The sequence below is a fragment of the Anarhichas minor genome, unplaced genomic scaffold (genome assembly GCF_050575085.1).
Source record: "Anarhichas minor isolate MPS153535 unplaced genomic scaffold, ASM5057508v1 ptg000018l, whole genome shotgun sequence".
NCBI lineage: Eukaryota > Metazoa > Chordata > Actinopteri > Perciformes > Anarhichadidae > Anarhichas > Anarhichas minor.
This window is the reverse complement of record NW_027466464.1, coordinates 5225234-5365526: the sequence shown is the minus strand read 5'-3', so window position 1 is coordinate 5365526 and position 140293 is coordinate 5225234. Positions and strand designations below refer to the sequence as shown.

The window sequence follows — 140293 nt, the reverse complement described above, 5'->3', positions numbered from 1 at the left end:
TCCCACTCCTCCCCCTCCCCCTCCTCTTCTTCTTCTTCTCCTTCTTCTCCTCCTCCTCCTCCTCCTCTGGTTTTTCAAGAAATAAATCGGAGCACAGTTGGTTTTCTAATGTAAAGACAACTGTGTAGCCTTCCCACTCCCTCTAATGAATACTTGAAAGTATGACAGACCCAGTTCTCTACGCCTTAGGGTGTTTGTTGCATAAAAAAGATATTTGGAGGCTAGAAAACATCTATTTATTTATTTAGTTTGTCGCAGAATAGAATCAGGCGTCAGTATGAACAGTGTTCTTTTTGCACATTTAAAACAAAAAAACGTTGTGTCCATTAGGCACTTTTACACATCTGGTTGTCTGGTTTGATTAATAGTCTCCTCTTATTAGAGTTTTTACACAGATTAATTTTAGAATATCTTCCATCTAATATATTTAGCCTGTAGATAGCACCAACCCTCATACTCTTTGTCTAATGATAGATTTTCTAAACTATATTAAATCCCTAAAATACATAAACAAGAACAAACTAATATAATTATGCCGCTAATGTTTTAGCCTTTTCTTTTGAAAGAGAGCTGCCCTTTATGACTTTACAGTTGTGTTATATTAGCCTTTTTAATTAAAATTGTTGAGTTTGTAAATACTACGCTAGCCTATTTCTGTTATGTCTCAGTATTTAGCCTTTTATTTGGGAGGTCCAAATCAGTGTACTTCCGGTCTGTAAGCCGCTGACTTGACACGTGCCTCAACGTGCGCCTCACATCGACGATCTGCGGGGAGAACTGAAACGCGCGGCTGTTGCTCTGGCTGTTCCCCGTGCTGCTCGCGACTCCACCTGACTTTTAAACATCTTACATGTGAATGTTTTCCTCTGGATGTGTCATCGGCACGTTGATCTCCCATCATTCCTATCGGTATGTGTCCATAAAGGTAAGAATGATCTCTTTTCATTTTCCCCTCAAACTCTTTTAAACCTTAACTCTTTTATATTTGGCTGATAAAGATCTGCTGTTGTGAGTGCATTCATGTAGCTATGTAGCCTTTATACACACAGTCTGTTTGTTTGTGATCCAGTTGTGAGTATGAGGTGAGTCACACACACCTGCTTATTGGATGAGAGAGGGATTGAGGAGGTGCAAAGAGGAGTGAGTGGACCTCCTAAAGTAGGTCACACATCATAATAATAATCTCCCACTTGTTTTCTTCCTCCTTTGTCCTGCTGATGGAACCAATAACACCTCAGCGACTGAGAGGGCTTTAGTTTCTATCGTCTTCTTGATTTACCCACAAGGAATCCTCATTAGCACCAACAGTCTTCCTGTCAGCACAGGACCTACTCATCCCCGACTTCCTGTCTACCCACAAGTCTCAGAGGCCCACCTACTCTGTCTCTCATCAGAGCTGTGAAGCAGATACAGGTTCATCAAATGGGGAGCTCAACGAGTCGGAATTGTGCAAGGTTTATATTGTGTAAATGGGGAGGGGTAAAAAAAAAAAAAAAAAGGACTGTATTGTAGATTGTTTTTTTGGGAATCTTCCTCTTTCGTTGCTGTTTTTTAAAACACGGTGTCCAGCAGCAGGAGACTTTGCCCTGATTAAATTTGAAGTTTGAAAGACTTTCGTGACAATGATCCTGTTATATTGTCCGACAATTAGTTGCTTTTAAGAGAAAAGGTTTGTTTTTTTGAGTTTTATTTTGTAGGCCCAGATTTACTTACTCAGACAAAACCAGAGGTCATTATTGCAGACACAGTTCAAGTCATGTTCTTAAAGCTGCTCTAATGAATATATATATATATTTTTTATTATTAACAATGGATCAAGTGACTACTTGTTTGTGAAAGAGGGTCCCTTGTAGAGTTGAACCCAAAGATAATTATCAGAGTTTTAGCATCTTTCAGCTCATTGTTTTGGTTTTTACGGGCCGCAACTTTACCGTTTTGGTTTTCGGGCAGCCAGCGAACAACACAGCGGAGCATTTAGCGGCTAAAGTGCGAGCTAGTTTGGGAAGCTTCCCATTGGTAAGCGCAATCCTGAGGGGCTTTACACGACATCTGTGTAATTCCAGCTTTACACCACCAAGTGAAAAGATGAAGTAGACCACTCCTCCAGTAATGAGCAGTTGGTGCTGTCAGTGATTTCTAAACAGGAGCCCCCCCCCGCTGTCAGACAGACTGTCTTTTGATTACAATCCTCTCCGACTACAGCCATGTGTGTGTGTGTGTGTGTGTGTGTGTGTGTGTGTGTGTGTGTGTGAGAGAGAGAGAGAGAAGAAGATAAAGAAGCTGACAGTGTAATATCTCTGATTGCACGTTAACTCACATACAGACTGTACAAACAGATATTTGTCTACGGTAACATTTTCCACCCTCTCATCTCACTCGGTGATGAATTTAAATAAGAACGTTGCAAATTAGCATGTGCCTCCTCTTCGGGTCAGGTGTGGGGCCGTGCATAAGAACGTCACTTTGTCTTGGCCTCACCATAGCAACCCCCCCTCCTCCCAGACACACACACACACACACACACACACACACACACACACACACACACACACACACACACACACACACAGGCTCTTAAGCAGGCTTTTCATTCTATCCTTAGCCTCTCCTCCTCATTTCTCCTCCCTCCCCCCTTTGTGCACCTGATTAGACGGCCATTTTGCCCCGAGAGCCATGGAGACGGGGGCTCTGCTTTACATCTGTGACTCAAGCGTCACGGGTAGCCGACACACACACACACACACACACACTCTCAAACAGTTAGTTTGGACTCGACCGGTCAGACCCGGCACGGACAGATTCCCCTCCAGCTTGTTCTCATCTCTTTGGACCATGTTTCCTGAATATGTGAGTGGTGCACCTAATAGATAAAGTGTTAAGTTTATGAGTTGTTGTCAAATTACTGGTAGGAGTTGTTCTTAAGTTTTTATGTAGTGATTCAAAAGTCTTAAAATGGGGAATAGTGGTAAAAAAAAAGGCTCTTTAGTTGACTTTAAAGTTACAATGGCTTAGTGGTCAAGTAATATATACTGAATATATATGTGGCAAAAATGGGTGATATATGGTAGTAAAAGTGGTTCTTGTTATCTTAAAAAGTTCCCCAACTTGTCTCTATTGTGCTCAAAGCGCGAGTGTCTTGTTAAAATGTCTTATCAATGTGCTGTCAAGGGTGTTTTGTGTCTTTTATTGTCTCGTACACTTTAATAAGTGTCAACAAGAAGTTAACTGGGCTACTAATACTGCAATTCAATGTGATTATCTATTGACTAGCTATTGAGACTTCTATATGTTTTGAGGTAGGCCTCAGCAGGGAAACTAAATTAAAACCTGTGCATAAGTACAGGCCTTTATTTGATCAGCGTCACACCGATGATTTGCAGCCTGACTTGTGGTGTGTTATGTATAAAGTTGTTATTAGACACGGAGCTGAGGAGGGATTAAGAAGCACAGCATCACGTTGCATGTCTTCAGCTAAGAGCAGTGACCTGGCCTGCAGTCCAGCCTCATGGGACTTTAAAGCCTTGCTAAGCCGGCTGATAACGGTTCCCTTTTCTATTTTTCATAGGTGACAGAAAGTCATCACAGTCATGATTAACATCATTATCGTTCTATTGAGTAAAGGAAGCGCGCTGTCACTCTGAGCTGCAGTCTCATGAAACGTACGTACTGGACATTATGCAAGCTGCTGAGAAGCTGGACAGAAAGTTTCTACGTCCGTTCCAAATAGGATTTCTAGACGTGTCCTAGGCCGCTCCACTAAATATAGCAGGCTGAGGGAAGCTCTGTCTTTAACATGTACTGTATATAGATGAGCAGGTTGCTGCATTTAATATTACGTCATGTGACTATACTTTCGAAAATTGATGCCAATCCATCTGTCTTTTGTCCCAAATGCATTAGATGGAATGAGAAGGTGTGGGAATCTTAAAGGAATCTGGCAATTTTTCGGCACTTCGGTTATTAAATGGGGGAAATACTGCAGCAAAACAACGCTTATAGGTTTACCTGGCAGCTTACTCGTTTGATTTGGATGACTTTGTACAAAATGCTTCCTCTGCTGTCGCCAAATGACATATGTAACACCCTTATATACCAGGTAGTCCTGTTAGTGGATCTGCTGCCCTGAATCCTCAGTCAAACACCCTAATTAGTTCCGATCTTGTGAGTGTGATTAGAAAGCGCGGGAACAGCAAAACAAAAGTCACTGCGACACTTCAATTGGAAATTAATTTTGAGAACTTTCGTTAGATGCCTCGACAACTTCGCATTCTGTGTGTGTCCCTCAGGTGTGCGTGAGATCGCAGCATGCATTCGGTCCACGCAGAGATGTGGGACCCCCGGCCCCCGTCTAAACATGCCCCGCCCCTCCCACCGCGGCCCCCCGCCCATGTGACCACAGCCAGCCCGGCCAAGCGGATCACCTTCTACAAAAGCGGCGACAGCCAGTTCGGGGGCGTGAGGATGGCCATTCACAAGCGCAGCTTCAAATGCTTCGACGCCCTGCTGGACGACCTTTCCCAAAAGGTTAGTGGGACAAGAGATTTCTTTTGAAGCTGACTGAGTGGATGCACCTGTACTGCACTTAAAAAGAAAGTGATAGAAAAGAAAGTGATATTTCCATCAGCCCGGCCTTTTTCGGGAGGGGGGCTTAAAGGGACAAGCGCTAAAACGGAGTGTTTCAGACAGATGGAATGAGAAAAACCAAGTGTTTTTTCCTACATTAAAGCATAGATAGATACAGATATATACCGTATATACATGTGTGTATCCACGTACAGGTGCCCCTGCCATTTGGCGTGCGGACCGTGACCACTCCCCGCGGCACCCATGCCATCAAACACCTGGAGCAGCTCCAGGACGGTGGCTGCTACCTCTGCTCTGACCAGCGCCAGGCTAAGCCAGTCAACATGGAGCTGGCCGGCAAGCGTCCGAGCATCTGGTACCATCACAGCCGGAGGCCCCAGCGGCCCGAGACCTCGTCCGCGACGCCGCCCAGCCATTCCTCTCACAGGCAGCGACGGATCCTGCTGGTGAAGAACAGCGAGCCGGGCATGAGGAGGAGCCTGGTGCTCAGCAGGAGGTCCACCAGGAGCCTGAGGGCCTTTCTGGATGAGGTGTCCGAGGTGATGCAGTTTCATGTCCGCAAGCTCTACACTGCTGAGGGACGCAAGGTACAAATTTGTTTTTTAATGTATGGTCATGATTTAGAGTGCTTTGTTTTGCAGATGACACCCATTTTAGTGGAAAAACTGACACTGTGTGAATTTGTTTCCAGATTGACAGTGTGCAAAGCCTCATGACTTGTCCTGGTGTGTTGGTGTGTGTCGGCCGGGAAGCCTTCAGCCCAGTGCTGGTGAACTTTATCAGGAAGAGCTCAGAGGAAAAACTGCCCGGTCTGGGCAGCAGGTCTCCCGGTCTAGGCCCCAGGACTCCTGGTAACGGAGCCCGATCTCCTGCTGCTCAAGGAGCGAGATCGCCACCTCATGGAGCTCAGTCCAGAGCCAGCGATAACAGTGAAGGGCCTGAAAGCAGGAAGAATGGTAAGTTTGTTTGGGTAAATACCCAAAACACAAACTTCAATTTCAACAAGAAATCTAAAGTAGATAAAAGAGTGCATTTATATTCCCTTTTCTCTCTCTCCATTCAGTAAACTTTGGTCTGGAAACCAAAAAAAGCATCATCCACCCTCGTTCGGATTCCTCAAACCGCTCGACCCGTTTTTCCTTGTCTTCAGAGAAGTCGTATGGCAATGGTGTCGGCGCATACTCCCACTCCAGACCGGCTATTATGAACGACGACATTGAAAAGCGGGTCCTGGTCAATAAAGACGGCAGCCTCTCAGTAGAGATGAGGGTGCGTTTTCGCCTACACAATGACGAGACCCTCCGGTGGTCTACACAAGTAAAAAAATCCCCATCTCTGACTAATGAATGCTGCCCCCTGAGCCAGACCCAGTCCCATTACCTGCAGCAGGGCCAATCGGAGAGCTGCTCTGACCCTGATTCTGCATCCTTCGTCCCTGAAGGTGTGGACTATTCCAACCAACCTCCGCAACGTGTGTTGGAGGGGAACAACTGTCCCTGCTGCTATCAGAGGCCGGAACAGCAGTACGACTTGTGGGAAAACCCAGCACACAGCCACAGAAAGCCTCCTGTCCCTCCCCCGCATGCATCCTGCCACACCCGCACTGTGATTCGACACACACACTCTTCTAGCTCTTCCTCATCGTGTAATTCCAGGAGGGTGGTGCGCTGTCGAGCACGGGTCTCCAACCGCGGAGGAGGTTCGGAGCAGAGCCAACTGGTGCAGGAGGAGATGTTTGTGACGGAGCAGGTTGAGCACAGAGTGGAGGCGGAGCAGGATGAAGAATCCCATATCGAGGTGTGCAGGGTGAGCCGATGCTGCAGCCGAAGTGAAGTAGTTTGCAGGAAGTCAGTAGAGGATGAGCTAATGATGGAGGAAGAGGTAGAGCGTGCCCCGTCTGTTACCAGTAGCTCCTCACATGTCCTTCAATCGCTGAAAGAGGACCAGGATGATGACCTGCCACCCAGCGCCTCACAGTGCTGCCATAGCAACGAACCATCTCCCTCCCCAAACTCACAGACTCGCCTGAATGACAAACCAACAAGCAACGTCTCGGCCGGTTCTGTCCACGCTACAGAACACAAGAAGGGCGATGAGGAGACAGGAAGCAGAGCCGTATCTGCGGCCTCTTCCAGTCACTGCGGAGCAGCCGACCCGCATTTAACAGCCAAAGCGGAGGAGATGGATCGAGCTCCCAGCTCTAAGTCCAAAGCGAGCAAAGCCTCTTGCAGGTCCAGCAAGGCCAAGATCGCAAATTCAGAGGAAGAGGGGGCTACAGATGATGAGGATGAAGAAGTAAACAGGGTTGTCAGTGGCTTGTCTGGTCACACTGGACTTTCTCTGCAGTCAAGGGCATCCAGTGTATGTCCTGATTGTGGTGGATGCAAACGCGGGGTCAACTCTAAATCTAACAGTAGAGCATCACAGAAGTCCCATAATTCCAAACAAGCCTCTCCAAAGCTCTCAACACCTCTATCCAGCCAAGAGAATGCAAATAATGGCAGCGATGATGATGGCTCCGAAGGTTCGGCTGTGTCAACGCAATCTAACAAGACCAACCTCAGCAGCAATGGCCGCTGCTCTGCAACATCAAACGTCCTGACGGGCAGCGCAGCTCGTGCCATGTCCAGAATGTCCAATCCGGAGTTGGCAGGAAAAGAGGAAGTTAGGGCTCCTAGTGCCACCTCAGCCACAAGTCACAGGTCCAATAGATCGCACAAGTCTGGCTGTAAAGGCAGTGGTGAAGCAGAAAAAGAGGAGGGGAGAAGCCCCAGTGCTGTGTCGGCTCAGTCCAACATGTCCACCAAGTCCAGCAGGTCTCACAAGTCCAACTGCAGTGCAACAGTTGACATAAAGACAAGAGAGGAGGCAGAGGGAGAGAACACTGTGGAGAGAGCACGGAGCTCCTTGTCAGCCAAATCTGGTGCTTCGGCAAAGACCAGTGCTTCAGTCAAGATAAGAACTAAATTTGCCTCCCCAACTGACAATACAGCTGTGAAGGAGGATGACAGTAACAAAAGAACTCCCAGTGCACTTTCTGTTAAGCCTGGCACGGCGCAAAGACCTAATAGCGTCCTATCTGCTAAATCAGCTAAATCAAATGTGTCAGCAAAGTCCGGCACATCTCACAGGTCCACTTGCAGTCACTGTGCGAGAGCAGTATCTCCAGCTGATGAACCTGAAGCAACTGGACAGGAAGAAGGAATTGAGGCAGAAGAGCGAGCGGCGAGTGCCATGTCAGCCGGATCCAATCTGTCTGCCAAGTCCAATAAATCCCATAACTCCACCAAAGCTCCAGAAAGGTCCCTTTCTCCCAGGTCTGAAACTGGAGAAGACGGAGAAGGAAGGGCAGCGAGTCAAGTTTCTGGCAGATCAGTCAATCCTTCAACGTCATGCAAGTCCAACGATGAAATCGCGGCATCTCCAAGCTCCAGGGAAAATCAGATGGAAGAAGATGAACAGCAGAGTTCTGAAAGTGTAATATCAGCTAAATCAGCCTCCTCTGCAAAGTCTCGCCGCACAAATTCTCCATCCAAAGACGCGGCAAAAACAGAGGACAGAACCCCCAGCGTAATTTCGGGGAAATCGCACACCTCTGCGAAGTCATCCAAGTCACAGAAGTCGAACCGGACCGCAGCATCTCCAAATCCAAATGAAGCTGATATTCCTTCTGCTGAGACGAATGGAGAAGCGGAGCAAAATGAAAATGGCCGGGTGCCCAGTGTCATCTCTGTCAAGTCAAAATCATCAGTGAGGTCCCGTACTTCTCACAAGTCCAGCAAGAATCTAAAACCGGTGTTGCCGAATCCAAATGTCACCATTAAATCACCAGAGGGGGTTGATGAGGAAGGAAATGAGACAACAGAGAGAGCACAGAGCGCTGCATCAGTTAAATCTAACGTATCGACTTCATCTCATGAAACCAATCGCAACGGAACAGCTGCGATTGATGTTGAAACAGCAGATGAAAATGTTGTGGAAGACAATGCACCAAGAAGTAAATCTCAGGGCCAAATGCTCTCACCCAGGAGTACATGTCCATCGCGGACCCGCTCACCCAAAGCTGCATCCCCGGTGGAACAGTTGTTGCCTGGCCCCAGTGTTGGAGAGACAAGAGGGCCCAGTGCCTTGTCGGTTCTCTCCACAACCTCTGCAAATTCCGCCAAATCCAAATGCAGCTGTGGGGCAGCTTCAGCAAAGGATGAAAAGGGTGAGAAGGAAAAGCAAGATAATGAGGAGCTGGAAAATGAGGCGGATTCTGATCGGGCTGCCAGCATCCTGTCGTCCTCGACCAAAAGGTCGAGAAGAGAATCAGGAGGCACCGAGCAACCGCTGACTCGAAACTCTTCAGGGTCAGTATCACTTGGGTTGCCAGAAGACCAAGACACAGCTGACTCAGACAGCGGTAAGTCCAGTGTTTCTTTTCACACAAACGCTGAGAGAAAGAGCAGAGTGAAGACAGCAACTCCTCATGTCCCCAAAAGCACAGAGCAGACTTCTACGAAGGAAGAAAGGGAGGGAACGGGGTCCATCGTGTCTCAAAAGTCCGGCAGTAAAACCACTCACAATCGCCCAGCAGTCGATATCCCGACTATCGAAACACCAGGAGGGAGTCAGCACAAAGGTGAAGAAGGTGGAGGGCAAACAACAGAAAGAGGAGCCAGTGCATTTTCAGCCAAAAGCAGCAGGTCCCACAAGTCGTCTTGTAACTGTGGTGTCAAAGCAGCAGCTCAAACTGAAGCAGGAAATGACCTAGAAACAGGAAGTGTGAAGTCTGTTTCATCGATTAGCAATGGTGACGGAGACAATGACGCTGAAAATCAGGCCATCAGTAGACCAGCTAGTAAGGCCAACGGGAAAGAGGATACTGCAGACAACAAGGCAGCTAGTGTCCACTCCGTTCAATCAGGGTCAACAATAAAAGCCTCAGAGGAGAGCAAAGGAAAGGATTTAGTCAAAGATCACAAGGCCAAATCCAGTGGCAGTGTCAAAATGTCCAGTTCTCAAAAGAAAGAAATCAAATCCTTGAGCCCCTGTCCTATCCACAGTCCCAGACCAGGCAGCAAAGTGGACACACGTAGTGAGAGCACCCTGTCTCACTCTCTGTCCGCCGCTGACATGCTGAAGGAAACCATGACTGCTGTACGGCCACACAGCCGACAATCAAAGGCCAGTAAAACCAGTGCGAAGCCCACGACTAAAAGGTGTGAGAGGAGCAGGAGCCGGACGGATCAGGAGGAGCTGGAGCTTTTACCTGCCTGTCTGCCCAACGCTTCCCCCAATGAGGTTGTCAGCGACTGGCTGCGGAGCATTCCCGCAAACAGCAGCATGCTGGCGCTTGGTGATGAGCCAAACGAGGAGGTGGCGGAAGAGAAACTCGCAGAGGAGGAAGTAAAGGAGGAAGAGGGTCCCGGTAAAGTTGAGGAACAGGAGAAAGTGGAGGCCGAAGAGGGAGGAGAGAGAGAGGAAGGAGCCGGATGCGATGCAACAGAGGAGGAGCAGAGTTCAGATCCAGCTCCAGCTGATCCAGTGAAGGCATCTTCTCGCCCCAAAACCCTGTTGTTGAGCGATGACTCTCTGCCCAGGAGCATGCGTTCCTCAGCCGCAGTGATGAAAGTTCTCCTGAGGTCCTCTCTGGGTCGTTGTCAGAGCATGCCAGAGGTAAGTTAATGAGTATGTCAATGGATTATAATCTAATGTCTGTAGGATGAAACTATGTAGGCTGCATCTAACAGCTATTTATTTACAATATCTTTAATGTATTTTATCAATTAACCTAAATGTGTTTTCTCAAATTATTATTATTATTTTAAATTATAATCATATTTAAGAGAAAAGCACCCAATCTTCTAAATTGAAAAGCTGGATTAAAGACTTTTTGACATTTTTGTCTATTAAGCAATTCAAATTTTTTCAACGATCGACTGATTGAGTTTAATTTTTACACTTTTCTATAACAGAAAACATTCATAACAGAAATATGTCTACATTTAAATAATAATCTTTAATTTAAAGGATACCTAATTTACTAAGATGTTCTGTATGTAACAAATTCTCTGCCGTCTTCTGTAGGTGTCTCCAGTTTATGGGCGTAGACTGAGCACGTCAGCCAGGGGTCTCTTGGACTGTTTGGCCCAGCTCCAGCTCATTGAGCCAACATTGAGCCCTGGCTTTGACCCACAGAAGGACCAGCACTATGAGGATATTATGACCATCCTTCAGTCCCTCTGGCTCACTGAACCCAGGAACCCTGAGACAGAGCAGGCCAAGGACGCTGGCACAGAGCAGGTGTCTCCGCCGAGGTCCTCATCCGGGTTGGGAATGAGCAGTGGCTCGGGCGGATCAGGGAAGGAGAATGGAAACCAACCAAGCAAAACAAAAGAGGCCTCTTTACATGAGGATGGGGGAGCGGAGAAGGTTGTCATAGAGGAGACAGACGTAGTAGAGGAACCAGCACAAAGTGACGAACAAAGTTCAGTCCTTCCAAGTCTGGACAGCCCAAAAGCCACCGAGAATCCCTCGTCGTGGGACAAAAGCTCTGCTAACGGCGGCTCCAAATCCCCCACCGATAACGAACGAGATGACTCCAGCTCGGCCACGCCCCCGACCGTCCTGCGAGCACCCTTGTCAAAAAGACAATCCCAAGACCCCGATCCAGTGTGGGTCCTGCACCTCCTGAAGAAGCTGGAGAAACAGTTCATGAACCACTACATCACCGCCATGGCGGAGTTCAAAGTTCGCTGGGACCTGGACGACAGCCTCATCCTGGACACCATGATCGAGGAGCTGAGGGACGAGGTGAGCCGACGCATCCAGAGCAGCGTCGAGTGCGAGGTGAGGAAGATTCACAGTCGCGCCGGCAGAGGGGGGAGATTGCCCCGGCCGCCGCAAAAAGGGAACCTCTCCAGGGAGTCCACCATAATGGAGAAGAAGCGTCGGATATTGAAGGTAATTCCACCAAATCCTCTTTACAAATATCAAGATACTGCTGGTTGAAAAGGCGGAAAGATAACGTTTGATTTCTCTTTCAGGTCATGAAGAACCAGTCATTGAAAACTGCTGAGTCCTTGAGTGACGGAGAGACGACGGGTGAGTGCAGCGACCAGCGGAGCGACGACGAGTACTGCCCCTGTGATGCTTGTGTTCGCAAGAAAATGGACGCCCGGCCACTCAAAGCGAACCCGCTGGCGGCCGAAGCACCTGTGATGATGGAGTTTGACCTCCTTAAGATACTGCAGCTGAAGAAAAGCCCTGCGCCTGCAGCTGTGCCCGCAGAATCTGCAGCGGTGGGAGGTGATGGCGAGGTCACAGACGAGGAGGTGAGGAGTTTAGAGGTACTGCAAGAGGTAGAGGAGGAGGAGGAAGAGGAGGATGAAACAAAAGAGGATATCAAAGCTCATGTTGTTTTAGAGGAGACGATCCCGGAGGAAGATGAGGAAATGAGCAAAGAAGAGGATGGGGTTGAGGCAGGAGAAGAGGAGGAGGTAGAAGCTGAAAAGGAGGAAAGTAGTGCAGGTGATGAGGAGCAGGAAGAAACAGGTGGTGAGGAAGCAGGGGAGGAGGAGTCATCAGAAAATGGTGAGGAAGAGGAGGAGGCAGAATGCAAGTGCCAGTCTGCTAGAAATGAAGAGGGAGAGGAGGAAACAGCAGAAGGAGAAGATGCTGAGGAAACTAGCGACAACACAGGTGAGGACGAGACAGGGGAGGAAGAGGGGGAGACAGGAACAGGGGAAGAGGAGGAGGAGAGTGACAAGGAGACGGTAAAAGAGGCAGCAGCAGGAAAAGGAGAGACCACTGAAAATGTTGAGGGTGAGGAGGAAGAGGTGTCTGAATTTAAGGAAGAAGAAGAAGAAACGACAGGCAGGGAAAGCGGAGGAGAAGAGGCGTCTGGGGAAACGGAGGATGACAACGCTGCAAAAAAAGAAGAATCCACGCTGGTGGAGGAGTTCGGAGAGGGAAACGTCAGCGCCTCAGCAGACGACGGGGATGAAGGTGCCGAAGAGGGGGAGTCACATGGAGACGAAAAGGGAGGAGAGAGTGAAGAGCAGGGAGGGGAGGCATCAGAGGAGGAAAGAGCCTCATCAAAGGTAGGATGAAACAAATGACCATCTGGCTCAACTTTGACCGTATGTACTTGCCGTAGTTTAGCACAAACAAAGTTTATAAGTAACACAAAAACTTAATAAATCGTTTAACATAATAATGTAGTTTTAAGCAGATATAAGGACATTTTGAGAAAAAATTCTACATCTGTTAAGCTTTTGTATATGACGTATAGATAGATAATGAATGATTGATAATACAACACAGATGTGATCATATTCATATTTTATATTGATATTAAATACAACATTTTATATTTATATTATCCAACCAGAAACCAATGAAAATTCAAATTAGACTATATCTAGAAAGGTACAGACTCAACATAATTGAATGACATTTATTTATCTTCTTTTATGTGGCTGAAATATTTAGGATGCAACAACTATTTTGTGTTAAGTCGGTCGGATGACATCAGTGACTGTTCCCGAACAAGAATTAACGGACGTCCTAGTTTCGAATACCAATTTGAGCACAACCTATATTTAAACACCGCTGAGTGTCTGAACATGACCGATGGGTTAAGGTCTATTGCACCTTTAAAGAGGAATCTGACCTACTGCAGCCGACCGCTAATTCTAAGCCTGTGGGAAAAGATAATCTCGCTATCCGATTAGACGGACCGAACAAATCTGTTTTGTTAGGCAGCAAACACAGCGCTTCTACTGATGGACGTCTGCTGTTATTGTTAGTCGCAATCAGTTTCCTAAAAAACCCTCATTGACTCTGTTACTGCAGCCTATTTTCACTGACTGAGTGACACCAATTTTAATACCAACCATTACTTTTGCTCATGGATGGATTACTGAACAGGCCAACCGGGCACAGGCCCAGGGGCCCCCTGGCCTTGACTTGCAAAATGTCACTCGAAGAGACACCGGCACGAAGAGATGCAAAATGACCACAAAAAAAGATAAAACAACTTCATAGAAACACAAATGACTACAAAGAGATACAAAACATCTACAAAGAGACACAAAGTGACGACAAAACGACCAAAACACACACAAACGACCTCAGAGACAAAACAACCGAAAAAAGAAAAAAAAATTACATCAAAGAGCCACAGAAAGACCACAAAGAGACACAAAAGTACTACAAAGAGACACAAATGACAACAAATAGACACAAAACACCAACAAAAAGAGGCTATGGTCTTTTGCATGTCTGTGCCCAGGGGCCTGTTGTCTCATAATCCGTCCACGCTTAGACTATGTAACCAACATGTAGCTATAATCACTTAGCATCCCAGTTGTACCCAATTTAGTCTATAACAACGGTTCAGATTTACTGTTATCTTGTTGCACCCTCAGGGCCAGGGCGTGACGGCGACCGAGGGAGAGGAGGCCGACGCCGAAGACTCAGACACCGACGGCAAACGTCCGAGCGACACCAGTGCCAATGATTCGGGACCCGAGGGGGCCAGAGCCACGGGAGAGGAAGATGCTGTCGAAGAGTTCCAGACTGAGGAGGAAGGGGACGGAGAGGTGAACAAAAGGGTGGATGGCGCTCTCCTCCATCAGTACACCAGGACCTCTATGGAGTCCCAGTCCGGCTCCCTGGAGGACGTCGACACAGACGCGCACCATCACCCTGTCATCTCCATAGAAGTGCCCAAAATGGCTGGCGGTGGATCGCCTGGCGGCGGCACGGGTCAGAGGAGAAGCCGCTCGCCGGGCAGGGTCAAATGCCGCAAACCCAAAGAGACCGACAGCGAACTGGATGACTTTTGACTCAGACTCCCATAAACCCTTGCTCTGTCAGCGACCACGCGGGTAGAACTATGTAGGTTCACAAACTGCAACCACAAACTCGAAACACTCAAAGCACTTTATCACTCCGGATCCGGCGTAGAATCTTGAAACCACCACCTTATCCTATTTAATTATATATTTTTTAAGTGAATTGTACGTACGAAGGGATATGTCTATTTCTGTATTGTATGTGTATAAATAAGGTATATTTTTGAAACAAAAAAATACCATTTTTGACACCTATGGGTGTATTATGTGAACTCAGTGGACCACAGGTGTATTGATATATTGAATCATAGAGCCATGAATTTACCAAGTACCTCGGAGATATGTTAGATGTTAATTGCCTGTTTCTGTAGTATTTAACAGAACCAGTGTATTGATACTATCAGTTCAATTCTTTGTGTATTTTCTTGTTTCATTCTCTGGGGTTTGTAAGGTCATCTCCTCGCTGTTACTTAACTACCCACTTAAATCTGTTGTCCGTAAAGAAGCCCGCTGTTTTATATCGCCTAAAGCTCTGTGACGTAACCTGATTACCTGGGAGGAATAGTTTGACATTTTTTGGGAAGTGTTTGCTTTTTTGCCAAGAGCAAGGCCGAGAGGATCGATACCACTCTAGGGTCTAGGCGCTAAGTATGAAGCTAAAGCCAGGAGACGGTTAGCTTAGCTTAGCACGAAGACTGGAAAAGGGGGGAAACAGCTAGCCTGGTGCTTGATCTATACTTTAAAGTTACTTTTGGATCACTTTCCACTCCAAAATTGACAGAAAAAAAATATTTATTTCTAAATCGCAAACTGTATTTTAGTAGCTTTATTGTACGATGTAAATTCAGCAATTATACCTCATTAACTTATGACGTCCGATAATTGCCCGGGATTTTTATTCCCGGGTTTGCAGTTACAAAACTTCCAAAACGGAGCATCTCTGAGGCGAGCGTTCGGAATTTCAGGTTAAACTCTCCTCTGCTGTTTAAATGTAAGAGGTGTGCGTTTGCATGACCAGCAGTGCGGAACGACAGCGTGACGCTGATGCCTTACTGTATCCATGGTTACATGGCGGTAGATCGATGGAAACAGAGGGGGAGATCTTGAAGATTGTTTCCCCTCTCTCTCTCTCTCTCTCTCTCCTGCAGAATCACAGAGGTTGTTAAATTGGCTGGAATGGATCAAATCTGCTCATTAAGAATGATGGAAATATATACTTTTAACCCGCTAAATGAGCCGACCTCCAGGCTCCTCCTGTATGTGGTACCAAGGGTGTGAGTGTGTGTGCCTATGCTGCTTATCAGTCTGTGACGTCACCAAGTGAACATCGTGTACCTCTAGCAAATGAATGTAATCATGTTGATGTGAATAAATAAGTGCACAGGAAAGGAAGATTCTCGTGTTCCTAACCCGGCGTGGCGGTGTGCGAAACACCCCCTCCCCCCCCCCCACTGTGCTTGGCTCCGCTCCAAAGGTTTCCAAAGCTGCTCAACTGCTCTCAAGATACACAGGCGTCAGGCTAATCCAGTACCTGTGAGCCACAAAGGGATTGAGGCTAATTTACATCACATGGACCGATATGGTAGAGCCTGTACCTGCAGAATACTGTTACAGCACACGGAGGGGGGGGGGGTTAAAATGTTTTCCTGATTTTATTGCACACACTTCTCATTATAACATCTTATACCTACATATGTGAAGCTACTTTTATAAAAACAGTGTCTACTAGTACATTTTCAGGTTATTATGCTTCTGTTGAGGTGTCAAGTCTGCCCTCCAGTGTTACAACACGGTGTTGTATTTAAGGCCCTCCACAGGTGCCAAAATTCAAACTCTTTCTTACAAACAGTGTAGTTTTTGGCTTATAATAATCAAAGCAATAACCAATAATAGATGACCTTTGACTCGAGTGTTGTAATTACACTAAATGTGGTTGAAATCAGTTAATCTGCTGACCTATGACCTCTCCGTGGAGGGGATATAGAGGGTTGATTACATGACTGTGTGGGTAGATGACAACCCGCCATGTCAATTATGAAAGGCACGCCTCCACGGCCTCCCTCACGATTGGCTGTTGCTCCAAATGAGTCCCCGCCTCCCGGAGAGATCGACCCGTCAGCAAACAGACCAAAGCCAGAGGGACCGCCTACACACAGAGAAGATGTAACAAGAGACAAGCCTCCAATCCATACGTTCCTCTTTATGCACCGCTCTGCCTCCTCACCTTGGTGCCGCTTCTGGCAGCGCGCACATGTGCGCTGACGTCGGAGGACGTGATGTCCGCCGTCAGCTCGTCCACCCGGTAGACGGCCTTCAGGAGAGCCTCCTCACACCGGGACTCCGGACCACCGGACAGCTTCTGGAAGCAGAAGGAGACTTTCAGTGTTTACTGTCAATCTACTGATGATTTTCTTGCAAATGTGTTGGGAAGTTGCACCACTAACGTACAATATGTCCTGCATTGTTACATAATCTTGGAGGGACCCCTGTGTCAAAATCTAGTTCTAAAACCTGAATTATTTCAGTTTATTTAAGAAAGTACACCATGCGAGCACAATATAAAGCTGTTTCCATGGAAACCCATGACTAGACCAAGCAACCAAAGTTGATGGATTGCTGCATTGTCTAGCTATGCACAAACTTACATATATAGAAAAAGATAAGATATGGGGCTCATTCATTAAATGTCTGGAGGGGGAAGTATTACTATGGCTTTGTTTTGAAATTTTCATTTTCATATTTTTGGCTTTGGAACGGTTTTATTATTAGTAAGCATCAGATCGTTTCTTTTTATCCACCATAGTGTAATAACATTATTACCATTATATTCAAAGTGCCTTTATGTGTTTTGTTTAGGTGTGCCTTTATGTTCAATGTATAGTGTATGTTTTTATAATGTTATATTATGCTGAAAAATTCGATAACATATTTGTCCAAAGAAAACGAAGAATTATAAATCTGTGTTTCATCGCATTCATCGATAAACTACCTGAAAAGCTCGGGTCAGGTAGTATCACAGTTTAGGAGAACTGGTTGGTATCTGGGCTGCATTGTTTTTGGTAGAGTAGTCGGTTTAACATCCAGTTTATTTCACGTTAAAGGTGCATTTTTACATACCTGCAGTAAACGTGTGGCTCTGCGGTAGAGTTTGCTGTTGGTGACCTGCAGGTCCACCATGTGGTTCTGGTAGATCTTCCCCTTCAGGACGTGAGCGCCGGTGCTCACGGCGTTCAGCAGCAGCTTCGTGGACAGCTCCCACTGCTGAGAGAGAGAGGAGCCGGGATTGATTTGTCTCTACATTTGCGAAAGCTTGACTCAAAGGCAACAGTGGAAAAAAATAAAATAACTGTCATCTAAAAATAAGATTTTAAGAACACGAGCAATAAGAAAAACTGAAAATCGATAAAGAGCAAATTAGTTTTACAGCTCTGCTGGAGGAGGGTGGGAGACAGAGAAAAAGAGAGTAAATGAGGCAGAACTGTTATTTATCGTGCTCCAATGAGTCACTAATGTGTGTGGGTGTGTGTGTGTGTGTGTGTGTGTGTGTGTGTGTGTGTGTGTGTGTGTGTGTGTGTGTCTTTGCTGCTGTACCATGTGCAGTGAGATCCCTGAAGCAGGTGACGGCCAAGTGAATTTTAGTGAAGATAAACACAGCTTGTTGATGTCATCCTGCAAAATAAAAAAGTAGACTTTACTAGATTCATGGATGGACAGACAGACAGACAGACAGACAGACAGACAGACAGACAGTTACTTGTTGTTCAGCAGCTGCAGTGTCTCCATCAACCCGATGATAAACAGCGTGGAGGTTGGACGTCTTTTCTCTCACTGTGCTCGCCAGCTCCGCCACTTCGCCGACGTTGCCTGCGGAGAGACACCGTCAGGACACGCGGCGTCGATGTGATATGGAGTCCAAACATGGAAAAAATTGAAATGTCTCACCCGAGTGCGTGTAGATGAGAAGAACGGTGTCCCGGTCATCAAGAGAGGGCAGGACCAGACGCAAGAAGTCCTCGTGTGCGATGCAAAAGTCGGGACCCTAGAGGACAGCAAAGACACGATATGATTGGAAACCTCCTAAAGGATACACCGTGTACTTTAGAAACATGTACAGTATTTTTTGCGGTAGTTGTTACTTCCTATGTTTCATCACATCAAACCCAATATTTGATGGCATTTACGACTTTATACAACGTAATTTGCATCGTCAGTGGCGGAGTCCGCCGTCCCAGTGCTGAATTCAAATAGTGGTCACAGGAAATGACACATGCACAAACAAACTGAACCCTGGGACTTGCAGTACTAAGAAGTTCACAGCATTAACACATGTGAAATCCTAAACAATATAACTTTAAATATATTAAATAATACATTTTTTACAAGTTTTTTTGTCCTTTTTTTTCTTGCACATTCCGAGAAACCAAAGTCAGAGTAATTCGTAGTAACTCTCGACTGAATGAAGACCAACCAGCGGTGTAATAAAGACTTAAGCAGATTCATTGAAAGCAGACAAGTCCTACTGGGTTTCACAAAGCAGGTACATACTAATCCTGCTCTGGGTTAATCTAAAAAGTCAGATACGGCGGAGACAGATGTGTCATCACGCGCTGCAAAATGAGAGCTGGATTTCATTTTAATTGGATTACACTGGATTCCAGTCATATTAATACTTTGTACGGCCATGTAAGGATTTCTTTAACACCCACAGATGAGCCGAAGCGGAAAGCTTTGTGTTTGGAGTCGGCTGGTAGCCTACTGACGGCACTACTGTAGGTAGGAGAAATGTTAAATCGGCGCCTTTTTATTCTGTATTTCTGTACAATAATTACATGTTCATAAACTATGTGGTGTTTTCCTCTTCTGTTTAAACAGTTAATCCATTGTTTCCATTCACATACCAGTGGACCCTCATTGTTGTTCAGCTCTCTGTATCCTCCGCTGATGAAGCCCCGAACATCTTCACAGCCTTTCTCACACACGCACACACACACACACACACACACACACACACACACAGAGAGAGAGAGGACACATATCATGCATATGTCAAAGCAAACCTGGTAAAACGCATCGCCTCTGATCATTAATTAATTGTTTCCTTTATGCCCGAGTTTTGCAACAATATTATCACCCAGACAACGTGGTCGTTCTGGTGCAATCGAAGTGCCGACACGTCAGATTCCCCTCACCTGCTCCGAACGTGGGGACACACTCGCTGGCGTCGACGAGGCCCAGCGTGCCCAGGGGGCCCCAGCCCAGGTAACACACGCGCCCGCCACGCCGCAAGCTGAAAACACATAGAGCGGCGAGTGGTTAGGTTCCAAATGGGTCAAAAAGAGTTACACGACTGTTATCATCTTATACATTTTAGACATCTCCAAAAATGTCTAATGAGAGGAAAGGCGCATGTTGCATCTGCATGGGTATGCATGAGTTCTCTCAGATAATCCACCACGCAAAATGGCATCATCGTGGAGAGACACATTTCCACCTTGCAATTCTAAAATTATTTTACGAGCCAGGGTGACGCTCCGAATCTCAAATCACAAGTTGAATAACAATCCAAGGTTACAGTGACGGGTGTTAAAAACAGGATGTCCCCCCCCCCACCTCTGCCCGGCTGCCTCCAACAAAGCGCCTATCCCCTCTCTCTGAGCGTAGGTGATCTCCAGGGTTTTCTTGTATGCTCCCATGTGCTGCAGGAGGCCCCTGTTGAAACACAAAGGAGCTAACTTTAGATCATTCTGCTACACACTTGGGTACAAAGGTGTTTGGACCCCCGAATGCATTGGTTATGCAATCCAATAAAATATTGGATTTTCATTTTCCTGGAATGACCTCTAGAGGTCAGCGAGACACAATGGAAACGAACAATAAATAAATGACTATTGGCTGATGAAGCAATGCACACATGCCTTCTTCTGTATTAACTTTATCATAGAATTTTTATATACTTGGAGACTAGAGGTTCTCGGTGGACTGCGAAATGCTCACTTGGGAGTGACGGGCGTGTCCGCGAAGGTGGCAGCGTGAGCAGCGGACAGCACGACCTCCAGGAGAATCTTGGTGGCGCTGCCTCCCTTCATCCTGGACGAGCCGCTGATGGCTTCTGGCTGAACACACATTCACACGCAGTCTTAAGTATGGACACATGCGCCGCTCTCCTGGGTCGCACAAGAGCACAAGCGGAGGTTCTCACCCCGACCGCTGGGTTGATGAGGAAGGCCTTTTGACGCGTTGCGAGCTCCTGCATCCTTCGCACCACACTGCGAAAAGTGAACGTGCAGCCTGGAATGCGCTCATCCCTGACACGTTGTTAAATTTGGGATGTCAAAAAGAAACTTTATTAAAATCCAAAACGGATATTGCATTATGTAATATTATTGCACACACCTGGCCTGATGTGTAGGATTGAAGCCAACCAGTACGGGAGTGTAGACCTCAGGGTGCTGCAGGCAGAAGTCCAGCTGACCTGCAACAAATGGGGCCTATAGGAGACCAGAAACCAAATGTACACAAACTAGCATAAGTTATCTGCGTGCCTGCAAGGTCCCGACTCATGAATCGACACCCATGCCCAACACAGATTTCAGCTTTCCGACCAATTGGAGTGACTTACAGATAACCCACAGGAAATACCGATGAACAAGACACGCTTCTGTCCCTCACAGACCTGCAGGGCAGCAAAAACATGCAGTGGTCAAATGCGTTAAAAAAGTTAGATAATTACATTCACACACACTCCCTCTCCAGCATGTCCCTGACCTTCTTCAGATTGAGCACGCCCAGTTTGGGGTCATCTTCAGGAGCTTCTTGGGAGGATAGCAGAGCTCTGAGGAAAATGAGAGAAAGACAGAGATTTCTTTTAACCATGTTAAAAGTGAAGTCAATGTAACTCGATAAAGAAATAATACATTCTTCCTCTTATGTATGAAACGTTGAATTCCTTTGCCATAAAACACTGCTGTAGCTTTACTTGGTCTAGTATGACCAGTAGATTATGGTGGCTAATGTTAGCTAGATATTTCTGTGTAACACTGCAATACAGAAGGAGTTTGCTGATTACTGTTCTTTGCTTGTGCTATTGTAACAGTGCATTAGTTTGTCACAGATACAGTTTTAATAAACAAAAGCAAACGGACCAAGTAATGACACTTAAACAGCAATATTGATCTAATGTTAGCTTACACTAGCTAACATTAGCCACCGTAAGCTAAAGCTACAGTAGATTTATTGCTGAGGAGTTCATCTTTTCCTTTGCATCTAACGTTAGCTAAGATTTTCTTGCTCACGTTAGCTAACATTAGCCATTCATAAGCTAAAGCTAAATTAGTTCTATTACTTTGATTTGTGGGTGGAATATTGTTATTTCCTCTCTCAAAAGTTACATAGTCTCACTCCAAGTACATTTGAATCCTTTTTCTTAAAGAGTAACTAATTGTTCACATAGTGAAATACTGTGGGAAAGAAGGTGTTTACCGCTAAAACAAAACCAGTTTAAGAGGTAAATACAGTTTTTGACAATGTGAACAAATACTGGTGGTCATATATTTCAGTGTGTAACAAAACCCCAACATACCTGTCTCCTCCTGCTATAATGTAGGAATAGACCGAACTCCGGTCCAGCTCCCTCAGTGCTCTGTTAAAAGCTGACTAACAACACACACAAGCAAAAAAACAGCACAGGAAGTCATTTTTCCCATAAAACAAGTGAGATTTGAACACATTAAGTGTCATTAACCTAATATTACTGGCGTGGTCTGGCTTGTACAATATCAGTATCCGTTCTTGAACAAAGAGTTTGCTTCCTTATTCCTGGTGGGCAGTGGACTAAATCACATTTCAGGACAGCTCTTACCGCGACGAGGAAAGCCAGTCGACCAGAAGTCCCACAGCCACTCAGTACGATGAGACTGTCCTGTGGATCCTGTTAAAGAAAGACAATACTTCAACAACACACCTGACTGAGCAACAGAAATACAGACGGACAGAGAATAGATACCTTAAGAATGTGCTCCACCTTCTTAGCAACCTCCGTCAATGTTTCCACCACTTGTTCACTCAAAAGCCTCTAAAAAATGACATTTAAAAAATCAATTCCTGAAAAGAACATATTCGAAATAAAGGTACATTACAGGAACATCTGTACCTGGTAGGTGGCTCCAGTCCCGTCCTGAAACATCTGGGCGTCACAGGCCTGCAGCATCCTCACAATGCAATTGGGCGAAGCCCGGTCGATGTCGCGCGTCAGGGGGTTGGACTTCTCTGAAACAGGAAGTGACGGCTCGTAATCTGGGGACTGAGAAATATCAAATATACATTTGAAGAACAATTCAACGCATTTGCTGCATTCAAACACTCTGTACACTAGCCAATCCAAGACTAGAATCATTTCTTAGTAGTAGTTAGTAGATACTGATAATACAGTTTAACATAGAGAAAGTTTGACAGTTTTTGCTCTCTTGCCGAGAGTTAGACAAGAAGATTGATACCACTCTCATGTCTGTACGCTAATTATGAAGAAATCTGCATAGCTTAGCTTAGCATAAAGACTGGAAACTAATTACACAGCTAGCTCCAGTCTTTATGCTAAGCTAAGGCTAACAAGTTATTGACTGTAGCTTCATATTTAGGGGTACAGACATGAGAGTGGTATCGATCTTCTCGTCTAACAACGGGCAAGAAAGCTAATATATTCGCACGTATCACCCGAAACCTACCTCCCAGTCATGCATAGCGGAGAGACTGCAAGTCCAGTCTGATCCAGCCATGGTGCGCGAGTCTGTCCTTTTCTGCCAAAAACAACCAGTTAGTCACAAGAAATGTCCCTCTGTGTCCGTTCTGGGCCCCAGATAGGTCCGTGTACGTTTTAGTCATCTGTTTTACCGTTAATTCGGAAAAACCAAAATACGGAAATACCATGGTATTCCCGTTTTTCGTTTCAAACCAATAACGGGAAAACGGAAATGGGCGGTCGTATTTCCGTTTTTGGTTCTGAATTCAAAAACGGAAAAACCAAGAACCAAAGTCAAATAAGGTCCGTGTACGTTTTAGTCATCTGTTTTACCGTTAATTCGGGAAAACCAAAATACGGAAATACCATGGTATTCTCGTTTTTCGTTTCAAACCAAAAACGGAAAAACCAAAGTCAAATAACGAGCCGTATTTCGTTTTTGCAAATCCCTTTTTAGTTTTTTCCTTTAAAACGAGACGCAGAGCACAACAGGTAACCCGGAAAGAAGAATATTTCAAAATAAAAGTGAAGACGATATAATGACCGTATGCAAGAAATTAATACATTAATTAATTAATTAATCTGGGCCGATGGGAGTGCGTTAGCATCAGTAGTTGACTACATGCTGTTTAATATTCATTTATCTATGTACACAGCAATAATTAAGTTTTCGATTAATCGGTGCATTGATGTTTGATGCAATACAGTTCGTGCACTGCTGTCCACAGGTAAGTAAGCAATTTATAACCATATGTGTGTTGTATTTGTTCTAAAACAGAGTTTTCTTTACACTTTAAAACAGTGTTTGATCGAAAAAATCATTTAGCTGACTATCAATTGTGTGTTTGCTACTTTAGCTAACGTCACAACAGCTAGCCTAGTTGTGTAGTAACATAATGTGAAGGTGACATGTATGTTAACATTAAGCTAACATGATATTGCTCTCAAGTGTAATGCTAGGTGAATTCAATTTGAGTAGCTTTTAGACTGTGTTAGTAGCGTGTGGACTTCACAAACATGCAAATGTTAATGGGCTATTTAATGAGTTGTAGACTGGCCATGCTGAATGTCAACTGTATATTCCTGACTGGTTGCAAGTGTGCTTTCAAATATTTTCAGTATGGTAGAATTAGACAAAGCTAACTGTGAAGTCACGTTAGTAAATGGTGTTGAAGATGCACTTAATAAACAGCAAGGGGTTAATGTTACCGTCCCTCATAATGTAAACTGAACGGCGTGACACCATAACGTTAACGTTGTATTTCAGCAGCAAGCTGCCGCTCAGTCAACACAATGACGCTGAGTCATTACAGAGCAACAGCAGAAGCTCACTTTGTGCAAGTCTAGTCTGAGTTCACCAGAAGCAGGCTTCAGTAAAGTGAAGGTAATCACCAGGTTGTGCTTTATGAGAATAACTATAAGTAAAGGTAGTAGGGTCATGTAAGCAGAACTAAGATAATTCATTATTCCATTAAGAGAATGTATAATGAAGTCAGTGTATATTTTAAGGTCACCATAGGTCCTATATATATTCTAAACATTTTTTGTAATTATTGATGTTTTGAGGGATATTTCAACAACTGTAATCCTTTTATACAGGCGACAAGTGCTTTCAAGGGCGGCCATCCTCTAGGCATCCAACTTGAGGAAGATGATGGGCATCTCATTCTGAAGTATATGGTAAGTCAATGTAACCAGCCACATGTACTGTTTTGTATTACAGAAAATGTTTTAAGATCCTAATATCACTAATAGTTATAACAAGTCATTGCGACAGCACAAAAAACTCAGTTCACACCTGTTGAATAGGTAGAGAACATGTCTGTGATTTTGAGAAAGGAAAACAATGCTGAACTTTTTTGCTTTAACTTGTCATTGTGAAGTAAATGTTGATTGCTCAGTGTAAGGGCTATAGAAAAATGACACCACGTTCCTTTTGTCTTCCCCAGCATCGTCTGCTGTTCAAGTTAAAATGTGTCAGAAATAAAGTGATGGGATTTACTAGGTTACATGTGTCACACATCAGTCATGTGAATTAGTAGAGAGTGGGAACCTCCACACCATAGAGGGATGTACAGACTACTAGCAGTGTTTTAAATAATGAAGCACATTGTATTCATATGTGAATAAGGTCTATTAATTCCTAATAGGTAGGGAGAGATCTTCCAACTGTATATAAATGTGTTCCATTGATTCTCTCGTATACAGCACGCCTTGGCTGGCAGCACAGTGACGGTTTCAAAGAGGGCCTTCCTGCGGCTTAATCGATCATGACCCTTTTTTGCCAGGAGCTGGCTGCTCTGGTGTTCACAAAGGAGGTCCTTGTACTGTCCACCCTGACTGGGAAGTCTGGGAAAGTGGGACCTCCTAAAAGACAACTGGACGTTGCCAAAGTGCAGGCCATAACAGGTAGGTAATTGTCTTGAGTCGTATGTAGACAATTTAAAGCTTCTGTGATTTATAAAGCAGCAGGATCACATGTTCAACACACCACCCGTGATGAAATATATGTTTGACCTGCACTGGTAAGAATATTGGCATATCATATTGATATAGTTCCTCAATATTAATCCTGATTTACTGTTCAAAAAATAATATTGGTTCAACAGGATTTCCTGTGTGGTCAAAATAGAAGAAAATGTTGTATGAATATGCTGTGTGACATCATTTCACGTCTCTTAACAGATGCTGTTATTCAAGAGTTTCCGCAGACGAGTGCCTCGGACGTGCGAGCGGTCATCAGACGGAAGTGTAACAACGAGCAGTTCAACCAAAAGAAAGGAACATAATGTGGAGCATGTTTGTGTTTCTATTTAGTGAGCGAGAGTCCGCAGCGGTGCAATTTGTTTTGATGGTTCAGTGTTGTTTTAATTTGAAACATGGTCATTCTGTTTTGTTTAGTAATACATGTACCATATAAACTTAAATTAGAATTTTTTTGCTCTCTGTTAAGTATATTTTTGTTATATTTCTCGAAAATGCACTATATTACATTTATTTGAAAGTGTGTTTAAAGATTTAATTTGCAAATTGTTAGACGTACAATGTTAGTATATTTTATATATTTGCAAATAGTACAATTATTGGCAATGTATTTGCAATGTACTATTATATATAATATATTAAGAATATATTTGAAATTCAATAAATGTTTTTGAACTTTTTATTATTGTTTAATCTTATTGTTCAAAACAAGATCAATTACATCAGATATTGTTAATATTTGTGGTTACACTTATCACAATGTGTTTTCTGTGCATGCATTACACTAGCAAACTTAGTTTTTCCTTTACTACTTTGACTTGAAAGCGAAATAAGTACCACATAAAATTCCAAACTTTTTATTTAAAGGAGACTCGTCATACTGCCTGTATAGAATCACAAGCACCTGCTACCTGGAAGGGGATCTGATCATTTAAACCACTATGAAGGCCAACACAATGTACTCAGGCAAAATGTGACCTTTGACCTTCGTGATGATAGAGCAAATTAATCCAATTTACAACGAAAGAGGAAACTAATATTGTATCTCACTAGAAACATTCCTTTTTCCTACAAAATTACATTCCAATATCATTAAACTGCAATTTCAATTACATTTCGAGGGACATGTTTTTCTCTCATATCGCGGTCGCAGTTTTCAACAGCCCTTCTCCCACAGCAGTCTTCTGCAGACCAGTGTTATTGAATGGGAACTTAATTTTACGAGACAGTGTCATGCTGGTGTGTCCAACATGCTAAAGAGCTGGTAGTCTGTTGCATTGGTTCCCAACTCAATTCATCCTGACGGTCTGCATCCGCCTACAGCTCCAGAGATCAATCTGAGGGGTCACGAGACCGGTAACATGGCAGCAAAGAAGAAAAGAGAACCAATTAATCTGGTTTTTGCTCTTGTCTTTTGAGATTAGGGGAAACATTCTAGAGTCAAACTTTCTGTAACTCAATGGCATTAAAACTGAAGTCATGTTATTTGGACTACAGCATTTAACCCACATATGGCTCCAACCTGAAAGCTCTTCTTAACAAGAAGAAAGCAGCTTTCAGGTCTGGGGACAGGGACGAGCTCAGGAGAGTCCAGCGCGACCTGAAGTTGATGATCAGAGAGTGCAAGGACACCTACAGGAGGAAGCTGGAGGCCAAACTCCAGCAGAACAACGTGAAGGAGGTGTGGACGGGGATGAAGCAGATTACCGGCTTCAAGGTTGGAGGCAGACAACCAGGGGGCTCCCTGGAGAGGGCAAACAAGCTAAACTGTTTCTTCAATAGGTTTAGCTCAGAGCCCTCATCTATGTCCTCCACACACCACACCTCCCAAACACCACCACCTCCCCCTCTGTCCCCCCTGGTGAGCTGCATGGACTCAGAGCCCTCAACATCAAAGGGCTCAGCCACCACCGACACTATGACCCCCCCTCCCCCTCTCTGTGACGACTGGCCAGGTTAGGAGACAGCTGGAGAGACTCCACCAAGGCAAGGCTGCTGGACCTGATGGCATCAGCCCCAGGGTCCTGAAGACCTGCACCATCCAGCTGTCTAATGTCCTGCAACACCTCTTCAACCTGAGCCTGAAGCAGGAGGAAGTCCCGGTGCTGTGGAAGACGTCGTGCCTGGTTCCTGTACCAAAGAAGACGACACCATCTGGCCTCAATGACTACCGACCAGTTGCCCTCACATCTCATGTGATGAAGGTGCTGGAGAGGCTGGTCTTGGCCCACCTCCGACCGCAGGTGAAATCCTCACTGGACCCTCTGCAATTTGCATACCAGCCTCATGTGGGAGTGGACGACGCCATCATCTACCTGCTGCAACGAGCTCAGTCGCACCTGGATGGATCCGGTGGCTTTGTGAGAATCACTTTCTTTGATTTCTCCAGTGCATTCAACACCATCCAACCAGTGCTGCTGAGGGAGAAGCTGTGGGTGGTGGGGGTTAACGCGTCCACTGTCTCCTGGATCACTGACTACCTCACGGGCAGACCACAGTTTGTCCGACTGGGCAGTGTGCTGTCTGATGGGGAAAAACGAGAATACCATGGTATTTCCGTATTTTGGTTTTTCCGAATTAACGGTAAAACAGATGACTAAAACGTACACGGACCAAACTGCAATAACTCAAAACCAAAGCAACAAAAAAGAACGCGGAGATCAAACTCCGACAGCGAGCAACAGAGGGTTTGGACACAAACATGCTTTCCAGCCCTAAATGATCCAAGTGATTCTCAGCAGTGTGAAAATATTTACGCCCCAGCAGATTGTGGAGTCTAATATGTTCCCATCGCTTTCAGAGTCAGTCTGTTTGCAGCGAGCCTCTCACTCCCCCGAAACTCCCACGACTGTCTGTCATAACAAGCCGGCTAATTTGCCGTCAGTGACACAGGCGAATAAACAACTAACATTATTCCTCCTCGCACTTCATATATATAAATCTATCTTTCTTTCTTTTTTTAACATAAATTGAATTTCACGCACAGTACAGTACGCTGCAAAGGCCCGAGACTCTCTGCAGAGTGATGCATATATACTACTCGTTACTGGCTCACGCTGATTATTAATGATACCAGACATCTGAGGCACAGTTTGGCGCCAACTTCTCTGAGTCAGTCCGACACCAGGGCTGTGCGTAGGGCCGTGAGATAACTTAGTCAAAGCCACGATTAAGCGCCTCCATTTTTATTTGCTTCTCAGTAAACACTTTTGGGGCCTTGGACATCAACACGTTTTCAACCTGTCTTCACAGTAGCTCGTGTTCCGCGTGTCTTGACTCGACTTGACCGTGGCGCCAAAACCCTTAAAGGGTCCTTCGGTGGAGAGCGAGCCGCGGTAGCTCCTTTACCATCCCCGCTGTAATTCTTGACCCAAAAGGAGCAAGAAAGTCGTCAACGCTTAAGTGTGTTTATTCTCATAATCCTCTTCTCGTAACACCCTGGGAAAGAGACATTTTATTTTCTGCCTGATGCTGTCACTAAGCCAACTCCAAAACAACTTGGTTGGAAACAGTTGGCCACATTTGGGGGCTCTCTGCATTTGTGTGCCTGAAAATGAAGCCCAAATAACACACACTCAAAAAAGCTCTAATCAGCATGAAAGTAGACTTCCCCTCTGTAAGCAGAAAATAAATGAACGTGCCTGATTAGTTATATCTTCAGTGTGCTTAGCTTCCCTATAAGGTTTTGCATACAGTCACATGTTGCTACTCCTAATTTGCATTTCCCGACTCCAATCAACCCAGAACGAGATGATTGTTTCGATCTCTTGAGGCTTACTGCTGACCCAGGAGCTGCTGCCGCTACTTATACGCTTTTGTGTTGAACTAAACCAAATCATCAGGCAGCATTTGATCTCCAGTCCTCTCGCGTTTTGGCGGATTCATTTCTGATAAATATTGCACAGTAGAGACTGCATCCTTCATGTGAGGAGGTTTGGGTTTTTATTGCATGTAAGTGCCATTTTTTGCACATTCATTGTATAATTTCACACGTTTTCCCTCCAATACTGTTAAAAAAAAGCTTTTTTGTGGCATATTGAGCCTCGACCAATTAGTTTGGATTTACATCTTTTCCCAGATGTGACACAATGTGCACCCTTGACTTTAAGGATTTCATTTTTTCTTAATTCATGAAAAGAAATGTGCACCAAACATCTACCCAGACATATTTGGTGTTATTGGCATTAAGTGCAAGTGTCAGGGGTCACACACAAACATACGCATATGTGTAACCATCGCCTCCCTATCCTCCAGCCGCGGTCGTCATGGCAACCAGGAGGCAACTGGACAGAGAGAGGGAGAGAGAGAGAGAGAGAGACAGACAGACAGAGACAAAGAGAGAGAGAGAGAGGGAGAGGGAGAGAGACAGAGACAGAGATAAAGTGCAATTGCTTGCACAGAAACGTGCTTCTGAGAACGAGGAGCAAGCGCGTGCATGATGAAGATATGCAGCACGTGCTTTGCATATTTCTGAGCCTGTGTGCGTGTGTGTGCGAGCGGTTAGGCAAAGTAAATTAGGCGCGTGTGTGTGTGTGTGTCACACTCGTGAGAGGGGTGGCTGAGCATGCACGTGTTTAAGATGTAGGCTGTGCATGCCACTTCAGTTTGATAGGAATACTCACTGAGTGCCCTTTATTATTTCTCTATGATAAAAGAAAAAACTGCTTCTTATCTCACTCTCATTTCCTTCCCTAAATCATCCCTCCTTCCTTCATCATCTCCATATTTTGTGGATTAATCCCCCTTTTCCCCCTCCTCCGTCCCCGACACACCCATTTTCTCCCTCAAATCTTCCAGTCATCCTTTCTCTTTCTCGTGCATTCTTCCTGTCAATCTTTTCATCCCTTTGGAGCAGCTTCCGCTCGAATCATCTTTTCTCTTTCGCTCTCTCTCTCATGCTCCCTTCATCCGTCCTCTAACTCCATCCCTCTTCTCCATCCGCGGCCTCGCAGCTTTCTAACTCCCTAGTTCCTATACTCTTCTCTCTCACACACACACACACACACACAAACACACAGAGTCCATCCCAATTTCTCGTATTCCTAAATCCTCTCCATCTCCCTGCAGGGATCACACACACACATATGTGACGGTTGATTAGGCTGGCGGAGCCACGGGGCAGTCAGCCCACTGGAGGGATAGATGGAGAGTGTGAGAGAGGTGGGAAGTGGAGAGAGAGAAAGAGAGAGAGAGATGGATGGATGGATGGAGGGGGATTATTGGGAGAGAGGGTATGGAAGGTGGAGGAAAGGATGATGATGGAGAGGTGAATGTCAGACGCTGGAAATCTCGTTTTCCCTCCTTCTATGGAGAAAACTAGCTGATTTCATTAGAAAGCAATCCACCCTGTTCCAATACAGTGTATTTTGTATGTATATATATATATATATATATATATATATATATATTCTGACGCACGTGCGTGTGCCTGCGTGCAGATGTGACTTCTGGGTTGAGGTTCCTCATCCGGTAGGGGGCGGAGTGAGAGTGTGAGGGAGAAAGTGAGGAGCTGAGGCTGGAGCTGCAGAGGGGCTGGAGCTGCGGAAAGGAGCGGATTGGTGGCTGCAGCGGATGCCGGGTACCTGCAGCCGGAGTGCGGGCTGGATGAGAGACAGGAGTCGGGGGTCCTCCGGTTGACTGAACGGGAAGGTTTATATTAGCGCTAGTCGTGGTTCCTAGTGTCCGGTGCGCACCCCCCACACACGCACACACACACACACACACACATCCACACACGTCTTAAGAACAGCGGGAGATGCATTACGTCATAGCCTCCCCCCGTCCTAGATGACCGCGTGCGCAGGACGGGATGATTCAGGGCTGCTGGACTAGAACGGGTAAGGATTCTACTGTTGCTCGCGAGCGCCCGGTGGCGGTGTCCCGACTGGACGAGGAAGAAGGGGATCCGCCGTCGCGCGGCCACTGGCTCTGATGGCTCCTTGCGCCCCGAACGGGAAAGAGACACAGCAGTCGCCGCTGCGCGAGAGCGAAGGGGACAGCAGGTATCTGGGAAGTGACGTGAAATCCGCGCCCCGCGAGAAAGCACCACGGTGCGGTTGTCGTGCATTTCGCAGGAGGGCAGGAGCGGGAAGGGGAACATGGCCGCGCAGTCGGACGGCAGCAAAGCCGGGGTCGGGTACGGCAGCGGCGGTTTCGCGCAGCTGTACGATGTTGACGGCGAGGAGCCGATGGACTCCGCCGCGATCCACATCTGCCAGTGCTGCCGCACCTCCGCTTGCTACTGGGGCTGCCGCTCAGCCTGCCTCGGCTCTCTCGGCGGGGTCCAGCACGCAGGAGGGCTTGGTATCCGGGAGACTCACTGCCCGCCCCGCGAGCAGCTGTGGCTGGACTGCCTCTGGATCATCTTTGCCCTCATCGTCTTCTTCTGGGACGTTGGCACGGACCTGTGCCTGGCGAACGAGTACTACCAGAGGCAGGACTACCTCTGGTTCGGCCTCACGCTCTTCTTTGTGCTGGTGCCGTCCGTGCTGGTGCAGATTCTGAGCTTCCGCTGGTTCGTGCAGGACTACACCGGCGGGGGGCTCGGGGAGGTGGAGGGGCTGACCAAGCGGGGCGCGGTGGCTCTGGGGTGCCTGTATCCTGGCAGGGACCGCCTGCAGCTGGCCACCATCTGGCTGTGGCAGGCCACCATACACATCCTCCAGCTGGGACAAGTGTGGAGGTAAGGTGGGGGAGGGGGGGTCACAAACAACAACATGCACCTGATCCTAATCTGTCACCACACTCCCTCTCCCCCTTTTCCCTCTCTCTCACACACGCACAAGCTTTTTCTCACACGCACACTTAATGGGTTGAGTGGTGTCTACCCGATGTAGCTGGAAGAAGGCAAAGCTTGCTTCACACTGACAGGCAAGAGAGGAAGAGCAAGAGGAGGACAAGGAAAGGCTCCCCCCCCCCCCCCCCCCCCCCCAGCGCTTCACTTACTATCTGGGAATGACAGACAGTTAGCCGATAAAGAGAGACAGTCAGAGAGGCAGTGGGGGGGGGGGGGGGGGGCAGACACAGAAAAGGCAGTCATGAGACACAGTGATCTAAGTTTCTGTTCTTTTTTTTTTGGGGGGGTCACCGTATGAAAAGTGAATTCTGCAACTCATACTGTACAATCTCTAGTTGGGGGGGGGGGGGGGGGGGGGGATAAAAAAGCAGAATGTAAGTCACTGACACTCTGTGCCCTCAATCCACAGTGTAATTTTCAGCACCATGGACAGCTTCCCAGTCAGGGGTCCTTTCGCTTTAGTTGAAGAACAGAGAAGTTGGGTCTGTGTGTGTGTGTGTGTGGGTGTGTGCGTGTGTGCATATTTGTGTAAGTGTGAATCTGTGTTTGCGTGTGTGCATGCTCTTGTGTGTGTGAGACCAGTGGAAAAACGGTGTCGTGGCCCTTCCTGTGGGTGTCAGCATGCATGGAGAGTACAAAGAGGGAGAGCATCTGCGCTTCTGGCTACACATCTCTCTCTCAATCTCTCTCTCTCTCTCACACACACACACACACACACACACACACACACGCAGTTGGACAGGGGTAGGTGCTAATTGTGGTGCTAAAAGCACTGGCGGGAAAAACCAGAAACACACATGGACCCTTTTGCTCTTATACAGACGCACGTCTTATTTCACATACTTGTTTGTGTAGTTTTAACAGAAGCAGTAGTAGCAGTAGTAGCAGTAGTAGTAGTAGCAGCAGGAGTGCACTGTTTGTCTCCCTCCTAGCCCTCTATGCAAGGACAGCGTTTACTCTCATTCCCTTCCCCTCTCTCTAAGAAGACTCCTTAATGGTGTCCACTTGCCTCTGGGCGGTCAGCAGAGAGAGTAGAGTGATGAGTGTGTGTGTGTTGACCTCCTGCTGTGCTACTCAGCTCCTCTGCCTCGGCCTCTCTGTGGTTGTAGGTTTAAAATCGGCCCTCGCGTATACACACACGGACACATGCAAACCTCAACCTCCATGCACCCCACCCAGTAGTCGCCCCCCTCAGCCTGCGGAATGGACTCTCCCACGTGGAGGAAGTGGAGGGGCAGGAGAAGGAGATGGAGGAAGAAGAAGATGGAGGAGGAGGAGGGAGTGGGGATGTTTGTGGCTGAGGAAATGGTACGGCCTGATTGAGACGGATCGCTTAGAGATGGAGAGGCTGTGGGGGGAAGGAGGGGTGGGGAAGGAGGAGGAGGGAGAAAAGGTTGCACGTACACAACACATAAACTGGGGGGAGGGGAGTAGAAAAAAGAGCAAGAGGAGTGAGAGTAGAGGGGATGAAGATCTACTGTATTCGGTAGGTTTGAAACCACATCCCTCCGTGTTAAGGCATTAAGTGTCTGTACGCTGCGCAGTAAAGCCTCAATCCTTACCCTGAATACTAGGACTTCCTGTTAACAGATTTTTTTTAAAAGCCAAACAAACGATGCTGGTTATTTATCCTTCATTGTTCTTGAGTCAAGGACAAACATAATTTTGGTGTTTGTGTGTTATCTTAAAGCTGTATAATCCACTCATTTGGCTTTAATTAAAATGGTTTGGTTATTCACGTATCTGAAGACTAGGATAATAAGAATAGGTTGGAATATATGGGATGGCCCCTCACCCCTGATCTAAAGACAGGAAGTCAGGGTGGATAATCAATAAGTCACTCAAGCATGTTTATTTGTGTAGCACCTTTCAAACAAATCAAACGCAATTCAAAGTGCTTTACAAATAATTGACGAGACGAAAACTAGACGAAAATGGAGAGACGCCGAAGAGACCAAATTAAGTAGAGAAAATAACAAAAATTAAATGCAAAACTGAATAAATTGATCATGGTAAAACGTTAATAAAATAAAATTATAGCAAAACAAAATAAATAAAATCATGTCATGATAACTCAATAACATACAGCGCAGCAAATCAAACATATAGGCATGCATATTGTATGGACAAGAGGAAAATATGAAAATATATTCATATAGTTATATGTCCATAACCAATGAACTCTGTACCGTCCGTTTTCCAGATGTTTAAAACGTACCGTGTCATCAGACCACACATAGTCGTGTGTCATATGCCAAAGTATGGAAAGGATAAAGAGGTTTCATGCAGCAGAAACTCTCCTCTTTCCTCACCGTGCCTCTGGATTGTTGATTAGCCAGGAGCGGCTCCCATGATTGGTATTGCCCTGCCTCTGCATTAAGCCAGACCTGATGTGAACCGCACCCACATTTGCAAATGTGCTTATTATTAAAAAGGGCCACCAGTAACAATGCTGTCAAGAGGGAGCGCTGTCATCAACTTGCTAACTGGTCGTGTTTAGTCTTTAATATTGACTTCTACAGTCCTGACGTGAACATCCGAGCTAGCCAGTGAGCTCCTGGATCTCAGCAATCTGGGTCCAGATAAAGACTGTAAACCTGCAGGAATCCGTCCCGAGCACTGTTCGTCCAATTGGCGGAGTAAGCTCAGCGCAGATCTCCAACCAAGGCACTGAGTGGGTCTTTTTGGTATTACCGTTGACCAATTACCCTTGAAGGACTACCCTTGACCAGTTACCCGTGCCATGAGATTCCTCTATGCGCAGATTGGCAACTTGGGAGGCGATCCAAAAGATAGTAACCTCATGGGTGACATTGGGCTGGTCCATGTGAGCTGGAATGTTGCAGTGATAGACGACTATGGGTTTCAAGAGCTCCTCTACCCAGGTGTTCCGAGTCCTGAGGAGTTCTTCTGAGAGCGCAGGATCATCTTAGTCTCTAGGTTTATCCCACAGGCACCGGACAAGCACTTTGGCTCGTCCGTCCAGAATATTTACATCGTAAGTTGTCCATGGTCCACAAGCTTGTGCTTGTAACCAAGTATGGGAATGATAATGCAGGCCACATTGGAGTTTCCAGGTAGCAGACACTCCCTCCTCAACGTGCCACTAGATCATTGATTAGCCAGAAGCCCTCCCATGATTGATCGCCCACAGGCATCTGCATTAAGCCAGACTGGTATGTGACTGAAGTGGCGTGCATGCACATGTGGGCGTTTTCCCAGGGATGCTGCATTATTTATGTTTTGTGAATAAAGCTCATATGTTTCAAACATGGAGCCGCACATGCAGACTCCTGCATAATGTAGGAGTACATGCACACACACGTTGACACCCGTGCACGGGTATTAGTAATGCGCTCACGGGGAACCAGGAGGATTTGCGCACGTACATAGATACACACATACATGCATCCACACACAGAGTCTGTGAGTGCCCTTGGGCGATTTAATGGAAACCGCTGCCTACATCCCACCCACATGTACTGTAGTTTCCTCCATCTTTGTTCATAAAGATGTTCCATCAACGATCAGACTGTGATGAAACCTAGAAATATTTACAGTACAAGTTCGATAGCGCTATACATCGTAGCCGCATTAGAGCTTCAACTATTGAGTAATCTGTTGATAGTTTTCCCGAAAGAGTGAAAATGGCCACAATCATTCATAAATGTGCTATCTTTATCCAAACCAACATCCCAGACCAAAAGATACTCGGGGTACTATCATATGTGATGAAGAAAAGCAAATGTTTGCAACGATTGATTGTCAAAAAAGAAGCTGATGGTAGCTCTTTTCTTTTCTGATGATCGATTAATCGAGTAGGATAATCCGATTAATATTTCATCAATAATTAATGATAGCAGTAGTAGAAGGGAGCATCTTAAAACTAAAGTCACAAGCAGGAAAAACGCAGGAAGTAGTGAGAAAGAAAATAAATGAAAAATGACTGAGGGAAAAAAAACAATAGGGCCGAAAAATGATGCGTTTATAATTAGTGCTCTTACCTCTGATCCCCTGCAGGTACATCAGGACTCTGTACCTGGGCATCATGTCGCGTCGGCAGAAGGAGCACCAGCGGCGCTGGTACTGGGCCATGATGTTCGAGTACGCGGACGTCAACATGCTGCGGCTGCTGGAGACCTTCCTGGAGTCCGCACCTCAGCTGGTCCTGCAGCTCTGCATTATGATCCAGGAGAACCGGGCCGAGACGCTGCAGTGTGGGTGGACGGACACATTTACCAAAAACACAACGCCCTGTTTTCATGTAGACCACAAAGCACATACAAGTCAACAGCTGCACAAACAGTAATTAGCAATGTGCACACATCATGCTCAGTCATTTGTGGCTGCAGATGGTGCAGTTTTCAGTGCTTTTGGTTCTGGTAGTCCTAGAAAAAAAGTGCAATCATAGGTGTCCGGGGGACGTGCTAGCCGAACTCCATCGGCCTACTCTTCCTTATTCATCCAGAAAATGTATCATCTAGGCGGCCACCCACTGGTGTTATTCATCCCTATGCCTCTGGAGTTTAGGGACACCTTCTACTTTTATGCAAATATGTGACTAGTACAGGGGGCGGATGCACACAGCAGCTGGGACATTCAAAATAACAGTTTCAGGCTCATACCATCCAGTGCCATTACCAAATGTTTGTTGCGTCACACACTGCTTCTTATTTAAGGATGCGCTTACATTGTTACACAAAACACCCCAGCTGACTCATAATGAAATTTGTGTGCTTTTTGTTTCACGAACCATGAAAACTTGATTCTACTTTGTTCTGATTGAGTCACACAGAAATAAAAAGCACCCACATCATCAGCCACCTCTGTTCTCTGTTTTCGCCTTCTGTGACCCTCCTCTGACTCTCTCTATAGGCATCTCCTCGCTGGGCTCCCTCCTGTCTCTCGCCTGGGTCCTGGCCTCCTACCACAAGCTGCTGCGGGATTCCCGTGACGACCAGCGCAGCATGAGCTACCGCGGGGCGCTGCTACACCTCTTCTGGCGCCTCTTCACCATCTCGTCACGCGTCCTCTCGCTCGCCCTCTTCGCCTCCCTCTTCCACATCTACTTCGGCATCTTTGTCGTGGTCCACTGGTGCGCCATGGCCTTCTGGGTGGTGCACGGAGGCACCGACTTCTGCATGTCCAAGTGGGAGGAGGTGCTCTTCAACATGGTGGTCGGCATCGTCTACATCTTCTGCTGGTTCAACGTGAAGGAGGGCCGGACGCGGTACAGAATGGTGGCGTACTACATTGTGGTGTTGGCCGAGAACACCATCCTGACTGGACTGTGGTGAGTTGCATTTCCTTGCATCTTGAACCTGGATGCAACTAATACAATATCATGTTTAATCAAAATTTAAAAAGTTATAGCATTAGTAGAAGTAGACACCTGAATTGAACCCTCTGTCGCCACCATCCTAAAAGGTACACCTATAGGGACCCAGTGTTGACTGACTCCTACGCCGTCCCAGCGCTGTGTGGCGTCTACCTGACGTTCGCCGGCGGCGTCCTGGTCATGCTGCTGTACTACGGCTTCCTGCACCCCGCCACCTCCCACCTCCAGCCGAGCCCCGCCTCGTCCTGCTGCGCCCAGCTGCTCTGGGGTCTCCCCCTCCCCCCGTCGGCCCCGCCCACCGCCCCGCCCACCCCGGCCCACATGGCCAAGTCCGAGACGGATGAGGATGTGGCCGAGACGTGTCTTCCCGTCTTCCAGGTGAGGTCGGCGCCCATCCTCACCTCCAAGCCCGAGGGCCCGCTCATAAAAATCGACATGCCCAGGAAGCGTTACCCAGCGTGGGACGCCCACTACGTAGACAGGCGCCTGCGGAGGACTATAAACATCCTGCAGTACATAACGCCGGCCGCTGTGGGCATTCGCTACCGTGACGGACCCCTGCTGTATGAACTGTTGCAGTATGAGTCCTCATTCTGACACACACAAGTCAACACACAAACATCAGCACACATAAGCACATGTGCACCCTAACAAAACATGTACGTACACATGGATGTTCAGATTTAGAGAAGATTCAGATGCACAACATCGTACTTGATGTAAGCACACAGACATAAAAGTAATCAGTCACACTTTTATGCACACACACACACATATTCACACACATTCCTTGCGGACACCACGACCTGCGAGTCCCATTGCCATGACTCAACAAGCTGCTTCAGCGCGAGTCCATCTCCTTCCTTGCTCATCCTTCTGACGCTCTATTTCCAACTCCTCTGACCACTCTTCATCTGGTCTCAGTGAATTAATACCACACGTTCGTGCTGAGCTGTGAACTAAAAATAGAAAAAGGAGCGCGGTTTCACATAGGAGTCTTGGACCACCGCATGCCGTTTACGTTGTGTCGCTCGCACTTCCACGGGTTTCAGTAGAATAAAAAGGTGTGACACAAAGTAAGAACGTCACTAAGGAATTTGTGAACATGTCGTCGTTAGTCTAGTCAAAAGGTAGTGTATATATTTTCTATGTATAGAAGGGATGTTTTTTATGTACCGTGACGTTGTTGTCGACTGGGGACAAAGCAGTTGGACAAATCGTTTTTGGAGGTATGTTGACAAGGTTATCAGGGAGAGTAGCAGAGCATGATGGGAAAGATGGAGACAGAGACACACACTCAAGCAAATTCCGAATTTCACTCAAAGTTTGCGCTACAGGAATGGTTTGACATTTTAGGAAATACACATATTTGTTTACTTGCCAGAGTTAGTTATGTTTCTCTCTCATGTCTGCACCGTAAACATGGAGCTAGAGTCAGGAGTCCATTAGCAGAGCTGAGGGAATCAGCTAGCTTTGCTATGTTTGAAATTAAAGAAAGGAGAGGTATCATCCCTCAGCCAGAAAGACAATAAGCGTATTTTCTAAAACTATTTCTTTAAGAATGCTAACACTAAAGCATACACGATACACGACGACAGTTAGCAACATTAACTCCAAAAGTGAGAACACGAGAAGTCAAAGCAGCTCAAAATAAGACCTCTAAAACAATGTCATGTTCCTGTTTCTGAATGGCTGTCAATGTGAAACTGTGCAAATAAAAATGTTCTGTGCCAAAAGAAAAACTTGCTACATCGGCTAAACTCAGTGAGATAGCTGAGATATTAGCTGAGACAGCTTTAAACGTTACCAATCTACAGGCCACGTGTTAAAGAAATGATCTTTTTATTGCCAAGAGGACTGTCACTCTCTCTCACACTCACACTCACAAGCGTGTATGCTATGGTGTTAGCATAATAAATATGATATTAATGCTACCGTTCTTATGGAGACTCCAAAATGTTCCAGTTTTAAAGTGAAACAGAAGAATCCCAAAAAACACAGTGGCACCATCATCTTACAAATGCATTCCCATGTTGGTGGAATAAGTGTTGCAGGCTGCTGAGGTTTTCAGTATTACTTATGTATGGTTATATCATAAATATTACCCAATGCAAGAGGCATAAGGCAGCACATACTAACAAGTATGCCATCTAGGGGTCTAACAGTTCATCTACATCGTTCCCTGTTATGTCGGGAGGTTAGATTTTCTTCAGCTACTCTGTCGGTTTACCTCGCTAGGTAATGCAAGGCTAATTACTTTTGATCTGTGTCTACCACATTTTCGTGTGAAGTCTTAATTATGTTGGTCTCACGCTAACAGGGTGCTGCCACTGAAGCTGACACAAAACAGTTTTGGTCGTTAATCGTCACAACCCTCTCAATGACTCGTCTCCTACTGTAACGAGTCCAATATCAACTCCTCCGAAGCCACCCACGGCTGAGCTGTGATGTGCGGCTCATTATTTATTTCTTTGGTTTGTTTATCCCTGTGATCCAAGCTGCTACATTGGCAGGCGACAAAGCACGAGATGTCGGTCATCAGTCCGTCGACGGGGGACGTTGCTTCCCAAACCACACGCCGTCAGGGGGGCCGCCTCGACACCGGGCGAGTAGACACAAGTGTTTGGAATGCGGCAAAAGTGTTTTTGCCGTCCAAAACACACCGCGCCTTTTCTCCAGTCCCATGTCAGCGGTAGGGCAGGTGAAACACAGCCATGCGACGCTTTCAGATGGTGCGGTTAGAAAAGATGAACACTCACAGGCTTCTTGTTATTATTAGCTGCAGTCCAAGAGGATCGAGCATGTGAAAGAGAAAGATGTTGCATTTGAGAGCGGGTAAAGAGAGTTAAAAAAAAGGGGGACGTCAACATTTTCAGGTGCTTATTTTTCTTTTGTCAAGGTGTGTCAAATTGTAGGAAAGAAATCGTGTTGAAAGCAAATTTGTTTTCAATCAGTAAAATTGACCATTAAATAAAATATTGAGTAGTTGATTGACAGAAAGTTATCTGACAACAATTAATATAATATAATGATTAAATAAATCAGTAATCAAGCTAAAATTAAGATTATAAATACACTTACAGGCAGGAAACCTAAAGTCCAAAACCAGGTAGAGGTTCCAGGCAATAGGATTACAGGGTACAGGGATCAGAGACTTGGAAGCAAATGGCGAGAAACAACAAAGCAACTTTGATGGTCTGGCAGGGAACGAACTGAGATGCTGATGAGGAAAGTGGGAACAGATGTGTAGATGGGTGATGACCTTTTTAAAATTTGGGACCAGTGGTTCCCACCAATCTTTATGATCATGATCATCTAGAAGAGCACTCGACCAATTTAGCATTGCAACATTGTCGGACTAACGGTGGATTAAAAAAAAAAAAAAAAAAAAGATCAAAATTGATGCCGTTCCTTATCAAAACCTGCCGCCTACATTACCCACAATGCAACTCACCCACCAACACTTCGGTGTGTGATGCTAGTAGAGGCTAATTTCCTCGAGCTGCTAGCCTCAACCAGAGATCAGGAGTAGGCTGTAGAGGGGATCATTTTAATTTTCAAACCTGTAGTTAGCCTCAGCCCAAACCGACCCTGACTCAAGTGACATCACTTGAGACAATCGATCAGAAGGACCCCCCCAAGACTTAAAACAGACTTTGATTGTTAGAGTACGGCCCTCTGTTAAGGACTAAATAATGAACCATGAAAATAACAATTTGTAGCAGCCGTGTCATTTTTCAGCCAAACGTCTAAAAAAAAAGGAGACTAACACCAAAAAATGTTGCCGTGTCCCTTTAAGTTAGACCAACGTGAACGAACAGTGAGCTTACATTATTTTTCTGTGGTGCTATAGCCGATTGACAAAAAAACCCAACAACAAACAGTACAGATCAGTTAATTTGCTGCCAACTAGATTCAGTAGGTGCGAACGCGCAGCAGAAGCAGCAGCATCGGTGTTCATATGGTGCAACGAGCTACGGAGTCAATTGGCTGCTAATCCCACTTCATATGGTGCAAATACGAAAAACACACACACACACACACACACACACACACACACACACACGTACTTATGGTGCAATAAGGGCAGATTGTCTCTTTTAATTCTATGGTGCAACTTGAGTACTGCCTTCAGTTGTCGGCCAAGGCTGTGCCAAAAGGCTCCGTCCGAACGGACAACTGCTCTTCCCGGTTCCTGCAGAAGCTATGCAAGTCTCCAACGCAAGGAGAAGTGCTTCGTGTACACGCTCACAACACACAGGGTCCCCCACACACACACACACACACACACACACACACACAGCAGGGAGATATGCTTAGTACACAGTGAGAAATAGTGCAACAACATGGGATGTGTCCCTACCTCACCGCTTCAACACACACACACACACACACACACACACTAATGTCCAATAATCCCTTACCCCTTTATAATTTGGGAACAATATTCATATGGTGCTATCGAGTAAAGACGGATGTTTTTTGTATTGTTATGGTCACAGTGGTGTGAAGAATTTAGCCAGGAGTGTTTCAGGTTCAGATTGATCGAGTCATTCGGACAGTCCGGGTCTCCTCACGTTGAGAGTGTAGAGAAAGAAAAACAGCAACACCCTCCGTCTCTGAGGAAGAAGCAACGAAGCCTTATCCGCTCGACAGAAGTGGAGATGGACAAGTCTTTCTTCTTTTTTTTTTAAGATACCCGAGTCATGGTTAAAGATTAACTTTAGGAGGGTGGTGCTATTTTTTTGGTACACTCTGACGTGGACATGCACTGTACATTAAGCATGGGTTTAGATGTGTCCGAGCACAGGAATCAGAGAAAAAAAAAAAAACACGAAGATGCGACATTTTCTGTTCAGATCGTGAATTTCTTGCATGAATGTCTTAGATTTTGAGGAAACACGTGGTCACTGCAGAGGCTTACAGGTTTGAAGAGTCAGCTTATTTTGGGTTGCAGTCCCACTAGCTTCCCCCCCCCCCCCCCTCTCCCTCGCACTGACCTCTGACCCAAAACCGTGGCCCCCTTTGCACCCAGAGCTCCAGCCAATCAGAGATCAGGTTCAACGCAAATCAGGTCTGACACAACCAAAAAAAACTAACAAAAAAAAAACACAGTTCCTTCTTTACACAGAAGTTCTCACGTGTGGCATTCAGACTCGGCAGTAGCCTCGTAATCAAAACTGCAGGTGTCATACCTTCTTTCCGTCTCCATTTTGTTTTGATGTCACACTAACCTTCATATCTGGTCAAAATAAATGATGTACACTCTACAGTTGAGTCTGCACGCTCCAAATGAAACTTCACCCAAAAACCCAGAGCCTTAGCCAGGCCCACTCTGTAGGAAGAATCCACTCGGTGTCATTGTATGGCTACACATCTACAGCTATGCAAGGTTACAGACAGAGAGGTTCTGGGCTCAAATAACCTTTACGAAAAAAAAAAAATACCACATCACTGTTCTCGTGTATTCCTTGTAATTGTATCGCCTTTTGTCTTTGTTTGCTAATAAGAGGAGAAGAAACCAGGAAGTGTTAATGTGCAACAATGCAAACGTGTGATATATCATGAGTTGACTTTTTACATTTGTCTGTGATGATTTTGGTAATCTTGCATATCCTTTCTATGGAGTTCATTTACATTTTTCTCCATCGAGTTTGTCTGTTGATGGGTTGAAATTGGTCTGGGGCGGAGGGGGGGGGTCACTGTAATGTATCTTTAGGGAATAACCAGGAAGGATGCAAGGAGGTATGTGCATCCGATTGTGAAACGTAAAACCAGAGTTATTTTTTTGTTGTTCTTTGGATAAACATGTAAATGTTCCAGTATCAGGGTCTGCAAAGCATATGAGGCCTGTGGTTAGGCTGTGTGTGTGTGCATGTGTGTGTGAGTGCCTTGTGTCCGTGATGCTTCATATGCTTTTTTCTTTTTCGCCAAAGTTTTTGCTTGGCCCGGAGTTGTGAAATTATCATTACTCGTCATGGTTCTGTAGAACTGGAGAGCCAGACGCTAAGCTGTTTCTGATCTCAGACCAGTTTTGACCAGATCAGAGTCCAACGACGGCTGAAATCCGTTCTTTTTGGGGAAAGCGTCAGGAGTGATTTCAGCGGTTTGACTCAGGTGTGGATACTATAAGCACAGGGCAGGGTCGAACTAAACCTTAACGTGGATGATGTATCTATAAGATGTACCATGAGCTTTTATTTTGTCGGGGCCATGCTTTTCTACTGTGTTCTTCAGCTTGAAAAAAAAAAAAAAAAAGTAGCTTTTGAGATTTCGATGTGCAAAAGTACCTTTTATTTTCTCGTGGTTGGCATTTTGATTGTAAATACCTTTTTCTGGTAATCCTCAGTTGGATCTATGTTCGATGAGTTGGTTAGATGGCTCTTTCAAAATGTACCGATAGTAAATGTTCTTTATAAATATCCAGAATGTAAGACGGGAGAAGACTGGAAACTGTGTTTTTCGTAGGAGTCCGTGCCATTGTGTTGTCTCGAGTATAAGCACACTGGTATTAGATCTGTAGGCAGAATGACGTGTTGGGAGGCGCAACCAAGCTTTGGTTCCCTTTCTCTGGAAGAGCGATTAGGACGAACGGATGTAATATTTGTCTCTCACATTCCTGATAAACACAACAAATAGTTTGTAATTGTTCTGCAAAGAGAGACCATCAATGATGAGTGAAGAAGTCAATTTATTTATTCATTCAGAGTACAAAAATGTCCATTGTGACCCCTCTTATTTTGTGTTAAAAAAATAAGAATATTCACCACTTCCATATTTGTACGCTTTAAATGAAGCTGAAGCCAGCAGCCGGCTCGCTTAGCTTAGCACAAAGAGCAGAAGCTAGCTAGCCGTGTTCGAAAGTTTAAAAACGTGGGAAGGAGCCAGCTCGGCTCGTTACAAAGTTGACACTTTTGGCAAGCTAGCGCTTTCCAACGTTTTTAACTTTGGACAAATCCAGCTAGATTCCGCTCTCTATTTCCCCTTACTTCCAGTCATTATGCTAAGCTAACCGTCTCCTGGCGCTAGCTTCATATTTAGTGTACATCAATGAGTATGGTATCAATCTTCTCGTCTAACTCTCAGCAAGAAAGCAAATAAGTGTATTTTTTTAATTTGTCAAACTGTTTTTTAAAATATACTTTTTTTTTTAAGACTGTGAAATAAGGTAAATTCCATTCACCTCCACTGTATTGGGGTGTAGGCAGAAATCTAAAGAGAAAAACCTCTCAAAACCATTTTTTGGGAACCAACTTTTGAGAATAAAACAAAGTAAAAGAGCAATTTAGTAGTCATATTTGTTAAGATGGACATTTTTGACTTTGGGCGTGATTAAATAACTTGATGCAATGGTCCTATTTGCAGCGTGCAGCTACATGCCAAACAGTTCAATACATAAGCACATATTTCAAACTTAAGGAAGGAAGTGTTCAAAGAGGGACACACCTCACACCGTTTTTGTTATTCTGATGAAAGCAGGGTCTGTCTAATCACCTGTCTTCACTGTAGAAATGATGGCTGCTGTCATCGACCGTGTTCAAACCGCTCCTGCTTCAGCTCATAAAAAACACCATTCAGGAATCCTCTGGTCTTTTTTTGGGGGGGCGGGTTCCCGAAATCATAGCGAATGTTTTCTGACCAACCGCAAAAGAAACGGGAGCGAAACAAGCCGGCACATCTAGTGTCTCTTGTTTGTCCGTGTGTTGCGTGTCTACGATAACCGTTAAAGCATTCTGGGGAAGAGTTGAATGATATTTTCAATGGCTCTACGTGGCCAGCGCTGGGAAATGTGTTATTTTTGTTACAATACCTCCTGAAAATAAAGTCTATTTATTTGTGAAGAGACAAAGATTTACAATTATACAGATGACTACATAGAAATTATGACAGATTTTAAATGATGTGAAACAGTTATATAAATGAAAACATGTGCAGTTCATTTTGGTTTTGAACACGATACAGAAATGTATATGCGTCAGTATTGAGTTTGATTTTATATATTTACCATTTTATTACATTGTAATGTTGTGACTGCGATGGAGAAAAAAATATATATAAAGGAATATAAATGAATTTTTCCAAATGTGTGTCGCTTTTTCTTTCCATTTAGGGACACTTATTGTGAAAAAAAAAAGAAACATTTTCAATTAACTTTATTTGTTTTCAAAAATTGTCATTTCACAGGAATCTCTATACAGGCCAGGCAGGATTAGGCCGAAGTTTTACCAGCTTTTATAACTAGAAAACTAAAAAGAATAACTTTATGTATGGAACACAGCATAGAGTGCAAAGACGCAGCTTACATGTAGCATTAAAAGACCACAAACACGCATAAATATCAAAAGTTTAGACGTGAAATTGTTCCTCTTCACTTCAGCAGCAAAAACACATACTTACACACATGAATAGATGCATGGACACTATATACATATCACTAAGTACGTGGCCGGAAGCATGCGAGCAGCTGCATTAAAAGATGAGGCTGGAGATATTCTAAAGTTTTAGAAGAAGTTTTTTTATTTTTAATAAATCCCATGAAAAGATCATCCCTGTCCTGTTGGCGGCACTCATGATAAACTCACTAATAATCTCCTGAATCAGCTGGGCACTGTAGTTTTGAGCAAACATTCCTCAAAAAAGGAGAAAATAGTGCATTTGTTAGGGTCTACTTTTAGCCGTGGATGAATACACATTTGCTCTCGTGAGTATTTGGGGCAGCAGGACGGTTTGTGTGGGATTGAGTCAAAACAAATTGAGGAACAGTGCGGCTCAGTGATGTGTTTTTAATAACAATGGAGCTCTACGGCACAGCGCAAAAGGATTTATATGGCTTCGATACACACACCGTACTCGTTAGCGGAAACATTCATCGTTTGTTTTGGTCTTTTCGTGCGTGGGATTTGATGATAGTGAGAAAAGAGGCATCAGCAAGATTAAGAAGTAGAAGGTGCTCTGAAATATTTATTATTCCTTGAGTTTCATCTTGTGCTACTAACATCCAGCTGATCCAGTAAGTTACCGCCCCGCATGATGCGAATAAAATTCATTGAACTGCTTTAAATTTTATGAAGCAAATCCCTCTGTAGAAAAACCTATGTTGCACATCTCCTTGGAGCGTCTATTGTGCATCTTAACAACAGTCTTTGGTATCACTAGAATACATGCTTAAATACAGAATGGATACCTGAATCAGACACTTACTGAAGAATTTGCATAGAAAACGCTCTCTTCAAAACACCCTTCCACTTCACCGTTTGTTGTTACCTCTCACACTATAATTCAGTAGTAAAAATACATCAAGTCAGATGTGAAATTTTAGTTAAGGATGGATAACAGGAGAATCCAAGTGTTTTTTTTAGATCACTTGAGACTCAGGTTATCAGTGTAACAAATAAACCAAAACAGTAGTGGCACACGCAGAAACACCATCAAAAGATTTCCAGCGAACAATCTTTCAGGCTTCAAGACAAACAGGATCTCAGTGAGAGGCAATATAAATCTCAGCTGAGCTACTGGCTCCCTCTGCTGACCAAAGGTAACAACACAAGTACAAAAGAAAAGTCAAATCCACACATACAAAATAAAGATTTCTATAAACAATTACCGCAGAAGAATAAATAATAAATCTCTTAAACAAAAGTCCTCTTTTTCTCCCCGAATAAAATGATTAATCTCAATGTTCAACCTACCACCAAAAAAAGGTTTCAATATTTCCTCAGAGCTGGTTTCAAGTCTATAGTAACATATTGTTTTTTTTAAAACAGCACACATTATGGAGAGTTATGAACAGTATTCACAGCAGTGAACGACTGCCCAGCGGGTGTCAGTGGGCCTGAACGTATTTAAAACAACCTTTCTACTGTTTACTGCCACATGAACAACACACACACATGCCTGAGTGACAGCCGGGGGCCTCGCTGAGTAAAGTGCATCATGTGAAGTACCTCTGGAGAAGCCGGAGGGGATCGGTTTACTCCAACAGGGGCTCGTCGTCGTCGTCGTCGTCATCATCAACCTGCAGCCTCTGGAAGGGCCGGGAGCCTGACGGTCGGTGGTACCTCAGGAACCTGAACAGAACTGAAGAGCAACAGGTCGTGTTAGTAGAGCTCAAACAAACCTGTTTATTTTAACTTATCACACTCGAGTCATTTCGGACTCACCGGTGATCGCGGTGAGCACCAGCAGGACGCCCACCACCATGCCAACCACCAGAGGGACCTCCCAGCAGGTCTCGGCGGCCAGCAGGCACCGGGCCTGGTTCAGGCTGCCGTTGTTGGGCTGCGGGGGCACCGACAGCAGGTGGCACATGAGCGGGTAGATGTCCACGCTCTGCAGGCTGCTGATCCGATAGCCCTCGCGGAAGCTGGGCCCTGCCGCCGCCATGAAGGGGTGCATGCTGGGTAGGGAGTTATCGTAGCCGTGGTCGCCCACTGGAGGGGACAGAAGGAGAGCGGTGGGTGAAGGGGATCAAATGTCGGGCTATCACAGTAAAGAGGAAAACAATGATTAGACGTACAGCGCGGCAGCTCGTTCCCTTGCTTCACTATGGTCCAGCCCTCGTCGGCGATCGCTATGATCGGCTGGATGCGCTCGTTGTTCCGGTAGTGCAGCCTGTCGGGGATGGCCGACTTCAAATACGCCCTCATGTGGGGGTGGCACATATTCAGCAAGGCACAGATGGCCTCCGGGTCTGCAAAGCACATGCACAGAAAGAGGCGTTTGTGTGAGTAAATGTCCACCGCCGGCCGCATGTTCGTACGCAGGCCCTTTCATCTCGTGTGGGCCCGGTTACCTTGGTGCGGGATGAGGGCCGTGACCGGCGAGAGGTCCACCAGCGTGTAGCTGTCGCGGTGGAGGCAGTTGTCCAGCTGTATGAGGCGCTCGGCCGAGCACTGGGCCATGCCGTGGTCGCTGGTCACCAGGACGTTGACGCGACCCCAGAGGCCGGTGCGGCGCAGCTCCGAGATCAGTAGGCCGATGTTGTCGTCAACCTGGTCGCACACGAGCAGACACACGGCTGTCAGTACCAGTTTACGTTGAGCAAAACCTGAAGTGTCGAGCTCTGTACGAATCTAGTCTTTTTATTATAAGGATGACAAACTGATGCTTCCAACAAATACATTTTAGTTCAGAGCAGAAGATTTCAGGAACATTTTGTGTTGTGGTTAAGTGAGCTTCTCTGAGATTTTAAGCAAAAAAAAGGACAGTACCTCCTTCAGCACTTGGCTCATGGCAGTGTCGTTGTCCGGGCCGAATATGTGACCCGACTGGTCCGGCTCCTCCCAGTAAAGGGCTGCGAACATCGCTCCTTCCTCCTGGTGGAATAGAGTGTGTGGTACAGGAAGTCAATGGAAAAAAATAGGCGGGATGGAAACCTTGAAAGACACCGACAAGCAAACAGAAGAAGCGCGGTGTGCTTTCCTACCTTTCCATCTCCCAGCATCCACTGCGTCACGTTCCCCAGCCGCTGTCGGAACGTCACGTGGTGGTCGTAGGGCTGGAAGTGCGACGCCGTGCGGTTGCCGAAGGCCACGTCGGAGCCGGGCCACATCGCGGCCGCCGTCTTGTAGCCGGAGTCCAGCGCCGTGATCCAGATGGGCCGCGCCTTGCTCCACCACACCGGGTCAGTGTCGTTGACGCCGGCGTGGAAGTGCTTGTGGATGACGGGGTCGTACATGTTGTTGGCCAGGATGCCGTGGGACTCGGCGTACAGCCCTGTCACCTGGAGAGGAGAAGATTCTTGGTTTGTCATCTTCTATTCATGTCTATCTTGTTGAGACTTAATTGGTTCAGTCTGCTTAAAATGTAGTTGCGCCACACAATCAAAACAAGCCACAGGGGTTACCAGGCTGTAGTGGTTGGGAAACGTCTTGGTGATGAAGACGTTGGTGAGCTGCTCCACCAGGACCCCCTGGCTATACAGGAGCTTCAGGTTGGGCATGGGGAACCGCCGCAGGTAGTCGGCGCGGAAGCCGTCGAACGACACCAGCAGCAGCGGCGGAGGGCCCTGACGAGCCGTGCTGTTTCCCGCGCCCGAGGCCCCGACGCCACACAGGAGGCCCAGCAGCACTTTCAGTAACATCCTGAGAAGACGTGAAGGAAAATGGGTTCTCTTACAATTCCGTGTGACTGGATGGTGCGCTTACACAGAAGACCGTCTACAGTCCCGCTATCTGTTCGGCAGGTATAATAAATACCATCGTCCCCATCTTAGTGCGCTACACAGAGTTCAACTGAGGGTGATGGGAGTGTCAGCTAGTTGTGCAAGTTATGTAGCCCCAAACCAAAGTGATAAAAAAGAACTGAAAGTCAATTTCACGTGGCTAAACTGAAAGAGAATAAAAAGGAACTGAGCACAATGATGATGCCAGTCATAATTCTGACACGCAGAACCCCACAGAGAAAGTGAAGCCAAAAATAGGATTTGGTTCCTTCCCTTCTTCACCATCCAACTTTTTCAGTCCCCATACCTCTTCTCACTCAACATCCTGTTTCACATGCATCAAACTACAAGTCAACTGACACGATTGTGACTGCGGAAACAAGGTTACAGAGGAGTAAAAACAGACACATTTGGCTCATATGCTCATTCTCAGAGGACAGCATGAGACAGCAGCACGTTTCAGTTCCTCAACGACACAAGCATACCAGTTAAAAGGTGTATTTTAATTACAAGGACGTGACTGCAGGATTGCAAACAGCCTATTTTACACACTATTTGGCCTGTAATTTAATTCCCCCCCAAACACTCTCTCATCCTTTTCCGCTCGCTTTCTATCAATCCGATTTTCTTATTTTCTTTCTGAACTGAGGGAGTCAGTGAAGTAATTTCCGAAAGCCAAGATCTCATGCTGTGATCTCAGAGATGCGTGAAATTGGAGCAAATGTGAAGGAATTTGATTGACAAACAAACATTGGATACAGCTGGAAGACAAGAGAGGCACCGAGGCTCTCTTGTGAGGTTAGAAAGAGAAAAGGAGAGGTCAAACCACAACCAGGAAGTCCACGTTTGTCACGAAAAATACCATATACACGCCTCTAATAATCACATTAATAAATGCTTAAAACAATGCATAAGTCAAAGGAATAATGGCGCAAGAAATACTGAAATACTATCAGCGGACAAGCGGTTAGCTGCACGCATAGCATATGCTAGCTTGCTAATGTTACAGCGTTCACGTAACGCTAACAGTTTAATGTATAACGCTACCTGTAAGGGGGCTGACAGCCAGTTGTCCTCCAGACAGTTTCGTTGAATACTGTTAACTGTATAATGTTGTTAACTTTCTCCTTCAGTCTACTTTCGCAGTGACATCGTCACTTGACTTCCTCAAAACAAACGAAACGCGGGGACGTTGTCTAGCTGGCTAAGATTGTTTCCGGACACTTCCGGCAACGTATTTCAAAATAAATACCTCTTCGAAATGCCGCCGCCGTGATACAAATAAATGATATTTTTTGCCATCTATAGTTTCGTTTTCCGTATAATTAGCAACTCAAGTTCTATTATATTGTGAATAAAAATCCTGTGATGCATACGAATAAATTTATTTAGAGTTTGAAAAAACACACGGCTTTTATTTTGACGTACAAATTGCCCGCACTCTGCTCATGTTGTGGCCACCTAGACGTAAGAGTTGAGGGGATGCGTCACAAATTTGGCAGTTCAAGCAGCGAATCAGCGTTCAGATTCGTTGAAGGGGGGGCGGGACAAGTATGTGGTTGAATGAAATGTTTAAAAGCAGATTTTTAAACGTTACATAAATTGAATTAGGATTAGAATAGCCAGATATTATGCCCCCAGTCTTCATCCAATCAATAAAATCGTTAAAAATGCTTCTGTGAAAATATATTGTGGTGAATTAGTGCATGACCAGCTAGTACACAATACCCCTTTACATTCAAGCATTGTCTTGCAATTTGTCAGGCAGGCAATATATTTTAAGGGGAACAATAACAGGTGTCCGGTCCCCGCATTGCATTGCAATGCTCTGCATGCTAAATTGACATAGGTTAGGTAAATTGCTCTATAATCTTGGTTCAAAATGTTCAAAATGGTCCAGTGCATGCTCATAGCCACCAAATGATTAATTAATTGAAGCTACTGGCTCTCAGCAACAATAGCAATAGTATGCCATGTTGTATTCTCCTTTAAGGATCATCACCGCTGTCCTCCCTTGGCATCGTCTTCCTCCCTTCCCTGTCCAAAGTCCTTATGGCTTTTCTGATAAGGTAGAACACGGTTGGCATCACGGTCACTCTGCTGTACACCGCGACACGCTCTGCAATCTCAGGACAATCTCTGTTTGACCTCTTCACCCCCCACAGAATGGATCCCATGTACGAGAACCCAGAGTTCACCTACGAGAACCAGTCGTCGGGCGTATACGACTTGACCTACGAGGTACCGTGCAACGAGCCCTCCGAGCTGACCGTGGAGTACGAGAACACCGGACGGGCCAAAGCGCAGATACCGACTCCCCCTCCTCTCCCGCCGCCTCGCCCTCCCACGGAGGAGAGGCAAAGCAGTTCCTCCTCATCCTCCTCATCCTCCTCATCCTCCTCATCCTCCTCGTGCTCCTCACGCGCCGAAGATGAAGACAAAGGTGAGGCAGAGGACTGGAACCGGAAGGATGAGAGAGAGGAAGAGGAAGAGGAGAAGATAGAGGTAGAGGAGAGCAGCAATGAGCTGAATTGGGAGAGGAGGTCTCCAGAGGCAGAGGCAGGGGCAGACAGCAGGAACTCATCCCGCAGATCCTCGTCTTCATCGTCGTCGTCATCGGCCTCTGAGAAGGAGGAGCCCGAGGAGAAGCCAGAGCCTGAAAAAGAGGGACCTAAAATCCAACTTTATGTCAAGGTAGGGAGGAAGTGGGTTTGGAGGCGGTTCCGAACGGAGCTCGGTTCGATCAAAACTAACAACCTGTCTTTGAACTGAGGTGTCTGCCTCATAAATCTCAGTCATAATCACATCCGTATCAGTTGCTCATGAACAAGGGCGCTAAGGTCAATGAGGTCAAAGTGTGTCGAGCATATCCGTGTGTGTGTAATGTGATTGTTGTACATCCAGAGCCTTTCACACACACACACACACACACACACACAAACGTGTATTTATATGTCTTCGTGATGAGTCATTTCTGTGTGTGCGAGGATATGCATGTGTGTGCGTGCATGTGTGTGTGTGTGCATGTGTGTGTCCCTCTGGTTCTAAATATAAGTTAAGTTGAACTGACAAGAATGTTATGATTCAGTGCCAGGTTAGTTGGGGACTGTTCCTGTCGCACGGCCATGTGAATTCTCGTGTGTGTGTGTGTGTGTGTGTGTGTGTGTACTATGCTAAGTGTCTCTCTGAAGATCTCTCTATTTATCTATGCTGAAAATTCCCCAACCGCCCAACCCAAACACACACACCACACACACACACACACACCAACTGAATTGATTACATAATCTGCACATTGGACAGTAAAGTCCAGTTGCACTGGAGTATACAACCATCATAAATCAGACACTTTGAAACTAAAACCATAAATGTTAGCTCTATAACCCAGAGGTTATTGCAGTAGAGCAAGAGGGACTGAGTTTTTTGGCAGCATCAAGCCCAGCGGCTCACAAACATTTTTTTAGAGCTGACTGACTCAAATGTTTTCTTGAAGTGTTAGCATTGTGTTAGCATTGTCGCCTAGCTTTAATTACTAAGTAGCTTTTTATTCAATATAAACACCAATCTATAGCATATTTGTTATCATCGAATGTCAATAAAAAGTTACTTTATCTCAGTATACCTTCTGGAAAAAGACTTCAGGGCATCTTGATCAAAATCCATTTATAAACAACTTATTAACACACGTTTGGTGCAGTAGCGAGCATTGAAAGCACCAGTGGGGTATTTATTCAACTACAATGACCATGTTTCTTGTAATATAGTGCGACAGGTGTGGCCATTGACAGTGAGGCTCTTTGACAAAGAGGAAGAACATAAATCAGGCTTTGATACACACACAACACTTTTTAGTCGCTACACTCATTGTTGGTTTTGTTCCCATGTGACGAGTCTGAGAAGGAGACGATGACTCTTGATGATTCAAAGTCACCCGGTCAATCAGAGCTGGAAGAGGTGGGAGGGGCAGGGCACCCTTGGGTGACTTGGTCTGCCCCCCCCACCCCATCCCTCACTAATGCTTTCCGTGACACCAACCTCCCCACGCCATCCGAGGGGGTTATTTTTGCCCGACAGTGTCACGCCCCACTGCTGAGGCCTCGCGTACAAATTGAACCTCTCTCTCACACACACACACACACACACTCTCTCTCTTGCTGGCACTGGTCCTCAGCCGACACTCTGACAGAGCTGCTATGGGACCAAGCGGACTTCAACACATGGACCTAGAGTAGAATCTGCTGTAAACTGACACGGCTCACACACACACACACACACACACACACACACACACACACACACACACACAACACACAGACAAATACATCTACACACTTGTGGAAACAAAACATACAAGCAAAGCGTGTTTTTTCCTGACCATGACGGATACCGCGGCCGAGGAGGACAAGGACCCTGATATTGAGCTATTTGTCAAGGTGGGGAGTCATGCTTGTGTGGGTGTTGGTGCAGTTTGAGCACGTCACAAGCTGACACTGGATCAGTTCTCTTCTCACATTTAAATTACATTTCTGGAGGAACTTTACTGTCTCACTTTGCCTGAAATAGATTTGTTTGTTTGTTAAGGTCAAATTCAAGCTGCGTATGCACACCATAGAATCTGTTTAGTGTGTCAGTGTGTGTGCATGTTGGGGGTGGCTCCTTTAAGGGCGCGCATGCCATGTTGTTGTTGTTGTGTGCAGATTTTCCATGTGTTAACCTGACACCCACGTGTGCACGGACAATCTCTCTCTTTCTCTCCCCCAATTAATTATTACTGGGGTCCTTTCAGTATTGAGAGCAGCGGCTTTAAATGGTCTGAAGTTATGATGCAGTGTGTGGAGGTATATCTGTGTACGCATATTGTGTTGGGAGTGTAACAGTCTGTTGAGTCTACGGCATGCGCACTCATTTACACGTTTTACTTGACTTGCAAAAAAAAATGTAATGAATAGTGTTTCATTTTTTTGCAGAGATTTGGACGAGAAGATTACCACTCTCTCATCTGCATGCTAAATTTGACAACTCTTTAGCTTAGCTTAGCATAGCTATAGCAAAACAGCTATAAAAAAATGTCTACCATCCCCTCTAAAGCTCACTAAGTGTGAAGTATATATTGTTCCCGCTGCCGTACCATAAGTGTCTACCTGGACCCTTTGGATCGAGCCAGGCTAGCTGTTTCCCCGTGCCACCGGTCTTGATGCTAAGCTAAGCTAACCAACTTCTGGCTTTACCTTTGTATTTAACCTACAGACGCAGGAGTGGTATTGATTTTTTCATCTGAGTATTGGTTAATTATCAAATGACTCAGTTGATAGTTAACTTACACATTGTCCTGAAATTAATGGACAGCAACGGCTGTATTGAAAGGTAGAAACGCTTCAAAAATAAGTGTCAGTGTCCTAAAACGAGGTAAAGCAAAGCAGATTGTGGTTGAAGCTCAGTGAAAGTGCGTGGACAGTAGGTTATAGATATAGCTGATACACTACTACTGTATTGTACAGTAGGAACCGCACGTCCAAACAGGCAGTGAGGCGACTAATGGAAGCAGCGTGGATTATTCATGTTGGACTCGGTGTCTGATTACAGTGTCCTATTGCAGCCGTCCGCACACACACACACACACAAACACACGCACACAAATACATGCATACTCATACTACTGTATTTGATCATATGTCAATTATAAATGCGGTCATGTGCACACACAGACCCAACCCTCTACTTCAAACTAAAAGCACTGATTGTTAAGTGATTGAGTACTTGTCAGGTGTTGGTCAAGAGTGTGTGTGTGTGTGTGTGTGTGTGTGTGTGTGTGTGTGTGTGTGTGTGTGTGTGTGTGTGTGTGTGTGTGTGAAAATCAGTGTATGTAGTATTCGTGTCTTACCGTGTCTTCACATGTGTGCATGTACAGGCTGGGAGTGATGGGGAGAGCATCGGAAACTGTCCCTTCTCTCAGCGCCTCTTTATGATCCTCTGGCTGAAAGGCGTTGTCTTCAATGTCACCACCGTCGACCTCAAGAGGTAATAATAACATCATGTCACACCGCATGTTTGTTATCTTTGCATAGCAGTAAAAACAACAGCACATTAAAATGAAAATACTTTAACGTATACCTCAAAAAAACATAAGTACTGTGACAATTTAAGTATTGCATGGGCTAATAGACACAACATCCCATAACTCACTGTTTGATTAAGCAGCTTAAGAGCAGCTTTAAGATGTTACGCTTCAAGTGCTCCTTTGAGCGATACGTGAAGGTAATGAACAAAAGCTCAAATGGAATGGAAATGAGGCCCAAGGTAGTCGGTGTTGGCAGCAACAGCCTCCGTGGCTGAATAGACTAATGAAAGAGCATCGTTTGTTTGATGGAAACTGTTATATTGAAAAGGCATTTCATTGCAGTTTGATAGTAGAGGTTGTTAAATGATTCCACTCTGATTAGGAAACCGGCTGACCTTCACAACCTGGCCCCGGGGACACACCCGCCATTCCTCACCTTCCAGGGGGAGGTTCTCACCGACGTCAACAAAGTAGAGGAGTATCTGGAGGAGATGCTGGCTCCACCAAAGTAGGCCTCACAAGCGTAAATAGACACGAGCGGGGAAAAGGAAATAGGGCGAACAACATTCCAACTAACGCCATGTTCATGTTTCTTAGGTATCCCAAACTTGCAGCGAAGAACCGGGAATCAAACACAGTGGGGAACGACATATTTGCCAAGTTCTCCGCTTTTGTCAAAAACAAAAGACCGGATAAAAATCGAGGTAAGGATATGAATCAAACTTGCCCCTCGGGGAATTTGCTTTGCACAAAAACCATAAAAGAAATCTGAAAGAACATCTATAACCATACATGACAGCAGTGGTGACTCAGGTTGTCTGAAGGGCAAGGGAGAAAAACATTCAAATGGCACAAGCTGCATATATTGGGTTCCCAGCACACAAAGAGTGCCTGAGCATCGCATTTTCTCCACTGGAAGGACATCCTCGAGGGCACTTTATCGTGTTTTCTCCACCGGAAGGTCATAATGTTTTCTCCACTGGAAGGACATCCTAGAGGGCATTTAATCACATTTTCTCCACCGGAAGGGCATCGGGTAGGGCACTACATCATGTTTCATTACGGAAATTGACAAGGGACATGGTGCAAGTTGAAAATACATCCAGTTAACATATCCATTATAATCCAAACAGAAGGTTTAAAGACCTGTATGACGTTGTAACCTGTGTATGTGTTTTACGTGTGTTCCAGCATTAGAGAAGAGTCTAGACAAGTGTCTGGCTAAGCTGGACGAGTATCTGAAGAGTCCTCTACCTGACGAGGTTCAGGAGGGACACCACAGATGCGAGGGCGAATCCAAACGCAAATACCTGGACGGAGACGACCTGACGCTGGCTGACTGCAACCTTCTGCCCAAACTTCATGTCGTCAAGGTAACCTGCTTTTGGATTGGTTTACTTTGGCTCGCTTGAGTTCACATTCTGTCTTGACGTACAGTATTACAATAACTTGTTGTCCTGCAGGTGGTTTCAAAGAAATACCGGAACTATGACATCCCGTCTGACTTCGGAGGGTTGTGGCGTTACCTTGGCAATGCCTACAGCCGAGATGAGTTCACCAACACGTGCGCGGCCGATGTGGAAATCGAGTTAGCCTACAAGGACGTTGCTAAGAGGTTGGGAAAGTGAATGCATCGCTACCACAGTCACTGTTGTACCGTTGTCTCCTTCTAGAGAATCTGGTGAATCACACACAGAAGCATATACAGTCTTTACAAAGGAGGTTGTCATTTTAAAACGACTGTGCCGAAAGGTGGTTAAATGTAGCACAGTGGTGAGGTGTCTCAAAGAAAAGACACACCATTTTAAAAAGAGATGTTTCCAGCATCTCAATAATACTTACTGTGAACAAATGGAAGAGGCTGGAACTGTTTGTTTTTGGTGATTATACTGCTGATATTTCTATTGGAGATGTCAAAAATTAAAGGGACCCCAAAATCAAAAATACATATTTTTCTCTCTTTTCCTTCAACCATAGCTCCTACATGAAACTGCTCATGACATGACATCTTGAGTAACCGTGTCAGGATTTCTGGAAAGAGACATTTCTGTCACATTTCTTTCTTAAATGTATTTTTTGGCGCTCTGAGCGCCACAAGCCGAGCGCCATATCGTCCCATTATATTGGAGAAAGGGCAGACATCTCCAACACGAGGCAACTCACACCAAAACAATCTAAATTGATATACAGCCCTACAGGTAAGAGAGAGAAAAAGGTATTTTTGATTTTGGGGTGAACTGTCCCTTTAAGGGGGAAATAAAATGTAATAATAATAATAATAAATCGATTTTCTATAGCGCTTTTCAAAATACCCAAAGATGCTTTACAGGGCAAAGACAAACAGAACAAACAAACAAAACAAAAAATGTAGTTGGAGGTCGTTTTCTCCTGAGCTATTACCCATTTCTGCTCACAGTTAATCTGCTTAATACATCTTAATATTCATGTCGTGAATTTACATATGCAATAGGAATAATAGCATTTTGATTATTAAACATCGTTAAGAATGTGTTTCAGCCAAAGGAGTTTGTCTTTTATTGGGGCAGCGTTAGAGATACTCCCTCCTTTTCTTAAAGAATGATCACACCTAATGTATAATACGCATCGTGGTCGTGAAATAATCACAGTCTCTTGACGTATTTCAGATTAAAAAATATACTTTCAATTTGATAAATCAGCCTATAGTAAAAAAGAAAAAGCCCAGCTGTTGTGTTGTCATGTTCATTTTAATCACGAGTGCCTTAATGGGAATCAAGCTCTCCTCTGCCTTCAGCTCTTTATGTCTGTACAGTTCATTTTATATGTCTGAATATAATATGAATGCAGTGGCGGGCCGTGCATTTTATACCTGGGCCTTCGGTGCTGTCCTACTGAGCTACGGTTATTTGTTTCTATTGGTGTAACAACACACGTATTCATATTAAACCGTTTGGTACGAGGCTTACGAACCGAACCGTTTGAATAATACTAGTGCATTTGGAAAATGCAGAAGCTTAAATTGTGGGAAATATAATGTTTTCGGTGGACTGCGCTCACAGACAACGGGATGTGTGACCTTTTGAACCTGGAACAATAACAAAAAACAGCTGGGGCCGGCGTTTGTAAATTATTAAATTATAAAATAGCTACAACTTTGTGATTCTGTTTCGGCCAGCAGAGAAGGCTTAGCTGGCCGTGACGGCCCACCACTGTATGAATGTGATCATCAAAGGACTTCTCCTGCCCCACGGAGCTGTGTGACACTAATATAAGCTTCATGTTTCTTTAATGGTCGCAGCTCATATTCTTTCTGATGATTAGAACCGTGAACCCACTGTGTATAAGTCGCTTATTTGAATAATAAATCTATTTTCTCAGAGACTGAGTTTGAGAGTTGTGTTTTTTTTCCTTCCCCTCTCTCTTCCTGTCACTCATTGATGTATGAGTGCAGTATACCCCGTGCAAGAGAATGGATGTGTCTGTCCCCTGCAAATCAAGATGGACATCGTGCAAATGTTCTCAGGAAAAATAGCGACATAAGAATGTGTTGTTCATGAAAATACATGCAAGGTCACCTCAGGCGTGTCATGCTGTCTGGTGAATCCACCTTTCTTACTGAATCTGAGGCTGAGCAGTAAATATGTATTTAGCCATTTAAACATATGCATCCTGACCTCTAACAATCAGTCCTTCATGATCAATAGGCAGGAATAAACAAAAGGAAACCTTAAATGCGAGGACCAAACAATGCATATCCCTCGAGGCTCTGCAGCGTACACAGCTTTCCTCCATATTTTTGCTTTCTACGTTTGTTATCTCCTCACAGCAGGTTCTCCCCGTCAGCCTCTTTTCCTCCCTCAGCACAACAGAAAGTTTAAAAGAAGGTTTTTCCACCTCACAGTTTTCTATTTGTATGCTCCCAATACTGGTATAAATACCAGTATATAAGTACCCATATCTTTAGATCTAATTTCCACAATAATCAGCTACTGAGCCACAAGACTAAACTCATAACGCACATTATTGAGCAATGCTTTACTTTACATGCCTTTACAAGACCCTTGCTGGATTCCAGCATCTGTAAATAAAAATACAAGGGGCCCATTGTCTCACGTGACAGCCAGCAGATGGCAGTAAACACAAAGCTTTTATTGGTCTGTGACAGCACGATCACATACTTAGGGACCGTCGTGTTTTAGGTCTCCACTTTCGGTTTTTAACTACCTTGATGTGACAAATGTCACTGTGGCTCACGATTTCATTCATTTGCAAGCCTGGTAGTGATTCAAGATTAAAGCAAGCTTAAGATGAGAGAGCATGTAAAATATTTCTAAAAAAGCGAAATAGATTTTAATACAAACTCAATGTCATTCGATTATACAAGGTTTGTTTGATGTCTTGAGACCTATTGCTGTTAATAAATGACAGATTCTTATTTCAACACTACAGAATTTTGTTTTCTTGTTTTTTTTGTAGCGAAGAGCGCTTCAAATTTATTCTGACTTTATTTCATGTATGCCTCAGTCAATATCAGTGGGAAATGTATTCAGTAACAACACCACACTGTGAAAAATACTCCATTACAAGTTAAAGCCCTGCATTGATAATACTACTTAATTTGGAATATTATTAGCATAATGTCGTGGGACTACTGTAGTTGGGAGGCAATAGAAATGCTCCCAATTTCGTTAATAGCACCTTTAACGCCGATGCAATGATGTCATTTAAGTAGCATTTTACAGTGTAGCTGGTCAACATGGAGATCATTTATTTTTTAACCAATAACAATGCATCACTGTTTTTAACATGTAAAGTGTCTTTGAGTGCCTTTTAAAGCTCTATATAAATAAAATGTATTCTTATTATTATCACATTTTACAAGCTCATCATTCTAATGTCAGCAGTCTTAATTTGCATATTTAACATGTCAAATATAGTGGGTAGGGTAGATATGTGTATTTGCATATTGTGGTTGAAAAAGTAAATATGGTTACCTCAAATGTGTACCACTTAGCACTTGTTGTATTAGTTTGTTGCACGTATTGTAATGTATTTGCATGGTAAATATACTTCGCTGTCCTCCACCCTTGCTCAACACGAAGCCTCTACGTTTTTCTGCGGGGCGCTAACACGCGGATGGTCTCTAAAGTGTTACTCGCTTTCCTGCAAGTGGGCAGAGCGAACACACGGAGAGGCTCGTGTGCACGGCGTGCTGTGGTCTTTCACGGTCTGCTCAACGCAACGGCGTCTCCGCAACAAAGTCTTGTGATCGCCTCGTATCACCACCGTGGGCCAAAGACAGAAACCATTAGAAAGGTAAGCCCCTCTCTCTCTCCGTGATACAGCCCCCCCCCCCCCAGGACCTCGTTTTTCTGCCTCTATTGTTAAGGAAATAAGGCTGGTGGAAGAGGCGCAGTGCTCGGCTGTGTGTGTGTGTGTGTGTGTGTGTGTGTGCTCTCGGGGAGTGGGGCGACTTGTCATTGCGGCGGTGCGTGTGTTGTGAAATGCGCGGTGGTGGACCAGCTAGCCTTAAAAAACAACAACAACAACAAAAACAAAGCTAATGTGGCAAGAAGCGGCGGAAGCTTGCTCGCGAGTCGGCTGGCCTCAATAAAGCGAACGTGGTCCGTAATAGAGCTGCACCGCTAACATCAACGCTAGCTGTGTTTTCTTCTTCCTCTTCTTCTTGCAGCCAGTTAAGGAATCAGCGGTAATAGCATCATTGTGTCTCGAACAGGTTGTTCAGAGAATGACGTTCAAGGTGCCCGCTTTCAACAGATGAGATATCGCACTGTTATAAACCAGAGGAGCACTTAGCGGTTATTATCGGTTATTATTGCTCTGCTGTGGTGTTCAGTCCTCACAAAGGCAGGGGACGTTGGACCGCTGCACCGTGAACACATTGACCACGCATTTCACGTTGTTACACGGAGGCTATGGAGGTTATATTTGCTTGGTTTCTCTTCTCTCTCTCTCTCAGCTTCCAGAGAACGATGACACAGACTCGCAGGTAATAGTCTGCGGGAGATAATCATGTTAATTCATGCCCTTCAGGCCCACGGTGACTTCTCGGAAAACGGCTCGACTGGAAAAGAAACTGGCTGGACCTGTAATTGTAGTCAGCATTACACTCTCCCATACTGACATGTACATTTAAACATGGTAGACCGGCAAGCCCAGTAAAACCTGAAAGGGGAAATGAGCCCATGACCAGGATGTGGGGAGGAATGAGAGGCTGGTGTGCATGAGGTCACTGGGCTCATTGAGGCACTTAGCTCACCAGTGCAGTCCAGTCATTTTCAGCCCGTAATCAGGTTACGACATGCTGATTTGATCACACGAGATGCATCTTGTGTCATTATCATGCGTGAGTACTTTCAATAGGAAGCCCTGTCAAAACGCCCTTTTTTTTTTTTTTTTAAAGACACCTGGGATTCGGTTTTGGTGGGCGATCAGCGGGACATTTCCCTACAGAGACAGTAAAGTATATGTCATGTTATTCAGCGTGACCCACCCTGGTTCCGATCATCATCGAGCTGATGCTGTGTAGTGGCCATCCCAAGGTGAGCTGCCCCCTGGCTTTATGAAGAGCTCTTTCAGGCACCCTTTTTTTCCCACTGCGCTGGAGCCCATAATCCCGAGGAAAAGGAGCTTTGCTTCGGTGGCATGCTTCACTGGCAAGAAATGGTTGGAGTGTGTGTGTGTGTGTGTGGAGCGAGGTGTGGAATGAGATCTTTCGTGCGTCCCCACTCCACTGTGGCCCTCCGCTCCGGAGAGACGCTCTTTCTCCCGTCACGTAACGCACATTTCGCTTCCTTACAGTCGGCCTCCTGTTTGCAGCTGCGCTCGTTTATTCGAGACGGTCGGGCGAGTCACAAAGCCGGCACTAAATCCTCTCGAAAAGCTGTTTTCATATCACGGGCAAAAAAAAACCCAGAAGAGGTAATAAAAGGAAGATTATGTATTTCTTTCTCAAAAGGCCTTCGCTGTAACCTCCAACGCTTATCGCATCCTCAATTTCAAGCCCGCTTCTTTTTCTTTTGTCTCAGAGACTGTTGAAAGATTTCCATCACATGTGGAATGTTGAACTATTCAAATGTCATGACTAACTGTCGGCTAGTTATCTGCCTCTTCTTGAAATACTGGAGTCACAGTATGCAGATCAGGAACGTCAGTTGGCCACAAGAATCTTGTAACACCAGCATGCACGACATAAACTCCTAATATGTCTTCATCGTTATAATGAGGAGGATAGGTTGTTAGGACGGTGGTTTCCTGCACCATGTTGTGAGTTTGAAATTACCCAGGAGGACAGAAAGCGAGGACGTGTTGCCGCGCCGGACTTCTTTGAAGGGTTTTCAGAGGATTTGGATTGCATTAAGAGCGAAGACCGGCATTAGGATTAGCTTTATGTCAGGGAAAGTGTTCGAGGCATGAAGTGCACTGCAGAGGGTTAGGGTTTTAGATTCTAATGCAGTCAGTGAAGGCCCTCACAGGAACGGTGGGTGCATGCTTTGCAGAATATTCCGCTTTTATGTAAACATTTAAGAGCATATTAAGATAGGATTCTTATGCGTGTGTGTGTGTGTGTGTGTGCATCTTTTTCCCAAAATCACTCAAGCGTAGTGCTGTTGCGTAATGTAACGAGGCCGGCTGGCGTTAGCATAACAACAGGGCTTGTATGCGGTGGTGACAGGGAGAAGGAAGTGCCGCCTTCAGCACCTCATCTGCAATTCCTACCCACACTTGTCGGCGGGCCTGTTTTTCGGCATGCAGGTCATGTTCGTGGCCGTCTCGTCCTCTCCCTCGTGCATGTCGCGGCGGGTTAAACTCCTCCGCGGTAGTTTTTGCAGATGGCTTTGTAAAGTGTGTTTTCACCAAGTGTGCCTGTCACAAGGGGCAAAGGTATGCAAAGAGCCGGAGTGTTGCTCGCATGTGTTTGTTAGCGCCGGCAGACATCCAGGGGGAAAACTCAGGGTCAGAGATCTAATGTAGAGAGCCAGCGTTGTAGTGAATTCTCTGGGTGCTGTTGGACATCATTGTCTCACACAGAAGGAGAGCTTCCCGTCTTGTAAATGTGAGGAGCCTCAAGACCTGCAAGAAACAGCCCGTCTGTTGCTTCCTCTGTGTTCTGGCTTTACCTCTTTGTGTTTGTTTTTTGTCACGAAGGAAATCTAAATTGTCTCTACACTGTGGGTCTCTAAATTCTGCTCATTGCAAACAAGGACTGCATGTACATGTCCAGTACAATTCGGAAAAAAATATATAAATAATAGAAAATGAACACAAAAAAGAAATCCAACATTGAAAAGAAGATTTTGGGTCACCTCCTGCTTGGCTCCCTTTTCCAATTAGGATGATGTGAAAATTCAGCATGTTTTGTTTCGCTACCGACTCCAAAAAGTGCTGAGGCGATTCCTTTTTTGTGAGGACAGTCAAGAGTTCACTGATTCGCTCCTGTGCAGGGGTGGGGGGGCAGCAGTCTTTGGTGTTTTAGCTGTCTGGAGATTCCGCCTGATCGGAGCGACGTGTTCCTGAGGGGTCCCCACGCGGTCACAGCTGATCGGATTTCGGCCTTCAGGGTGGAGCTGGACTTCTCTCTGTGGAGGCCAAAGGTTGTCAGCCTAACACGCGTGGTCCACAGAGCGTCAGGGTTCCTGTATTTGGGCTCGTTTGGTCCGGACCGAGAGAAATAAATACAACAATGGTGCGGTCAAGTTCAGGTCCGGTTCCTGTTCACGCTGCAAACGAAACCAAGAGGAGTAAACATGACTGTTAAAACAACTGATGGGACAGTTTTGCATCTGTGTTTTATTACAGTCCTGCCCATAGATGTCTTTGTTCCTTGTAGCACTCCAGACATACAGGCTGAGGTGAATAGAAAAGAAGAGGAAGAGACAGAGAGAAGTAGACGTGACAACCTTTAATTTGAATGCGCAACACAGGACCGCTTGTTGTCAGGTGACCCACCAGCATGTGTTTATGTTAAATAAATATGTGCTTGGTTTTACTTCCCGTGGTGGCGCTTCACTTGGCCGCTCTCGTGCATCACCTTCCTCCTTGATCTGACCACCTGACGCACAGGAAGTCTGTCCCTCTCCTCGCCGTATACTAAAGCTAAAGCTAACGGCTAAAGCTTTTTCTCGAATATGTGAAGATTTCTATGCCGAAAACCTCGAAATTGGTCCCCCTCGGAGGAGCGTCTGAGCCCATCAGTGACTCAATCAAGACCACATTAACATCGATCCGTGTGCCTCTCGCATTTTAGATAAACTCCCAGAATTTAGCTGCAGGTGGGGGGGGGGGGGGCCCATCTCACATATCTGGCTACGAGCTGGACTCGCACCTGTAAGGTGGCGGAGCTGCAAAAGGTGCCCCCCCCCCCATTCCTCTGGAGGGCACCTAATGAATAATTAAGAGGCGGGGCTTGTGTGAAGAACCCCATTAAGATGCAGAGTCACACCGGTCTCCATGGCAGCAGGGGGACTTTGTGAAGTGGGTCGGTCATAATCTGCTGCTCGACCAGCAGCTTGAGCTACAATACCACCTGTGGATCAATCGATGATGAACTCGGTAGTAAAAGACGGGCTGCTGGCTGTCACCACCTGAGATGCCGAGCTCCACCAAAGCCTATTTATACTCTAAAACGGATTCTTTCTCCAAAGCCGATCCATAATTGAAGCTACATCTAGAGCATATTTCCGTGGTTATGCAACGGGCTCTTAGTGTACGTTATTTCAGTCCAGTAGAACGCTCTCTCTATTTTAGAACCGGAGTAATGCACCGGAATTAATCCGGACCTCCCTCCGCCTGCCTCACCTTTCTAAAATTACCCCCTAAACTGCACTTTTAAGGGAGTTATTTTCAGCTTTCCTATCCTATGCAAAGGAAAATGGACGGAGTCTTTACCTCGCTCGGGCCATGTGGCCCCGGTCTTAACAATTCAACATATGACCGACGGAACAAGGGCAAAGGCTGCGTGATTATAGGACCTCGGCTGGAGAGATATTAAAAGCCTAAAATGATTATTTTGACAACGATGAGATATCATCTTTTACTCTAAATCCCTGCGACTTTATTATAAACCAGTTAGTGTCAAATATACCCAAGTGCCCATGATTGCAACATAGAGCATTTATTGCAAATATTCATACTGGCTTTTACTACGGCCAATCCTGCAGGTGTTTGTTAATCTGGTTAAACAGGTGTTTGTTAATCTGAACAGGTGTTTGTTAATCTGGTTAAACAGGTGTTTGTTAATCTGAACAGGTGTTTGTTAATCTGGTTAAACAGGTGTTTGTTAATCTGAACAGGTGTTTGTTAATCTGGTTAAACAGGTGTTTGTTAATCTGAACAGGTGTTTGTTAATCTGATTAAACAGGTGTTTGTTAATCTGAACAGGTGTTTGTTAATCTGATTAAACAGGTGTTTGTTAATCTGAACAGGTGTTTGTTAATCTGGTTAAACAGGTGTTTCTAAAAGCTGGAAACTACCTCCTGAGCCGTTAAAGGCTTAAATAAAAGTCATCAGTGCAAACACACAAAACATTTCTGCTTTTTTGCAGTTATTACATCCATCTGTAAAAATATGCTTCTGTTATTTCCTCGCTTGGGAGCAGAACAGACCCTCCTCTTTTCATGTCTGGCTGGGCGTAGCAGCACTACACTGTGGTCGATACTTGAAACCGAGAAAAAAAACAAATTAAATTTTTAGAGCTGTAATTTCAGCTCCGTTGTCCCCAAATGGGGGAGAAAAAAACAAGCCTTTTGTAGCAGCTATGGGAGGATGCCGATTCCTCCCAGGCCCCTGAATGATTCAAGTGTTTCTGTACTCGGCGCCTCTTGAACCCACAGGGCTTCGTGCGTTGCCTCTTCTTCCAACAGTGACACGAAAAAAAACCCCACTCAGCAGGTTGTTACGTTATCATCTCAAGTTGCGAAAGGTCGTCGGCCTTAGCTGGCTGTGAACGCGGTTTTCATTTGGCTGTTGCTGCCGAGAGCCAGAGGGCTCCCTGCCAGACAAATTAAGATCCTGAATTAGAAACCAGAAGGTAACGGAGAGCTGATATATGCTCTGCTGCTGGGGGGGTGGGGGTGGCGGTGGGGGGGTTGAATAGCCGCATCGCCCCTGTGATTGGAGGGTTTCCCAACAAAGTGATGAGCGTTGAATAAGATGCGTTGGCACAGAGAAAGCCGCCTCTTGACTGACAACTATTCAGAAACGGAAACTTGTATTGAGTTCTGTGTAGGTTTTGGCTCTTGCTCCTCACGCCCCCCCCCCCACCCCCCCCCCCCCCCCCCCCCCCCCCCCACACACACACACACACACACACACACACACCCTTGTCAGTGCCCAAGTAGCGAGCTTCTTTCCACCAACGGAGTCCCGAGCAATGAGAGACATCCGATGTTATCAGCACTGCAGATTGCACAGCGCCGCTGCCAAGGGGCTCGTTTCATGAATTCACATCGCGCCTCAGAGATGAAAGAGACGTGAATCTGCATTCTTTCTCCTTGTGGACGTCCCTGCTTTGTCACAATAAAAAGGTCTCTGTCCCCACGGGAGGCACAACACGAGCCTTTTGTCTTCAACGGCCGACCAATTATGGTTGTGTCATAACCCTCCGTGAGACTCCAGGCCCGGTCGGAGGCTGCTCGCAGCTGTCTCTGACCTATTTATGAAGCTGATGGGTGGAAGGTAAAAAGAGCCCCTTTTGTGTGGCTGCTCTTCGTGGTTTTCTTGGAAAGGTGCCGATACAATCCGTTATTGCCGTGCGTCACTCTCAACACCAGATTCAAGAAAAATATCCATGTTCAGTGTATTATTATTTTTTGCATCCACGGAGGCGGCTGCGGTCCTGACCCGGTTAGAGCCGCTTTGAAAGCAAGGCTGCAGAAATCCCCTCCCCACACTTAGCCTCATTTACTGCTACAGTGGTGGAATGCAGATGAGAGAACATCTAGCGTCTTCTTGGCTTGATTGCGGGCTGAAAAGATTATTTATTTTTGTATTTCTTTTGGGTTGCTTGATGCCCAAAGCCAGAGGCGTTCCTCTCGTTGTGCATGGATTGCCTTGAGGTCGTCGGTAAAGACTTGTTGAACTGTTTAACAGCTTCGTGAAGCGCTGCAGGGTGGACTCGTTTTGCATTACGGGCAACCGTCTGATTGGTTTGGGCCAAATGTGTTATTATTGGCGCGGTTGTGTTCAATCAGCAGTAAAGACAGCGAGCGTGAAATCTCATATTGCAGTTTAATGTTTACATGAATTTGCAGGGTGGGCTTTATTCTCTCAGATCTCTTCAGCTGCTGGCACACAGGAGAGAAGGGATTTTTGGGTTTATATGCACAGCTTTTTAGGAATATTGTCTATTTTTGTGTTTGCTCTGATTGGATCACGCTAAGTACGCCTTGATAAAATGCTACACGTGTGTATTTACGGCATTAACGGCAGAAATAAATGAAATGTGGTTTTGCCGTTGCTACAAATGTGTAAAACAAACAGTGCATGCAGTGTTAGTAGCAGCCTTAAAGGGTTTTTAGATTGTGTGATTGGGATGGTGGAAAATGCAGCAGAACAGTGTGAAAAGCTGCAGCAACAGGAAATGTGGTTTGTGTTTTTGAAAAACCGTCTCACACTTTCAGTTAACACTTTCCAGTTCATGCTCGCTGCATCCACCTTTGCGCCGGAGCAAGGCCCACGTTCGGAGAAGGTCAGCGTGGTTCCCCAATGAGTCGTGACTAAGTCCCGACTCGATGTCCCCCCTGAGGCCTTAAGCCCTGAACCCTCAGGGACTCGACTGACGTCACCCGGTAAATGGTTGAGAGGCTGCAGGGGCTCGAGATGGTGTAAATACAAACGGGCTACAGATATGTAAGATATAGGATACATGTCATGTACGATTGTGGGTTTTTATTGACTGATTGGGACGTCTTCCAGTGTTTTTACGTGCCATCTTAATGTTAATGTTTCTGTGTAAAAATGCATCTTTTAAATCCGTCTTGAATGCTTCTTAAAATCCTCCGGTGCCAGCTCCTAAACCGTGAGGATTCGCTGCTTTTCTCTTTTCTTTTTACATGATTGAATAATCTTTGAGTTTTGTTGGACAAAACAAGTAATTTGGCAACATTACCTTGAACTTAAAGAAGTTCTGATGGCCGATTTTGTGGACTAAATGATTGACAGATTAATCAATAATGAAGATAATTGTTTGTCGCCCTACTTTTATTTGGAATTTAGTCTGATTAGTCTGATTCATTATCCTTGTCCCTGACCTTCTGCCTCCTCCACATGTTTCCTTTTTCGTGAGAATAAATAAATAACACCTCAACCTTTTTTTACATTTCAATATACACGCTCAACCACAAGAGCAGCAGCAGCTTCCTTCATTCGTCAGGCAGAAAAGCCTGTTGCGCATTTGGCAATAAAAAAAATTGAATGAAACAGAAAGACAGAAAAGGCATGTGCTTAAAAATCTGTCCGTGCTCTCGCTTTGCCTGTGCGGAAGATAAATCGCTGGCTATCCAAATGTTTATATTTTGACCCTCTTGCAGTAATCCCTCACAGCGCCATCCATCACGGAGATCACGCTGTCTGAGGGAGACGCCGCCGCTCTGCGTTGCCTCTCTTTCAGGAGACTCATTCAACTTTAAATTACTTTTGAAGACCTCAAAGACCTGGTTTTTTTCTTGCTTAAAGTCTGTATTGCTTTCACGTCAGACACAACCTACCCCAACGTGCTATTTACACTTATTTCTCCTTGTGAAAGAGAAGACTTTGGATGGATGTCGGGCCCCGTATATGCTTTGTTTTCCAAAAATGTATATATGCTATTGATAAAACAAGCTTGAGGAGAAGTTCTCTCGATCTCTTCGATACGTCAGGGCCCCATACGATGAAGTGAATTTGAGCTCTTTATTATGACTTACTGAATACTTTATCCTGATGTGGGCTTGGGTTGGGAGAGGGAACTCCCTCGTTGTCATGATCGCCTCTCACCTCTCTTTCCTGTCTGTCTGCTGCAGGATGCAACAGGCCTGAGTCCAGTGAGATGCTACTGAGCGCTGAGGATGGGCCAGAGAAGGAAATCTCGCCGGTGAGGCAAGCAAGCAGCCCCCCAAAAACCGTCCGCCGCCACACCGACTGACGCAGCCATGCCCCGCCTGCCCTCCTGAGTCCCCCCCCCTCTCCCTCACCTCTGCACCCTCTCCCCCCCCCCCCCCTCCCCCCCCCCCCGGTCTAATCAGAGCCACTGCGGCCCCCTCGTCCGGTCAGCATGGCCACGCCCTTCCTGTGGAAGCTGTCCTCCCAGAAGCTGGGCTTCTTCCTGGTCAGCTTCGGGTTCATCTGGGGCATGATGCTGCTGCACTTCACCATCCAGCAGCGGGCCAGCCACGAGAACAGCGGCGAGCTGAGGCAGCAGATCCTGGACCTGAGCAAGCGCTACATCAAGGCGCTGGCCGAGGAGAACCAGAGCGTCATGGACGGGCCCTATGTGGGCACCATGACGGCTTACGGTGAGTGGCTTTACCAGAGATAAGATGGGGGGCCGCTTTGCTTCCCCCGTCTCTTTTTACATCTTCTTTAAATTGCGGCGAGTGGTTCCATTTGTCTTCCTACCGAGCAGGCGCAGCATCGCCTTCCGTTCAAGAAAACCGGCCCGGGGAGATTTAATGCCGATTGCAGCCGCACGCCGCTGTAATAGCACAGGTCCAGGAGACCCGTCAATAAGTTATTCATGCCGTTAATAGACCTGTATGGCTCGATGGGAGGCTTCATTAGGAACCTGAGATTGGAATTGATTGTCCTCTAATGCCCCGAGAAACAACAGGATACAGTAAAGCTCCAGGAGGTTAGAATGAGTTCTCAAAGAAACCAGCGCAACACTTGCTGAGCTTATTTAAAAGCGCTGTACATGCACACCCACTCTGAAGGATGGAAACCAAACATATTTTGCACAGCTATAATTCCCCGGACCAGAAGAGAAACTCTGCCTGATTACAACATCCTCACCAATCATGTAAATAATTAGATGATGTCATTAGATGGGGAGGCAGCAGGATCCTCGGTGCGTCCCGTGCTCACTCGTTTTGGTCGATGATTCGCCCCTGATGCGATCTGTGGGAACAGAGCTTCCTCCTTCCATCAAATGGCCCATAAAAACAAAAACGAACGCGTTCAAATTGAATGTTGCGTCTCCCGAAAGCCCATTTGTCAAGTCAAGTCAGTTTTATTCACACGGTATCACGCGTTTTCCTCGAGGGGCTTTAGGTGCGTACCCTCCATCCTCGGCTGATTGGGAGACCTGTTGAAAAGCTTAAAGCTGGCAGTCTGCCTGTTTACACACAGCATGCAGCCGATCCTACATCTAAAATAGGTTATAGAACTTGTTTAATGTCTTCGAATTATTGTTGAAAATATGATTTTTTTCCCCCGTCTAAATTTCAGCTAAAATGCTGTTTTATATTAAACATTTAGTTTAAAATACTTACTATAATACAATTGTTTCATTGCAGATTGATTCTTTCTGAGGAAGGAGAAATCTTCCTATAGGTCTATAGTCTAAGAGAGTAGTGGACCCATCAGTGCAACGTTTGCACACGTCTCTCTACCTGTGACGAGCCACCTTGCCTACGCCGCACCGCGTTACCGCACTGCTCGGCAGCTGTTGCGAAATCCCCTTTGTGGCACCCGCGGTCCCCCCCTGCCTCGGACCTGCTCCTCAGGGCCAGAGAGTCGGGACTCGGGAGGACCGGGTTGCGGCGTGCAAGCTCAGATTGCTGGTCTAATCCTCTCTGTCCTCCCGAGGGTGGGAGGTCATTGTGTGCCGTTACGTCGGTACGATATGGAGCCCCCCCCCGCCCCTCTGACAGGCCGGAGCTGAAGCGGATGACAAGGAACAATAGGAATCGCTGATGAATGCCTTCGGGCTTATGCTCCCGTGTAATCACTTCTCTATAATGCTCACGGGCTTAATGAAAAATCCCAGGTCATCGTGCATCCAGATTATTATCTCCTGTGACACTATTATGAAAAGCAAAGTGTGTTCACCGCTCCAGGATTTGTTTCGCTGCCGCATCACCTCCTGAGAAATAAGACGTATTTGAGACGGGCAGAGATGTGTCCCTCGGAGTGCTGCTGCTCATCTGGTAACCTGGCAGCAGCATCGGTGCACAGGAGGACTAGTCAAAGCATCACTCACAGCGCCGCGGATGCTTCTCCAACACGCCGGCCGATGAAGGTCGCAGACTCGAAGCGTCACTTGTAATCATTTAGTTTCCTCGCCGCGTCGAATGCATTGCGGCGAGAGAGAAAAAGTGACGCTCGTATGTGATGGACAAGCTGCAATTATCCGCATCATCTGATGAAAAGCACGCTTGACGCACCCCGGAATCGCTTCTGCACACACGTACGAGCCAAATGCGTTGACGTTACGGTGGACTGTGAGGCCGACGGTCACGGCAGCAGCTCAAAACAGCTTAAAGCAGCAACATTTTGAATGTATGCTCTGTGCGCTTTTTACTGGTCAGCTTCCCTTCTGAAATGATCCGTGTCCTCTGCAGATAAATGCTCACGGAAAAAAAGAAAAAGATGCCCACAGAAATGCACAGACCCAAAATACACGGCTCCAGTTTTACATTTAAATGAGCCTCAAGCTGACTGCTTCCAGCCGAAAGACTTCGTCTGGGGATGAAAAGTCCACACGGTAGCTTAAATTACATGCACTGTGGTCCTAGTGAAAGAACTGCTCTTTCTTCATCCTGACGTGGAGCCTGATTGCTCATTTAATCAGATACAGATAGACCTTTGACTGTGAGCAGCCAGGGGCCAATTGGAAGGAGCAGTAGCGGCTAACGCTAGCATTACATAATCTGATTCCCATCCGCAGACTTGAAGAAGACCCTCGCCGTGCTGCTGGACAACATCATGCTGAGGCTGGGCAAGCTGGAGTCCAAGGTGGAGAACATCTACAATGGCACGGGGGGCAACCTGACCAACGGCATCGCCACCGCCACACCCAGCGCCTCCAACGCGGAAAAAGTAAACGTGGCGGGTACGTATTGCGTCATCTTTGTTTTTGTCTGATGTGTATGTTTTATACGCTTTCTTTCTTCAGAGAAACCCTGTTATTCAGGGTGCACAATAAATATAGTAGCCGAGGCTAATTAAAGCAATGAGGATACGCTGATTGGGACTGTTTTTTGTGATTCCCCCCCCCCACACACACACACACACACACACACCCCCCGTTTAATTTAAAAGATTCCCATAGCGAATAACAACCCCCCCCTCGAGGCACGCAACCAGCTAAGCCCTGCCAGCATTGCACACTGCACACCAGGCACTTTATGTGACCAGACCGCATCCTTGGACATAATTCAAATAAGGCCTCCTGTTCACGCTGCATGACCCTTTTATTAGTTTTCATTGATTTTCCTGCCAGCTTTCAGATGATGAATTCAGCCCAGTTGAGGGAGCGAAGTGTTGGTTTGTCTGGGACCCGGGGACCTGCTCTCGGTTGTTTGCGCAGCATTAAGCCGTAGGAATGTGGGATCTGTGCTCTGAGGCGGTACGCAGAGTTAGATTAGGCTGATTTGGTTGTACAGAGTCACATTTGAATGGATCTGATCCCTAACAGCTGCTGCACTGCACACGTCGACGCTGTTGTGTCACTTTTTACTCTTTTAAGAGTTTAATGGCAATAAGTCGTCCTATTTATGGACATGAGCATCATTCACAGCCCTACTATATTAATACATTTTATATAAATAATTTAATGATTAACCAAGATAATCAAACATTAATCCACAATGAAAATAAATACTGTAAAATAAGGTTTTATAATAATACGTAAAAATGAAACAAGAGAAAAATCTCATAGACTCTAGTTGTATAAAATGCTGTGGTTTGGGCAGCCTAGCCTCCTGTACACACAGCATCTCCTTGGGCTGTGTGTACACTTGTGTACACACACTTGTGTACACTTGTGTACACACAGCCGACACACAGCAGTGTGTCTCGATCCGGTCGTTGTGGACTCTAGAGATGAGGCACTAGTCTCATCCACCATTGTCGGCGCAGCGTTGGTGTGAGCTCCCACGTCGTGGAGCGACGATACCTGGACCTGTGTCAGTAAAACTGCTCAACGCTTCCAGCTGTATCCTCGAGAGACGTCATTTGGATCCCGAACGCGGGTCGAGCTGACGAAGCGGCGACACTCCGGAGTCTCCGTCGGAGCGCGTCTCCTGTCTTGAGGTGGGTGGCAGCGCTGCCGCTGACTCCTCTAGTGCTCCTCCCCGACTGGAAGGCAATTACCGAGATAAGAATCGGGACAGTGAGGGGAACACGCCTGGCTTTCATAGAGGCCTCTATCAAGATGGAGCTGAGCAGCAGCCCTGGGACTGCGCCGCTGCCGCCTCGACTACATTTTCTTGCCCGAGAACTCAGCTGGGTCTCTTCAGTGTTCACAGTTTTAATCAGGCTTTTGTCACTAAATTCCCAGAAAATGCGAATTTTTGCACATTTCCACCTCCTAAAATGGTTGCCACTCTTTTATTTATGCACAAATTGTAATCTTTTTCCTAAAAACAGGGCTGTGGTAAGGCACTTAAAGCTTACTAGAGCGAACACCAACAACCTGGCACCTGACGGGTGGGAAAAACCTCTTTAACTTGTATTTCAACCGACTCCCTTTTTAAAGGAATTCCACAACAAAGCTTCAGCCTCATGTTGACGTGTGATCAACGTAGCAGCTGCTGTAAGTCCAACTCTCTTGTGATCTCACAGCTGTGTACACGCTGCAGAACACGGCTTCTTTCTCGCTATTGGTCATCTCACAAAAATGTGACCCGCTCCCATTGTTTTACAGTTGCGCTCTTTTGTGTGTGTGTGTGTGTGTGCTGTAAAAACTGCAAAGAGGTTTTTTTTTTTTAGTGCGCTGCAATGCACGCTCCACTCAGGAATAGCTCCGGCCTTGTGGCGCTGCCGCGTTTAGGCACAGAAGCCCCCCCCCCCCCCCTCACGGGATCAAAACAAGTCGATCTGGCCTCGGCTGCTGCTCAGCGGGAGGCAGATGGGACTCGTTCCAACAAACAGCCCGCAACGCCGCGTCTCGCTGATGGGGGGGCTAATCAAATCTCCCCCAGCGGTGTTTCATCCATGTGGGAAATGTAATTTCCTCCCACACACACACACACAAACACTCAGGCGTAGAGTGGCTGTAACGAATGGTCAGGTGGTGATTTGCAGCCCCCTCCTTCTCCATTTTTTTTTCCCTCTCCGATCCATTCCTCCACCTCCTTGTGTTTAAAGTTGTCAGCTCCGCCGCCGCCGCCGCTGACATTTGGCAGATTTGTAGCGACGCTTGGCTCCTTCACTGAGCAGAGACCTGTGCTTTCACAGCTCAGGGCGTCCTCGTCTCTCTCAGCTATCGATCGGCTCGCAGTGAAAGATGAGACCCGAGGTCTCAATGTCAACAAAAGGATGGGGACAAGGACAGGCTTTCTGGCCCGGGGATTGCTCGCGTCCCTGCACTTCATTTTCAGTCTAAACATTCGCACAAGGATTTTTTTCCTGCAAGAACCTGAACAATAGAACTCATCAGCAGTCGCATTAAGTTACCGTTACATCTCGAGGGTTAGATTTAGAGCAGGGTCCGTGATCTCCGTTGCGCTCCTGAAGGCCTGTTTACTTCCTCAGCGCGCGGATCGATACTAATAAAGTACACACACAACCCACTCGGTGAAAATAAGATGCTGAGAGATGCTGTCTGATCCCACGCACTTTCAAACACCCACGCGAATACCAACGCTCATCACCCTGCAGCACAAATTCCGCAGCACAAATAATTTGTTTTGCAGCCAGCTGATTTCTACTCGATTGTATTTTCTGTACTGCAAGTTAAAGCAAAACAAACGTGAAGTGGAGATTGCTTATATCCATTTTTAATTTGTATTGCATATCATCAGGGACGAATACAACGCCTTTCCTGTGGCTGCTTCACAATAAAAGCCACCTCGAGTTTCATAAATGAAGTGCTTTTAATTCAAAGCTGCAGCAGCTGGAAATGCTACGTTTGCCGTGGAGGTGACTTGATAGAGTATAAAGAGAGTAAACGGTGAGGCTGTTCTCTATTCAATAAAAAATTGCACTTACATGCAACTTTTCCTGTAAATCCCTTGTGTGCCTGAAGAGAACGGCGGACTCCGCCACCAAGAACACAAACTAACATGTAGTCACTGATGCAGCGTTGTATAAGCAAACCGCAAAGAAGCTGCAGAAAGCTTTTGCTTTCATTACATTTTCTTTTTCCTTCCCGAGGAGCTGTTGACGGGGCTCGTTGGAGCGACGCCAGCGAGCTTGTGATTGCGCGTTTATCTTCCACATGCTTGCAATCGCACTGCTCCTGGAAGTGAAATGTAGAAGACATTTCCAATAAAATGTTTGCACGAGAGCTTTGATTTACACCACATATTTTGAGTGTGCCTCCGTAGACATGTCGGGCTCTCTGCTCCTCCTTCACACAGTTCATACCAGAGATACCAGTCTGATTACATACTGGGACAATGAGCCATTCGCTTGGACTCGAGGTGTTTCGGTGATAAGGGAGGAAGGTGCGGCCCTCGATCGCTCTCACTTTAACGGTTTCATTTCTTTGACTAGGTTCCACTCTTTTTCTGTGTGTTTGATGCAGTTATTTTGAATTGAATTGCTTATTTCTTCCATTTAATGTTTGCAAATCTTTTTTTGCGTGGTGAGACTAAAATATAATAAAAAATAAAAAAAAGGAAATTAATTAATCACACAGCGCCCTTAGCTACCTTTAAGGTACACACATCAACATAGTCATTGCTCCAAGAAGCTCCTGGTGGAAGAGCACGTTTCAAATAAAAAAAGTGCCTCCATCCATGCCCTTTATTATTTTTATAAGGAATAAAGGGCATGGATGGAGGCACTTTTTTTATTTTTAAAAGGGGAGTGATTTCAGAAGGGGCCTGTTTCGTCGATCATTGGACTAGAATATCAGCGTTGACGCTGCAGTGTTTTTCATCGCTGAAACGAAGAGCGAGAGCCAGCTGCAGCAGAGCAAGAATTTTAAATGAAAGCTTCTCGCTCATCTGTAAATCAGCACGAATCTGAAGGCCAATCCAGAAAAACACACTCGCACTCCAGGCATGGGTGGGATGGGAGGAACATCTGGGTCTAACGCACCATTGGCTGGGACACGTGCACCCCGCTTTCTCACAGACTCTGCCTTTTTGTTTTCCTTTCCCTACTTAGTTTAATTCGGTGATCGTTTTGCAGACTGGAATTTGAGAGACATAATTTCGGGGGGGCTGTTTCAGACGTGGAATAATTTTTTTTTTTTTTAAGTTAGAGCTACACAGCACATGAATCCACAGTGTTTGCAAAAGCAAAAGAAATATATTCCGTTCTTTCCCCCGGGCTCTCTGTCGTTATTCTCCCTCTCCTTGCTCTCTGCATACTGCACGGCTCTGCTGCACTCCATCCTCCCTCCACACCCTCTTTCCTCCGTTGTCTCCTCTCCCCTCTGTGTGCCAGTATTCTTGTTGTGCCGGTTAAAGCCACAGCCCTGTAGGAACATCATCCGCTTCCTTTGGCAATTCACCCCCCCCCCCCATGTTTCTCCTTTTCTTTTTCAATCCACACGCACACTCTCGCACTTGCATCTTCTATTCGTTTGGCTGATTTCTCTTCAGGCAAGAGGTTCCACATGCGAGGATGGAGCAGGCACACTTGAACCGAGAGTAGAATGCAAAGACGAACGCATTCACACGTTACGCAGAGCTAAAAACCGATAGTGGGATCTTTTTTTTGGGGGGGGCTCCTGCATTATGCAACTCCGTGGCTCTCGAGCTGCCTCTCTAGATGACTGCACACCACTGTGGCGCCCGCGAGTTCAAGCTAAAAGCACGCCGAGCATTTGCTAACACCACTGTTTACAGGAAAATGCAAATCATCCGGCAATTAGAGCCTTTCATAGGAAGCAAAACATTTTCTATGGAACCCCTCGCGTTGCTTTTTGGTTCAGAGGCGAGAGTTGACAGTTCTCTGTTCGGTTAATGTCCACCCCCCCTCGTGGCGACAACAATAACACGGCCCGGCGCGTCCCCCCCAAACCTGCCGATTTCCAGCCAGATCCACAGTGGAACATTAGTCATAGCTCTGCAATGACGGGGAAGCGGATCAAGGGTTTTCTGGCGCCCTCGTGTCCTCTCTTGGATGATTTCAGAGAGAACAGTGGGCCGATCAGATCGCCCGAGCACAAAAGAGGGATTGATTACAGCTCGGACGCTGCGCTCTTTGCGGCAGAGAAAGAGGAAACTCAAAGTGGGCTGGAGTGTGGGGTACATTTGGATTTTTGACAGTGCGAGACATGTGTTTTAACCAGCTCCAAACACGTCCCCCTGTCACACTGCGAGCCTTGGGCCCAGCCGAGCGGTTTGGAGGTTGTCGCCTGGCGCGCACGGCGAAACTCTCGCCACATAGACTCGTGTAGTAAGAGAGAAACTGTTTGGCTGGAACAGTGCCATGTATTGTGTGACGATTGTTGCATTTTTTTATCTCAGATATGATGACATACAATTTCCTCTCCTCTTCCTGAGCTATTTTCACCTTCCTCCCCTCCACTCTACTCGTGGGAAGCGATAAACGCGGCAAGGAAGTTATTCAGAATGTTGTTTTTTTAAGGGCATGGAAAAAAATCACTCTGCGCCTGCATGACAAAGTGAGAAGTACCAGCTATCTTTGGAATCAGGTGGAACTTGGCTAACCTGGTTACCCCCTCGGTTGGGGGGTTTTAGTCGGTATGTTGTCTAACTGCGAGGCTTTAGAAATCCTTGGTAAAAGACTGCTCCTTAAAACTGCAGAGCTAGCCTGAGAATAATCCTGTTTTTAAGTGTTCTTCACTGTCAAAGTAACGCAGTGCTGGTCTTCTGTACGTCCATGGTTACACTGTAAAGGGGAAGCGTTGGACTCGGCGAGGCGCCGACACTCAGAGAGTGGAACTAAGCAGAGCTCGCTCTGCGATACAGGCCCGCCTTGCTCTCCCACCTGCACAGCTGTTGACGCTCCGTAGCTGAGAGGACGGCGTCCGTCATCCAGCCTGCCTACTGTCTAATTGATGAGGCGCTGCAGAGATTCACACACACACACACACTAAACACACACTGACACCTCTGCTTCGTCTCGCAAAGTGCATCTAAAATTAGTGTCTCTGAGCTAGTGGATCAGAGGACATGGAGATGGTAAAAGCTGCACTTTTCACCCCGTTTCTTTCGTCTTCCCCCCCCATACATTGTATTTTTCAAGCTTTCCGCTCCGCAGAATCACCATGGCGACCACTTGTTGTTCGTCGCCACGGTGCCTTCGCTAGGAACCCTCACGTAATTGTCATGAAACATGTCACGACACCTCTCTTGTGCGGCAATAGATTTAGTCACTCGAACACTTATTTGGCGTCTGGGAGGATTTTGTGGGGTTTTGTTTGTGTCTGAGAATGAAATCAATGAGAGCGAGAGAGATGGGAGGGGGGGAGGGGGGGTAAAGAGAGAGCGAGAAGTGCACAACAGAAAGAAAAACACAAACCAGATGTCCTCAATCCAATTTTGGAGTTGTCAAATTTCACATTACCTCATGGACTTGGACACACACACACACACACAGACGGGGGGGAGGGAGAGGAGGGAAATAACCTTGTGTGTGTAATATCCCGTGTTCGGAGAGGATACTATGTTTAAGGGCTTTGGAAAGAAGCTGTTTTTAATCCTCCCGTTTGTTGTTGGGCTCCTGCGGCCCCCAGGAAACAATAAGAAGCCTTCATTGTGTGCTGTGGGAGTTCATCTTGTGACTGGCAGACCGGCCTCCCACCTCTTTTCCTCCTTGAACCACATGGGATTAAAAATCACATTCATCCCCAGGAGTGTTGGGTCTGCTGCTTAGAAATAGTAGTAAAAAATAACACCTGCTCCTTGTTGCTCATTTCAAAGTGGTTGTTATCAGCTGGGCTATTACAGGCCCACCCAGGACTGAGGCTAATTCATTTCCCTTTAGTGTGGACGGTAACGGAAACCAAACAGTGTTGGCGTCCGATGTACTCGTCATCTGCTCGTGTGATTTAAAAAAATAAAAATAAATAAATAAATAAAAAAATCGAACTAGTGGGACTTTTCTGCCATAATACACGCATATGTAACAGTGTTTAAGCCAATGATTGTCTGGAACGGGGTCCAAAGAGCTCATTAGGACTTATCTAGGGGATTACTGATCCACCCGAGGGGGGTGGCGGGGTTAAAATCATAGATTGTGTAAAGTATGGACGTAGGTTTTAAAGTTGTTGGATATCAGCTACAGAGGCCAAAACTGTATCTTTGTACCAGGCTGTAAACATGTGTATTTCTGCTGTAAAGTTGGACATGCTAACATGGGGGTCTATGGGGGACTGGCTCACTTTTGACACCGGCCTCCAGTGGCCATTTGAGGAACTGCTGATCTATATTCAGTGGTGACCGTGGTGCTGACTTACGTATGCCTGCATTATGACGACGATGCCACGTTGCTATGTAGCCACATCCGACAGTTAAAAGCTGAAGATATCCGGTTTCGTGTGAATTGATCCTGTTAACAGCTCCTAGTCTGCGCCGCCCTGTTGTTTACCGACAACAGCGCACGCACACGCACACACACACACACACACACACACCCACGTCTTTGGCAGGTTGCAAAACGCAGCGGATGTGAACTTGTGTCTGTGGCTTTCCATCTAACCCACTGATGTTTTTAGTTTTTTGTCGTAGCACTCTGTGGCATGCCGTCACCTCTCTTTTCATCTTGTCATTCTCTCCCAGAGAGCATGAAGCGGTGAAGTATGTTTCTTGCATCTAATCTAGGCGATGGAGAGAGGAGGGAGAAAAAAAAAAAAGCTAACCAGTAGAGTTATCAGTTTCCTGCAGCAGCTTCGTCGGTGTAAATGAACTGAATCAGCGATGAACATGATGCAGGAGCCTCTGCCCCGCCCCGCCCCCCCCTCCAGACAGAGTCTTGACCCAGTGCTGATTAGCTTCACACACAAACCCTCCTGCAACGCCACCCACAAGCTCATTACATCGGTCTGGTGTTTGCTGCTGAGCTTTTATCTATTCGCCGCACAGCCTGCAGTCATGCATTATTTATGTTCCGCCTTGCAAAGGTCAGCGGCGAGGACGTTAACGTCTCTGAATGGGGATATCAAAAAAGGTGATTATATAGCCCGCGAATGTTAATCCTGGCGCGGATATTGGCTTCCTGGGATATTAAAGGCAATTCAGGAAAGACATCAGAGCAAACCCCCTCCCCCACTGCACTTGCGTTATATTTGTTTATTGCAGAAAGCAAACGGGTCAGGGAAAAATCATTTCTTAAAAGCTGCCCGTGTTTGCATCATCGTGGGGCTCTGAGCTCTTTGTGGTTTCTGCTCCTGCTGAGTTCACATTGCCAGGTCAAAGGTGATCCCGCTGGCTGACAGTCGTACCCGACCGCAGAGTAATGGCCGGTCTCCGGCTGTCATTCAGAGATGCAACATGTCTGCAGCGCTGAGATCAGACCACAGGCTGTTGCTCGCAGTGACGACAGCGCGTTAGCATGCCACCATTTTGCTAATTAGCGCTAAACACGAAGCAAAGCCGTGGCTGATGGAGTGATTAGTTTCGCAGGTATTTGGTTGAACCACAGTTGAAGGGAAGATTTTGACCAGATGATGGCGCCACACGAAAGGTCAGGGGCCACGCGATTCATCCTCTGGGGATCGTGAATGTCACCTACAAATCTTAAGAGATGAAGAAACCCGACTTCCGTGAATTTGACCCAATGACTCAATATCTGTGGTCCAGGGGCCAGTTTTTCGCCGCTTGTGTACAAGCTACTGGAGGTTCCTTTGTATTCTAAAGAAAGCCAGCGAGCTGTGATGATGCTGGAGAGAACAGGTGGAAGTTTGGAGCTGACCTTATTGATTTTCTCTCTCCCTCCCCCTCTTCCTTTCAGACCTTCTAAACGGAGCCCAGGAGAAGTGCGAGCTGCCGTCTTTGGAGGGTTTCCCTCACTGCGAGGGCAAAGTCACGGTGAATCACACGCACACACACACACACACATACACACACAGCCTCTCCACCTCACTCTCTGTCTAATACAGTATAAACAATGATTTCATTTCACCGCCATGGCCCGTGTACGGAAATATTAAACTGGGTGCATGCATCCACACGATTAACACGCACAGATGGATGCACAATTTCAATCCGATGTCTGTTTTTTTTCTGTGTGTGTGTGCTGGTCTCCCCGGAGCCGATAGGGCCCTATCATACACACCATCTGCTCAGCCGGTCCCAATCCTCCACCGATACTGTCAGTATTTCCGACCGGGCGGCGGGCGATGCCAAAGCCTGCTCTACACACACACATACTGTTCACAAGCTTGCTTTGTTTTTGTTCATTTAACTGTTATTGCGCTGCAGTTTTACGCTCAGCACACAGTTAATAACAACTGACAAATCATTTGCTTACTTTAGAGAGCTCTTAGGTTGCCGTTTAAGCAAATACAGTGCAATCTTCATGCCTTCGCCATTCCAAGCGAGTCTGATTCCAAGCCCATCTGCCACGTCTCCCCTCTGCGAGCGGCTCTGCAGACTCGAGTTTACACTCCCTTAGGTTGCTGTAAGTCTGCACGCGTGATGCACTCCGGGCCTATGAACCATGCAGGAAAGCTGTCAGTCCGCGGCTCAACAAGCCCCTTCACTTCACACGTATCCCCGGTGCCGCAAAACATCTGCCTGCTAGGGATGAAATCAGAAGTCCAAAGTCTCCCTCTTTTCTTTAGCTTCTTACTATTATGTATTCTGGGAGATTCATTCGTCCAGAATGCTGTTTTCACCTCAATTTCTTTTTCACACATGAGAGCTGCCCCCCCCCCGAGAACAACCTCTCTCTCTTCCTGTTGGCCGTGGAGCAGTTCCACTCCATGACTTGCACATGTATTCCCCGAGAGGCACACAGTCTCGGTCTTATTTTCAAGCCCCAGATTTTTTTTTTCTGTTTTGATTCCGGGGATTGAAGCCAGCGACTCTTTCACTCACAGTCCTGCCTCTCTCAACCTCCGAGCCGCGAAAAACAAGCCTGGACTGTTTCCACCCGGAGAGGGAAAACTAGACAGGCAGCCGGCACTGTAGATTTCCTAAATGTGCGTTATGTATTCTCCCAGCAACACAACCTGCCCACACACCACAGCCGCTGGTAAACTGCAACACCAACCTCACTTTCTCTTTGCATCCATTCAAAGTGCTCCAGTATTAGAATGGGGAAACAAAGCTCCCAATGACTGTTGTTTGGCTGTCAATGTGAACAGCAGAGTGGAGTTACTTAACAGCTGATGAAGGACATTTGACTGCTATTAACTCGCATCCTCCTCTTCCTCAGTGGATGAAGGAGATGTGGAGCACGGACTCCTGCTACGGCAGCTACGGCGTGGACGGGTCCACCTGCTCCTTCTACATCTACCTCAGCGAGGTGAGCCGTGTGTGTGTGTGTGTGTGTGTGTGTGTGTGTGTGTGTGTGTGTGTGTGTGTGTGTGTGTGTGTGTGTGTGTGTGTGTGTGTGTGTGTGTGTGTGTGTGTGTGTGTGTGTGTGTGTGTGTGTGTGTGTGTGTGTGTGTGTGTGTGTGTGTGTGTGGTCATTGTAAATGTGGATTTGAAGTCAATAGAGTTGTCTTAAGTCGCAAGTGTAAAAATCACTAAAGTAAATCTCATCAAATCAACAAATGGCTGTGTTTTTTAACATCTTACTGATCACAGCATCCATACTGTGTAACTACTGTTCAGGGTGTTTTGTCCACAGAAGAGTTTCATATTGGGAGGAATGGTATAAGAAGATGCAGTCGCTAGTCGGGTTTCCAGTCAAATGTGATGCATAATTTAGCAGAATTTCCATAAGATCCGCAAAAGAAATGCAAATTAACGCGCTGACGCAAAACAGGCAAACATGACGTGTTTTAAATAAAATTCAAAGGGAAACAATTTTAAAAACAAATTTCTGGCTAAACTTAAAAACACGAAAAGACCAAAACCATCAGTGTTTCAGTCTGTATCTCAATACTTTCTGACTTTCCTACCCTGTCTGTGGCTCTCAGATGTCAATTTAAAAAAAAAAGGTGTCAAAGATTTAGAGTTATATTTTGAAAAAAAGTCTTATATTCCCTGAATCAGCTGGGTACTGTAGTTTTTAGCAAATGTTACTCAAATGGGAGTTAATAGCGTATTTGTTGGGGACTATTTTCAGCTGCGGATTAATCCACGTTCGGTGCTCCAGTGGGTATTTCCAGCAGCGGTGTGTGTGGGATTGAGTCAAGATAAACTACGTGTGTGTGTGCGTGTGTGTGTTCAGGGTTATGAAGGAATGTGTCAACCCGGTAAACAGCGTGGCTCAGTAATAGTTTTTGGACAACAATGGAGCTCTACGGCACAGAGGAAGAAGATATAGAACATCTGCATCTAGCATTTTGAATAACTCGGCTCCTGTTTCAGTACAAGAGCAGAGGAAGGTGGGAACGCTGCAGCAGATTAGCACAGACAACGACGGTTCAGAGCCGGAGCGCCCTGACTACATCCCTGTCCACCTGAGAACGATCATAGAAAGCACTAAAAATACGCAGACAGGTAGAGGAGATTTCATTTTTTAATGAGAGCAAATTAGAGTGCGTTGAGGAGGACGATGCGGGAGATGAGGAGATGATTCAGTGGGAAGGGGAGACGTGGAGTGACTTGGCCACCCCGTCATCGTCTCCACATTTCTCTGGCAAACAGGAAAAAGCAGCCGGGGGAGGAGCCATGTATTATTGACGAGCGCTAACATATAGAGGCTTGTGTTCCGTCAAGGGACACTTTGAAGGCTTTTCATTTTGCATGATTTGTCATTAATTCCAATTAGAGGGACAGTTCGCCGCCAAATCAAGAAATACGTATGTTCTCAGATCTAGAAAACGTCTCTGCTTCTCACAAGACACAACTGCGACGCATCAATTCAAAGATCCCCGTCGATCACAGCCGTGATGACCATTCTCTTTCATTTGGATGCTTCCATCTTAACCGTCCGTCTCATTGCGTGCCGATTCAAGTGAGGATCCCCGTCTGAATTGCGAGCTATTTTCTCAAATGAAAAGTACGATTTTCGAGTAGTGGCTTCAGCTCCGGGAAGGTCAGTAGCCTGGTATTAATATTGCATGTGAGCTGAAAGCATTGCAGTGAACTAAAGACAGCGCGCAGAGAGCCCGGCCTGCTCTGTCTGCGTGGAAATAGAAGTTAGATGGACAACAGCAAAACCCATTAGGGGAAAAAAACCTCTCTTCTTTCTCTGTTCGTGTCCATCCGGTGTTTACGGAACGGAGATACTTTACAGGAAACAAACAGGATTCAAAACATCCAACGGCCCTTCGCCACGTGACCTCCCAGTTGCCATTGAAATTTGTATTTCCGTGCAGGGTCTCTGTCCGCCGCAGTTATTGTGAGCACCCTCGCTCCGGATAATGCTCACCGTTTGCGGCGTATAACTCGTAGCTGTCCACCAGCTCATTAACCTCACGGAGAGGGCAATAAGAGAGGGCAACGCGTCGCGATGCAGAGGTCAGAGAGGAGAAGTGCACACACACACTTCTCCTTGTTCCTCTCTGTGGTCAGACACCAGGAAGGAAATGCTGAGGCAGAGAAGCAGACGTTGAGGAAGAGAGAGACTTTATGTCACATGTAATCACAGCAAGACGGGTCAACGTCCGCCCTTTCAGACTCTCGTCTCCTTGTTTACTCGTCTCTCCTCTTCTTGTCTCCTTTCCTCTCCTTGTTTACTCATCTCTCCTCTTCTTGTCTCCTCCCCTCTTCTTGTTTACTCTTCTTGTCTCCTCCCCTCTCCTTGTTACTCCCCTCTCCTTGTTTACTCTTCTCTCCTCTCCTTGTCTCCTCCCCTCTCCTTGTTACTCCCCTCTCCTTGTTTACTCGTCTCTCCTCTTCTTGTCTCCTCCCCTCTCCTTGTTACTCCCCTCTCCTTGTCGACTCTTCTCTCCTCTCCTTGTTTACTCTTCTCTCCTTGTCCCCTCCCCTCTCCTTTCCTTTTTTCCTTTCTCCTCCCTGTTTCCTCTCCTCTCCTCTTCCCTTTTGTCTTGTGATAGCTTCCCCTTGTTTGCTTCCAGAGGTCTATGGATAATATTTACAAAGCATTTGCGACCGCTGCTTCGGACATGGAAACGGTCAAAAGGGGAATCACATTTGGAAATCTGCAGCACTGTTTTATCAGAGAGACACACACACACACACACACACACACACACACACACACACACACACACACAGGGAGTGAGACTGTAGCCAAGTCAATACAGCGACTGAGAGAGAGAGAGAGAAAAGTGACTTATGTAGTCTTGCCGTGTCTCTGTCGGGTCATTTTCCACATGATTGTACTGTTCCTTTCCCTGAATGCCGTCCTGTGTCAATATGGTTTGTATTTTTGTTGAATCATCAGGTTTTCTAGTAAGACATGACCGAAGCAGCCGGTGATACTCACAATAGATATAGTACACCGTTTGCAGCAATAATCCAGGCACCGATTTTCCACACGCATTCAACCGCTGCATGTCTCCTCACATGCAGCCTTCATCCCACAGGATGGATACACTCTTGTAGTTCTCTTCAAGCCAGAACACAAGTTCAGCAGCTGCTCTCCAGACGTTTGCAACACGCATCAAAAATAATAGCCCGCAACCAGATCTCATGAAGATGAAGTGTTGCTTGGTTCCACCTGTACACTCAGCTAAAGAGAGAAACTTTAATATCACCCCATAGGCTCTAACAAGGCCTCACTTTAACAACAGCTACTGAAACGTGTCGCTGCACGCCTTTGAGCGAGTACGTTTTCTTAAGCACCCACTTCTGTGTTGTGGTTGGCAAATGCTGAAAACTAAATTTTTTTATTTTTTTTATTTGATAGGTGGAGAATTGGTGTCCCCGCCTGCCCTGGAGGACAAAGAACCTGAACGAAGAATTGGACCGGAGGGGACAGGTGAGGAAACGGCTGTAAACTAAAACAACACAAAGCACACTCTCCAACCACCTCATCTGCTCTCCTGGAGATGAAGAAAACGTCTCTGCATTTGAGCGTCACATGTGTGTGAGAGAGACGACTCCAGACTTTGCGACAGCGAGTCCTCCATTAGCATGCATTTATAAACCGCTAAGTCCCGCTCCGTCATCCTGACACCACAGAAGAAAAACGACACTCAACAAACACCCCATTTAATAGGACGTTTCATTTTAAGAAGAAGCACCTCCTCTGATACGAGTTTTTAATATGAAATGCACCAAAATAGCAGTTTGAGATGTCCCGACCACCGCAGTGTGTGTGTGAGCGTGGCAGCGAATGAACGGGCAGACTGAGGCTGATCCACGGCATCAACGCAAAAAAAGCGCAGCAGTTCTCGCGGAGCAGAAGCCGAGAGTGACGGGGCCTTGGGACAAATCTGGAGTAATGATCTTCCATCCCTGCCAACGCATCGGCTCTCTCAAATCCCACTTAGGGCGCCTCTCCGGGCAGCCGGGGCTCCCGCGCCAAGGTCCATAGTGTCGGCGCTCGTCTAATATAAAAACACACACACACACACACACACACACACACACACACACACACACACACACACACACACACACACACACACACACACACACCCTCCGCTGCGGGTGAATCAATATCAAGCAGTCTTCATCCCCTCTCTGGAGGCATCGACAGCACTGAGCCCTCTGTGGTGGGGAGACGACCATTTGACAGGCTTTGGATATTTTAATTCGGGGCCCGGGTTTTAATAGGTTCAGTCCGCGGAAGTGATTTGCTGTCGAGATGAGGGATGCTAATGCCCCGCTAGCGCCTTGTTTCAGCCGCCTTAGCGGGCTGGTAATGGCACCGCCGCTTCTCCGCCGCTCACGCCGTCTTTCTCTCGGCCACGGCTCGCTCCCTGCTCGTCCGTCTTCTTTTCAGGCTGTGCTCCAGTCCTTGAGTTTCCATATCTGATATTTACACTTGTTATGCAGCTGTGTGTGGCGTTCACACGAGTGTATTTTTACAGTGCGGTGCAAACCTGTCCGACAGTAGCCTCAGTTTCATTTCCATATTTTCTATCGTGGGTACGTCACTTTCCAGCCACTCTTAGAACTGATGCTGATGATTATTTGGTGATGCATTTGATAAACATTAGGACATAATGTCATTTAATGTTACTGTTGCTCATAAAGAATGTTAATTTGCCTCTACCCGCTTCTGCTCACTTTCATGTTTACTTTCCTCTTCTCTCATTTCCTTGTTTGTTGTTCTTATCTCTCCTAATCGCCTCTCCTTGTTTGCTCTCCTCTCCTCTCCTCTCCCTGTTTACTGTCCTTAGCTCTCCTTGTCTCCTCTCCCTGTTTACTCTCCTTACCTCTCCTTGTCTCCTCTCCTCTCCCCGTTTCCTCTCCTCTCCTCTCTTGTCTCCTCTCTTCTCCCTGTTTACTCTCCTTACCTCTTCTTGTCTCCTCTCCTCTCCTCTCCCTGTCTCCTCTCCTCTCCTCTCCCTGTTTACTCTCCTTACCTCTCCCTGTCTCCTCTCCTCTCCTCTCCCTGTTTACTCTCCTTACCTCTCCCTGTCCCCTCTCCTCTCGTCTCCTCTCGTCTCCCTGTTTACTCTCCTTACCTCTCCTTGTCTCCTCTCCTCTCCTCTCCCCGTTTCCTCTCCTTTCCTCTCCCTGTCTCCTCTCCTCTCTTCTCTCCTCTCTTCTCCCTGTCTCCTCTCCTCTCTTGTCTCCTCTCTTCCCCCTGTGTACTCTCCTCTCCTTGTCGCCTCCTCTATAAAGCCTTCTTACTTATATGAGCTATAAACTGTGTCATATAACTGCTGTGTCCTTTCAGCCTCCACAGCAGAGCTCATGTTTGCTGGTAACACAGAGGGCTTTGCGCTCTGAATGCTTCAGTATTTGTTGTTCCGTCTCCATGAATACCGCTCCTTTCTGAAATCCACAGTTTTATCTCTTAAGACTCACTATATGAAGGTTACTTTCATGCCTTGCTCTCAGGAGAGATCGCAAACATGCTCCCTCTATAAACAATGTCCTCTGCAGTTCTTAGACAAATAGGACACAGAGGCTGACAAATTGTGCAAAATATCAAACCTTCAGCGTTCATTCACCCGCCCATTTATCTATAAACAGTCCCTGCTTCCATCTGCCAATCCAAGGTGGTAAAATATAAGAGTTAGGCGGTTTGCATTGTTTCCCTTAATACCACTGTTTGTCGTTGTGTCCGCGTGTGCAGGCGGAGGTCCGGACCAGTTTCGAGGAGCTGTACCGCGTGATGTCCCAGCGCGAGGAGTTCCGCTGGATGATGCTGAGGATCAAGCGCATGGCCGAGCCGTGGGTCAGCGCCATCCGCTCGCTGGCCTCCAAGCAGAACCTGGCCAGGCGCCGGAGGAAGAAGGTGGGCATGTCGATATCATGACTGGATATCGATAAAGTAGTTCGCTCAAATGTATATCCTCCTAAAGATGAGAGGAAAGCTGTCAGCCTGTTGAAGGTACACACACTCACACACACTTTATCCACACTTGTGGACCGGACCACTTCTGCTCAGCCAAGTGATGGCGGTGGGAAAAGGACTGACACGGATATTCCATCGCGTCCCAAGCCGGTAGCGGCTCCCGGCACTGAATAATGCACTCCGCGCGCTCCACTTGGCCTCGTGAATAATTCACATCGCATCTCCCGCGACACCTCGGTGCCGATGCAAAGCAGCATCCCCTTAAACAAATCGGAGAGGACAAGAGGCGAGAACCGTCATCTGTCTATCCGCGGTATCTCGCCTCTCCTCCCTTACACTCAGTTTGTCCCTACAAGTTCTACAATTCGGTCGTTAATTAAACAAAAGAGTGCTTTTCTCTGCGGGTGCTTTCAAAGCCAGGTCTTTTTATTTCAGCCGCTAATCTCTTTCGGATAATAATCCGCACATATTAATCCTGGACTAGTGTGCCGCTCTGGGGCCGGGGGCCGACTGTCAACAATGAAAAATGCGTCGGCCACTTCAAACAAAGCCGGCTATTACTTCCTGCTCCCGCTGTGGAACACTGTGTTCCCCCTCCCGCTGTGTTGTTCGTGTTTGTTGCAGATGTATTTGGTGTGCACTGTGCACCTGACCGCACACTCACAGTCCCCCTACTAGGATAAATATGCTTCTTACACACCGGCGTTTAAATCTTTTCTAATGCGAATCCAGCGGGGTGTCTTTGAATTATTCGTCGGAACATTTTTCTGTCGGCATTTCCTACATTGTTTTTTTCAAGAATCTGTGTAGGGAATTAAAGGTTTTCAGATGACACGGATCTCTTTTAGCTCCCTTACATGATACATTCACGCTCAACGAAAAACAACCTCATCTCTAACTGCAACTGTAGTTTAATTCCTCACTCCCCCCCCCCCCCCTTCCATCAGATCCTGGTGCACTTGGGCCTGCTGACCAAGGAGTCAGGCTTCAAAATAGCGGAGAACGCCTTCAGCGGCGGCCCGTTGGGCGAGCTGGTCCAGTGGAGTGACCTCATCACCACGCTGTACCTGCTGGGCCACGACGTCCGCATCTCAGCCTCCCTGGCCGAGCTCAAAGAGTCAGTACCCACCGAGTGCTACAATGTTCTTTACATGTTGCCTGTCACAGGCTTACTTTTCCAAGCCAAACAGCCTGAGCCAATAATACTTATGATTGTTGTGTATCCAGATGTTCGTCTGCACAACAGATGCTTCAGGTCAGATATAGAAAATGTTTTCTTTAACGCCGACGCAGCCCTTAGTGAACAGACCGTAAGGTAAAGCATGTCGTGTTTACCATGTTTTTTTTTTTACATTTAGGTAAACCAACAACTGCGCAGTATTTGCTTAAGGTTATTTGACTGAGTAAACAAATGAGGCTGCCATTTTCATTTGTCAAACCATTGCTGTTGGTTTTTCCAGGTAGATAACGACTGTTGGGCAACTACAAACTGTGTTACAACTCAACTGGTCTTGAGGTTCTTTTGTTGTTTATGCGTTGTTTAGTTCTTAAATATTGTATCCAAAATGTTCATAGTATTTACGTATCCCCCCTTGTCCCCCCCAAGGATCATGCGCAAGGTCATGGGGAACAAGTCCAGCTGCCCGACCCAGGGCGACAAGGTGGTGGAGCTCATCTACATCGACATCGTGGGCCTCACCCAGTTCAAGAAGACGCTGGGACCTTCCTGGGTCCACTACCAGTAAGTACATCGACATCGGGGAAAAATACTTTATCCAGAGGGGTTTTGCTCAACATGCATCGTCTCTGTCCCACTGACTGGCTTTCCAATACAGCTTCCCTCATACATGCAAAAGGGGCGTTGTGTCGACACACTTGCCAGGACAAAGGGGTCTATTTTCTGCTCAAACATTACCGCAATTTCCCAGAAGGCCGCGGTGGTTGTCTGTCTTATTGCGACGTTTTTGACTCCATTCTCTTCCTGATTGCTCCGCTGAGGACTGTTGATGAGGCTTTCTGGTCGTTTTTTTTTTTTTTTGGAAGAAGCTCTCATCAGCGCCGACTGACAGGAAAAGAGAGGGAACAATAAGTCTGGGGGCCTCTAATGGCCCCGCTGGTTCCTCCTGCTTGTCACCAGGTTTTGTTTGTCTGCGACATAACACCTCCAACTGCATCCGCTCCCTTTTGTGCCCCTGAGGAAATTGATTCAGCCTCAGGCGTTATGTAAGGTCCAGATGCTGTTCCCCCAGATCACAGAACACGTTGGATTTGTTTGTATATCAGACCCAAAGTCCCTGCGAGCAATAAATGCTGTCGTTATTGGTCTCCTTTTTCTTGGTTTATTCTCCGTGTTTGCGGTGCCGAAGCAACCAAAGTCTGTCAGCCCCCCCCCCCCCTTGTGATTAATGTGTGTTGTTATCGCCCCGGTCTCCTGGCTATCCGTCTTACAGCGCCATATCTCTGTGTTTCATACCGCTCCGCTCTCAGCCAATGTTGCCCTGTTGTTCTATTTCATTTAATCCCTTCATCCAATAACCGAGTCGGGCGCCGCGCTCTCATCTGCATCAGCGAGGCTGCAGGAAATGTGCCAGCGTGCAGGACCAGTTCTATATTTGGTGTCAATGATGGAGAAACTGGACAAACAACAAGTTAGTCATCAGGGGCGTGTGACCACAAGTTTGATTTCATCAACTCTCTTCTGGCTGCTCTTTCTGTTTGTCACTTCCTCACTTTATTTTAGTTTTTTGTTGACACAACACAGTCTGTATGTGTTACTCTGGTGGGTATATGGGGGTGTGAGTCATGCCACTGTTCATCCTCAGTGTCGGGAGACAAGACAACAACTTGCTTCGGAGATCCTGGGAGTTTGCAAACCACACAGTGGGATGAAAAAGCCGATGTTATAACAGTTTTGGCAAAAAAAATAGAGCCAGTTAAAATGCTAAGGCTTGGCCTTGGAAGTTATGCTAGGACCGTAGTGTCTAGTTAGCCAGACGTGCTAATGTTTGCCACTCATGTTGCTGCAGGCTTTTGGTTCAGGAACAGTCACTTCAAATGACTCGAACATGTTTAAAGCTTATCAAACGTTTAGCAGGTATTATTTATTGCTTGAGAACAGTTATAAATCAGGTAAAAGTCTATTAAGTGGAACACATTGTCCATTAATAATTTTGGTTCACGAAGAGGACATGTCATCCAAGAGTAACTGAATAATCAGATGTTATTAGCAGGATTATTAAAATAATGATATTTATTTTATTATTATACTATTATATTTATATCACATATTACAGTATCTATCTGAAGTTTTATATTTAACCAAACTCAGTTGTTAAAAGACATAATTAATTCACATGTCTGTTTATCGTGCAGCTGTTGTTTAGCCTCGGGGCTTTGCCGACATAAAACAAACCCCCAGGTAGTCTCGCATGAAACACAAACTCCCAACTGATATCAGCGTTTCCTAATCACCAATACTGGCCCGTTTTATTTATTGCTCGTTTCACGCGGCGGGAGAGAAAGTTATAATTTACGATGGCTGTCGGTATACATTATGCATGTGGGATCACTTTAGGTGAATCGCATTACCGTAAAAAAACTTTGACGACAACATCCCCACTCTGCACAGCTGGATCGTGATGTCGCATCGAGTGTAACTTGGTGAGCTCGAGCAGCCTCGGCCTCCTGCCGCATCACAGCGCCCACATCTACCGGGGACAGATGAGGATTGCTTTTTGGTTGTTTTTTTTCTCCGGAGCTAGTGGAGATGACATGTGGGCTTGTTGTTGTTGTTGTTCTGCTTTCAGTCTAAAGTTGCCTAACGGTGGATGTGTTTCCCAGCTCTCTGCTCTCCCAGGGCCTTTCCCAGATCACCCACAGACAGCTGCACAGCAGCACAGCAGCTGTCTGGGAGGAGAGGCGATCACTAAAAGAGGGGGGGAGTTTTTAGCTAGTTTCCTATTACATTAAGATTAACGAGTATTTTAACTCAACTTAATTTTATTCAGCCACAATTAAATACTTTCCTTTAGCTCAAGATGGCCTATAAATAGGGTCATCATTCTAGGATTTTGTAGGAGAAACATAAGTGGACAAATTGGGATTAATAGCGTGAGATGGAGGGACAGATTGATGTTAGCTTTCCTTCCTTCCGTTTCTCTTCTTAATTGTTAAAAACGTAGATAATGAAGGACAGGGCCGACCACACGTGATCCGACCGGCGTCTAGAAAAGAGAACCAATGAGCGAGCGAGTGAATGCAGCGCAAAGGAGTTTAAGGTCATGAGTGAGCGGGTCCCTCTCCTGGCTGTGGTCCACTTAATGCTGTGACCTTTGAGTCAGCCATGTTGTTCATTCACAGTGACTTCACCGTCTCTCTGTCTGACAGTCGAGGCGCTGTTTTGATTTTGTGTCTAATAAACAATGTTTTTGTGTCTCTGCACACATTATGAAAGACATTTAACCTTTTAAGCCCTGAGCCGTTTTTGAGGTCTCTGAGCGAAAATGCATAGCCCTACAAAACTGACCATAGTTCTGTAACTACAAGGTCGATTTTAATAATTTTTGTTGATATAATCAGATCACAACACCTGTGAGATAGTTTAGATAGGTAATATTGTGTGTATGTTGCTGGTTAATATAGGAAAATAAGAAATTACACAGCTGAAATTGAAAATATTCAGCTTCGCCTGGAAAAATGCACTTTCATTGATAAAAGGTTATTGAAATAATGCAGCTATCTCCCTAAAACGTTCCCAAGTCATAGCATAACTGATCAGTAGTTATTAAAAAAAGGTTAAAGTGGAATAAAGTGAATAATAAGAGGTTTTAGTCAGGCGAGGTCATCATTTTCGAACCAGCTGTTGCTGCTCTTACATTATACTTTTATACACTATATAACTATATATTTCACTTTCTTTATCACTCATGTGATTCAATACATCCAAATACAGATAATAGGAATCATATTCATATTCATAACATCATCAGAGCCAGTTTTGGCTGTCATCTGTAGGATTTTCTCATTTCATGTGTGTGTATGTGGCTGCATGGCAGCCTATCCTCGGTCGATTTCAAAAAACAACCCCTCGTTCGACGCGTCATAGTCTCAGGAAGACCTGTGTCGAGTTTGGTGGCGATCGGCAAACGTTTTCATACAATAAAGTTGCCAGAAGTGACGCGTGTACCCCGGCGGACATTCCTTCAACATTAATACGACAAAAATGCTAAATAGGATTTTTGTTTTGTTTTATACCAATAAAATGCTCCATTCCACATGGGATTACCTTACACACAATAATACCACATATGAATAAAAATTGAAATCATAGCTGCAGGCTGTTCATTATGAATGGAAACGCAATAGAAAAGATGCCTTCTCTTTGTTTCTTTGACAATCTTCCAACCAAACAAACAAAAAGCCTTTCCACTTCTGCCGATCAAATCCCTTTGATTGAACCAATACAAAACACACCTGGACCTGTCATCGTGTCATGCCCTCCTTCTCCTGTCTGGGTCAGGTTGACTGATATTTGTCTGGGCAACGTTCTGTTTATCTTTTAAACATCAAAGTAACCGTTTGTATGAGGTCTCGTACGGTTATTCCACAGCATCATCTTGATATTAACAACAGAAAAAGATATAAAAACATTTCATTTTTTGTTTGATACACAAATACAAATAACAAATGATGTAACTTGAGGCTTATTTCTTGGACAACTTTCGCTTCAGCTACACTCTAATTGTGTGAACAGTTTTTTCTTCAAGCCCATAATATCAACACTGAGTGTGGGTACAGAGATGATTTATAAGGGTGTTTGCAGGTTTCATTGATTTCACGAGATTCAAAAAGCAAACTTCATTGAAATAAACGACTCGTCATACTGGCGTGGAGCGGCCATTAACACTCTTCTCTTTTGTGTGACGTCACAGGTGCATGCTGCGGGTGCTGGATTCCTTCGGGACGGAGCCCGAGTTCAATCACGCCCACTACGCCCAGTCCAAGGGCCACAAGACGCCCTGGGGGAAGTGGAACCTCAACCCACAGCAGTTCAACACCATGTTCCGTAAGTCGGCCAGACGCCAACGCGCACTCACTACAAGTGTCAAACGTCACAAATGGACTAGAATGCTTTAGCTCTGGGAGTTAAAAAAATATATAAAAATTGGCTCAACTGTGGCGTGAGTGCAGGATTTAAAAGAGAACTTGTCTGTTGTTTTTTTTCATCCTCTGACTCAACAAGTCGAGAAAACAAAAAGAACCCTGATCCGTCCAAAATCCCCAAAAAGTGAAACACTGCTGCTTGCAGTATAAATCATTTTTCCCATCATCACACCCTTGTTTGTCTCCTACGTCTACAGTGCTAGTTCTTTTCTCCTATGAGTGAGATGTTTTGGTTGGAAAAGAGGCATAAATGAAAACCCAGCGCGTTGCTAATGGAATATGATCGAGCAGATTAAAGGAAAGTACGAGGTCAGACACTGTAATCATGAATGTAGGAAGTAGGGGTTTTCTTGCTGTGTGTGTGTCACTCCTGCCGTGAGATCACTCTGTAACCGGAGTCAACGGCGGCGGTAAAGCAAGGGAGAGAGAAAGAGAGGGGGGAGCCGGCCCCCTTGGGGTATTGACCTTTTCCCCGCAGCGGAGAGAAAGTGAAATGTTACCCCCGCGGTCTCCGCTTGCGAGGTGAGGCCTGGCACTACCCAGAATGCCGCGGCACCTGAATGGGCCCTTTGTCCCCTGAATAGGGTATGTCTTTCTCTCAGCACACTGGGGCCTTTGCACAAAATCCAGTCAAGAGCCGCGAGGTTAGATGATATCGCAGGTGAAACAAGTGCAAGGTGGTTCGGTAGAGTGTTAAAACCGCAGATTGGCATCGCTTCCAGGCACGAGAGACTAGCTTTTTGTTATTGTCCTCCCCCTCACACCTTACCTTCAGTCCAAAGAGCAGCATGTGTGCCGTGCAACTTTAAAAGAGTATGAAGTTAATAGCTCCAAGGGTGAGGAAGTAGATATCTCAGCTTTGTGATTGTAATCAGAGCGTGCACAAATAATATTTGAACAAAAGGTTTGTGAATGTGAGCAGGTGCTTCTGTCAGCTCGGATTTACAGTGGGTGACGCTCGTTAGAGGTTTTCGGACACGTCCACATTGGTTAGATGCCCAAGCGTCCCCCCCCCCCCCCCCCAGAACACGCTTGAGAGTCGTCGTTCTCAAACTTGTTATAAAACGTCCTATGTAGAGCCCCTGGTCTTTGATTTGCATTAAAACTCACCTACTGAATGTAGATGTAACAACGGACAAATCAGGTCCATTTGTTATAATTAGGCAGCGCTCTATAAATCCTTGGTCAGAAGCGCGTGGCCTCCAATAAGACAAGACGAGGCCAAATTGACCCCATTAATCTATCTCTGAGGGGGGATAGCAGGGAGTGTTTTGTGGTGCACAGTTTGTGTTTGAATGCCTGTGTCTTAGCTGAATTTGCTCCGTCTCACAGCACAAGTCATTCATAATCAGGGGAGCTGAATTGCAAATATGAGAAGTATCTTGTAGGTCACAATACCATAAATTCAAGTCCTGTCGAGTGTAATTTATCAGCTTAAAAACAAGCTTTTTAACACAGGGCTTTGGTCTGGGACCTGACTAGCGACAGATATATCCAGACTTTTTATCAAATCTGTCCTTTCACCGAGATATATGGTACACGTGGCCGAGGAAACATCTTTGGTCAAGCGGCTTTCTTTAAAGCCCCCGCCGCAGGTTTCCCCGTGTGTTTCCCCGCAGCTCGATGCTTAATCCCTCACAGAAATGATGATTAATACCGGTCAGAGGTGGGACACAGCAGCAGATAGTGTTTATCTTTGAGGCATTGCCAACTACGTAATTGACCCCTGAGATCTACCCGGGCCGATAGCGGCTGTAAGGCTTGATTGATAATGTCGCTAGCTCACCCGCTCATGAAAGGCTATCTTTATTTTCAATGTGCGTGGGATCAGTAGGCTGATGTCCTGTTGTCTCTCTCTGTTGTGTCCCTCACTGTGTCTCTGACTGTGTCTCTCACACGCCTCACTCACCGTCCAAAAGCACAAATCTACTTTCTTTTTCTGCGTGGCCAGCAGTATAGAAGTTAGTTTCTGCATTTTTAAGTGTTGGGCCTACATTAATCACATAATCCCCAGTCCTCTGGTGTCTTTTCTTGTGCAGGTACCTCTACCGCTGATTCAGTGAGACTTTCCTGCTCCTTCTTAAAGGGCACACAGGAAGTCCATAAACGGTCCCTCTCACCCTGTCAGAGGAAATATTCTGCCCTTAAGAATGTTACCGACATTCCCCCCACTCCGGTTCCTCCACTCAGCTTGGCCAGGTTGTACTAACAGACCCTTTTACAGGGCGTAAACAATGAGGACGTCTGCAGTTTGGCAACGGAAGTAAGGCAGAGTGCAACAGCTTGTCAGCTATGCAAGGGCATTAACCACCAAAGATGGTTACCCAAACACAGACATTCTAGAGCCGTGTGAGATCAGAGAGTGGGTACAATGCATTAGCAAGTGGCTAAAATATTTAGTCACTCGTTTAACCGGAACACCGCTTTATCTGAAAATGTCTCGATTCTGCAGAACTGTTGGATTCTAACAAGTGAACGCTCAAAAACCAAAACCAGACATGTTAACAGTTTCAATTCAACGTTTAAAGCTCGCCAACTCGTCCGGATGGCTGGTGACAGAAAACGCCACTTCTGTTGCCAGCATGCGCTCGCATATGTTTGACGAGGTTTCAAGGTTTCATCGACTCCCAGTCTGACAGAGTGAACCCAGACTTCCTCACAAGCTCGTCGAGAGCGACAAATCAGCTGCTTCCCTCCGGCGACGCCGTCCTCCCCGACTGTTTGTCAGCTAACAGCAAATGAAGCTGCGGCACGCTGAGTGACATTTTGAGTGGCGGCTCTGGTGGGAGACGAGGCATCTGTTGCCAAATACATCTAAAAAAGGGCCGAACCCTAATTAAGCGCCTGTCCTGTTTACACAGTTAGTGTTGGTGCCGCCTCCTCCCGGGGTCTCGGACCGTCTCCACAAACACATCTCGCTTATCAGCGAGGTTTTGTTAGCGCAGCCGTTAAGACTCCACTGTGCCCCACCGACCCCTCGCACAGATCTGGTGATATCTTCATAACATCTGCCCCCATATTCCTGTGCTCTCCTACACACACACACACACACACACGTGACGCAAAGCGAACAAACAGCGCTCGGCGGGTACAAGGTTCCTCTGTGCGCTGTAATGCTGGGAGGTGCGGCAAAACCGGAGACGCGGTGTGGAGAAGAGAGAGTGCGGCTCTCTGCCCGGAGAAAGAGCTGCACAGCTCATCAGCATACGTCTCACTGGACATGTCCAGTCAGGACGCTGAGAGGAAAAGTGTGTCAGTTTCATATGTAAAGTATGAAAAACAACAACTGTGATGAGCATCTAACAAACATTCCACTAGTTATTTGATAAGTACAAGGTCGTGCATTGTTTTAATTGTTAGAGGAGAAATTAGTCTGCACATTTTCACCATTGTTCAATAATTGCTTTGTCTGGTGCCGGGCTCATTTCCTGCTCCCTGTTCCTTTTCTTGTTTTATGTTTGGCCAAAGATATTTAGCCGGAGCCAAATGTGTGAACTGCCTGGAGAGATGGAGCGAGCAAACATTGGCTTTTTTGTCGAGCGGGTTGTGTTGGGGGAGGAATGTCACATTCCAGCCAACACCCTGATTAAGAACGCGTTTGTCAAACTACTACGTCATTGTTTCTGCCGTTCATGATATCATGAATCATGATAGAGCAGATTTCAGTGTCATGATTCATCCTCTATTATCACATAAGGTGAGATCGGTCCAGAGGATGTTTGCAGAGTTTAAATGCCGGCATGTTTCTGATCCCTCTTTTATTTACTTTACTGAAGCGAATCCCATCTCCCTCTGACTGACTGACCCTAATTTGCCTCTCTAGTAATAGCGGTGTGGTAAAAAAAAACAAAAGAACACAAGCCCCGACCACAGCAGCTCCCCCGAGGCGCTGACACAAACCACAACTGTGCACCAGAACACCTCCCGCCTGCTTCATTCGCTCCAAGTGAGTGACGAGGTCGGCGTTTCATTCTGCTGCACTTTTCCTGAATTAGATTATTACGCATGTCGGGGTGTTTTTTTGCCCGACTGAATCTTTTCTGCCCGTGCTCGTCTTCACATTGCTTTTACGAGGCAGATGGCAGTGAGGTAAAGAGCTGCCAGCTTTTCGGGCTCCGCACTTGACCTGCTCCTCTCGGTTGTTCCCATAGTAACAGGCAAAAAGGAACGGAGGGAACGACTCTCAGAACCGTGATCAGCGCTAAACGCACATGTGTAAGATGTATTAAAGACACTTAAATGAGGCGTCTGATAGCTTTTAACTCCGTCTTTGTAATCCTTGAGAGGCAAGGATTTTTATACATGTCTTTATTTGTTGTCTGCAGCTCACACCCCAGACAACAGCTTCCTGGGCTTCGTGGTGGAGCAGCACCTCAACGCCAGCGACATCCGGCACATCGACGACATCAAGAGGCAGAACCAGTCGTTGGTCTACGGCAAGGTCGACAACTTCTGGAAGGTACTATCGCCCTTTGATGTGCGAAACATTTGCGATACCACCGACGCACATTTGTCGGGTCATACAAGTGCAAACCAGGTCGGGAATCAAAAGTTTCCACCCACAGAGACGTCCACATTCTGTACTCTTTTCAAATACTTCTGACACACCCAATCTACCCTGGGATACATACTGTACCTGCAGATGAAAGGGACAGACAGGGTGCGCACTCTGCAGTGACACTCTTTGAACAACCTTGGGTAAAAACTTTCACGGGTAGAAACCGGTTTTAGGAGGTGAAATTCAGCTCATCGCCCTCTCCGTGAAGTTTTTCTAATATATTCAAATGCATGCTCACACTGCGGCACAGAGACCGAGGGATTACTGTATCCCAGACACACACAAAAAAGACGACTCCCAGACTTGGAGAGATTTGCTCATTGTTTGGCGTGCCAGGGCTGCTTTGGGGATTACTGGGCCTTGATGAGCTTTCTGCCCGACACCGCGTACGTTTCAGAGCGGGTTCGGCCCGGATCCGACTGACGGATCTCTTTCTCCAGACGTCTGACGGAGGAACTCGGTGGAACGATAAGAGACGCTTGCCGTAAATGATCTGCAAATACCGTCATGTCAGCCAGTCAGGATTCCTTCCACCTGGCGTTACCTAACTTCACAAACTCATTAGCTTTACATATGAGCAGAGAGGAGAAAAGCATCCGGATCAAGGGCACCTAAACTTTCCCTTGGATGAGTGTTTGTTTATTCACTCACACGTATATTTTTCAAACTTGAAACCTTTGTTCTGAGTGAATAATCCACCCAGAGGCCGTTTAAACAGCACAAGGAAGTGTTTGAAAGTACAAGTGGAATAGGAAAACATTACCAGCAACACAGTCTAAATTTAGAAGTTAATCTAAAACATATTCATCTGAATTTCAAAGCTACATTGTAAGGCTCTAAATCCAAAGGTGTATTCGGTTTCTTTAATCCACAGGTAGCTGCTGTACTTTATGGCTTTTAGCACCAAGTCAGAGAACACACAGCAGTCTAGCTTTAAAAGGGCAGACGAGGAGGGGGGGGCGGGCATCGGCTCACAGCAAGGGGCATTAGTTGCCAATCAGACTCCCAAGCGTGTTCATTACCTCCTGATTTTAATTAAAGGGCCATTGTGGAGCCGACTGATAACGAGCTTCCTCCGTCTTCCCTCCTTCGTCCTTTTAAAGCGCTCTCGATCTCTTTCTCTGCACTCGAGAGGCTTCAGTTCAACATGATACGTCCCCTGTTTGAAATAGAAACCGGGAACCTCTTTAAGAAATCTATTTCTCTCACAATGGAATCATATTCAGGATGAGGGTTTAATTAATTAATGATCTGAAGACTCACCAACGAACACTTGAGCAAGGCGCAGTCAGCTTTTTAAAATGAGGCAATCTAAATAAATCTCCTTTCAGCCCCGATACCGTCACTGGACCTGCCCCCCCCCCATCTTCCACTCTTCTTTCCCTACGCTGTTGTTTAATGTAACTTTTAGCCAACACAAGTTTCATCTTGAATTAAAAGTAAAATAATTCAGAAATAATGGAAAATTTGTGTTTTCTTGACAACCAATGCAACTCAAACAGGAAGTGCTCCACTAAAGCAACACATGCAAAGGCCAGCCTCTCGATAACGGCCCCCTAAAACCCAGTTCTTGTCTTTTTCAAAAAGCTTCTTGTACTACATCCTAATAACAAAGTTTATAACTTCACATGTGGGCCTTTTTTATTGTCTGCTTTACAGACATCATAAAGTAAATGAAAAGAAACTTTAGGCTAGATAAGATTTTACAGACTTTGGAACCCGCAAGCGGAATTTCCTATTTATTTTCCCTTTATTGAGCTGTAAACTCAGAAACTCTGGACGTTGAAATGTGTGGACCAAACCCGGACACATCAGAGAGCCCGAGCCAGCGTTGTTACAGAAGGTATTCTGTAGCCGAGCACCTTTAATTTGGAGGGGTTAATGTGGGTAATGGTCTCCCTGTCGAAAGGCCCTCTCTCTCCGCCTGATCAGTATGCAGAGGTGCTCGGGTCGCTCTCATCCCACCGGTGTACGGAGCGACCCGGTGTGTGTGAAGCAGACTGAGTAATCACCCGCCCACACACACACGCATTCTCTCATTCAGACACTTTTTTTTAAGGACTAGTTTTATCAACACCAGCACCACTGGATGTCAAAGGGAGAAACAATGATAGTGACGCGTAGCAGATGCTTTGGAGTTTCCTTTTCGTGAGCACAAAACAGTCTCATTTGGGATTATTCATATTCATGAAACGGGACGGGCGAAATCCTGGGGATGAAGCACCAGGATGGCAAGTCATTATCTTGCCGGTGAGACCCGAAAATAAAATGGCCGGACCACCTCTGAAGGAGCCGTTTCCATAGCAACCCAGTTGGAGTCGGAGGAGTGGAAAGGCAGCGCAAGGGAGAGCCTTTTCTCTCCATCCGTACACACACATACTCTACAAACAGATATTACAAAATGAAATATTAAATATATTTTCGTCGCTCTGTCTCTATATCTTAATCTACATCTCTCCAACTGGTGCAGGTTGAATTAAAGAAGCCACCCCATCGGTGCAAGACGTCTCCATTAAATCGGTCAGTGTCCGTATTTGTCAGTGTGCTAGAAAGCGTTTGACGAGGCAGAAGGGAAGCATGGAGAAAGGTGAGAATGAGTAGGAGTTGGAGAGCCGCAGATCAGAGGACGTGATGAAGAATGACAAACCTTACATAGCTGACAGGGACACACACACACACACACACACACACCGAGCTGGCGTATGCAGAGCAGGGCAACCGTCCCACACTCCTAGCCTTGCAGGCTCATAAACACAACAATGTGTTGCAGCCCCCTATCATGATTGATAACCGAGTTGAGTTGAACATTAAACCGTCTTTAGTTGTTGCTTGTCTGATCTGATGAAGCAACCCCTCGTGTTGTTAAAGTGTCCCGAGTGTCAGGCTAGAAACCTGAATTTGACATTTGCTGGATCGGAGCGGGGAGATGTTATTGCGGTTATTGTATCGACTCCTCCTGTCACGGATGTTTTATTGATTTAGGCTCCAGATATTTCCAACTAGCTGAACGAAGTTGAAGTGTCAATTGGTCAAAGAAAGAAGCCAAAGATTCAGTTGATTCAAGCACTGAAAGGAGTTGAAATGTACGTTGTGTGTCGGTCGTAAATTGAGATGGATGGGTCCCGAAAGAAATGAACCACTTCAAGTGTATAAACCGAAAGCAGATTTGAAGTGTAAGCTGACGTGTAAGCGGTTGCGTGGGTGTGAACGGTGTGGGACTTGCAAGAAGGTTTTATTGCCCTGAAAGGGTGCGACGTCTCAGTTGAAGTAGAAGCATTAAAGGTCGATTAAACTCAGTAATCGAAGAGGTAAAAGCAGTCAAACTGTTAGTTGACAAATAAGTAACCAGGAATCATGATTAGTCATTGCCCTCTCTTATCTGGACACGCTGACCTCGTCTTGATTCAGAACGACGTGTTCTGTTCCATCTACTTCTACGATTTTATTGAGCACAAGCAGGACGAGCGACATGAACGTCAACGCCGCTTTCTTCACTGATCATTCACAGAAGCAGTAAATGAATTATCCAGATTTATGAGGGATGCAACCAATAAATGCGAGAGCACGTCGGGAAGTAAAAACAAGATCAAGTGTAGCAGCTACGACAGAGCAACAATATGTAAAAAAATAATCATGGCCTCTGCTTTTAATGGTTACAGGTGTTGTTAATGGTTACAGACGTTACAGGTGTTCCCATCTATCATAATATACCTGCTGCATGTGTGCTTTTTAATTTATTTCTCTTTAGCCTGTTACACTGAGATGATTACGCTGTCCACGTATGCGCATTAGGGACACGCATTACATTGATCACAGGGCGCCTCCTCTACTTTCTACATGCTCTGGCCGGCCACCAAACTCCAATAGGATACACACCGTTATGTGTAATGGGGCGTGGGAGGGCGTTGAGGTAAATAACATCTCCTGACTGCACTCCAAGCGCTTCAGGATACTACTTACCACCCATGTTCCCCTGGCGGTTCTCGGTATCCGTCTAATGGGTTTTTAAAGTGCATCCGTTTAGGTGTTTGTTTACACGTGTGTCCGTCAGAAGTCTTTTTAAATGGGACTTTTGTGATGGGTCGATAGTGGTCGGATATATTTCGTGGTCAAAAGGAGTGGCAGCTGTAAAACGGTGGATTAACCGACTTCATTTCCTATAAATTCCTAAATTATAAATAGAAGTCCCCTGTTATTTTTCGCTGCTCACTCTTCTTCCCTGCAGTGTCAGAAGACAAGGATTAGAAGAGTATTTTTATTGAAGAATAGCCGCTAACAACACCATGCTAATTCAGCCATAAAACACATTTAATACGCTATGAATTATTTTATACTGAAGCAACAAAATGAGGAAATGTTGGGTTTTCATCAGCGGTAACTCAACAGGACTCAGACAGCGAGTATCAGCTGGAATCCAGCTACATCCTCTTTAATGCATTGTATAACTCATCACAGTTTTTCCATAATAAGCCTATGTACACACACGTGATCAATGTGCAATACTTGATGTTTCGAAATATCAGTTTTCAGAAAAACGGTTGCTGAGATAGAAATGGAATTCATGATGATTCAGAGTACTCTTGTGCAAAAACACTTGAAATGAACCACGACCGTTATTTCTGACCGGCTCAACATTATGACATCACTGCAGAGGTGTGTGTGTGTGTGTGTGTGTGTGTGTGTGTGTTGTTTTTCTCTGAAGAATGGGTGGAGTGAATTTTCCAGTTTTGGGCTCCCAGAGTCTGTCAGTTGGATATTATTTCGGATGGGAAGACGATCAGAGGTGCGTTTGATGTCCGAAGGCAGTTTGAGTAAATAGAACCAGGTGCATCTGTCTGCATTGCGATGAGGCAAAAAGCTCTTTTTCGTCTTTTGAGGTTACTGCAGTAGACTCTGAAACTATTACGCTGATGAGGAACATGAGGAATGAACACGAGGGAGACAGAAGTGGATGAATGCGGACGGACAAGTGGATTGTTTCCGTTGAAATGTGCAGTGAAGCGTCTTGACATCACTACATCAAAATCTACATCAAAATCTGCTCTCAGGCCTGCAGCTCTGCCCCGAAACAAACGTATAGAGAGACGTTCACAGTAAAAGCCTGCTGCATACTCGCTAATCAGGCTTGCTGCTTTATTTCTATATTTACACAGAAGGGAGGGTGAAAATAATTAAGATAATAATCAGTAAAAGGCGCTGTTGTGAAGGACATTCACAGAGCTTTCATTAATTAGCTCTGCGATACATTGAATAGCTATTCTGTGATATCAGCTGGTTTCAAACAGTGAACCTAACATGCATTTGTAGCAACGTCTGACTCATTTATTGTTAATAAACTGAGTGCTGTAATGCTAGCAGTCATAAAAAGGGGATCATTAGCAAGTTAGCTGTTGGTAGCAACCTCCTTTACCTTTATTTCCTCGCTGTGTGTCTGTCAGCCTGTGAGCTCTCCTCCCTGGACACCCATCCCTCTGCCCTCCCCTCTGCCAACAGCAAGCAGCCGCCGCCGCCTCTGCTGTTTCCTCTCCGAGCCGGGGTTTACAAATTCCCTCTGATTTATAAGGTCATAAAACTCTCCTCCTTCTCCTCCTCCTCCTGCTTCAATCAACCTCTCCAGCTAAAGCAGCTATTTCCCCGAGCACGTGCTCCCGTACAAGGCTGCCGCAATCGATCTGCTTCCTGGTTTCAGATTGCTCGTTGCATGTGGTCGGAGACGCGCAAGGATCCACAGGGGCTGTCCGAGGACGCGGAGGGGGAATAAACTGTCCTGTGATGTTTACGGTCTGTCTTCACACCAGTTAGTGTTACCGACGCGTAACTTCTTTTCACAGTGTGCTGACAGCCAAGACGGGATAATGAACTGCAAAGAAAATCCACAACGGATCTAAAAATGACAACATGTTGTCCTACTTCTGTATTCCTGTCGCTCGTTTCCAGCAATTGGGATTTTTACATCTCTCAACGTGTTTCTAGGTTGTTCTCTATTCCATCACAAGTGTGCGTGTGCGCGACCATGCTCCAGGGAACACCGGGTGAGTGATGCCCTCTGACCGTGAAGCTTTGGCAGCGACTGCCTGGAAGGGCAGTCTCTGTTCCTCTTCTGCAGATAAACACACACACAGACAGCCACTCAAGCGGTCATAATACACACACCACACACATCCTGCTGTCTTAAGAGACTTTAGAATGTCTTTACTTTAGTAATGCGTTTGTTTTCACTCCAGAATCGAAACGAGCTCAAGAGGTGGACTTCAAAATGTGCGTGTCAGACGCTTTTTGTATATACATTTGCATCAGCTGATGTAAAAGTGGAACAACTATCTTAAAGCATTCAAAAATATTAACATGAAGGAATTATTGTGTTTTTTAGCCTCACTTCCAGACGGGTACACATGTAAAACATATCAGTAACAACAGTGTTTACTGATCCTTTTCTTTTCCGTCACTAAGTGCGGACGTCTCAGCTCTTCTTTTTTCATTGGCTTTTTCTCATCTCATGCACCACCTTCTATAGATGTTTAGTGTGTGTGTCTCCTCTTCATCTGCCTACCTGCAACCTTCATTTTTAAATCCCCTCACACACACATGCACATAAATCCTAGCTCAGCTCCCCAGAGTGAAAAGATTACAGGGTAGTGATTTCACCTTCTAATTAGGTCTCTCTCTCTCTCGCTCTCGCTCTCGCTCTCGCTCTCAAACACAGACACACCAGGCTGCTTTAGTTACAGCAGGTTGGCTGGAGGCATCTGATAGCCGGGCCTCCAGGGACTCTGATGAGCAGCTACCTGAAATTTAAGCCCCAAAAGGAAGCACTGAGGTAGACACACACACGTCCATGAGGCAGTTTCAAAGGCTCGTGTGTAGGAGTTGTGTGTGAGTTTGAAACAGGTAGCCTTTAAAAATAATGGCCTTGCTGCCCCGTCAGTGTTGAAATTATTGGTAATCGATAATATTCCAGTATGTGTGTGTGTGAGAACGTACTGAGGAAGGTGCCTTTGAGGCATTCTGTCGTTGTGGAGTAAACGGCCAGCTTTCATCTACACTGCCTCCCTGAAGAGCTGTGGTTCCACTGCGTACCCCACTACGGCTCAAAAGGACGGGTTTTTGCGCTGCGTTTTGGGGCAGGAGACACGTGAACGTTCTGTGTGCAAACTTGGCGCGGTTGTGCGGCAGTCATGTCCTCGTTTTTGAAAATCAAAGGCCTGCTGTGACTCTCAGCGTGGGGACCATCAAAGGCCTTTTAATGGAAGCTCCTGCGGGGCGCCTACGACCAAACTTGACAGCGATCGCCAGGAAAACTGAAGAGGTTTCAAGTAAACACATCACAGGCCGGTCCAAGAAACTGTTGGCCTGATGTTTCAAGTCGGTCGACACTTTTAGGGGACGCCATTATGAAATTTTACGATTTTTGCTGCACGGTCTGCTTAAGCCCCAACTCGCGCAACACCCTGGAGTCACTATTAGTACTTTACAACATCTTCTATATCATTTGCATTTCTGCCTCAGTGCCCGCTGGACGGTCACCACCCGGACGGAATTCTTAATCCTGCAAACACGTGAGAGAATGCAGAGGCAAAGTGCAACCGCTGCAGTCAAGTCTGGGGAACATTGAAGGTGCCCTCGAAGATGAAAGCGCACTGTTTGGCAGAAAGAGATATACTATTAAAAACATCTATTTTGGGAGCATAAAAATGGTTTCAAAAAAAGATGATCACTTTCGACCTCACTGGGTTTTTGCCACGGCAGATATAATTTAAACAGATTGATTGTCAGCAGGGTAGCGTTGGACTTGACTTTTGGTTTAAAGGAATCGGATCTTTCTGACAGATCAGGTAGACTTTAAACAACAGCAGGGTATCGTGTGCACCGATGCTCCTCATACAGGGCTATTTTTAGCTCCGCCTACCTTTGTGGCCAGATGGTCAGTCAGGTAGCTCGAACAAAAGTTCACCGGGCCACATAACAAAAGTAATGATCCGGATCCCCTCTCAAAATAATGTAATCCAGAATGGTTCACTCCAGGACTCCACTGTGGTTTCCAGGAGGATTTTGGTTTGTGGACCTCTTTTAATAAAAAAACCTGAATGTTTCTCCCTGTCTGTTCCAGGACAAAAAGAAATACCTCGACATCATCCACAGCTACATGGAGGTCCACGGCACCGTGCACGGCACCAGCACCATGCACCTCCCGAGCTACGTCAAGAACCACGGCATCCTGAGCGGCCGAGACCTGCAGTTCCTCCTCCGAGAATCCAAGGTGAGACCGCCCAGCAGTAAATTATCTCGCCCGGGAGAAAAAAAAAATGGCCCCTCGGGGAAATAACAGTGTCAGGGTACGGTGCTTATTAGACGGCCGAGAAAGCCACAAACCGACTCCCACGCTTTTCCCTGGAACTGTGGCCCAGCTAACCTGCAGAATATTGAGGACACGCTGTATCTCTTCACAAATCACGGCCTGTTTGTCAGTGCAAAGGGCATAAAAACCTGCTCTGAACATTCCTGTGATGGTAATCGCTGTGTGAGACACTTTTTTTTAATGAAAAAGTGGGGATTGCTCAGATATAACGGATTTACAAAAGGCAATGTTGAGTAACATAAGGCCTATCGACCCACTTATGTCTAAATACAAGTGAATAAGAGTAAAAAGTTCAACTTAGATTAAAGAGACGTTGGATGTTGTTTGGAGAAAAGACTGTCTTTGTGTGACTGGAGGCCTTCTTCTGAAAGAGGCGGGTTGTAGTTTGTCTCAGTCCCTCCACAGAAGCACTTCTCCATTCACGTCAGGACTTGTCTCCTCCTCTCACCACTCAAACCGCTCTTATCCACAAAGACAAGGACGCAGCCACAGAGACCGAAGCCAGGCCGGGGTTGTACAGCACGGAGCGAGCTCTCGGCGAGACACTTTGCACTGTCACTGAATGTGTGTCGAGCTGTTTCACACAAAATAGCTTTGTTATGTGGAGAGCATGTCACCTCGAACTGACGTAAGACTCTGGTATGAATCCTTTACTTCTTAACTCTGAAGCTATTAGAACAGAAACAAAACAAGTAATGCAAACTTATGGAGTTGTAATTAACGCCTGAAAACCCACTCAAAATTCCTCATAATTTGGCAGACAACCTTTGATTTTTCCAGCTGACGCTAGCCATTTTTAGCAGCTGTAGCGAGCTAGCTAATTAAGCTAGCATTAGCTCCATAAGCTGGTTGAAAGTTCTGTCTCTGGCTGACTTTTTAAGGCTTCACCATGTCTCATTTGAATGCTAGAACCCTAAAGGGCTCCAGGATATGGTGCTAAAACACCGAGGCTAAAGCTGCACGCTTGAGGCAAAACTTGATGATCCACGTAGAACAATTGGAAACAAAGCAACCACATTGTTTTAGTATTGCAGTGTAGAACTAGTTAGTCCAGGTTGTATGAGTATGACAAGCTAACGTAAGGCCGTCTTGGGTATAGCTAGCTAGGGCTCCAAATCCAATTAAGAATGAAGCTGCTATCTTCAGCTGATAGCGTCCGAGACCGGCTTCCAAACAGTGAGGAAATACTGCACAACAGATGTCGCTCATCAACCTGTAACACTACAAACTAATGCAGTTGGTTAATGATGTGCTCCTCGGCCTTGGAGCTAACGCTAGGTTACTACTGTGGGGAGTGAATTTCATTAACTTTTATGGAGCTGCCCGTTGCCGTTGGGGGAATGAAATTAAAATGACATGGTCTTCAAAAAAAAAAAACTGCCAGCAATGTCTGCTGAAGGTGAAAACCATCGTTACTGCTGGCTTTGAAAGATGGAGTCTGTCTTTTGGCTCCAGTCGGCAGTGAGAGGGAGCTTCGATTTCTTTAGCCTCTGAAACCAGATGCCTTCCCATCAGAGAGGAGAGGAGAGGCAGACATCAGACATTCCCAAGTTCAAAAGAGCCACAGATCACGGTTCAGACGGTTCTAGAGAAAATGACGGAGTGAGATTTAAACCCCTTTTTTGTGGCGAAAAGATTCTCAACATGCGACGCCTGGCTGTAAAACCGAGGACTTGGTGATGTCGGAGGCGCTGACGGAGAAAAGCTAAGGTGTATTCAGCAGTGGAGCAGATCAGTGAAGTGTTGAAAAGAACTTACTGAAGACTAAAGGGGAGCAACACTCACATAGTGCGATCTCAGATGTGCTGGATTGCAGGTTAACTCTCACCGCATAAACTCCCACATCCTCTCATTGCGCGCAGGTTCTGCTTGGAAAACCCCAAAAAGGGGGGAACGGCCAATTAAATCCCACGAAAGCCCAACAGTTTAGCCACGGGAGAACGGGAGGCGGTGTAGGCCCGGCTTTCAACGCGCTCACTGTTACCTGCAGTCAGACTGCCTGAGCTAATTGGCCTCGCAGGGTTTAGCTATTGACAGAGCGGATTGTGAAAGCAGTGTGGAGGTGCTTCTGTGAAGAAGAAGAAGAAGAAGGAGGTTTGTTGGCGTCTGACCTTTTGATCTTCCCTCAAACTGAATTTCCTGAAATAAACTCTCGACACGCTGCTCTGCATCAGAGGAACATTGTCAATGATCAAACCGCTGAAGAGTGGGCCAAAGCTTTAGAGCGTCACGTCGCATGTTTTTACTTTCTTCTGACGTCGCTTCTCTTCCGTTGCGAGTACCGACTGTCTCCGTTTCTTATTGTCCTCCTCCTCACACCCACCACATTATACATTAACTACAGATGTGTGTGTGAGGCAAAGTAGAAGTTAAAGTGACGGCTCCTTCCTCATTCTGCACAGGAGGAAACAAACACTCCCCACGGCAGCCTCATTAGCGCTCTGGGTCATTCAACTTCTTTATGTGATCATCGTTTGTGTGAAAACCTCAAACTCAAATATAAACTGATATTTGCACGGTGAGCGAGTCACAGGTATAGATGGTGTGATCCTCGTCAGCTTGTGCGAGCTACTGAAGACGTCACTGTGGCAGTTCATCACCTTTTGAGTGAGTTATTTTGAGCTCTTTGTTTGTCTGTTTAGTCGCTGCGGTAGATAACTGCTCGTCTATCTTTGTAAAGCTGAGTAATAACGGAGAAAATCAATACTTTCTAACAAATACGTCGATATCCATATTGTAGGGCTGAGCATTGGTGCTTTCACAAAATACTTACACGATGAGATTTTGGATAAAGTGACAAAGTGGGTAAAATCAACAGATAGAACAGGCTGGTAAATTCAGAAAATGACTTCACTTTACTGTAATGCAGCCTTTAAAACTAGGAAAAGACAACACTTATGCCATATTAGCATATCCAAGACCTAAGACCTCTAGTCTAATATAACAATATCTATATGACATCAATATAGTTAGCAGCCCTTCCTCGCTTCACAGATGTGGATGAAGTTACAGCGCTTGCGGTTGTCAGTGGGTCGTGAATACGAGTGTCCACTCAGGCAGGACGTTTGTACGGGCGAGGACAAATCAATAGAGCTACGGCTCGGATCTTACAAGCCGGATGTCATTCGGCACTAAGCCTTGCGGTGCACGTTGGAGACCCAAAACTGCTTTAATGCGCACTAACGAGGAGCTTTCAGATGAAGGAAAGGATTCTTATCGATTCCTCGTTTTCAATCTTCAACAGTCACAGAGGAGACGCAGGCACCAGTCCTTTCTCCTACATCACTGCTTCTCCTCCGTCCCCCCCCTCTTCATCCCCTCCCCTCCTCCTTCCCTAGAAATAGGGGGCGACTGTTTCTCAGCATTGAGGAGGTTTTGCACACACACACACACACACACACACACACACACACACACAGAAGAAGTCGTGAGCTTTGCTGCCACCTGTTGGCAGAACTCTGCTCGGCTAAACAGAAACGTTTGAGTAAGTCCACACATAAGTGAGTTAAAGGAGCATAAAATAACAAGCCAGGTCTGATTTTTCGAGTGTATCCGACACACACACACACACACACACACACACAGACTAGCCATTGTAGCCCTCCAGCAAACAAGCCATTGGCCTATGGCCACCGTCACACAACCCCTCCCCGGTCCCACGCTCATGTGGACAAGCTGCCCTGCAAATATTTGCTCTCCCCATCCGGGAGGAGTGAACTTGTTAATAGAGCCCCCGCTTGTTCTTCAGAAGTACAGTATTGACTGTGAAGTGTGCGGGCGGCTTTTAAAAAACTTGCAATAAGTCGACACGGCGAATTGTGAAAACATCCCTCCCTAACATGCTTCCAAGTTCGTGATGGGGGGAGTAACTCCATTGATGATTACAGCAAGCAAAAGCTGGTTCATACCTGACTTTTGTTTTTAAGACAAACATCCTTTAATGCTTGTGCTTCATTTCCTTTTTAACATTGCCTCGTCTTGCTTCACAATATCAGCGGTCACAAGTGGTAGACGTGTGCAACTGGTGACGAGGGGCTGCAGGTGGTGATGTATTAAAGCGGTCCGTCCCATCGGGCTGCTCAGACAGCGTGTTTGCATCTGCAAAGTGTCCTCGGTACTCCCTCCTCACCAAACATCCAGCGCCCCCTGAGAGGAATAATCATTAGTGTCCTCACATTATCCTGCTTGTGTTTCCTCCCTTGTTTTCTAGAGACAATGTGCTGCCTCTGCTGTATTTTGTGCTGATAACAGGTTTTGTTTCAACGAGGGCTAACTGCTGCTATCAGCAGACATCAGAAACTCCTCAACACGGCCGGTGGGCTTTTCTAACTTTTATCAAACCGCCTGGTGGAGGCTAATCTCCATATTTTCTCTCTCCACTGCAGTTGTTCGTGGGTCTGTCCTTCCCCTACGAGGGTCCCGCCCCCCTGGAGGCCATCGCCAACGGCTGCGCTTTCCTCAACCCCAAATTCAGCCCAGCAAAGAGCAGCAAGAACACGGACTTCTTCAAGGGAAAGCCCACCATGAGAGAGGTGAGAGGAGCTCACAGGCGTCTTTTACTCTGCTGCTCGGGATGTGACTTCTAACCTCTTCTCTCTCTCGTTGTTGTTGTTGTCTGCAGCTGACCTCTCAACACCCGTATGCTGAGTTGTACATCGGCCAGCCCCATGTGTGGACGGTGGACATCGAGAACCCTGTGGAGGTGGAGGCGGCCATCCACTCCATCCTCAGCCAGAAGGTAAACATAAAGGTCTTCCTCATGAAATGTCTGCGTTGTGATAGAAATGATGTCATGTTAGAGGTACATGTGAGGCTGGCCAGATGTATACAGTACCTATACTGCAATGGACCTGCAACTAATGACCGTCTGCACGATCAATGAGTCTGCAGGTAACTTTCTGGAGTGATCATTTGGTGTATAAAATGTCAAAAAGCTGCCGTCACCATTTCCTCAAACCTAAAGATATTCACTTTAGTCTCTCAGTAAGACGATGAAAAGCCGCAAATCCTCAGTTAAGAAGCTAAAACCCGGACATCTGAAGTGTTTAATTAAGTATCAAAATATGATAAAAAAATGTCCAGAGGCCAGAGGCAGAGCTAAAGTACAGGAGAGAGAGAGAGAGAGAGATCCGGTTCCGTCTTCCCGTCCAGGCCCATGCATATTTAAAGGGCCCGGGACCTCGTGTCGTGTTCCGCCGAGCGACTCGGAACAATGGCCTTGTTCACTGGACGAGCCCGCGGATCCTCATATGTTCTGTGATCCGTGGCGAGTTGTAGCCTACCAGGCTCCGGCTCGGCTCCCCTCCTCATCTTCCCTCCCCCTCCTCACAAAGACATGGAGAAAGCATGCGAGTGACTTAGTGCCACAACAAAGGCTTCAGTTGTTGGTCCTCCTAGTTTGAAGTTTCCCTAAATCAGAGTCCGTGGAGGTCGATGGGACTCTAAAGGGCGGCAGACAGCGGGCTGATGTTTCACCATGCTCTCTCTCTCTCTCTCTCACACACACACACACACACCTCTGATCAGTCTGTCTTGTGTTTGTGCGATCAGATTGAGCCCTACCTGCCCTATGAGTTCACCTGTGAGGGGATGCTGCAGAGAGTCAACGCCTTCATTGAGAACCAGGTAATGACAGTGAACACTGGAGAAGAGCACTCAGTAAAACGCAGAAAAAACCCAACAACTAGCTGTTATCGTCTTTGTCAGTATCATGATTTGTTATCGTCTTTGTCGTCAGGATTTGTAATATTCATGCACGTTAATGGTTTCATTATCTCCGTCATACGAGATGGAATGGTTTTAAGTCTCGACTGTGCTGCAGCTCGTGCTGCACGTCCAGTAGTGTGACTCCATGTTGTGTTGTACAGGACTTCTGCCACGGCCAGGTGATGTGGCCCCCCCTCAGCACCCTGCAGGTGAAGTTGGCCGAGCCGGGACGCACCTGCAAGCAGGTGTGCCAGGAGGAGCAGCTCGTCTGTGAGCCGTCCTTCTTCCAACACCTCAACAAGGACAAGGACCTGGCCAGGTGGGACACTCACACACACGTTTAGACGTTTAGACGGGAACATAAACGCTTTCCTCTGTTATAGTTGTGATTGTTAAAGCAGCCAGCAGGTGGCAGCACACACCAGGTTTGAATTGAAATGTGCAGTTTGTCATCCAGAGTGGAGAATTTAAATACACTGCAGTGTTGTGTTAATACCACCGGAGGGCCCAGGACTGATGGTGTGTGTGTGTGTGTGTGTGTGTGTGTGTGTGTGTGTGTGTGTGTGTGTGTGTGTGTGTGTGTGTGTGTGTGTGTGTGTGTGTGTGTGTGTGTGTGTGTGTGTGTGTGTGTGTGTGTGTGTGTGTGTGTGTGTGTGTGTGTGTGTGTGTGTGTGTGTGTTTTTCTCGCTCTGATTCAGATAAATAAACAGTCAGCATAGGAACTGAAGGTTCTCTCTCTCTCTCTCTGGTCTCAGGTTCGGCGTGGACTGCCAGACGGTGGAGTCCAGTGCCGACACGGTGGTGCCGGCCTACAGCGAGACCCGCCGCCACTGCATCTTCCAGTCCGACCTGCTGCTCTTCAGCTGCGCCGGCGCCCACCAGTCGCTGCAGCGCATCTGCCCGTGCCGCGACTACATGAAGGGCCAGGTGGCGCTGTGCAAAGACTGCCTATAGCACCAACAGGCAGGCCGAGGAAAAGGAGGGGGGGGGATGAATGAAGTCGGAGCAACTTAACAAGTGTTTGAGACTCGTGCCGCTCTCCATCGAACACACTTTAGTAGGAAGACGTCTGGACAGAAGAGACTGTATGTCCATCATATTTATTGTTCCCCCCCTCAGCTGCAGGAAGTGAAGCAGCCCACCCGAGCATCCGCAAGCCGCCGCCCCCGGATTCTGCGGAAGTGCTGTGAAATTACTTGAATCAACAAAGAGGGAGCCGTCGTAGACTTTTAAGAGTGCTGCTTCCTCCTTTGGTAGACTGCACCAATCAGTGACCGCCTGCCTGTTGTTCTTCAGGTTCAGGGCAGCGAGGTACCAAGGAGACTCAGCCCCCCCTCCCCCCCCCCCCCCTCCCCTCCGTCCACCTCCCCTCTGTCCACCTCCCCTTGGTCTAATCTGAAATTGTTTATTCTTTTGGTAGGTTTGCACTGGACTGGCTCGCCAGAAGGCCCACATCCCCACCACACACACACACACACACACACACAGTTTTACACTGTAACCAACTCGTTGGTCTCGTCCGTACAAACATGAGAGCGGACCTGTATCGTAGATATTTTTATCCTGACTCGTACCCCCAGACTCTAAAGCAGCGGTCCTCTTTTGCCCGTAGAAGACGGGACAGTCCAGTCGTGGATCAGTCACCGGCCCCCTTCATTTTCACACATTCACTTTTAAATCGCACACTTGCTTTAAATGTCAGTCTTATTTAAAAAAAAAAAAAAAAAAAAAGAGGATAGAGTACGTGTGTTTTCTACTAAAAGGCCAGTAGAGGAGCGTAGAAATGTCTTTGTGTTTCCGCAGCACGCCATCCGTCCTCTGTAGCTAAAGCTGTCTCGTACGGGAGTCGCCGTGTCGTAGGACGTCGTGTCGTAGATGATAGGCCGTCCTCGGTAGCGGACTACTAGATGACAGGAAGACGTTTTCCCGAAGACTCCGCAGCGTGCAGAGAAACATGAAAACCTAACAGAGGTGTTTGTCCGTGTCTTAACGTACACAAGTTGTTTAAATACAAAAAAATAACTAAACACAGATCCATGTTCGCCTCCCATCTGCCAGACAAAAAAAACAAAACACACTTCTCGTTTTCTTTAAAGAATCGTTAGGATCCTTATTTGCCTGCAGATTTGCGAAGAAAAAGAAAATTAATTTAAAAAAGTCAAATTCAGAGTTCTTGTGGTGAATTGGGGAATAAATGCACTACGGTAATCTATGAGGTTTGACAAGATATTAGTAACACTGTATATTGTTCATAAGGGTTTTAAAGTTTCTTTTTTATTTATTTTGTATACAAATCTTTATCTGTGTTGCTGGAAATCTTTTCTTTTTTATTTATAGGAGGAGTGTCTTTTTTTCCATTTTATAGATTTTTATTTATGGAGAGTAATATAAAAAAAAAAGAAGAAAAAAAGCTTGCTTGTCTTTCAGTGTATGAACGAGAGTTTGGAGGCTTTTGTCTGCTTCTGTTCAGCTTTCAACAGTGATGAGAAGACGTTTAGAGTCTCGCTGGTCATTTCAGCATTTTTATAGAAAACGTTTGAACAACTAAAAAGCGATTTGATGTTTTACTAAAGCTAAAATCATGATTGGTTTCAAACGGAAATCTTTAGTGTTAAATAACCGTTTTAACGGGGGATCGTCTTCATCTTTTCAGCGTCATCACTGTTAAAGATGGACAGCGGTGGACAAACCGGAGCCTCGTACACTTTGTGCTTTGATTTCCAATCACTTTTCTGTTTGCACGTGTAAATCAGCACCGTCCAGCTGTACTGTCTCACCGTCGGCTTCTTTTGTTGTTTTTTTACTTTTTGTAAACGGGTCAGCGATCTTGCGTTTCAAAGAACATGATGTGCCTTTTCACCGTTTAGTTCGGTTCTGATTATGGAGAAAAATAGAAACACTTGTGATACGGCCTTCAGTCCCAAATCTAACTCCACATAGCAGCTGAAGGATTCTCTCCTGAGTCAGTGTTTTGGGTCACGTGGATTTAAATCGTAGTTTATCTAATTTAAAGTTAATACAATTAAAATCAGTTCAATTGAATCAGTCAGAACCTTGTAACTATAAGAATGGATGTTCATTCAGCTCAGAAAATGTTTCCTGTACAGTCTTCAGAATGTACATGTTTTACAGTAATTGGATTACTCGCGTCCAGCAGCAGTTTGAGTTCAGAAGCATCCATGTAAACACGTCATTTAGTGTCCTCTTCTCCAGTGGATCAATGAGGAATAAGCTGTTTGTTTTTTTTTAAGTGGGGATGGTTGAGTTCTAACTAGAAGACAGTGAAACGGTCAAACCGGTTGTGCTGCACTGAAAGCCTTATTTACTTTGTTAGTCAGGCTTAATCTGAGCATGCCGTCCATCGGATTATCAACCGTTTGGTTTCTAGAGAACCGTCTCTGTTATCCTCAGCATCAAATGTCTCCGTTGTACAAAAAAAAAAAAGAGCAAACCTGCTACTTACAGTCACATGAACATGTATTCTCTTTTTCAACCTCGATCATGTTTGAATCGGTCAGTTAGAGCGGTGGTGATGTTGTGGTCCAAGCAGCGAAAGGTGAATAACGCAATGACAACTTGGTGTTTTTTTTTTTTCACAGTCCTTGATGAGTAAGAGGGATATAACTTTATTTTTAAATAAACCTTTTTTCTGTGACAAAAGACTCTGGTTTAATATTTGTTTTACATCACAGCAATACAGATTCAGTATTTACAGTGTGTGTGTGTGTGTAACAAGTCGTACAATACTGAGCAGCAAGTTAAATTTGGGCCTCATAAACATTTCAGGCACAAATATAACCCCCGTTTGCTAAAACGTTCTCACAACCTTAAAATACCACTTTTGTATTCCGATAAAAGTCCTTAAATGTGACAAAACACAAATAAATACACCACACAAACTAGTCCCACAGCGCAGTGTGCACATTGGGTTACAGTGATAGAAGAAAGGTCCTCCCTCCTGCTCCTGAAACTCCACATGATCATCACGCTCACCAAAACATTCAACGGCACGATTAAGATAGGAGTCAGGAAGGAGCAGACGGGATGGAAAGATATCAGTGTGGTGATTCATAGTGATGGAATACTAATGACAGTAATGCTAATAAATAACAGTAATGCTAGTAAATAACAGCTTTCTTCCCGAGGTCCGGGAAGCCACTGTGCTACAGAAACTCAGTTTTGTGCTTTTACACATATTCAAATGTCAGGGTATAACCAACCACCATTAAAAATAAAGACTTAATTCAAAATATCCTATAAAAAAAAAAAGTCTTGTCATAATTGAATCAGTAAATTATTAACATCACTCCACAAGTTATAAGAGAAATAAGGGCTTCCCTTTCAGATCCCAAAAACAAACAGCAGCTCCAGATAAGAGGACACATGTTGACACATGTTGACAGTGTCAGGAATGTTCACTAGTCACTGCAGTGGGCTCAGGACAACCGTCAGGCATCACGTATAGAAAACAACAAAAAAGTGACAAAGCCAAAAGGTTAAACATCGCTCAAACAGTTCATCAGATGTGCAATTTCAGTGTAAACTTTCAGTGTTTGGTGACTCCTTCAATAACAACCAGTGGAATCCTTCACAGTATGATATTTACAGCCCGTAGACAGAGGAAATAAATCAGGAATGAACTTGAATTCCTGCCCCAGAGTCCAAGCTCCCCCAACTCGAATCCAACAGATTCCACTAACTAGTCTCGCTCGTAGTACTTCTACTAAATCCCAAATAAACTGGGGACAAGAAGCTGCTGCCCTTCCAGCATCCAAACCAAGAAGAAACCTTCACACGTCAATGGTCACGAACTAAATAGGTGAAATTGGCTAAACCAACCCACAAAAGCCTCCTCCTGTCACAACACAGACCAAACCTGGATCCCAACAAGAGAGCACAACCCTCCATCTGTCACAAACTGGCAGGAGTCCATGCAAGAGCGTGGACTAATAACACAAACAATTACGATCAATTAGACTAAAACAGCAGCTTATGGAAACCAGCAACATCCACATTAAAGCGAAGCAATAAAAAGAAGCGTGACATACCTGCTGAGGAGAGACACAGTGAGCTCATGGCCCAGCTGAGCCAGATCAACTAACGAGCCTCCACTGATTAGCCAGAACACACCTGGTGTGTTCCTTAACCTCCTCACCTCACCTCATTTTGGATTCTATGGATCTATGACAAAGATAATGTTTGTCTAATTTGACTTCATATTGATGGCAACCTGAAGCTACTGAGCTGGTGTCTGCTGTTACATCTCAGTGAAGTGGAGGCTGAGTGAGGTCGTGACTTCTCTTTTTGCGACTGGATGCCGAAAAGATTTCTATCGTCCAGGGCTGGAAGTTGGCGTTACGCTGCTGAAACGGAGCCAACTCCGGGCTCCCGCCACAACAGTCCCCATGAATATTGTAAACAGTAACTCGCATGTTACCGAGCCTCTCTGTGTGCTTAGATACCCCCCCCCCCCCCCCAACCGAGCGTTGTATTGATACATCCTCTCTAGTCATAAAGAAAAGGTGAAACACTATTAATCCTCCGCTGCTACATCGATCACTTTCACTTTATAGCACAGCTGAGCAAAGGCCTCTAAGAACCATGGGAAAATAAACTGCAGTGTTTTGACAGGGCGATGAGGTGTAACTGAGGTAATGTACATCAACTTGTTGTGGATTCTCTGGTGTCCACATGTCTCCCGTACGCTGCAGTCCAAGCTTTCACAATCAACTGCCTCCATCTTTTCAACCATCTTGTTTAAATACAGAGGCGTGAAAACAACAGACTGACCCGTTCACTGTTAAAAGACAGATAAAGATATTATATGTACCAAATCGTAAAACACTTCAAAAGGCGGCAAGGATTTCATCCATCCGTTGCTGTCGTCACCGGCCTGGATCCTCAGATGAATGAGAACTGTATACACACTGGAGGACCGGATGTGATTGTCTGTGGAGAGAGAGTGTGGACTGTGACCCCCCTCGTCTCTCTCCTGTCAGTCGGCCCCCCTTCCATCCCTCCCAAACCCTCCTCTTCTCCCTCCTTTCCCTCCGCGGTCCGTCACTCAAAGCGCTCGTAGTTCCTGGTTTGTCGGAGCCGGGGGACCATGTCGATCAGCAGCCTGCGGTAGAAGAAGAGGCTTTTTTTAGGAAGCAAAAAGAGAAAACACAGGGAGTTGATGCGAGCACTTTGATCCCCATGCCGACGCACTGCAGACGGACATAAATAGATTTTATGTTTTCGCTCAGGGCAGAAAATCTCACCGCGTCAGCAGTGAAGATCAAACCTTTCATCTGAGAGCCCAATGTTTGTACAGAATGTGCATGTTCTCTGGAGAAAGTTTTACAGAATTGTTTTGTGCATGCATTTATGGTTCATTTTAATTGGTTAATTGGCAGTTTGAGGGGTCAGTGATTTATTTATTTAGACAGGGCAACTGCAAAGAAAACTATCATCTGCACTCTCTAGTAATCACTCACTTGGCTCCATAGGCGAGGATGATGAGCCCGATGAGGACGCCTATTGACCCATCCAGGTACCACACCTGGGGCTCATGCTTGAACACTTCGGCGCTGATGAGAATGGAGAACCCCATGACTCCCCCCACCAGTGAGTTGAATCCTGGGAAAGTTCAAACAAAAGTCCTTTGAAAAACATCTGACACGTAGTCAGCTGATGAGGGTTTTGGGCTTCCCCCAGACACCTGCTAAGAGTCCAGTGGTCATGTGACATTGCCTGCTGGGCGCCTCTAACAGCATACAAAGTGTGTCGCGCTGGGCATGACAGATTATTTAAATGTCCCTTATAGTTGTCAGATACTCAAAGGTCACCTGGAACGTGCCGGTTTAAGTCGCTATATGTCACACTGTGACGATTGTATTTAATGAGTAAATAAGCCTTTCTACGTATATGTGTGAGGGGACAGACTGAATTAGAAGGTGTTTGAGTATCTGTGTGTGCACCCACCGTCGGTGATGAGGGCCCGGCTTGTGAGCACTTTGCCGAGCATGAACTTGATCACGGCCAGGGTGATGCACACCAGGCCGCTGACGATGGCCACGCTGAACAGGAAGTCATCCTGAGGGAGACGGAGGGAAGAGAGGAAGTGTTAGTTTCGATTTTAGGATGTGTCTTCGCAGTCGAAAAATAGTTTTAAAAAACGTCACAGTGACCCAGACCTTCAGCCACCAAGATATGACCAGTTCTTCCTTGAGTCCAAGTTAACGTTTGTGCCAACTTTGAAGCAATGTCCTCCAGGCGTTACTGAGACAACACGTGGACCAGATGGATGAACAACCCAAAACCATAAACCGGTGTGCGAGTCATAAATATGAGCTCCCCAAAGCTCATATTTAATTACTTATTCCGGCAATTATCTCCATCTCATCAAACGCTCAGCCTTTGAGTTTTAAAGATGTTTTCTTTCTTGTCACACCTATTGTGAGTCTCACTGGAAAGAGCGTCAGCGAAAATGGCCGAAATGTAAATGCACAAAGGATGGATGGAGGAGGGGGGGCCTGCAGAGCACTCAGTGCCTCTGCGGCAGCATTAATATTGCACTATGGCCTTGGAGCTATGAAAAGCTACTTTGGCGAGCTCGCAGACATCAGAGGGGAGATGGAGAGAGAAGCTCAGCATGCTGCAGAGACCTGAGTCAGTGCTGTGACTCAGCTGTGAAAACAACACCTTAGACGGGTGTCGTCCTCTAAGCAGTGAACACATGGGGACAACATCATCGAGTCCAACAAAGACAGACAGTTCTCAGACGGGAGATATTCAGAATTTGCCACAGTTTTACATGTTTATTACATGGAATAAATCACAGGCTTTCACTATGAAGAAGCTGCTTCTCAATACATGCAAACAGGGGGACCATCAGCTCTGAGCATTTTTCATTTTGGGCTCATGAAGGACGGAAATGTGGACACACACACACACACACACACACACACACCGAGGGAGCTCATGACAGACCGACGCTGCCCAGAATGTGAACACTGTGCTTGACATTTCCGTTTGACTTCCAGAACTCCTCGTGCAGAATATCAAAACGGTCCGAGCTGTTCCGATAAGGCAGGGCGGGGCCAACAAGAGCCTCGTTTATAATCACGAGTATTATTCATAACGGTGATTGGATTGTGGGGCTTTTTGAGTGGAAGTGTCCTCGACTCTCGGAGGTCACCGCGGCCTCTTCAAATGAATTTAACGTCACAAAAAGTGCCGAGGTGAAGACGACGACGCCTTCGTTTTTTGGCCGCTAAATGACATTAATTGGGCTCAGAGGACCAGCACAGCAGGAGCAGTCAGGTGTCAACATGCTCCTCCACCCCCCCCCCCCCCGTCTGTATCCTCCTCTTCATCGCTGCTGCTTCCCTTATTAACATTTCATAGCGAGGAGGAGGAGGAGGAGGGAGAGAGGGGAGGCTGTGAAAACAGAAGCGTATTTCCAGCGTGAGTAGAGGAGGGCTGTGATGCTCTATATATAACTCAGACTGCGATGCACCAGAAGCCAGTGTGGTGGAACCCGGCTGTGTAACGGAAGACTCAGAAAAACACAATCTGTCTGCCTCGCCCGCTCCCACACTCCGCCTTTGTTATGGCCTCGCTGCTCGCTGCAGCCACAGATGAATAGATGGAACACAGTCGGTCCGATGCGTCAATGAAGGATTTGAAAACAAATTGAATTTGGAGCCTGAGGGAGTTGCAAAAGGCTGTTTGAAACTCTTAAAAAGGGGCGGTTCTCAGCGTGGTGTGTGTCTGTTCTGCAGAAAATGTAAGAGATTTGTTAATGACTTTAGTTATGTTGTGCTCTATAGCCTCGTATCAAAGCATAACAGCGTGTGCAGCAGATACAGCTCATTCCATACAGCCTTGATCACACATTTGAGACTGAAACAGGCAACAATAGTTGTTTACAAAACCACACCGGAGTGAATTAGATAATGGAGCGAAAGTGGAAAGAGGCAGTGGGTCTCTACGGTAATTCAGCTCACCAAAGCGTAACGATCGAATTATATTTACTCATCATCATCATTGTTCAGATCCGTTTCTGGAGAGATGACTCCTGCTCTGCAACGGGGCAGTAAAGCTATTTCAGGAGGTGTGAAAGCTCACGAGTCTTCACACCTGAGATTTGTGACATTCTTCATCCAGCAGCAGCAACACTGTTACACCTCTGTCATCCCCCCCCCACCCACACACACACACACACACACACACTCTAATGCAACACTGCCTCCTCCAACATCAAATGAAATAAAGCAACCCAATCATCCAGACCTCACTTGTGATTTTCCAGAGCCAAAGCGTTCCATCTGTTCAGTCACACTGAGCTCCTCCTCTTGGCCCAAACCACCAGCCCTCCAGTGACCAGCACTACGTGACGGCCGTCTTATCACATGAACCGCCAGGTCAACATGGCAACACGGGGACAGAATAATTCATGTTACGTCAGCCGCTTCATGCTAATCTCGGCCTGCATATTGTTTGTCTTGGACACTGAGAAGTACACTCAGATTTCAGGACGATATTATTAGAAACAGGCACAAAGTCAACAGGCTTTCTGAGAGAACATGCTGGTCTATGGCAGACTCGTGGTATCACAGCATGGAGAGCAGATGAGTCCTGGATAGACAAAGTGTTTTTTAGCCTAACATTCCACCAAAATATCTGCTTATCCACCAAACTTTTGGCACCCTGACTCCAGTGAGACGGACAAAAGCATAAAGTCACCCTGTTTGACTGTTCACTTCACAATAAAAGAGATTTGAAAGCATTTAGGGTTAAACCGATAACATAATCTGTCCCATATGGTGGGCGCTTTAATCCAAAACTCACCTCCAACTCCAGTTTGAATCAAATTCTGCCCCCTGCACCATGATGATAGCAATCTCCTGCACACTGACACACACTCTATGTCATATAAGACGGGACCTCTAATCTAGTACGAGCTAATGCTTTCATACAGCCTCTTCTGCTCTGCTGAAATCCGTTCTGTGTTGCTAATTAATGAATGACTCCTTACCACTTCAGGTAGCAGCTTGGTGGCCAGGTCGTGGATGGCCTTACCCAGAATGCACAGGGAGGACAGGATGAAAACCACGCCCAGGATGACACAGGCTCTGCGGACGAGAAGAGACGGAAGTAAACTGCGGCGACGAGCACATTAGGAACTACGCAAACACAAATGATGAAGCCAGACAGTAAAAGGGATGAAGACTAAATGATACTGCCCCTACAACAATCTGTGGATGAGTTAACTGTGTCACACCGGTGTACGGCGCCAAGATGCTCCGTGAAGACTTCGTAGGAAGCAGCAGATGTCCTTTAGAAACCTTCTACCCAATTAACAAGGTCTCCAGGGAGACAGAACAACAACTGGAGCATATGCCCCGGTCACGCATGGCCACCGGCGAGTGCTCGATCCAGAAAGATCTTCTCGAGCCACACTCGGGGGTCCTGGGCTGAGGTAACCACGGCAACAACCGACATCACCCCGGGAGTCCCCACACACACACACACACACACACACATCATCATCCCCAGGAACAGGCCCCCTGCTGTCTCTTGCACACAGTGGATGTAAACATGACTCCATGACTACACACAACTACAGCGAAAGGAACAACGGATCCATCAAGTCACTCATCTCGACGCCTGTTACCGTGGCAACCGCTCTGTACCTGGGCACCGCTACTCGGCCGCATCTCCTCCATCGAACGCAGACAGATGAGAGAACGCACGAAGAAGAATGTCGATTCGCTGGTTGTTGTCAGTGGTTTTCCTCACTAACGGTCGAACAAATACACAAAAAGCAGAAGAAAGGAAACACAACGCTACAGTGTGTGTGTGTGTGTGTGTGTGTGTCGGTGGATGCATTTATATTTGCCTAAATGTAACACATATCTATAGAAGTACTTGTATAACTGTGTGTGTGTGTGTGTGGGCGTTTTAGTTGCTTGCATGTGATTCTCACTTTCCTGTGTGTTCATTTATGCATGAATTGTGTGTGTGATACAGGAGGAGGCCTGGCCTCTCGGTGAAGCCAATTACTGGCTGAGCGCCTCCCTGAATTTCTCCAATTAGCTGCTGAAGTGACATAATGAAGGCTGCTGTCTGATGACATTTTAATGAGATTTTACACTCTCACATCTCCATCAAAAGTATTTTTGTTTATGTGCTTTATTGATGTAAACCTGCAGTTCTGGTTTTGGATCTTGAATACACAGTTACACACAATCATTTACTCTCTTTTAATTGTATCTTAACTAAATATTTGGTTTTATTTACATTGGAAGTGAGTGACTGAACAACGACGACTAAGATTTGATTTTCAGCTATTATGAATTTATAAGACCTGGAATTAAAAAACAATAAAAGAACCGAAATAGACAGCGACACTGTGACAGACAGCTGCGTTACACTCCCCCCCCCCCCCCCCCACCCTCTCTTTCAGTCGCCTGCTTGAGCAATCTCACCATTCAGCTGGCTCTGAAAAGGCCCACCTGACCTCCACACACACACACACACACACACACACACACACACACACACACACACACACACACACACACTAGACACTGTGTGGAAACATTAAAGTGGATTTCATTTACTTTTATAGGTTTGTTTTGGTCGTCATAGATGAAATTAAACCACCTGGGCAAGCTGAAAAGAAAGGCTCCATCTTCTTATTACATTGATTTGAAAACATAAGTTATGATAGCCTGCAAGATGCATATCATATTTGGTCATATGGGTGGCTAATAATTATTCTAAGACAATTACATGCAAATTCCAGGGAAAGACCTCCCTAACACTTCATTCATACATCATTTCAGTGATTTTAATGCCTGGGATTTATAGAATTGAGACCCTTTTTCAGGCCCTTGAGGTGCACACTCACAGCTGAAACTTGATTCTTGCGGCAGGTCTGACTTGCTCTTTTTTTTTTTACGCTGACTCTACTCACATGTATTCGCGGTGTGCCGAGTGGACGGCCGCGGCGTTGCTGTACCGCCACAGCACGATGGCCGAGGACAACACGTCCAGCGAGGCGTCGAACTGCAGGGGGGGGGGGGGGACAGTTACAGCGTTACACTCTCTTCGTTACGGCAGAAAGAAGTGGAGGATTTACGGTCGACTTACGGCAAATCCAAACGCCGAGGCGCTGTGGCGCATGATGGACACAGCTGGGGATAAAAACAGAAAGAGAGAGAGATACTGAACAAGTGACAATTCATTTAATGTGGAGATCACACACAACCATCTTTAATCCCCAATCTTCCTACATATAGGCATGGATTAGTTTCTCTGTGTAGACTTTAAAACACCAGCATGAAAGTCTTTTATTTTGCAGGAGTAGTAAGCAAGATGATTTCCTGTCACTGGCTGTCTTTGGCGCGCTGATAACGAGCTGCAGATGTGTTGAAAACATTGTAATCGTCCGCACACCTGCAATGGCGGGGGGGAAACTGGGATGAGAGGGAAAGGAGAGACAAACAAGATGGAGACGCAGATAGATGGAGGGGAGGGATCCTCTCCTCCTCCTCCCACGTTTATTTTTAGCGACGCTCACTGGGGGCCAGACACTCAGCCCTGCAGAAACACATCTCTTTCCCTGCGCCTCCGCTTTCTCTCTGCTGCAAGGATAGTGAAATGATGATTCCTTCATCCATCCTCCGTACCTTTATTGTTTCATCTCTCTCTGGGCTGAAGGAGCAATCATCCACTTCCACTGACCGAAATGAAAAACAGGAATGAATTCTGCACTTAAACACACATGAACAACCCTTGAATACAAACGAGGTGTTTTAAAAAAAAAATCATATCAGAGATCTTCAGGGATGCGGCATGGAAATGTACAGATGTTTCTATCTCCATAAAGACCTCGTGTTCTGGTAAATACATACTGTTAGGAGCACTGTGAAACTAGTGGAAACCAGATTAACTTCTGTATTTAAACTGTGCCTCTGTGTGTGGTTACAGACAAACGGTTCAGCAAATACAACTTGACAGCCGCTCAACCTCAGGTAAACAGAGAGTAACAGTATGCATATCGAGGTGTCACGCATCTGCCAGAGTTGGCATAACAAGAAGGGGAATTTAGCAGGCGCTCTTATTTTGCAAGTTAAATTCTTGCTTTCATGCTATTTTATACAAGATGTTCGTTGGCAGAGGTCTCATTTGGGATGGAAACCCCCAAAGACCCGTCACGTCTTGGTGGCCAAAACACAGAAACGCATCCTCCTCCTCCTCCTCCTCCTCCTCCTCCCTCTTTTGATTCCTCCCCTTTTTTCTTCCTCTCTCCTCCTAGCTCCTCCATTAAGAGAAGACACCGTGTGCAAATGAGTCCGCTGCGGCTCTGCAGCCGTCAAAGCCGAGTCCGGCGACGGCTAATTGGTTCCCAAGAAAGCCGGCCGGGCGTCAGCGGGGAAGGAACTACAGCATCAGGCTATCACACACACACACACACACACACACACACACACACATATATGAGCTCTATCGTCTCCCTCCCTCCCCCTCCCTCCTCCCTGCTTGTCACATCTGACAAGAAAAGGCAGATAAAACACCGTCTGAGCTCTGCCGGTTTATTGGTTGTTTCTGGAGCGGCGTTATGCATATCAGTGGAGCACTTTGCTACTCGCCTCTTTTTTTGCAGACACCAGAAGGTGAGCTGGATGTGACATTCTGGGTCACGTGACGCCGAACTCCTGAAGATGAGAGAGTGGTATCCATCTATTTGCCAAAAGGTCAAACTTCTGCTTGAAGTAAAGTAGAGCCAGTAGAGTTGGGAATATCTACCACCTGCTGTTTAAAGCCTTTTCCCCCTCCAGTCTTTCTCTATAGACGGCACCAGCCAATGGGAGTCGCTCTCATACTCAGACTGGACCAAAAACTACGATAAACTTAAAGTATCAGCTGCCCGCCACGAATACAATTCACACACACTCAGATAGGCCAAATGTTTGACTACTGCTAATGTTTGACAGGGCCTGATACCCAATAGGCAATACTTTCGCTTCATATTCTCTTATAAAGATATAAAGACAACAGAAAGTGGACTAACGCGTCGACTCTTTAGAATTCAGGTCACTCAAGTCACTCTGTGTGCTTTCTACGCCCTGGATCCATTAGCTTCTTCCAAACATATTTTATTAATGCCGTTTCCTCATGCATGGAGCGGTCCCATAGAAACAGGAGGAGTGTGATGCTAACAGCTGGTTAAAAAAACAAGATTCTCACACGTCTTTGTTTCCAATGGCACTCCCTGGCTGGCTGCCAAAGACCAGTGACTGACTTACAGACGTGTGAACGAGTGTTTGAGGAGTGATCAGGTAACTCATGCTGCGGCTTGTTTGCTGATTAATGTTCGATGATACGATAACATCCTAGTGAGTCACACAGTTTAGACGTGATCATCAACAAGGAATATCAAATGTTGAGCACTCATTCAATGTTTTAATCACAAAAAAAGATGATGAATGAATGATGTTATTGTATAATAGATGAAATAACACGAAGCATCGGCAACTATTTGGGGCTCGACTCCCCGATTTGCAATGAACAAACCTCTTCCAGACTGGAAAAAACACACACACCAAAGACGGAAGTTGGCCTTCCGGTCCTGCTTCCCCGACCAGCGCTTCCTTATCGGAACAGGAAGTGGGCAAAATGTTTGAAACAACACCGACTGAACTCAGGAAGAGGCTCTGATTTCCAAAACAAAACGTCTCGGCACCTTGAGCCACCTTGCTCTGACCCAAGTGGTCCAACTAATCGAATTCCAATTCCTAATTTCACCCTCAAACAAGACTCCAATTAACTATTGAACCGCTGGATTCTCTGGGGAGCGCCAGAAATCGAAATAAACCAATTATGTGTCGGGTAATGACGGATGTGCTGCGAGTCGGATCACCGGTCTCATGAACAGCATGTCCAGTCTGCATATATTCTCAGTCTCCTGCATTACAGGAAACTCATATCTCTGCACATCTGCAAAGCGACGTTTGAGGTGATTCAGCTCCGCTGCAGCAGAGCTCGTCTTCTTCACGCGTTCGTCCGTCAAGCAGACTAATCTGCATTCACCGCAGAGCAGGAAGAGGCATCGGTTGAGCACGGCGGGATGTGGTGGCGACAGGCAAGAGACGAGCAGAGTCTGTGATGGTTTTTAAGATATCTGACACACCTTCATGTCTGACTGCCTCAGAGTTTTTCAAATGTCTAAATAATCGGAGCCTTCGAATCCAATTTCACCAATTGGAAAAACAAGATGAAACATAACTTGGAATTAGATCTACAAAGTGAATCACTTCTATCCTAAATTAGAATTCAAAGAGAGGGAACCTTTGACACGCAGAGACATTTATAAAAGAAACACACTGATGCAAACATCTGAGAGGCACTCAGAATTTCTCATTTCAAAGTCAAAACAGAACGAGTCACCGCATCCACGCAGAAAAACCAGAATGTGTACAACACGAGAAATACAACTTGACGGCGTTGCTTATTTTTAACTGAGAGAAACTGTCATTTGAAGTGGAAGCGGTGGGAAACTGATGTTTTAGTGAAACAGGATGTGAGAAGCGTGGACCGTCAAAGCGTTCTTCATGTCGTCTTTCGTTTTTGTTGTTTGATCAAAGGTGTTGGGTGTCACATTGATCTGCAGGGCGACACAGTAATTAACAGAAGCGTCCCTCAACTAAAGAACAAAGCGGCGGGTGTCAGTTTTGCGTAGATGTCTTTGAAAGCATCACTTCCTGTGAGCCAGAGGACTCGTCGAAAAAGACCTTACTCACCGAAAGCGACGATGGCCAGCATGAGCGTGATCACTATGGAGACCCAGGACACCCACAGAGCCTTCTTGCGGTAACTCTGCGCTTCGTGGGGCTTCAGGCGCATACTGCTTTCCAGGAGACCTGCAGACAATGACCCAGGGTACAGTGACACACACACGATATAAAGACTACAAGAGTTATTGTATATTTCTAAGATACATAGAGTTTCTACAGCTATGCTAGTGACTTTGTGCTTTAAGCTAAATGCTAACATCACAATGACGATGCTAAAGTTTAGCGGTTATTATTTATTTGCTAATTAGCACTTAAAACTAAATACAGCTGAGGTGGACGGGACTGTCATTGGTTCACGATGTAGTCCTAAACCAAAGCATTGACCTGTCGTTAGCACTAATTTAAACGTTATGGCAACACGAGAGCGGTTCATCCTGAGGGGAGCGTGAATGTCTGAAACAAATTTCGTGGAAATTCATTCAAAAGATGTCGAGGCATTTTTACTCAAAATAGCACACGTTCAACGTTACGGGTGGCGCTAGAGGAACAGTCGGGGGATCACCAAAATCAGTGGGATTCATCCTCTGGGGACCGTGAACGAATTTTCAGGTCAATACATCCGATAGCTGATGAGATATTTCAGTCCGGGCCAAGGCGGTGGATTGAAATGACACCATGTGAGAAGATTCGTGACCCCGCACTAAACATTGCTTTTTGTAAGAGGTCACAAGCCGAAAAGGTCCCTAGTTTGATCTTCTGACAGTAACTTTTTTTTTGGAGTTAGTAAATTACACGTACAGCCACTTTATTACTCTATCAATTGATCGTGGCCCTATTCATATGTGTTATTTTCCCTTTCCCGGAGAAAGTCCATTAATTCTGTTCTCCAACAACACGAATAAATTGCGCCTTTCACGCTTTCCAGGCAGCAATTTCCACTTGTTTCACTTTTGGTGCGACTATGAGGCTTGAAATGTGTTTGAGTCGTCCAATCAAATGAGCATCATGTCTGCTTTTGTTTTAGTCAGTTACAAGATTGTAATAAAGTAATATTGAACGGGCACCAATCTTCTATTGGCACCCTAATAATAATAACAATCAGAGTAGAGTTTGAAAACGGCATCGGTTCCATTACAGTGACAAAGATATTGCCCATATCAACATGACACATCTATATCTTAAGGTCAATATCAGATCACTTGGGTGTGTACAAGCGCAGGAAAAGCATAAAAAAAACACACTTTCTTCTGTGTCACTGATTCAATTGTAATAACAGCACAGTAATTTAGGAAGCATGTGTCTGGCAGAATAAACCGTATTCCACATCTTACCAGCTCTGTAAATAATGTATCATATTGACCATAACAATAAGATTTGTGTTATATCAAGTCTGAATGGATGTGAAGAACTTTAAACATATTTCACAGCGCCTACCTCCGTCCTCCACGCTGTCTGTTATCTTCATCTCCTGGTCCATCTTGAAACCTTCTCCCTGACCTTCTGTGTTGGGCTGCTGCTCCTGCTGCTGGGAGTCCGTCTGCTCGCACTGCCCGTTCACCGCCGCGGGGTCCACTACAACCGGGTCCGGGTCGGCGGTGGAGTCTGGCGGTGCGGCGTCCGTCATCTTCTCGGCGGGTCGCGCGCGGTTCCAGTTGAGTGAGGCACTCCAAAAATGTCACACCTGGGCGATAAGTGCAGGATTTACTAGGGAGACACGCAGAGACGGAGAAGAGGGGGGAGGCGCCTCTGCAGGTCCAGTTGCGCCAAATCGCACACCGTGAGGCGAAACAAAACCGGAAATAAAGAGATGGTGAACTTCAAAACAAACGCCTGTTTTTCGACGAAAATAGAGAATGAGAAAATGTATATTTTGTACAAATAGAGAATACATCTGAGCCTTTTTTTTTTTTTTTTTTGTTTTTACAGATGTTTTAATTATCATTCAATTATTTTAGAATCAGTTTGATTAGGTATTTTACTCCACTACACATGACTATACAGTTATACATTTTAAAAGCATTAGTCGGTCCAATTCTGAATCCAGAACATTCACTTCTAATTGAGTCGTTTTATATTTTACTCATGAGGCTACTTAAAAACATCTGAATTATTCTTTTATCATTTGCTAAATGTTTTAAGGTTTAAATTTGGAGTTTCCATAAAAAGAAACAGGCTGCCTTTTATTTTGAAGGCGGTAACCGGAACTAGTGTCGGCTATGTCGCTGTCAAAAACCGTGTGCTGACAAACTTAACGCGCTCAGTAAAAAAAAAAAAATATTCACAACAGGCTGCAATTTTGCGACGTCGAGAAAATAGCCACACCTGGACTCTAATTTGTAAGCCCGGTGGAGTTCACGACACCTGTGGTCGCGCGCAGGAGTCGAACAGAACTCCCGCTGCGCGAGGGGTTAAACAACCTGTCCCATGTGGACAGAGCGAGCTGGCGAACGTACAGACCGGACCCTGTCACGTGCGCTGCTTTGTTCGCCTCCTTTGTGGAATATGTGATGATGATGATGATGATTTTTTTTAAATGATTTTGCTTCAAATCATGTTGCATATAGAATTGTTATACAGTAGGATCCTACTTACCTGAACCTACACTTGTTTTGATAGATCACCTGGGGCCTGAGGGAATTTTGTTCTCGGTCTCTGCTGCCGCTTAGTGGTAGAAAGAGAGAACTGCAGGCCAGAGGGTGCTATGGGTATTATGATCATTACGATTTCTTTCTGCTTCTCTTATCGTATTCATAAAATACACTCTTGAGTCATTGCTCTATATGCTTGGTGGCGAATAATTGGGATACATTTTTACAATCGACATGCACCAACTTTCAAAACAATAGTGGTAAAAAAATAGCTTTCAAATGTTTCTAAAGGCTCACAATAATGCAAAGCACAGTTGTGACCCCCAGTGGCTAATCCGCGTATTTCAACCTTAATTACTATATTGCATTTGATACACTAACAAGGAAAACACCAGACGGACTGTCAAACGATCAAAGTATATCTATATAATACATCTGAAATAACTAATTTTGTTGTAGACAAAATGTAATCCCATACAGCAACAATAACATATGAGCAACGATGAGTGCTATGTGCGCCTCCGGCCACTGGTGGCGCTGTTCAGAAAAAGGCTAACCGGTTTTAATCAGCCTCGGCTGCTCGTTTTTCCGGTGCCCCCGTCGCCCCCACTCCCTCCCGATGCTAGCACCGTCGGGCTTGGCTGTGGGAGCGTAATGGCGGTGCACCGGGGACCCTCTACGAAATGGCTCTTCACCCGGGAGCAGCTCGAAAACACGCCGTCTCGACGCGGCGGAATAGAGGCCGACCGGGAGCTCTCCTACCGGCAGCAGGCAGCCAACTTGATCCAAGACATAGGCCAGAGACTCAACGTGTATCCTTTCTGAAGCGCAGCGGCTAGCCGGCCGACAGACAGGTTAGCTCGAGTTAGCATTAGCTTACAGGAGGGCCGGAATGGCAAGGCTGGTTTCAATTCATAGTTTAACTCTATAAACGCACATAAAAGCTCTCGCTGCCACGTAGAGACCTCTCTCCGACAAGACAGGCCATTTAACTGAGCTAACACGGGGTCTTGATTTAGCTAGCCGGAAGCATTCAGGCCTGGTAGCTAGCTTAGCTATTGTTTTGTCTCTTTAGGCTGCATATTCCATTGTTAGCTTTGTGTGTACTGATATCAGTGACACATGATTACTGATGCTGGTTGTACATGTAAGTTAAACCTATCACCACGTTACAAATGCACTATTACGCCTTTGTACGAGTTGAAGCGTATGGATTGATTTTGGGGTTTTTAACCTGCATGTCACACGTTTTGCTAGCTCGATGCTAACGTGTCAAGGTTTTCTTCACCAAGCCTGTTAGTCAATGTATTTTTTACTGTATATCCTCCATGTGTTGTGCCTTAACTTCCCACCCAGTTCTCAACTAATCATCAACACCGCTATAGTATACATGCACAGGTTTTATATGATCCACTCCTTCAGCAAATTCCATAGAAACGTAAGTACCACTGCAGTGTTGGCTGATGCCATAATTACTGGTGGCACCGGCTGTGAAAACTGAACTGGGGTTTTTTTTCTTCTTCCCCTCTCTAGGTCATTTCTCAGACTACGTTGTTCCTGGCAGCTAAAGTTGAGGAGCAGCCCAGAAAGCTGGAGCATGTCATTAAAATAGCCCACGCCTGCATTAACCCACAAGAGCCGGCCGTAGACACTAAGAGCAATGTAAGTAAACTACGACCGAGGATGTCGGGGAGTTTAACCTCGCCTGTGAGGCTTTTGGAGAGAAAAGAAACCGTTAACAGCTGCAATCGGTTAATTGTTGAGTCATTTGTTCAAGCACAAAGGCCAATTTCTCAACAGCAAAGACATTGCCGCTTTTATTTGTCTAATATGACAGTCAAATTAAAATCAGATGGGTTATGGACTGGTTGTTGGGACAAAACAAGCAACTAAAAGACGTCACCTTTGGTTCCAGTAAATGGTTTTTACTTCAAATTTGTTGTCGGTAGAAAGGACAAAGATAATTAAGTATTAAGTCCAGCGAACATTTTTCACCACACACGAGCGTACAGGATTTTTTTCGCCATTTATTTGACATCCTCAAATTGAAAGGCTCTACTATTGCAGTTAAGCTTTCGTATCATAAAGGTGAAAGGCGCAGTGGTACCCTCTACAAATGTCGGTTCTTTACTTACCTTTACAGTTTCCAGCTGGCGATGCTTTTATTTTGTAGGAATGCTGATTTCAAATTGTTCATTGAACTTTTCCAGGCATTCCAGCAGCAGACACAAGAGCTTGTAGCACTGGAAACAATAGTGCTGCAAACGCTGGGTGAGTGCTACTAAAGCCAGTTTATTTTGTGTTTTGAGTTGCAGCCACTGTCGCATTAATATTTAGTGACTTGTTATCGCGCTGGCACCGGTGGCTGATCATCTTCCTTCAACATCTTTTATTGCAGGTTTTGAAATAACAATCGATCATCCGCACACAGATGTTGTGAGGTGTTCCCAGCTAGTGCGAGGTAGAGCCTTCTTTCTCACTTTACTTTCCAAGGAACTGTTTTTTTAACAACGCAATGTTGTGCCGTTTAGTTTTTTTTTCTCTCCAAAGAATTGGCTCGGTTCTAAAATGAACTTTCTCCTTCTTTTACAGCAAGCAAGGACTTGGCACAGACTTCCTATTTCATGGCTACCAACAGGTTATTATCCTGTTCCCATTATTGCACTGTAATGGCACACTATAGCTTCCTGTCCTGCAGGGCCCCCCTTCCTGTGTCCAACGCCCTGTTTGCGGCCTGGGTCCCCGGGAACCCCCCAGCGCGGGGAAGTACTGGGCCCGGCTGCTGTGTGCGGTGTATTGTACAAAGGGCTCCGTGTTGGCACAGAGGGGTCGAATGCACAATGTGGAGTGTAGTGGTGCCGTTTGCCTCTCACGGTTGTTCGGTACGGAGTGCACATGTCTAAAGAAAGAACTCAAATGGTAGCCTGAATATAGATTGCCACTAAAGAGTCTTAAACTTATAGAGTGCTTTGGTAAGTACAGTTTACAGTTGTTTAATTCTTTGTTGCACATTTTTCACCCTAAAAGATCTAACAATGAACCGCCAAACTACACTGCAAACTGAATGCTTGTTCTGTGTGGTGATGCCGTTTTTAATATCTAATCGAGTGCTGTTGTCTTTTTAAAGAGGAAATGTGGCGGCTGCAATGTTTACTAAGATTCGCTCCGTGATGATTCTGACTTTACACACACAGCTCTTAGTTTTGATATTATTGTGCTGCTGTTATTTCACTTTTTTGTTTTTACAGAGGCTGCTAGTTTGATATGCACGTCTGAGAGATTGATGTTCCCAGCAGATGATGGTAGATAGGATCTCTTAATTTGGGGTTATGCACAAAGAATGGAGTCTAGGTGGAAGTGTAGAACTATATTTACCTGAACACAGCCTACTTGTTCGGCATTCCAACACCGTTTAATATCTTTAAATGCAACTCGCACGAACACTAAAAAAAAAACATGCCGTCGCAATTCCTGTGTTGTAAAACAGCGGCGTTGCACTTGAGACATTGTACTTGCTGAGGGGAAAGTCCCCGTTTAACTTTCAGAGTGATTCTGAGACGCTTTGGTGCACAGGAGCCAGTTTGCAGTGTAGTTTGGGATCCAGGGTGCAGAGAACCTAAAGCCTACTTGTTTGTCTTGGCTATCAACGTCAGTGTTTCTCAGTCTTAACGTTCCCACGTTTGATGTTGTGAAGTGAAAACGCACTACTCCTTTGACACTAATTCAAGTAGTCAGTCGATTTAATTAAGTTTGTTTATTAGTTGTGATTTCCTGGAGTTTACGGCTCATTGAGAGATTTAGAAACACTGTTTTTAATGTTTTTAATTAAAATCAAAACACAATAAATCCACTTTCAATGTATCATATGAACACACACGTGTGTGTGTGTCATTCATACACTTAGGAAGGTATCCTAACAATTAGATTGTCTTAGCTGTTCCTGTGCTATAAGGTAAGGCTGTGTGTGTGTGTGACGTGAGAATAATATTAGTTTGATTGTCGGTGTGCATCTGGTGTGCTTATGCTGCCTCGTTAAACCGTCTAAAATGTTTATGTGTGTGTGTGTTGTGTGAAAGGCCTCCAGCTGACGGTCGTATATTTCTCTTCTGCTTCTTGTCCCCCCCCCCCCTGCCCCCCCTGCAGTTTGCACCTCACCACCTTCTGCCTGCAGTACAGGCCCACGGTCGTCGCGTGCGTCTGCATCCACCTGGCCTGCAAGTGGTCCAACTGGGAGATCCCGGTGTCCACGGACAGCAAGCACTGGTGGGAGTACGTGGACCGCACCGTGACGCTGCAGCTGCTGGACGGTGAGAGCTGGTTTAATCCGTCTCTTGGACTCGTTTTTCTTGCTCGTAGAAAGAGCTTGAGGCTCTTTTAGGTGGGGGGAGACTATGGGTGTTGTCACTTTCCTAATAACTCGAGCTGTTTTCCCCAAATCAATCCTGAAGTTTCTCATTTGTCTTGCTGCCGCTGGGTCTTTACGGGACTGCATTTGTACTCGGTCCCTGGTCTCCCCTGCCGACATTGCCTCATCGTATGTAGCCAAAGTGTAACAGTCTCAGCCACGGCCCTTATCAGCAGAAAGAATCAGAGGGAAGCGTTAACAGTGTGGAGAGGGGGGCCGCTGACAGTTGTCTTCATTGTTTTCAGAGCTCACACACGAGTTTCTTCAGATCCTGGAGAAGACGCCCAGCAAACTGAAGAGGATACGAAACTGGAGGGTACGTCCTTAATACTTGTACGAGGGCAGTACAGGCAGTGTCACTGGAACAGGTGAGGACCAGTAAAGTGTCCGTATCTCATGTTGAGTTCTGTGTTTTGTTTTTTAGGCTATTCAAGCAGCTAAGAAGCCAAAGACGGACGGCCAGTCGGGGGATAGTGCCTACCAGGGGACGTCCTTAGATGGCCTCCCCGGTGTCACAAACTCCTACTTCCCCTCCACCTCGTCTGACTCCTCGGACATGCCCTCCCTCAACAACATCATCGCCGCCTGCTACCAGCCGCTGAGCGACCAGTTGAAGAGCTGCGGCTACGACAGCTTCTCCGAGCCGAACCTCTCGGACTTCCCGCTGGTGAAACACGAACCCACGAACACAAAAGGCGGCAAACACCAGCAGCTTGCCGCCAACGCCGCCACTTTTCCGCGGCCGCAGAAAGTCTTGACTCTGGAAAAGTACAGGGAGAAACACGCGGCGGCGGGGGACCCGGCCCCGCAGAACGGTGCGAAGGACGAGCCGGGGGCGGACGCGTACGCGGCTCCGCCGGCACTCTCCTCGCACCACCACAAGAAGCGCTCTCAGGCGCAGCAGGGGGGCCACGCGGGCGACGGCAGGAGAGACAAAAGCAGCTCCAAAAAGGCCCGGCTGCCTCCGTCCTTCGCCGAGAACGGCTCCGCCACGGGCGAGGAGCTCAAGATGAGGATCAAGGTTTCGTCGGAGCGCCACGGGGGCTCGGAGCAGGGCGGGACTCTGCCCGGCAAGGACAAGCACAAAGAGCACCGCCACTCCAAACACAGCCACTCGCACCCGTACTCCCTCAGCGGGAACAGCAGAGGGACAATAGAGAACGCCTCCTTGTCTATAAGGGCTCCCGACGTGGGCTCGTCCGGCTCGTCTCGCAAGAGGCCTCACTCGGACGCCGGCAGCCACAATCACAACAACCACCACCACCACCACCACTCGTCCAAGAGCAGCAGGAGCAAAGGAGGCCTCGGCTCGTCCCACTACTCTGCGGAGAGCGGCCAGCGGACGATGGAGCACCACGGCCACGACGGGAGCAACGGCGTGCTGCCCCCCAACGGCGAACACACCGACTACAAAGACACTTTCGACATGCTGGACTCTTTACTAAGTGCCCAAGGAATGAACTTGTAACCCTCGGAGAGTCCCGAGGTGTCGTCTAGAATAAGGTATTACCATGTTTAAAAGAATTTTAAAAGAAATTTATTTGTCTTAAGTTATCGCAATTGCTGCGTCGCCCTCAGTCGTGTCCACACACTGATTGAGGATTCTCGTTAAGCTGTCAAAAGAAAAAGAAGTAAAATGATATGCACAGGTCTGTGTACTACTAGCTTGCAACAACAAAAATAAGTTTTAAGAACGCGGCTGAAATAATGAGGTTTTAAACATTCTTTTAGCTGACTTTATGATTTTAATGTGCATGTTTGAAGTCACACAAAAGGGAAGGCAGAGCTAGTGTTCGCAGCCGTCGTGACAGTTTACAGGAAGTTTTTGTTTTTTTGTATGTTGAGACATTTTGTTCCACTGAAAATCTCAGGTCTTGAACTTTTTTGATATAAGAACGAATCTTCCTCTGTTTGGGTTTTATTACCTGTATCCGTGGAGATGCATCGCCTCGTCCGTCTTAGGAAACGCGGTCTGCTTCCATTTCAAAGACGGCATCAATAGTTAAAAAAACTAAATGTGAGGCCGGCCCCATTCGCTGTCTGTTCGCTGTCTATCGGGACTTCCAAGGCCGCACCTGAACTTAATGCGCAGACTCTTTACAGAGCTACCAATGAAGTTTACGTTACATCTGCTGTGAAAGTGCATTACAGATATATCGGCTCAAATTTGCGAAAAGGCCTCGTGATTGTACCTCGTCAATGGCTATACATGTTATTAACTATCAGAAAATACAGATCTCTAAAGTACGATTGTGTATATAGGACTGTAGTTCAGAGTTCAACCTGTGGGTTTATTGCATCGGTCCAGACCTTTCATTCAGTGTATCTTGAGATCTAAAGCAGACTCTGTATTGATGAACATGTCCTCGATTTGTGTATTGAGCCCAAATAAAAGGTGTGGAAGTCATTTTTACACATCACAGCGATTTTCTGAAGCGTCTGATGTGAAATATGGATTTATCTTTTGCTGTTTTTTTGATTGTTTGGTTTCAAAGGATAAACAATTCTGTAAAGCGACGTTGAACATAACAGAACTTTTTAACAATGATCGACCAACTCATTTCTCAATTGTTTATTCCTTAACATGTTGTCAAGTAGTTAAACATAAGTTCAGACCCCACGGTGACAAATTCAAATGTCTCGTTTCGTCGAACCCAACGATATTTTTGCTTAAAATAGCTGAGAAATGATTCGTTACCGACTGCTTGTCTGACGTTCGTCTAATCAAAAGACAAAGACTTAACCCAGGTCCACTTACTCGCTTTTTCCCAAAGCCTTCAACCGCAACTCGCTTGTCTTCCTCAGAGAGATAACGTTGGAGAATATTCAAAAAAATAAAACCTGAGATAACAAAACATCTAAACAAACTGAGGAAGACAATGAGTGGTTGAAAGCTCTGGCAGTAGCTAGTAAGTGGACCTTTAGTGAAAATATACATCGACTCTTCCACGGTCAACATGAAATACTTGGGATCGCCTCGACTCATGTTTCACTCTCCATCTTAAAAAACGGACCTCATTGCAAAAAAAAAATAAAATCTTAAGCTGCTAGTTTTGGCCCTGAAAGCACATATAGCATGCTTAAAGAGAAAAGTTCCAAATCATGCAGATGGTTTAATCCCAGCCGCATAACATTGGATTTATTCCCCATTGAATATAAGCCCC

At 46.0% G+C, this 140293-nt stretch overlaps 9 protein-coding genes across 18 annotated transcripts in view; 5 read left to right on the top strand and 4 right to left on the bottom strand.

The window, feature by feature from the left end:
• The window catches only part of cunh8orf74 (chromosome unknown C8orf74 homolog), a 22372-nt gene extending 6464 nt beyond the window's left edge, over positions 1-15908 (bottom strand). For 2 of the 4 annotated variants that reach the window (XR_012954673.1, XM_076094319.1), the window contains exon 1: positions 4750-15908. Coding sequence is in view for 3 of the 4 variants with exons in the window: in XM_076094319.1 (XP_075950434.1) it covers positions 4750-4791 (42 nt within the window). In the remaining variant the exon portion in view is untranslated. The remainder of the gene's footprint in view (positions 1-4749) is intronic. The other 2 variants (XM_076094320.1, XM_076094321.1) reach the window with 2 other exon arrangements.
• rp1l1a (rp1 like 1a) lies at positions 4306-14549 on the top strand. Its single transcript, XM_076094322.1, has 7 exons — positions 4306-4524; positions 4779-5171; positions 5276-5540; positions 5648-10245; positions 10657-11532; positions 11616-12671; positions 14001-14549. Exons 1-7 carry the CDS (start codon positions 4306-4308, stop codon positions 14418-14420), a joined length of 7827 nt encoding a protein of 2608 aa, XP_075950437.1. The 3' UTR covers positions 14421-14549.
• A 154-nt stretch (positions 15909-16062) lies between the features above and the next one.
• Positions 16063-36595, bottom strand: gckr (glucokinase (hexokinase 4) regulator). Its single transcript, XM_076094312.1, has 20 exons — positions 36448-36595; positions 23150-23221; positions 22579-22728; positions 22432-22500; positions 22288-22356; positions 22009-22082; positions 21195-21261; positions 21049-21102; positions 20823-20917; positions 20629-20734; positions 20424-20542; positions 20040-20138; positions 19619-19716; positions 19328-19395; positions 18372-18468; positions 18184-18293; positions 18021-18098; positions 17547-17690; positions 16654-16788; positions 16063-16575 (listed from the first exon to the last, which is right to left on the bottom strand). The coding sequence occupies exons 2-20, from the start codon at positions 23198-23200 to the stop codon at positions 16462-16464; spliced, it is 1797 nt and encodes a 598-aa protein (XP_075950427.1). The 5' UTR covers positions 23201-23221; positions 36448-36595; the 3' UTR covers positions 16063-16461.
• On the top strand, positions 31746-38378 carry xkr6a (XK, Kell blood group complex subunit-related family, member 6a). Its single transcript, XM_076094313.1, has 4 exons — positions 31746-32329; positions 36464-36660; positions 37319-37736; positions 37871-38378. Exons 1-4 carry the CDS (start codon positions 31746-31748, stop codon positions 38376-38378), a joined length of 1707 nt encoding a protein of 568 aa, XP_075950428.1.
• A 7541-nt stretch (positions 38379-45919) lies between these two features.
• On the bottom strand, positions 45920-51154 carry enpp4 (ectonucleotide pyrophosphatase/phosphodiesterase 4). Its single transcript, XM_076094353.1, has 8 exons — positions 50992-51154; positions 49627-49864; positions 49207-49503; positions 48992-49096; positions 48574-48772; positions 48298-48471; positions 47942-48211; positions 45920-47858 (listed from the first exon to the last, which is right to left on the bottom strand). The coding sequence occupies exons 2-8, from the start codon at positions 49861-49863 to the stop codon at positions 47752-47754; spliced, it is 1389 nt and encodes a 462-aa protein (XP_075950468.1). The 5' UTR covers position 49864; positions 50992-51154; the 3' UTR covers positions 45920-47751.
• A 956-nt stretch (positions 51155-52110) lies between these two features.
• clic5a (chloride intracellular channel 5a) lies at positions 52111-57650 on the top strand. Its single transcript, XM_076094300.1, has 6 exons — positions 52111-52638; positions 55853-55962; positions 56385-56510; positions 56600-56706; positions 57194-57375; positions 57466-57650. The coding sequence occupies exons 1-6, from the start codon at positions 52111-52113 to the stop codon at positions 57628-57630; spliced, it is 1218 nt and encodes a 405-aa protein (XP_075950415.1). The 3' UTR covers positions 57631-57650.
• Positions 57651-61139: 3489 nt separating this feature from the next.
• mgat5 (alpha-1,6-mannosylglycoprotein 6-beta-N-acetylglucosaminyltransferase) lies at positions 61140-118005 on the top strand. 5 transcript variants are annotated; one of them, XM_076094297.1, is made up of 21 exons: positions 61154-61297; positions 62406-62544; positions 70003-70494; positions 72867-73031; positions 82016-82092; positions 83444-83533; positions 86996-87067; positions 89342-89503; positions 90511-90680; positions 91170-91304; positions 95494-95627; positions 100051-100184; positions 102754-102803; positions 105973-106064; positions 106257-106315; positions 108391-108540; positions 113025-113171; positions 113261-113377; positions 114190-114264; positions 114507-114664; positions 115101-118005. In XM_076094297.1, the coding sequence occupies exons 3-21, from the start codon at positions 70254-70256 to the stop codon at positions 115297-115299; spliced, it is 2427 nt and encodes an 808-aa protein (XP_075950412.1). In that variant the 5' UTR covers positions 61154-61297; positions 62406-62544; positions 70003-70253; the 3' UTR covers positions 115300-118005. The 5 variants fall into 5 exon arrangements, 4 of the variants coding, with proteins under 4 accessions (XP_075950411.1, XP_075950414.1, XP_075950412.1 ...); XM_076094296.1 differs by lacking the exon at positions 62406-62544 and having other exon boundaries at positions 61140-61297; XR_012954669.1 differs by lacking the exons at positions 62406-62544; positions 114507-114664; positions 115101-118005 and having other exon boundaries at positions 61140-61297; positions 105973-106080.
• A 2383-nt stretch (positions 118006-120388) lies between these two features.
• Positions 120389-131815, bottom strand: LOC142952547 (transmembrane protein 163a). The gene is made up of 8 exons (XM_076094325.1): positions 131571-131815; positions 130143-130262; positions 126490-126533; positions 126314-126405; positions 124370-124466; positions 121312-121423; positions 120825-120966; positions 120389-120466 (listed from the first exon to the last, which is right to left on the bottom strand). Exons 1-8 carry the CDS (start codon positions 131758-131760, stop codon positions 120406-120408), a joined length of 858 nt encoding a protein of 285 aa, XP_075950440.1. The 5' UTR covers positions 131761-131815; the 3' UTR covers positions 120389-120405.
• Positions 131816-133300: 1485 nt separating this feature from the next.
• ccnt2b (cyclin T2b) lies at positions 133301-139555 on the top strand. Of its 3 annotated transcripts, XM_076094323.1 has the most exons (9): positions 133305-133536; positions 134081-134162; positions 134258-134386; positions 134935-134995; positions 135123-135185; positions 135317-135362; positions 136868-137031; positions 137375-137445; positions 137554-139555. In XM_076094323.1, the coding sequence occupies exons 1-9, from the start codon at positions 133379-133381 to the stop codon at positions 138595-138597; spliced, it is 1818 nt and encodes a 605-aa protein (XP_075950438.1). In that variant the 5' UTR covers positions 133305-133378; the 3' UTR covers positions 138598-139555. The 3 variants fall into 3 exon arrangements, 1 of the variants encoding a protein (XP_075950438.1); XR_012954675.1 differs by lacking the exons at positions 137375-137445; positions 137554-139555 and adding an exon at positions 135973-136026 and having other exon boundaries at positions 133301-133536; positions 135317-135696; positions 136868-137006; XR_012954674.1 differs by lacking the exons at positions 137375-137445; positions 137554-139555 and having other exon boundaries at positions 133301-133536; positions 135317-135696; positions 136868-137006.
• Positions 139556-140293: the final 738 nt, after the last annotated feature.

Coding starts and splice junctions, on each gene's coding strand:
- mgat5 (XM_076094296.1), top strand. CDS start 70,254: ATGGCCACGCCCTTCCTGTGGAAGCTGTCCTCCCAGAAGCTGGGCTTC. Junction 83,534..86,995: donor TCTACATCTACCTCAGCGAG/GTGAGCCGTGTG, acceptor TTTATTTGATAG/GTGGAGAATTGGTGTCCCCG. Junction 113,378..114,189: donor ACTCCATCCTCAGCCAGAAG/GTAAACATAAAG, acceptor TTGTGCGATCAG/ATTGAGCCCTACCTGCCCTA.
- rp1l1a (XM_076094322.1), top strand. CDS start 4,306: ATGCATTCGGTCCACGCAGAGATGTGGGACCCCCGGCCCCCGTCTAAA. Junction 10,246..10,656: donor GTTGTCAGAGCATGCCAGAG/GTAAGTTAATGA, acceptor CGTCTTCTGTAG/GTGTCTCCAGTTTATGGGCG. Junction 12,672..14,000: donor AGGAAAGAGCCTCATCAAAG/GTAGGATGAAAC, acceptor TTGCACCCTCAG/GGCCAGGGCGTGACGGCGAC.
- xkr6a (XM_076094313.1), top strand. CDS start 31,746: ATGGCCGCGCAGTCGGACGGCAGCAAAGCCGGGGTCGGGTACGGCAGC. Junction 36,661..37,318: donor CCGGGCCGAGACGCTGCAGT/GTGGGTGGACGG, acceptor CTCTCTCTATAG/GCATCTCCTCGCTGGGCTCC. Junction 37,737..37,870: donor ACCATCCTGACTGGACTGTG/GTGAGTTGCATT, acceptor CCATCCTAAAAG/GTACACCTATAGGGACCCAG.
- clic5a (XM_076094300.1), top strand. CDS start 52,111: ATGGATCCCATGTACGAGAACCCAGAGTTCACCTACGAGAACCAGTCG. Junction 52,639..55,852: donor AAATCCAACTTTATGTCAAG/GTAGGGAGGAAG, acceptor GTGCATGTACAG/GCTGGGAGTGATGGGGAGAG. Junction 57,376..57,465: donor CCAAACTTCATGTCGTCAAG/GTAACCTGCTTT, acceptor GTTGTCCTGCAG/GTGGTTTCAAAGAAATACCG.
- enpp4 (XM_076094353.1), bottom strand. CDS start 49,863: ATGTTACTGAAAGTGCTGCTGGGCCTCCTGTGTGGCGTCGGGGCCTCG. Junction 48,773..48,991: donor TGAGCCAAGTGCTGAAGGAG/GTACTGTCCTTT, acceptor GTGTGCGACCAG/GTTGACGACAACATCGGCCT. Junction 47,859..47,941: donor GGTGCTCACCGCGATCACCG/GTGAGTCCGAAA, acceptor GTTGCTCTTCAG/TTCTGTTCAGGTTCCTGAGG.
- ccnt2b (XM_076094323.1), top strand. CDS start 133,379: ATGGCGGTGCACCGGGGACCCTCTACGAAATGGCTCTTCACCCGGGAG. Junction 134,996..135,122: donor AATAGTGCTGCAAACGCTGG/GTGAGTGCTACT, acceptor CTTTTATTGCAG/GTTTTGAAATAACAATCGAT. Junction 135,363..136,867: donor TATTTCATGGCTACCAACAG/GTTATTATCCTG, acceptor CCCCCCCTGCAG/TTTGCACCTCACCACCTTCT.
- gckr (XM_076094312.1), bottom strand. CDS start 23,200: ATGGCTGGATCAGACTGGACTTGCAGTCTCTCCGCTATGCATGACTGG. Junction 20,918..21,048: donor GTATTTCCTGTGGGTTATCT/GTAAGTCACTCC, acceptor GGTCTCCTATAG/GCCCCATTTGTTGCAGGTCA. Junction 18,469..19,327: donor ACAACAATGAGGGTCCACTG/GTATGTGAATGG, acceptor GCTGTCCTCTAG/GGTCCCGACTTTTGCATCGC.
- LOC142952547 (XM_076094325.1), bottom strand. CDS start 131,760: ATGACGGACGCCGCACCGCCAGACTCCACCGCCGACCCGGACCCGGTT. Junction 126,534..130,142: donor GCTGGCCATCGTCGCTTTCG/GTGAGTAAGGTC, acceptor TTTTATCCCCAG/CTGTGTCCATCATGCGCCAC. Junction 124,467..126,313: donor TCGGCACACCGCGAATACAT/GTGAGTAGAGTC, acceptor TCTCGTCCGCAG/AGCCTGTGTCATCCTGGGCG.